This window comes from Plenodomus lingam (assembly GCF_022343315.1).
Source record: "Plenodomus lingam strain CAN1 chromosome Unknown contig_8, whole genome shotgun sequence".
NCBI classification, from domain to species: domain Eukaryota; kingdom Fungi; phylum Ascomycota; class Dothideomycetes; order Pleosporales; family Leptosphaeriaceae; genus Plenodomus; species Plenodomus lingam.
In genome coordinates, this window is record NW_027093972.1 from 129,442 (window position 1) to 256,821 (window position 127,380).

The window sequence follows — 127,380 nt, forward strand, 5'->3', positions numbered from 1 at the left end:
CTTGAGCAAGAGAAGAGTAAGTCACCGGAATTGTATGGTTCACTGTTCATTACCACTGCAGCCTTCTTTAAGGAAAGCATCATTAAAGTCACACATCTGGTCAATCTGGCCTGGGAGAAGTTCAGGCGAGACACGACACGGTCTGTTCCTCACCTTCCCACACGTGCTGATCAACAATCACTATTCCTGTCCCTTCCCAACAGTGGATCGTACCTTCAAAACGTTTTGAAATTACCTCGCGCACAGGAGAGGACCTCTCCCTCGTTGCAGCTTCCACCACTACACGATACCACGGTCGAGCAAGTTGAGAAGTTTACAGATATGTATCATGGATTGACCAGATTGGAAAGTAAGATTGAGAAACAAGAAGAACCCCAGTTAATTGGAGATCGTACCCTCGAATCGATTTGCGAAAAGCTATCAGAAGCGATCCTTGGTCTCATGAACACTGTTGGGGCAGCGTACAACTCCGATCCTGAGCAAATGTCAATCTTCATTCTGAGTCTTTTTAGACTCTGGGTGAGGCTAGACAAGTACATGGTCAAAATTAGCCCGCTCCTCTTGGAGTACCACCCAGTGTTTACTCCTGAGCTTTTGGATGCCCTGCATATCCCGACCGCCGCGGGAATGCGACGCCTTCGTGACATCCAAAATTATATTCGCAACAGATGTGAGAGATGCATCTATCAAACAACCATATTCTCTGAGCCCAAAGAAGAGTGCTTTGTGGTGAAATATGTTTCGACTTCCAGTTCAATGCAACAACTCCACCAAAGGATATTAGTAGCAACGGAGGCATCACGCCAAGCAAAGGTATCAGAGCTGGAGAGATGGTGTTCTGAATATGATGAACACTGCTTGGGCATCTCTGGAGGCATATGTACCTGCACATTTAAGCGTGATGGGGAGCGAGATGTAAGGGGATGTACCAAATGCTGGCACTGGCGAGTTCGGAACCGCATGCGGATCTTTGCGCACGAAGACTTCCTTCCCAATGACGCGATCAAAGCAGCAGCGGTCATCTTCGAGTTGGCTATTCCAAGGTCTTTTGCGGCCTATCGCAATGCAACGTGGAAGATTTTAATGTTGGCTTACCCCACCAAACCGCAATCTGGATCGCCCACAGTACTCCTGAAAGACTATGGCCCGCTCACAGCATATGCATCGAGAAATTCTACCGGTATCACTATTGCATCGACATCCAAGTCATTCCTTGGCACGCACTACAAAGTGAGTAAGAAAAAGTTGAGGGCATCCGAATCTGATGTTCTTTATCCTAATGGATTGAATTTCTCCTACTTTGATATAGGCTCAGGCACCTGGGTCAAGGACTTCAACAAACCATTGACTTTTCAGCATGAGTGCGGAGTATATGTACCGCTTAGCCTTCGCAGCTCCGTGATACAAAGCTCGTTGCACCCTCCCACCGTTACGACTGGGCCATCTTCTTATGAAATCGTCGCATCAGAAACGCAATGCCCACCCAGCGTGTCCGTACATGAATTCACCGCTTGTCAGCGACTGATTTCAGGCAAAACCCGTCGATGGCTGACGATGTTGGTCGAACTAGGTGCATCAAATGTGAACTTCAGCAGCGAGAGTACGATGCACCTGTTCAATCACCTTGCTATTCAGGCGGGGCCAGCAAAAAATAAGGATGATACATTCGGAGACATTCATTCAGTCTTCGATGACATGTCATTCTGCGACAGCCTGGCTGCACAGGTGGAAAAACGTCTCAGCGATATCACGTCGAACTGGCGCGAGGTTCACTGTATGGAGGTCATGATCACATTGACTCTGCGCCTTTGTGACTTAGCGGTGCCTATGATTCGAGCAGATAACCTGTTGGTACAGGCACGTCACATAACTTTGGATTGGATTACCCGTCTCCGAGCTGACGTTAGAAATGCCAAAGAGACTTCTATCGGGGAAACAGCCGCTAGCTACGCTTTCTGGGCTGCATTGCTTTGCCGCCGGACATTCTCCAACATTACAGAATCAGATACTATGATGTCAGAGAGTGATTTATCAACATTTGTTCAGGCTTCATTAGCTCTTCAAGAAAACCTCCTAGTAGACTTGGCCAAGCTGCCGCCAGTCCTAAAGAGGATACTGATTCGAGACACCAAAATAACGTATAAGATCAGAAAAGTCTTACTACGGTCCATAAAAGCCCAACCTCAAAGTATTGGCATAGCAATCAATGCATCATGGTCAGAACCGGGAAGTTCAGCTCGGAAACTTTTCGATGGCTGGCAGCAAGTCTCACCGAGACACGATCGATGGGTAGTGAGTTTTATGAACAACTCGAAGAACCCAGCAAATACACAAGTAGTTCATTACAACTTCATTGAGGGCCACTTGCTTGTTGATGGCAAGCCCTTAGGAAGACTTCCACACGATGTTCGAGAGTCGGATGAAGTGAGGCAGCTGTTTGGTGACCAACGGCTTCTCACCTTTCCATCTGCAGAGTTTGGCATGTCATACGTCCTCGCATCACCGATATGCAACCATGAGATACACTTTGGATCTCGGAACGGGCAGGTCGTCATCCGCGCTTGGAGTCAGGACGAGCTCCTGGAATACATCCCGTCTCACCGTTTTGTTGGACCCGAGGCCGTTGACCTTCCGGATGGCCTCATCTCCAATTGTGCGCATTGGTTGAATCTGAGCACAAAGTGTCTTGAGATCCGACGCAAGCCTGTCCTGTGGAGGACAAGGATGAATGACTGGAGAGTTGATCTTATCAAATGGCAGGCTCATAGAAGCAACCGGACGTTATTGGTCGACCCTAATTCTACCCTCTTTAAGCAAGTTGCCGATATCTTCCGTCATTTTGAAGACTCACGCAAGATTACCATCTTTCAGCCTATCCACTCAAAAGGGAACCTATCTGTTGAGCTACGTCATCTGGAACTAGCATTTTTTGTGAATACAAAGGGACTTCTTCAATGTCGAGAGTTGAATGAAGAGATCGATCCAAACCAAGACGCTGGCACACTATACGGGTTGGAGAGCAAAATTGTTCTGCGTGACATCGCAAACATCAAACGCCGCAGTATAATCACACCATACGAAGCAATATCCTCTGCACGCCGTGGAATGCATGTGACCGTCAGAGCGGCTTGCAGCACTGATTATGCGAAATTTGGAATTGATGATGTTCTCGGACGCTTGTCATGCCCTCTCGAACCCCGAATCTTATACGCAAAAGCCCAATTTCATGCATATACATCATTCGTCATACCTGATCCTTTGACTGGCCGCACTGGCACGGAGGAAGCGCTGCACATGCTTCAATCGGCTTATTGTCAACCGTGGCAACCTTTAGGAAGAGTAGCAATCGACATTCTCAAAACGATTGCAGACCTTAGTCCAAAACGAGAGTACTATCCGGCGCACAAGCAAGCACTGCAAGCTGTTTCCTGGAACGCAAGGCTTACGGTAACTATTCAACATGATGCATACGAAGGGCTTGTGCAAAAGATACTTGATAGGTCGAACTATCTTGAGGTCTTTGCTCAAAATGCAGCAAAGGATGTCAACATTAGTGCATATGTTCCGTCTCACCTTCGAAAACGGGGCCTTGCGCAGCGCCGCGTCTATGAGCGCAGTGTCGGCGATACGATAAGGCCAGCAGCTAGCGACTGTATGTATAAATCTCGAGGCCAGCAACCCAATTCGATGCAAGCACGCAAAGTTTATCACATTGCGAACCTTTTCCAGACAAAACCCTTTCAAATTAACACAAGCCGAGAGCTTTCTGCGATATTACAGGATTGGCAGCTTATCGGCGGGTTCCACACGGTACGTCGGGCCGAGGTTGCAAGCCTGAGCGACCTGGTCGAGAAGAACGTCAATGAGCAATGGGGCAGTCTTGTGGATATATGTCGTCATTCCGATATTAACGAACCATACAGCTTGATGTTTCGTCTAAGTCTCATGTCACTTAATGGCACGACTGACCTGGACACCATCAAGATCCTGGCAGCGTTTGCGTCTCTGCCGACGTTAAGGAACTTGATACCCCCATCTTGTTCCTCATTCAATCAGTTTAAACTCAATGAGAAGCCCAGTGTGAAATCCATTTTTCGTATCATCTCGGCCGATTTACCGGAGAAGCGTCACCAAATAAATACCAGGGCCGAAGTAGAGCACCGAAAGGCATGTGAAGCTGAGGGGAAACGGTTAGCCCAACATTTCCTTGATCAATGGCCACACGAAGAAGTCAATCTGAGAGGGTTCGATTCGGATGAACTTGATATAGGTCTCGCAATGGAGCGTGTTATCCCTGAGTGGGAGCGCTTGCATTCAAACTTGGCACTCTCAGAGTACGTAATTCGTGTGCAGGACGTACTAAGACACCACGAGGGACCAGGAGATATGTCATATTCCAAAGCTTGGGATTGGGCACAAGAACAATTTCATGGGGAAACACATGATCCTGTCATACCGTCGATTTTGGGGGATATTCTCCCTAAATCGCTACCAGGACCTTTGGACCGCCATGCTTGCGAGCTACTCCTACCGAATGACATCAGGATCTCTGTTGGTGCGACGCAGGAAATCATAGCGACGAAGCCAGTCAAGGAGAATGTTGAGCTACGGCAAATTCTTTGCGCCTTTGTGAAGGCATCGAACCCTCTCCGCCAGCAGTATGGCCTTGATCTGAAGATGAGCCTTGATGCCCTGGAGAAGACCAGCAATCAGACTCTAGTTCAACATACCAGCCCGAATATTACAGTCAACGCAAGATGCATCCGAGACCTCCGTACAGTGATAGCCACTCACTTGGCCCAGATCCAAAGAGCTTTATCCAGCAACGATGATCGCTTCTCGTGGCTAGACCTTGGAAACCTCTGGCCTTGCATGACGTCAATCTCGCTTCTAGAGCAATTGCGCTCGAGATCGTCTTCCAAGTTTGGGGATTTTGTACAAGAGGCGATTGTGGCACATGGAATTCTCATCACAAAGTTGCAGCGACTAGTGCGGATTCACAATGCGCTGTATCGTGGCAAAAGTAATAGTCTCTCGGAAGAACTTGGGAACTCCGGCCATGGAAATTGGAATCCACTAGAATGGCCTGACTGGCTTCTATTGGAGATTGATAGTGACATTCTGATCCGGCAGGAGCAGGTTGATGTGGCACATGCTATCATTGCACCGGAATCGAGAAACAACACCGTGTTGCAGTTGAACATGGGTAAAGGTAGATCGAGAAGCTCGTGGGGCCGAAGCAATTTCTGACAATACTCACTAGGCAAGACATCGTGTATCGTTCCCATGGCAATGGCGGTGATTGGAGACGGCAAGCAGCTCCCTCGTCTTATTGTACCCAAACCATTGCTCTTGCCAACCGCGCAAATGATCCAGTCGCGACTAGGCGGCTTAGTCGGTCGTGAGATACGACACATTCCTTTCTATCGTAGAACGAACATCAGTCGCCGAACACTTCAGCTCTATAGAGACCTCCATCAGGAAATTTTAGACGTTCAGGGCGTTGTGTTGATTGCACCAGAGCACCTTCTTTCCTACAAGCTTAGTGGCCTTCAACATCTTGCCAGCGCCAACTTAGAGACTGCATGCGAAATGATCGAGTTCCAAAAATATCTCAGCTCGGTTTGCCGGGACGTTCTGGACGAGTCAGACGTTTCATTGGCCGTAAAGACTCAACTCATCTATCCGAGCGGCAAGCAGACTACAGTAGACGGTCACCCGCATCGCTGGCAAGTAGCGCAATCGCTGCTATCACTGGTGAAAGACCATCTTCCAGAGCTTGAGCATAAATTCCCACGGAATATTGAAGTCTTGCAGCGTGGCCAGGGCTATCCGATGATTTACATCCTCCAAGCAGATGTGGAGGAAGATCTGCACCGACACATAGTCGATGAGATTTGTACAGGAAGGACGTCATTTCTTCGCTTCGCAGACTGCACTACAGATAGCTCCATTGAGAGCTTGCGCAGAGTGCTCTTAGAAACGAGTTTGGATCATGAGTTGTTGGGGCGTGTGGCTAAACTGTTCACCGACGACAACATTGCGTTCAAAACGCTGTTGCTTGTTCGGGGTCTGCTGCGCAATCGAATACTGCTGCTTTGTCTCAGAAAGCGCTGGAACGTCCAATATGGCTTGCATCCCAAGCGAGATCCGATAGCGGTGCCCTTCGAAGCAAAAGGCATTCCTTCCGAGCAGGCTGAGTTTGGACACCCCGACGCCGCGATTCTTTTCACATGCTTGGCATTCTATTATACGGGTCTTAGTCGAGTCCAATTCCGCGAAGCTCTTCGCCACATTCTGGCATCACACGACCCGGCTAGTGAGTACGATAGGTGGACTAGCAGTTGCGATTCGCTTCCAGAGGCTTTACATCATTGGAATGTTATCAATTCTGACGACCATGATCAAGTAGGCGAACTCTGGAGACACCTTCGAGCAGACAGAACCGTGCTCGACCACTACATGAACCACTTTGTATTTCCAGCCCACGCCAAACAGTTTGACATCAAGCTACAAGCTTCCGGGTGGGATCTACCTTTGTTCACGCGAACCGAATTCGATAACCCACTCACAGGTGCAAGGACCACTGGGTTTAGCGGTACCAATGACAACAAAATGATGCTGCCGCTGACGATTCAACAGAGTGATCTGCCAAGCTTGCATCAAACTAATGCTGAGGTGCTTACCTACCTCTTGCAAGAACGGAACCGTGCATACCACGTTGTAGCTCGTGGTGAGAAGCGACTATCTGAGAGGGAATTTCTCGAACAGCTCAGGGAGAAGAATATTCGTGTTCTCATTGATGCCGGTGCTTACATACTCGAAATGAGTAATGAAAATTTAGTTAAGGCATGGATGGACATAGATACTAGGCCACCGGCGGCTGTATATTTTGGTGCTGACAATCGAGCCTGGGTGCGATATCGCGGTATCAAGGAGTCAGTCCCTTTGCTAGCAACCCCATTCGTCGACAATATGGACAATTGTCTCGTATATCTGGATGAAGCGCACACGCGGGGCATTGACCTGAAACTTCCTCAAGATGCTTGTGGTGCGCTGACACTTGCTCTTGGGCAGACTAAAGATCATACTGTGCAAGGTGAGTAGGACCATTCGCTACATGAGATATCTAAAGCTAAGGATGGACACAGCTGCCATGCGTCTTCGACAGCTTCCAACTACTCAATCCGTTTGCTTCTTCGCATTTCCAGAGACTCATCAGTCTATTCTTGACGTTTGTGGAATGAACGAAACTGACAGAGTCAATTCTTCTCATGTCGTTACTTGGTTGCTGGAACAGACGTGCCGTTCGAATGAACAACTCCAGAATCTATACGTCTCCCAGGGTGCCGACTTTTGTAATCGCATAAATGCGGAATGGGAGAACGCAGATTTCCTCTCTAATGCCAAAGACAGGAGTGCTTATGTTCAGGTGCTACAACACCCTGAACAACAAACACTTGAAGAGTTATATGGAAGTCACAAGGAGCATACCCACGTTCCATCCTCCTCCACGACCAAGTTTACCCAGCTGCAAACTTTCAAGAACAAGCTCAACGAACTGCGTCTGAATATGTCAAATACAGCAACCAATCTTCACTCTTCTGCGCTGGAGGAAGTAGAACAAGAACGCGAGGTAGAATTTCAAGTTGAAGAAGTGCGTGAGGTACAGAAAGCCTTACATCACAAAGCCCATGTATTCCCTGGACTTCACCCTGCCATCTCTGGCTTCGTGAGTACTGGTCGTCTGTGTGGGGTTGAGGGATATGAACACGTATTTGACGCTGTCTCACGCACATCTATCGGCAAGAGGTTTGACATTTCAGGGACAGAGTCTTGCTTGTTCGTTTCCGCAGAGTTTATGAAGACGATCAAGACGACCATGGTCGACTTGATTGATAACCATTTAGTAAGTTCACGGCCTTTCCAGTCTTGTTGACATACTTATCACTCCATTAGCGACCGGTTGAATGGATCCTCTACAATCCCACTACTTTCAACGCACTCATCATCATCGCCGAGGAAGCAGAAATGGTGATTCCTCAAATTCGCAATCAAGCATTCCGCTCCAAGGTTCACCTCCTCACGTATTCCGCACCAGTCACAAAGAAGATGGTACAATTCAGTAGCCTACGATACTACTCTTTACCAGCACTGCAAAGCGACTACATTATTCCAAGAAGCCTTACGGTTGAGCTTGGCATCTTCGCGGGTCGATTGTACATGCAATACGACGAATGCGCGCCTCTAGTGGACTACATCGATAAAGCTAGCATGAACAGGCGATCTAATGCAAGAACAAATGACACAATCAGGTTTATCTTGGAATGGGTGTCCCTTCGCCGCAGAGGTCACGACATTATGCACACCCCGCTAGGCTACGTGTGCCAGGGCCGTCCCTTGGGTATGGAGCATGCTTTCTTTGTGACCAACCATGCTAGTAACAATGGTGTGGTTAACTCATACCATAATAATGGCGCTGTCACTGGCGCACAAGTGGATTGAGATAACGAATAGGACGAGAAGTAGTATAATAGAGAAGAGAACTTTGCCTATGGATATATAACGTACCCCACGGGCAACCAACGCACACGGGTAACCGACGCACTCTGCCAAGCTTAGATTCCTAGGCCCTTCCTCTAGCTATAACGTCTGCTATACTAGGCCTATTAAAGTAGTTTTTAGCTCTATTTAAAGCTAGAATTTAGAGCTTTCTAAGATACTAGAAATTACTCTTTTAGGCCTAGTATAGCTAGAGTTATAGCTAGGAGAAGATTTAGCACTTACTTAACTACTATAGCTTGCAACCTCTATATATCTATGTTTAGGCTTTATACCTATATATATTTATAGAAATTTAGATTACTAAGGTTAGGAATAATTTAGGAGATAGATTATTAGATTATATGTACTACAATTAGACTTATATATATAGAGCTTTAGCTACCCTTACTAGAAGGTGTATAATTAGTAAACCTTCCTTACTAGAGCTCCTACTTTTGTTAGGTACTTAGTAGTAAGCTAGTAGTTAATTAGATAGTAGGTTATATAGGGGTATTAATTAGGATTAATTAGGATTAATTAAGATTAATTAGATTAAGATACTTTATAATCTAGTTATTATCCCTCCTATAACACACCCCCTAGGTGTAGGTAGATCTTTTGTTATAGTTATCTACACGCGTAGTTAGGTAGCTAGTATAGCTAATTAGGGTGTTATATATCTAAAGGGTTAAATTAGCGCACCCTTTAGACACGAGTTTAGAGCTAGCGCGCCTTCCTTATTAGGCTTATACGCTTACGCGCTAACATATTATCTAGACTAAGCTTTAAACTCTATCTACCTAACTATAACCTTTACTATAGCTTAAATTATAAAATTATATAACTTTAAAGATCTAACCTATACTTATATCCTTACTAACCTATTTCTTAGTTAAAGTTAAAATCTACTACTTACGCTTACTTTACCTATACTACCCTTAATACCTTCTATACTACTAAAGCTACTACTACTAAGGTTAAGCGCGCTACTACTAACGCTACTAAAGAAGCTAAGCGTGTGGCTACTAAGCGTAAGGCTATTACTTGTGAAGGGCTTGGGCTTATGCCTAAGCCTAGGTCTAACACAAGATAGACCAAGTCTAACACTACTACTAAGTAAACACACTAGACACCTATAAAAAGGCGTAGAGGGCTTACCTCTCCTTTAAGATACTAAATACTATTATTAATACTGTTGCAGGAGGGATATCAACCGGATCACAGAGCATCTTAATCTAATTAACCCTAATTAATACCCCTGTATGACCTACTATCTAATTAACTGCTAGCTTACTGCTAAGTACCTAATAAAAAGCAAGAGCTCTAGTAAGGAAGGTTTACTAATTATTCACCTTCTAGTAAGGGTAGCTAAAGCCCTATATATATAAGTACGATCGTAGTAGATACAATCTAATAATCTATCTCCTAAATTATTCCTAACCTTAGTAATCTAAATTTCTATAGTTATAAGCCTAGTTTGCACTTTACCTTATTAAAGATCGTCCTATATATTTAAGCGTATTATTTAACTTAGACACTAAGCTAGCAAGCTTTACTCTTTCTTTATACTATTTCTTAAGTAGAAGCTTACTTATTACTCTTCTACTATAAGCGACTAAATCCTAAAGGGGGATATCCTACTTACTAGATTAACTAACTAGCCTACCTAGTACATTTAATTTAGATACTATGCCCTAACTAAAGGGATCTAGGTAGAGGTAGACCCTAAGGCTTAGGATGCTAAAAACCACTTTAAGAATAAACCTATTAAGCCTAACATGCTAACAGATATTGCGCTATCTAATATAATAAGCAAGTAGTATAAACTTAAAATAGCTTAGTACTAAGCCTGCTTATTAGATTAGGTATTAAAGTTATTAGCAATCTAGAACCTTTTTATATAGGTTAATAATATAGTAGATTAAGGGATCCTTACCCTAGCCTATATAGAGCTTATTAATTAAAGAAGAGTAACCCTCTAAGCACTTATCTAAGTGCTCTATAATAACCTAGCGCTAACTAATTTAAGCGCTGTAACACTAGCAAGATCACAGTATAAAGCTTATCTTACTAAGGTAAAGATAAGTAGCTAAGATACTAATTACTAGTAGAAGGAGTAGACAATCCTATATACGCAAGCTAAGGTATACAATATTCCTAATATTAAAGGATAGCTTGTAGTATAGGATTATCTTAAAGCTCTATCTACTAGGATCTTACTAGATTAGGGTTAAACTATGTTTTAAAGGATTATTAAAAAGTTAGTAATAGGAGAGCTAACTTATAACCTCCTGTAGGTTGCTAAGATCTATTTATTACTTCTCTAAGAGAACAATATAAGATTAAGCTCTAAAGGTCCTAGAGTGTTTATAATAATAGGAGCTCCTCCTTCTAATTAACCTAAGAAGGAGTCTTTATACCTATATAGTAGATCCTACCTATAGAAACCTCCTAAATATAAAAATATTATTAAAGCTTAGACTAATATAGGTAATAAGCTTACTACTACTTAATAATTAGAGATTAAGAAAAAGATTAATAGGAATTAAAAATTTAAAGAGTTAAGAAAAGCTCTAATTAAGTCCTATCCTATTAATTAAGATTATAGTAGTAAGGCAAACGCGATTACCTATCTAGGCAGTATCTAGGCAGCACTAATTAACCCTATATTAATAGCAGAGAAAACAAATAGGATCTATTTAACTATAGACTTTAAAGCTTACGCTCTATTAAAGAGCACTATCTTTAATAATAGGGGTGCAGTACACCTAGTTAATAATATAAGCTACCTAGAAGAAAGCTTGTTTAGATTAGTTAAATATAAGATAGTTAAAGCAGGAACTTAAGCTTTTCTAATCTTAGGCAGAGGGACTAGAGTAATCCCTAATACTCTTAATAGACCAAGAGGTCCAAAAATAGAAGATTTAGTGCTTACTAACATGGTATTAGTAGAAGGTTTTTATATAAATATTATATTAGAAGCTTAATTGCTTAAAGCAGGAGTTTAGTTCCTTAGGCTAGATACTACCTTATAGTTTAGATTATTAGGAAAGAGTGTTATATTAGCTAAGTTACTGCGCAAGTTTAACTTAACTTTCCTAGAATACAAGCCCTCTACCCCTTATTAAATAATCTAAAGCATAGTGCCTAAACAACCCTAACAATCCTAGATAACTTACCTAAGACACGATAGTAAGGAGCTTTAGCACTAATAATTAGGCTATTTAGGACCTAAGGTGCTTAAAGCTCTAGTTAAGTTAGTAATAAATATTAGGATTAAAGGAACTCCTAGGAGCAAATATAAGCACTGCGCTATTACACATGCCTAATAGGTTATATTAAGATAACTAAGGGAAAGATTACTACGTCTATACTACTAGGTATTATAGGATCTATTTAATATACTAATAGGTATAGCTTATAAGCAATAGATCTTAGTATTAAAGTGTAACTACTTAGGAAAGCTTTATACCTATCTACTGCAAGCTAAAAACCTTAATAAGATTATACAGGTGTTTAAAAATTTTAAGAGCTTAATACTTAACTAATATAAGCTTAGCATAGTTACAATTATACAAGATAACAACGTTGTAACGCTCCTATAGCGTGGCAAATCTTGTTTTTAGATCTAGGTAGCTAATAATAGTATTAAAATTAAGAGCTTACCTATATATACCTATAAACCTAATAGAGGAGTAGAAAGAGTAGGGTAGGAGATTATAACGAAATTAATTAAAATAAGGATTAGTGCTAACCTACTAATAAAGCTCTAGCCTAAAATTATTAAAGCAGCAACTTAGCTCTATAATATAAGCCTATCCTATGCTTATAATATAATATTACCTAATAAAGTGCTAGATTGTTAGTTTACTAGATACTTTAGGTGGTGGCAACTAGAGCAGATAAGGGAGGCAACTACTAATCTCTGCCCTAATTAGAGCGGAATATACGCCTATAGCTGTTAAGCTTACCCCCTTAATAGAGATTAAGTGGCTAGGCGTTATAAGAGGGTTTTTAAGGTAAACCCTTAGGGTTATATTAGATATCTAGTAGGATACAGAGCATCTAACATATATAGGATATAGATCCCCTTACTTAATTAGATTATTATAACGCAGAACGTTACCTTTAATAAGGATCTTTTCTATAAAGAGAAAGATCTAGAGTAGCTTTAATAGTTAGAGGCTTAAAAGATAGTTAACGTTATTAGTAAAGATAAGATCTATAACATAGGAGAAGTATATAAAGAGCTTAATATCTTTAATTTGCTTTATATTGCGGTAGAGTAATATAAGGAGTCTAGTAAGCAAGGAGGACTAAACCTAGCGTAGGAGCTAGGGGGTAGGGTAGAGCTAGAGGAGGTAGATAATTAGGCTAGCTAGCCTAGTGATTTATAACCCCCTAAGTAGACACCTCTAACGTAGGTACTAAGTATAGCTAGCTTAGCACAAAGAATCTATATAAAGTCCCCTAAGCTAATAGGGCTCTAAACTCCTAAACTAACACTAGAACTAAACTTTAGTATAGGAGATAAAGGATCTATATAGGTTATAGATTAGGGTCTTACTACCTAAGATAGTAGTAATCTAACTTACTTTAACGCTATAATAGGTAGCTCCTAGGAAAGACCTAGAAGGGAGAGTGCTATTAGTAGGTCACTCTATAAGAGCATAGAGATAGGTAAGGGCACCCTATCTAGCTCTTATAGGGGTAGTAAGCAGAGCTCCTACCTACCCGCTTTAGGACTAGATTCTGTATCTCCTGCAGATCCCTTACAAGCGGCACCTAGAGCTCCTAGAAGAAGTAGAAAACTGCGAGTTAAAGGACTACTACTAACGCGTGTTAGTAAGCAAGCTTAGGGACAGGACCCTAATAAACCACTAGGAGGCTCTATAAGTGCGGGGATATATATAGTAATAGATCTATTAGATATAGATCTAATTAGAAATCCCTTATATAATCTTTTAGTATATCCTAAACTAAATACTATAATCTACGCTGTGATTATAGTAGTAATAGGGAGTAAATCTCCTAAAAACCCTAAAAGAAATACGCACTAGGACGCTCTATAAAAAGAGCTAAAACAATAGAAGGATCTCTATAACTACTAAATGTTATGGACTGGCCTTAAGGGGGAATGTAATAAGCGTTAATAATAGTATTTAGTATCTTAAAGGAGAGATAAGCCCTCTACGCCTTTTTATAGGTGTCTAGTGTGTTCGCTTAGTAGTAGTGTTAGACTTAGTCTGTCTTGTGTTAGACTAAGGCTTAGGCATAAGCCTAAGCCCTTTACATACCCCTAACCTTCCCCTATAACCTATCGTGAAATCGTTTTTCTAGGGGTTTAGGGTTATGTCTTTATCCTCTATAATCTATATTAGGCTTTGTTACTATATTTTTTTTAAAGTTTTGTTATTATGTCTTTATATTCCTTCCTAATTTGTAACGGGCCTGTATGTTAAGTAGTACGCGCGCGTAGCGTCTATACGCTTGTTTTAGCACCCTACTATAAAAGTTCTAATATAGCTATCCTACCCTACTATAAATTTCCTAAACTTACTTGTCACACAATAGATTCTCCCTACTAATTAGCCCTCTCTCTACTCTCTTTCTATTAATCCTGCCTATCTAGCCCCTATTATATTATTATCTGCCGCTGCTAGTGCTAGTAGTAGGGATCTACTATAAGGCGGTTAGACCCCGCGCTAGGCCTACTAGGATAAGGTGTGTACTTCTAATATTCTCCCTATATTTTCTGCACTAACTTTTTATTTAGTACACATCTCCCTAAACCTAGTTACTTAGTAGCTTTATTATTTCTAGTAACTTAGATAATAAGGAATATAATAGTAGCTTTATAAAGCCGCTTCCCTGTAATTAGTGTATTAACTAGCTTTGTCTTTTTAGCAAGTGTGACTATTAGGAAGGTAGTAGTAAGTTCCCCTTAATTTTTATTTTCTTTGTAGCAAGTTCTAACTGTGTCTAGGGCGCTTATACAAGTCCTGCTATTATAGCTATAAGACCTATACTTAATTAGAAGCTATCCTTACTAATAATCCTAACGTTTGCTAAGCCCTCTATAACTAGCTTTAGTTTTATTATAGTTACTAGGAGGATTGCCTCTATATTATAAAGAAGGGAACCCTTAGCACCTTTGCAGGGAAACCTACTAAAGGCACCTATTACTAGTTTGTGCTACAGTTCTACTAGCTCTACTACTATTTTAAGGATCTTATATTAAGGGCTTAAACTAATAATACTATTGCTCTGCTTGCCCCTACTACCTACTCGCGCGCCTATAATTAGTATTAGCTTAGTACTATTATTCTATCTACTACTAGTGCTCTAGCGTTTCTACTTTAGTTTACTATCACGCCTTCGCGTAGTAGTTATAGTAACAATAATATTATATAGCTTGCTACTGCTACTAGTGTTACCTTCTAGCATATTAACTAGCGTATAAATAAGACCTAGGCCTAAACTAACCTTTATATTAATAAGCTTAAGAGCGCTACTAAGCGCACTACCTATAGTATTAAGACTCTTATTATTAGTATTAATTTTCCTTTGTTCCCTTTGTATATATTCTAACGTTTACTTTCTTTTAGGCCTAGGGTGCTGCGCGTTAGTAGACTATTAAAGTACTACCCTCCTCCTACTACTACTACTGCTATTGCTTGTACTCCTTAACTAAGTCCTCCCCTACCTGCGCTACGCGCAAGCGTTACTACTATTGCTAAGAGACGTAGAGGCGTTAAAATAATATAAATAATAGTTTAGGGGGAGCTAGGGGGGGGTTAGTTATAGATAGTAGTAGTATAGATACTACTACCTAATTGTTAGCTACCTTATAAAACTTTAATAGTAGGGCACTTGCTTAGAGTGTTATTAGGATAAATAAAAGATATCTCTAATACCTTTCTACTTCTTAATTATAACAAAGGTCTAAGTTATTGTTCTAGTTTTCTTCTACACTTGCTTCCTAGCTTTTATACGTATTAGGCTATTATTATGCGTAATATCCCTATACTATTCCTTAAACCTATCTAGAGCCTTAGTATCCTACACTACCTCTAGCGGGTGCTATGTTAGATTAATATACCCCTTCTATTTTACTAGGACTTAACGCTTCCCTTTTCCTCTTGCATTCTTTGTATAAAGGATCTTTTCTACTTCCTATTTATCTAGTGTTGCGTCTTTATTTTCTAGAGTAACTATAGGGCCTAGTTATAAGTCCTAAAGCTTCTAGCTTAGTAGTAGATTATTAGTAGCCCTCTCTAGCAGATCTACATGTATAGTCTTATACAAGTTCCCTAGTAAGTCTAATACTACTATAAGTAGAGTAGGGACTTCTATTACTTTATACTTTACCTATAGCTAGTTAAACTTTTTGCTTAGTTAGTTTATCTTTATATTACGTATTGCAAACTAAACTATATTACCTTTTAGGAACTTTTTAGCTAGGCGTTAGGACTAGTTTATTACTTCCTATTATTACTACTATTAGAACGCAATAGCTACTTGCGCTAGCTCTGCACCCCTCTATAGGTGCAATAAGAACGCTATAGCCTCTCTACAAGGATTCTTAGGCTTTACTAGTAGTAATATTAGCTTTTATAGAGTGTCTATAGTATACCTATTTAAAAGAAGATTTAGGCTAACACTAGTTATACTAGAGTCCCTGTTATTAAGTATAAGTTAGTAGGCTAGCAGGCAGTTAGGCTAGTTAGTCTGCTTAAAGCATACTATTATACGCAGCACCACCTACACTTCTTAGTTTGCCTGCTCTGTCCTGCTGTCTGTCTAAGGGTAGTATGCAGTGGATAGTAACTAGTTTATCTTTGTTATCTAGCATAACGTTATCTAGAAAGATCCTAACTAGTTAGAGCCTTAGTTAGTAATAATAGAGGATAGGAAGCCCTAGAACTGCTACTAGTTATCCTAGAAGATCCTTGCACAATAATTAGCTACTATAGAGACTATTACTTTAAGCTAAATATATTTAGATAATCTATTAGTAATAACTAATAGGAACTAAGGTTTGCTATTATCTTTTATAGGTAGGTTAACTATAAAGTCTATAGATATTTAGGACTAGTATTATAACGTAACTAGTATAGGTTATAATAGACCCTATTAGCGCTTCTAGGAGATATAAGCACTATAATAATAGTAGTTCTAGATATACTACGCAACGTCTCCTAATATTCTATCCTAATAATAGTTGCAGCGTAGTATTTAAAATGTTGTGTTCTTTCCTAGATATCCTACTAAACCTAATTTATGTGCTTGCTATATAATAGTAGTTATAAGGGGTTCCTATATTAGTAACTAAATAATACCCCTCTAAAGCAAAGTGCCGTGTGCGCTAATTATATAGTCCCTAATCTGTTGCTTTGTGTTAGCTAGAACTAGGAAAGACCTAGCGCCTTTCTAAACTATATTAAGACGCACTTAGTATATCTTATCTTCTAATACTACTTTATCCTATAGTGTCTATATATACAGGTTAGTAAAAAGGCTAGCGCCCTTTAGTAACTTAGACGCCTCCTCTACTTCTAACACTGCAACCTAAATTAATTTAGGGCGCATTACTAACTATAGTGTTGCTTTAGAGGAGTTTAAATCTTGTAGTTGCCTACTTAAGGTATTAGGTTATCCTACAAGATAGCTAGGTCTATACTATAGGATATATTAATATTTTAAAAGTTCCTCTACCTAGTAGTACTATTACTTGCTTAAGCTTTAAAGGCTAGTAAAGTACTCTAGGTTTTTATAGTCTGTAAATATTATAAATAGTTTGTAAACGCTCTATAACTCTGCTAACTAGCTTTTAAGACACTTAATAATAGCTAGCAATTCCTTGTTATATATAGTGTAGTTTTATCTTTCTAGTGTTAGAGCTATAGAGTAGTAAGCAACTAGGCGCTAGACGCCCCTAACCTTTTGTAATAAGCAACCCCTAAGAGCGTATCCTAAATAGTCCGCTTCTAATAACGTTTCTTTAGCTAGGTCCTATTATATTAGTACTAGTCTAGATATAAATGCCTTTTTTAGTGTATTAAATGCACTCTATTCTTCCTCTCTCTATTAGAATAGGATATCCTTCCTAGTTAGTTAGTTTAAAGGCGCTGCTACTTTAGAAAACTTTGCGATAAAATCGCAGTAGAAGTTAGCAAAACCTAGAAAACTCCTTACCTCTCTTATATTCCTAGGGGATTCCTATTCCTATACTACCCTAAGCTTTTTAGGGTTAGGTCTAAGTAATTTGCCTGCCTTAATAATATAGCCTAGGTAGCGTACCTCCTTAATACTAAAAGCATATTTCTCTAAGTCTAGGTATAGTCCTACTTCTTTTAATAGCGTAAGTACACGCTTTACTTTTTCTATATAGTTAAACTAGTCTCCTCCTAAATAAATTAGGATATTATTAAGGTAGGCTATTGTATACAATCTAAGTAACTCTGTAAGCGCGGTATTAATATATTGTTAGAAAGTAGATAGCGCCCTACTAAGACTAAATAGATATACTAACTATTTATATAACCTAAACTAGGTGCAGAAAGCTATTAAGGACTTATAACCTTCTACTATTCTAACTTTATAAAAGGCAGCGCGAATATCTACTTTTATAAACTAATTTACACTAGATAGTGTGCGTAAAGTTTCCTTAATAAGTAGTAGTAGGTATTAGTCTAATATTATTATGCTGTTAAGCATCTAGTAATCTATATAAAGGCGCTAACTACCTAATAGCTTCTTTACTAGTAACACTAGAGCTCTAGCTATAGAAGAGCTTACTTAGATCTAGCCCTTATCTATTAATCTAGTAAGTTATATTCTTAGTTCTAGCAATTAATTACGCGATATAGGGTATAGGGGACCCTATAGGGGGTTAGGCTAGGTTCTATCTAGGAGAGTTATTAACTAAATATAGTAATCTATACTGCCTTAATAAGGCAGCAAACTACTTGCTAACTCTTTGTTAAACAGGTCCTTAAACTCTCGCAGTTCTAGTAGCAACTTTATCTTTCTAGTTTTATGCTTAGGTTTATAGGGAACTATATTACTAGTAATATAAATAGTGTGTATATTAATAGGACCTCCCTTATTAACACTTCCTAGATATTTTATTAGGCGTAAGTTGTATGTTACCTATAAAATATCTAGTATATTTATTGCAAAAATTTGTACCTATATATCTTCTTATTAGGATCCTTAATTTAGTAACCCCGCTATAACTAAACCTAAGATAGTAGAGATGTAGGTAGGATACAGGCGTCTCCTAAGCTCTTGTACTACTATATTTCCTGCCTTCCTAATTATTAATTTGCCTTATAGAATATCTATAATAACGCCTTCCCTGCATAGCTATAGTCTGCCTAGTATTAGTTAATAGGAGAGACTAGGTACTATATAAGCTAAAAGCTAAGACTGCTAACTATCTAAATTATAGTCTAATACTACTAACTATAAAATTCTTATACCCTTAGCAATTCCCTAGGTATGTTATAAAGGTCGCGGGGGAATGTTAATAAAGTTCCTACTAATCTATCTTGCTAACTTTTCCTTAACTGCACTAAAACACTAGCACCCTAAATTAACTATTGCTTGCACGTTCTCTACTCTACCTAGGAGGAGGGGAATAAAGAAAGGAGGATTATTTAACCTAGCCTTAATATCTAGGGGACACTTAATAGCCTCTGCTATTAATAATTCCTCTGTTATAGTGTCCTCCTTATACCCCTAACTTAGCCTAAGGTTAGGGGTAGCTAGTTTCCTAAATTAGGGCCGCTTACTAATGCTGCAACTATCTTAACACCTACTAGTTATAGTAATAGGGTATTAGGGCATGCACGCACAAAATAACCGCCCTATCTATACTAGGTGTAGACCTTTGCTAATTTCCATGCATTAAATAGGTCCTGTAGGATCTAGTTAGGACGTAATGTTAGCAGTTTAGTAGGTGCACTTAATAAGGCTACTACTTCTACTATATTTGTGTTGCTGTCCTAATCTAAGTTAGACTTCTACTAGGGTTCCTTAGACTTACTAGCCTAAAGAAAACCTAGTTCTAGAGAGGCTATTTTAATATCTACTGTAATTGTCTTATATTCCTCTATAGCTGTGTTATAGTTTATCCTAGAGACTCCCCTATTAAGGGAAACTAAGCGTATATAACTATTAAGAGATTACTAAAGTTATAAAAGCTTCTATTTATTATCCTAGTGTAAACCTCCTAACTATATAAGGAGCTACACAAAATTCACAAAGAATTCTATAAAAGGCTAATTTTAGCCCTAATATAAGTGTTCTAACGCGACTTAGGCGTGCTCCTGCCTATAATAGTTGCTATAGTAGAACGCTAGGTAGTTAAGAAACCTGCTTATATCCTAATGCTTGCGTATACTATCCTTAAAGTATAGTGCTATAGCGCGCTAGACTACAGGTAATAACTAGGACTAAATATATATAAACCTTGCCTCCTTATCCCTAATAAAGACCTCGTCTGCACGTAGTTTAAACTCTATAGTTATTTACTAGGAGGAGAAGTTTGCCTTAGTGCTATTATATAGCAAGCTAACTAGGAAAGGTTTGCAGCGTAAGGCAGGAGTAGGTAAAGGCAGCATGTTCTTAAACCTAGCAGGCTTGGAGGAGGGTTAGGATAGAATCTAATTACGTATTTCCTTGTTCTATTAACGTAGTATAGCTATTATAGCAGAGTCTTAAGCCTATTATTCTATTAATCTATAGACCTGCTATATTAGCCTTTCTACTATATTAGGTTACACCTGGTTATTCTAAACATCTAGCGCGTCTATCTCTTATTACTATTATAGTATAATTAGAAGAAGATACTAAAATATTATAGACTAGCCTTAAGGGAGAATATAATAAGCGTTAATAATAGTATTTAGTATCTTAAAGGAGAGATAAGCCCTCCACGCCTTTTTATGGGTGTCTAGTGTGTTCGCTTAGTAGTGGTGTTAGACTTAGTCTGTCTTGTGTTAGACTAAGGCTTGGGCATAAGCCTAAGCCCTTCACACTAAATAGGATAGCAATTTAGAGACGTAGCATATAAAGAAATTAATACTCTGCTAAAAGCTAGTACCTAGGAGGAGATTAATAGGCTAAGTAAGGGAGAGCGTCTACTCCTACTTAAATAGGTGTTTATATATAAGCTTAATTAGGATAGTTTCCTAATTAAGTGCAAAGCAAGGATAGTAGTAAGAGGAGATCTATAGCTTACTAACTTAATTTATTTAACCTACGTAGCTACCCTAGCAGCTTAAACCTTTAGGACTGTAATAGCTATTAGAGCTAAGTTTAACCTTAAGATATATTAATATAACGTTATTAGAGCTTTCCTTAACGCCTTAAGGGATTAACACCCTATAGTTATCTGCGAGCTACCTAAAGGATATTAAATACCTAGGAAGTGCGTTAAGCTTAAACGAGCTCTATATAGACTAAAAGACTTACTATTATTATAGTATAATACGCTCTTAACTACACTCTAAGAAAATAAGCTTATTGCTTCTAAAGAGGAGCTATGCCTATTCTTTAATAGAGATTGTAGTATCTTGTTAATATTCTATATAGACAATATCCTATCGCTGTATTACTAAAACTACGCAAGCTAAGCTTACAAAGTTATCCAAGCTCTAAAGCAAAGATATACTATAGAAGAAAAGGGACCTGTAAGCTAGTTTCTAGGGGTAAGAGTAATCTAGGATAGAAAGAGATAGACAATAACGCTTATTTATAATAAATACATTAATAAGATTGCAAAGAAATTTAATCTAGTAGAGATAGGAAAATTCCCTGCTACACTACTATTAAGTAAAGATATTAAAAAGAGCACAGGAGAAGCTACTAAAAAAGAGATTAAGGACTATTAGGAGCGCGTTAGATTAATCCTTTACACCTTAATTATAGTGCGCCCTAATATTACCTATATAGCCTCCTAGCTCTCCTAATACCTTACTAACCTATCTAAATAACACTTTAATATAGTTAATTAAGTAATTGTCTATCTATACTAAACTTAATACTAATTAATCTAATATAGGAATAGGGATCCTAATAAGCTTATAATATATAGTAATGCGTTATTTACTAATAATATTAATACTTAGTAATTATTATATAGATACCTAATTACGCTCTTTAGAGGACCTATTATTTAGAAGGCAGCTTAATAAGCAACTGTTACCACGTTAACTACTAAGGCAGAGCTCCTTGCGCTTAAGTAAGTAAGCAAAGAAGCAATAGCGTTAAAACGCTTTTTAACCAAAATACACCTTACTTTAGATACTACCTAGATAATTAATTATAATAATTAACAAACTATTAGGTTAGTAGTAGGTAATAATAAAAGGATTACTACTAAGCTACGCTATATAGATATTTAAAACATATGGCTTAGATAAGAGTATAAAAAGGGATCTTTCTATATTACCTACCTACCTACTAGCAATATACTAGCTAATAGGCTTACTAAAAACCTAACTATATAATAATTTATAAGGTTTAGGGAGTACCTAAAGTTATATAATAGTAGAGTATATATTATATAGTGTTAATTAAAGTAAGGTAGTATATAAGATCTATTAATATATAATATAAGAATAACTAACTATAGCCTACCTCTTTATTATTAACTAGGCAGCTTCCCTAAGGAGCTCTATTACGCGCAAGAAGCGTGCCTTAGAGTCTATAGGGAGCCGCCTAGGTTACCCTAACCTAGGATCTATAGGGGGAACCTTAGAGGAGCTAGAGTCCTTATCTTCTAATAAGGAGCTCTAGGCGCCCTTAGCTATAGCATTAGCCTTGCGCGTAAGCTTAGCAGTAGTAGTAGTAGCTTTTACTAGCTCCTACTACTTAGCCTTGCTCTCCTTAAGGAGCACTAAGACCCTCTACTTCTTATCCTTAAGAAGGTCTTAGCTCTTACTTACCTACTTCCTTGCTAGGAAGGATAGTGTAGAATATTAGGTAAGCTTAGGGCTATTAGTTTATTAGTATAGATCTTGCTAAGTGTTATAAAGGAAAAATTCTTATATAAATTATATATATTAGGATATAGCTATACCTAGAGGAGCACTACTAGCACTAAGTCCCCCTACTAAAAGAGTTATAGCACTTACTATTAGACTTATTAAAGAGCGTAGAGCGTAGATAATTTAGATAAGTTTTAGTATAATAAATACTAGGCTCTCTATAATAGGAGGATCTTAGGGTCTCCTTAAGAGCTAGAGAAGGAGCAGGAGTAGGAGCAGGGATATAAGGTAGGGTCTAGGGAGGAGCAGGAGCTAGAGTTAGAGCTAGAGTAGTAGAAGCTAGAGTAGGAGCGCCCTTCCTTAGCTTTGCAATCTTAACTATAGTAGTAGTAGCTATATGCTTAGCTACTACACGCTCTATAATAGCCTTATACCTAGTAGTAGCACGCTCTTCTTTAGTAGCGGTAGCTTTAGTAATAGTAGCTTTAGTAGCGTAGAAGGTAATAAGGGCAGTATAGGTAGAGTAAGCGTAAGTAGTAGTTTTTAACTTTAACTAAGATATAGGTTAGTAGGGATATAAGTATAGTTTAGATCTTTAGGGTTATATAATCTTATAATTTAAGCTATAGTAAAGATTATAGTTAGGTAGATAGAGTTATAGAGCTTAGTCTAGATAATATCTACGCGCGTAAGCGTAGGCTAAATAAGGAAGGCGCGCTAGTTAGTATCTAAAGGGTAAGCTAATTTAACCCTTTAGATATATAACGCTCTAATTAGCTACACTACCTACTAACTATAAGCGCAACTATAATAACAAAAGATCTACCTATACCTAAGGGGTGTGTTATAGGAGGGATATTAACTAGATTATAGAGTATCTTAATCTAATTAACCCTAATTAATACCCCTATATAACCTACTATCTAATTAACTGCTAGCTTACTACTAAGTGCCTAATAAAAAGCAGGAGCTCTAGTAAGGAAGGTTTACTAATTATTTACCTTCTAGTAAGGGTAGCTAAAACTCTATATATATAAGTACGATCGTAGTAGATACAATCTAATAATCTATCTCCTAAATTATTCCTAACCTTAGTGATCCAAATTTCCACAAATACTTATTATATTCTCCCTTAAGGCTAGTCTATAATATTTTAGTATCTTCTTTTAAATATACTATAATAGTAATAAGAGATAGACACGCTAGATATTTAGAATAATTAGGTGCAACCTAATATAGTAGAAAGGCTAATATAGTAGGTCTATAGATTAATAGAATAATAGGCTTAAGACTCTACTATAATAGCTATACTATATTAATAGAATAAGGAAATACGTAATTAGATTCTATCCTAACCCTCCTCTAAGCCTGCTAGGTTTAATAATCTACTACCTCTACCCCCTTCTACCTTATAACGCAAACCTTTCCTAGTTAGCTTACTATATAATAGCACTAAGGTAAACTTTTCCTCCTAGTAAATAACTATAGAATTTAAACTACGTGTAGATAAGGTCTTTATTAGGGATAAGGAGGCAAGGTTTATATATATTTAGTCCTAGCTATTACCTATAGTCTAGCGCGCTATAGTACTATACTTTAAGGATAGTGCATATAAGCGTTAGGATATAAATAGGTTTCTTAACTACCTAGTGTTCTATTATAGCAACTATTATAGGTAGGAGCACGCCTAAGTTACGTTAGAATACTTATATTATAGCTAAAATTAGCCTTTTATAAAGTTCTTTATAAATTTTGTATAGCTTCTTATATAGTTAGGAGGTTTATACTAGAATAATAAATAAACGCTTTTATAACTTTAGTAATCTCTTAATAGCTATATATACTTAGTTTCCCTTAATAGGGGAGTCTCTAGGATAAACTATAATATAGCTATAGAGGAATATAAGATAATTATAGTAGATATTAAAATAGCCTTTCTAGAACTAGGTTTTCTTTAGGCTAGTAAGTCTAAGGAACCCTAGTAGAAGTCTACCTTAGATTAGGATAGTAATATAAATATAGTAGAAGTAGTAGCCTTATTAAGTATACCTACTAAACTACTAATATCACGTCCTAACTAGATCCTATAGGACCTATTTAATGCATAGAAACTAGTAAAGGTCTGCACCTAGTATAGATAGGGCAGTTATTTTATACGTGTATATCCTAATACCCTATTACTATAACTAGTAGGTGTTAAGATAGTTATAGCATTTGCAAGTGGCCCTAATTTAGGAAACTAGCTGCCCCTAACCCTAGGCTAAGTTAGGGGTATAAGGAGGATACTATAATAGAGGAATTATTAATAGTAGAGGCTATTAAGTATCCTCTAGATATTAAGGCAGGGTTAAATAATCCTCCCTTCTTTATTCCCCTCCTCCTAGGTAGAGTAGAGAATGTGCAAGTAATAGTTAATTTAGGGTGCTAGTGTTTTAGTGCAGTTAAGGAAAAGTTAGTAAGATAGATTAGTAGGACCTTTATTAATATTCCCCTACAACCCTTATAACACGCCTAGGGAATTACTAAGGGTATAAGAATTGTATAGTTAGTAGTATTAGACTATAATTTAGATAGTTAGTAGTCTTAGCTTTTAGCTTATATAGTACCTAGTCTTTCCTATTAACTAATACTAGGTAGACTATAGCTTTGTAGAGAGGGCGTTGTTATAGATATTCTATAAGGCGAATTAATAATTAGGAAGGTAGGAAATATAGTAGTATAAGAGAGTAGAAGATACCTATATCCTACCTATATCTCTATTATCTTAGGTTTAGTTATAGCAGGGTTGCTAAATTAAGAATCCTAATAGGAAGATATACAGGTATAAATTTTTGTAATAAATATACTAGATATATTATAAGTAATATATAACTTACACCTAATAAAATATCTAGGAAGTGTTAACAAGGGAAGTCCTATTAATATACACACTATCTATATTACTAGTAACATAGTTTCCTATAAACCTAAGCATAAAACTAGAAAGACAAAGTTGCTACTAGAACTTTAAGAGTTTAAGGACCTGTTTAACAAAGAGTTAGCAAGCAGTTTGCTACCTTATTAAGGTAGTATAGATTACTATATTTAGTTAATAACTCTCCTAGATAGAACCTAGCCTAACCCCCTATAGGGTCCCCTGTACCCTATATTACGTAATTAATTACTAGAACTAAGAACATAACTTACTAGATTAATAGACAAGGGCTAGATCTAAGCAAGCTCTTCTATAGCTAGAGCTCTAGTATTGCTAGTAAAGAAGCTATTAGGCAGTTAGCGTCTGTGTGTAGATTACTAGATACTTAATAGTATAATAACCTTAGACTAATACCTACTACTACTTATTAAGGAAACTTTACATATACTATCTAGCGTAAATTAGTTTATAAAAGTAGATATTTGCGCTACCTTTTATAAAGTTAGAATAGTAGAAGGTTATAAGTCCTTAACTACTTTCTGCACCTAGTTTAGGTTATATAAATAGTTAGTATATCTATTTAGTCTTAGTAGTGCACTATCTACTTTCTAATAATATATTAATACCGCGCTTATAGAGTTACTTAGATTGTATATAATAGCCTACCTTAACAATATCCTAATTTATTTAGGAGGAGACTAGTTTAACTATGTAAGAAAAAGTAAAGTGTGTACTTATGCTATTAAAAGAAGCAGGACTATACCTAGACTTAGAGAAATGTGGTTTTAGTATTAAGGAGGTACGCTACCTAGGCTATATTATTAAGGTAGGTAAATTACTTAGACCTAACCCTAAAAAGCTTAGGGCAGTATAGGAATAGGAATCCCCTAGGAATATAAGAGAGGTAAGGAGTTTTCTAGGTTTTACTAACTTCTACTATAATTTTATTATAAAGTTTTCTAAAGTAGCAGCGCCTTTAAACTAACTAACTAGGAAGAATACCCTATTCTAATAGGGAGAGAAAGAATAAAGTATATTTAATACACTAAAAAAGGTGTTTATATTAGGACTAGTATTAATATAATAGGACCTAGCTAAAGAAATATTATTAGAAGCAGACTATTTAGAATACGCTCTTAGGGGTTGCTTATTATAAAAAGTTAAGGGCGTCTAGCGCCTAGTTACTTACTACTCTATAGTACTAACGCTAGAGAGACAAAACTATACTATATATAATAAGGAATTGCTTGCTATTATTAAGTATCTTAAAAGTTAGTTAGTAGAGTTATAGAGCGTTTATAAGCTATTTATAATATATATAGACTATAAAAACTTAGAGTACTTTACTAGCCTTTAAAGCTTAAGCAAGTAATAGTGCTACTAGGTAGAGGAACTTTTAAAATATTAGTATATCCTATAGTATAGACCTAGCTATCTTATAGGATAACCTAATACCTTAAGTAGGTAACTATAAGATTTAAACTCCTCTAAAGTAACACTATAGTTAGTAATACGCCCTAAATTAATTTAGGTTATAGTATTAGAAGTAGAGGAGGCGTCTAAGTTACTAAAGGGCGCTAGCCTCTTTACTAACCTATATATGCAGATACTATAGGATAGAGTAGTACTAGAAGATAAGATATACTAAGTACGTCTTAATGCGGTTTAGAAAGGCGCTAGGTCTTTCCTAGTTTTAGCTAATATAAAGCAATAGATTAGGGACTATACAATTAGCGCACACAGCACTTTACTTTAGAGGGGTATTATTTAGTTACTAATATAGGAACCCCTTATAACTACTATTATATAGCAAGCATATAAATTAGGTTTAGTTAGATATCTAGGAAAGAATATAATATTTTAAATACTACGCCGTAACTATTATTAGGATAGAATATTAGGAGATGTTACGTAGTATATTTAAAACTACTATTATTATAGTACTTATATCTCCTAGAAGCGCTAATAGGGTCTATTATAACCTATACTAGTCGCGTTATAATACTAGTCCTAAATATCTATAGATTTTATAGTTAACCTACCTATAAAAGATAATAGTAAGCCCTAGTCCCTATTAGTTATTACTAATAGATTATCTAAATATATTTAGCTTAAAGTAATAGTCTCTATAGTAGCTAATTATTGTGTAAGGATCTTCTAGGATAACTAGTAGCAGTTCTAGGGCTTCCTATCCTCTATTATTACTAACTAAGGCTTAGACTAGTTAGGATCCTTCTAGATAATATTATACTAAATAATAAAGATAAACTAGTTACTATCTACTATATACTACCCCTAGATAGATAGCAGGACAGAGCAGGCAAACTAAGAAGTGCAGGCAGTGCTGCGCATAATAGTATGCTTTAAGCAGACTAACTAGCCTAACTACCTACTAGCCTACTAACTTGCACTTAATAATAGGGACTCTAGTATAACTAGTATTAGCCTAAATCTACTTTTAAATAGGTATACTATAGACACGCTATAAAAGATAATATTACTACTAGTAAAGCCTAAGAATCCTTATAGAGAGGCTATAGCGTTCTTATTACACCTATAGAAGGGTGTAGAGCTAGCGTAAGCTACTATTATATTCTAATAGTAATAATAATAGGAAGTAATAAACTAGTCCTAACGCCTAGCTAAAAAGTTCCTAAAAGGTAATATAGTTTAGTTTATAATGCGTAATATAAAGATAAACTAAGTAAAAGGTTTAACTAGCTATAGGTAAAGTATAAAGTAATAGAAGTCCCTACTCTACTTATAGTAATATTAGACTTACTAGGGAACTTGTATAAGACTGTGTATATAGATCTGCTAGAGAGAGCTACTAATAACCTGCTGCTAAGCTAGAAGCTTTAAGACTTATAACTAGGCCTAATAGTTACTCTAGAAAATAAAGACGCAATACTAGATAAATAGGAAGTAGAAGAGATCCTTTATATAAAGAATATAAGAAGAAAAGGGAAGCGTTAAGTCCTAGTAAAATAGAAGGGGTATATTAATCTAACATAGCACCTACTAGAGGTAGTGCAGGATACTAAGGCTCTAGATAGGTTTAAGGAAAAGTATAGGGATATTACGCATAATAATAGCCTAATACGTATAAAAGCTAGGAAGCAAGGGTAGAAGAAAACTAGAATAACAACTTAGACCTTTGTTATAATTAAGAAGTAGAAAGGTATTAGAGATATATTTTATTTATCCTTATAACACTCTAAGTAAATGCCTTACTACTAAAGTTCTATAAGGTAGCTAATAATTAGGTAGTAGTGTCTATACTATTACTATCTATAACTAACCCCCCTAGCTCCCCCTAAACTATTATTTATATTATTCTAACGCCTCTATATCTCTTAGCAATAGTAGTAACGCTTACGTGCGGCGCAGGTAGGGGAGGACTTAGTTAATAAGTATAAGTAATAGTAGTAGTAGTAGTAGAAGGAGGGTAGTGCTTTAATAGTTTACTAATATATAGCACCCTAGGCCTAAAGAAAGCAAATATTAGAATAGATATAAAGGAAACAAGGGAAATTTAATACTAATAATAAGAGTCTTAATACTATAGGCAGTGCGCTTAGTAGCACTCTTAAGCTTATTAATATAAAGGTTAGTTTAGGCCTAGGTCTTATTTATACACTAGTTAATACGCTAGAAAGTAATACTAGTAGTAGTAGTAAGCTATATAACGTTGTTGTTGCTATAACTACTATATAAAGGCGTAATAGTAGACTAAAGTAGAAACACTAGAGTACTAGTAGTAGATAGAATAATAGAACTAAGCTAATACTAATTATAGGCGCGCAAGTAGGTAGTAGGGGCAAGTAGAGTAATAGTATTATTAGTTTAAGCCCTTAATATAAGATCCTTAAAATAGTGGCAGAGCTAGTAGAACTATAGCATAAACTAGTAATAGGTGCCTTTAGTAGGTTTCCCTATAAAGGTACTAAGGGTCCCCTTCTTTATAATATAAAGGCGATCCTCCTAGTAACTATAATAAAACTAAAGCTAGTTATAGATAGCTTAGCGAATATTAGGATTATTAGCAAGGATAGCTTCTAATTAAGTATAGGTCTTATAGCTACAATAGCAGGACTTGTATAAGTGCCCTAGATATAGTTAGAACTTGCTATAAAGAAAACAAAAATTAAGTGGAACTTACTACTACCTTTCTAATAGTTATACTTGCTAAAGAGATAAAGCTAGTTAATACACTAATTATAAGGAAGTAGCTTTATAAAGCTACTATTATATTCCTTATTATCTAAGTTACTAGAAATAATAAAGCTACTAAGCAACTATATTTAGGGAGATATATGCTAAGTAAAAAGTTAGTGTAGGAAATATAGGGAAAATATTAGAAGTACGCACCTTATCTTAGTAGGCCTAGCATAGGGTCTAACTGCCTTATAGTAGATCCCTACTACTAGCACTAGCAGCGGCAGATAATAATATAATAGGGGCTAGATAGGCAGGATTAACAGAAAGAGAGTAGAGAGAGGGCTAATTAGTAGGGAGAATCTATTGTGTGACAAGTAAGTTTAGGAAATTTATAGTAGGGTAGGATAGCTATATTAGAACTTTTATAGTAGGGTGCTAAAATAAGCGTATAGATACTATACGCGCGTACTACTTAATATATAGGCCTATTATAAATTAGGAAGGAATATAAAGATATAATAATAAAACTAAAAAATATAGTAATAAAGCCTAATATAGATTATAGAGGATAAAGATATAACCCTAGACCCCTAGAAAGATAATTTCACGATAGCTTATAGGGGAAGGTTAGGGGTATGTAAAGGGCTTAGGCTTATGCCTAAGCCTAGGTCTAACACAAGATAGACTAAGTCTAACACTACTTCTAAGTAAACACACTAGACACCTATAAAAAGGCGTAGAGAGCTTACCTCTCCTTTAAGATACTAAATACTATTATTAACGCTTATTGTATTCTCCCTTAAGGCCAGTCTATAACATTACTAAGCGCGTAGTAGCTAAGTATATAGCTACTACTACTACTAAGGAGGCCCTAATTAATACTACTTATAAGAAGTATATATAGTTATATTTAGCTAAGATTAAGAAGCTAAGGAAGGGGTATATCCCTGCCCTAGCTCTTACTCCTCCTCTAGCTCTATCTCCCTCTCTAGCTCTCGCTCCTGCTCCCTAGACCCTGTAACAATAAGGCAGAATTGCTCGCCTATTATTCTATGCTAAGTTAGGCCTAATAAAGGCCTAACTTACTAATATATATTAAGAGTAGCTTGCCTATATTAGGATAGGCATGTTCTTCTTATCCTTTTATACAAGACCTATAGGTGTAGGAATCTTATCCTTTTCTATATAGACGCGCACTCCTATATACCTTTAAGTTATATAGGGTACCTTTTAGATGCCCTACTTACTTATATTATTATAGTATAAGAAGAATATTATCCTAGCTAGTAATAGTATTTAAGAATTTTATATTTATTATTATTTTAAGCTAATAATTTAGTTCTAGTAGTAGTCTAACCCTATAACTCTATAGTTAGAATAGCTATTAGAACTTCTAATAACTAAAGCCTATAGGCTTAGACTTCTAGACTACTAGGTAGTACTAGATTACCTTTAGAAAAATCGCGTTAGATTACGTTAAGGTAGAGACTTAGAGACTACTAAAAGCCTAGAGGAATTAGAGGCAAGGCTAATATCCTTTTATAACTAACCCCCTAAAGAAAAGATTTATTATTCTTATTAACTACTAAAATATTAGATAAAGGTAAAGGAAGGGTATCTAGTTTAGCTACCTTTAAAAGCCTATTTACTAATAGAAAGAAATTAGATAAGGAGGACTTAATTAATAACGCCCTCCTAGAAGGACCCTCTTCCTATCTATCTCTTAAGGTACCTTATACTCCGTAAAAATTTTAAAGTAACACCTCCCTTAAAGATAAATATATATTAACCCTATCTAAAGAGTAAAGGTTAGAGGAATAGGTAAAGTAACTTAGTAATTAGTTATATAATACCTTGCTCTATAAAGAGATATTAGGTACTACCTAACCTAGCTAGACTTTAGCTTCTATATTAAACCCTATAGTATATACTATAAAAGCTAAGATATAATCTAAAAAGATAATAAATATCTCTATACTTAGTATTAGCGCTAATCCTACTTTTAGATAATACTAAGCGTCTATTTAGGATAAGCTAGAGATTAATACTAACTACTACTGTGCCGTGGTGAGGGATGTATGGGAGAAAAACAAGGCTTAGCCTAAAAGGTTAGGCGGATTGAATAGTATAAAGGCATAAAGGATTAGAGGATAGGAGAAAAAAGAAAACTCTTAGAGACTTCACTTTAACCTTACAATATCATCTTTTCACTCATGTTCCCGCATTAAACCATATCCTCCACTATAGCACCACTACTATTAAACCTTGCCCCTCCTACTTCTCCTCGTTTAAATAGGTTACTCTCCCTAACAGTTTAAATAGCAAAGCCTAAGGGGAACTTATCTTATCTTAGTAAAGGGGAGGGCCTAGCAGCATGCAACTAAGAGGACGTTTCTCTAAGAATAAGGAGGGCAGAGAAAAATTAAAAAATAGGTAGTATTAATAATTAATATTGTTAAGGCAAAAATAGTAGGCCTATATTAGGACGTGGCAAACGCGCGTTAGTAGGAATAGAGTAACAATACTAAGAGGCTAACTAGAAAACATTAGAAACACCAGAACAACCAGAACAACCAGAACTAGAACAACTAGAACTAGAATAACTAGAACTAGAATAACTAGAATAACTAGAACTAGAATAACTAGAATAACTAGAACTAGAACAACTAGAATAACTAGAACCAGAACAACTAGAATAACTAGAACTAGAATAACTAGAATAACTAGAACTAGAACAACTAGAACTAGAACGACTAGAACTAGAACAACTAGAACTAGAATAACTAGAACTATTAGAATAATTAGAACTATAAGAAGCATTAGCAATGCTAGAAGTGCTAGAATACCTAGAATATTACTACTAATAGAAAAGCTATAGCAAAGGCCACAGGATAGTGTGCGCTGTTAGTAGGAAAATAGGGCTAGGCTAAAGTTACTAACGTAATAAGAATCTACTAAAAACAAATATAAGTGCTAGCACTAGTTAGGAAGGGTGTTAAGGATATAGCTACTAAGGAAGAGGAGATAGTCTATAAAAGTAAGAGATAGGAAAGGGGGGAAGTAATATAAGCAAGCAGATACTAACTTATCTAATAATTTTAATTAATATTACTAGTTTATACACCTCCTTTAACATTTATAGAAGCCTACTACCTTAACTAAGCCTATCCTTTTTACTAGGAATAATACCTAGAGAAAGTAATATTACCCTAGGGTTAACTAAAATAGAAACCTCTAGACCCCTAAGAAGAGTCCTTGTCCCTATAAGGCCTAGGAAAACTAACTTTTAGTTCTAGGGGAGGGAGGTTATAGAGTTCCTAGATAACTATAACTACTAGGCAGAAAATAGGGGGCTAGATAAAGTAGACTAGCTAAAAATTCTGCTAGACTTCTATAATACTATATATAGAATATTTATAAAGAAGCTTAGACCCTACTAGAAGTAAGACTAGGAGGAGCTACAGGAAGCTATAAAGGAGCACTAGAGGGACTAGGATATAGCCTAAAGGATAGGTACCTAAACCTTCCTAGATACGTATATATAAGAAGCCTCTAGGAACTTCCTAGGTCTCTTAGACTACTATACTAATTTTATAGTGTATAGTAATACCTACCTAGTATCTAAATAGCTATATAAAAGCAAGGTTAGATTCTTCTTCTTTAGAGGGTTACCCTAGGTAGATAAAGAGCTAGTCTTGCTTAGTATGCTAGGAGGGCCTAATAGTAATAAGGTAGCAAGCTATAAGCTAGAGAAGATCTATACCTATATTAAAAGAATCTATTAGCAAAGAGAAGGAATAAAACATATATTAGCTAGCTAAATAGAGGAAGATGCTTAGCAGGCATATTAGATATTAGAATTAGCAAAAGCCACGCCTATAAAGGAGGATATTATAGAGGCAGCGAAAGGCGTTAGAAAGGAGTAAGCTACTACCTAACTACTACTAAACGTTAACCTAGAAATAGACTAGTTAATTAGGGCACTAGGAAAAATAAAGATAAGTTTAGCTAAGGCTAATAGGCTATAGGAACACTATATAATAGGCCCGCTACTAAAAAGCCTAGCAAACTAGCTCTACTTTATTTTACATGCAACTAATACTAGGATAGAGTAAGGAATACATTAGAATACTATAGTAATTAGGGGGTTACTAATAAACTAGCTAAGAACCTAGGGCCCTACGCAAACAATAACCACTTAGCTAGGGCTATAGAGTTATAGGGGGTATAACAAGAAACTACCTACCTACAATATATATAGATTAGAAACCTACCTAGCAAGGGACTGCCCCCCCTAGTTAGAACTTATAGCGCTAGGGTAGGTAAGCACTTCCTAGAATCTAGAAATAAGGACTAGGATATTTTACTATAGACTATTATATAAAAGACTAGGGTAGGTTACTAAGCTAGCACTATAGAACCTTGCTCTTTACTAGATAAAGAAAAGGTTGCGTAAATACTACAAAGTTACTAAGGATATCCTTAGCTAGCTAGTATTATAGGTTAAGCTAGAACTATTTAATAGAATAGATTTAAGAGGCTAGTAGTAGAGGCAGACTTAAGGACTAGACTACCTAGTAGTAAAAAGAGCAGGAGCTAACGCAATATCTTCCTAGAATTAAGGATTAGAACTAGGAGATACTTAAAAAGAATATAAGTAGTTCTTAAACTATTAAATACTATAAACTAGTAAGGAAGACCTAGTAGTAATAACGCTAGATTATATAGACTTAAGACATATTATCCTAGGATTAGTAGATAAGAATACACCTAGGATCCACGCCTCTATAAGGGAGAAAGAAAAGCGAAGGGACTAAGTCTTAGAGGAAGTAAGGATAGGATTAATCTAGAAGCACAGGCGAGGAAGACTAACACAAAACCTAGTAAACTAAGAAGAGGGGGTAAGTAAGGAGATAGAACTTAAAGAGACCCTAGAGATTCTATACCTAGCTTAGGCCTATATAGACCCCTTCGCGATAATCTAGCTACTAAATAATATAGGTAAAGGCTATGCAAATTTAGGGCCTAACTAGGACCTACTAGTAACAAGAAGAAAAGTACAGTTTAAAGAAGTAAAGAATAAGGAGCTTAAGGGGATAATACGCCTAAGCCTAAACTAAATAATAGCTGCTTTTCTTAGACAGGAAGTCTAGGGAATTATAGTAGCTAACCTACTAGGGCAAGATTATCTATAGGAACAAATTAAGACGTTATTACAGGAACCCTAGACTTAAGTCCTGCTAGATAATAACTTTAGCAGGGTAAACATAGTAGAGCTAGGGGGCCTAGAAAGTGCGCTAGTCCTAAATAGGTATCTAAAGGGTGCGCTAATTTCACCCTTTAGATATATTAACTAATTAGAGGAGCTAGAGGTAAAGGACCCTACGCTAGGTTAGCGCAATATGCGTGTAATGCCAGAAGTACTTAATACCTAAGCAAGGCTCTAATTTAGACAAAACTTAGATAGGTATAGAAAAGATTTAGTTATATAAGAAGAGAAAGATAAGTCTTACGCTAACTAGGAATTAAATTAGATAACTCTCTACACAGAACTACTAACCTGCTAGACTAGTATAAGGGGGAATATAGTAAACTACCTAATTAATATAGGGGTATAAATAAATCTCTTAAGATTAAGTGCTGCACAGGCGTTATAGGTACCTATTAAGACACTAACCTAGACCCTAAGGCATACGCAGGGGGTAGTCATAGCTAATAGTAGGATAGACCTATTTATTAGAACCGCGTGGAATATGCTAGTACGCATAGGGGAGGTAGAGACCCTAACTTATTTTAGGGTAATTATAAACCTAACCTACTTAGCTATATTAGGGGGGCTATAGTGTACCTCTACTAGGCTAGCTATTTAGTACAATATCTATAGGAGGGTTACCTACTAGGTGCTATCCTTAGATAGGGAAAGGAATGCAGTCTTTATAGCCTTAGATCTAAAGCTAGAAGACAGAGATAAAATAGAAGAGGAAGACAAGTTAGAAAACTAATAGCAGGACCCTTGCTTAGGAAAGAGATCCTGTAAAATTAATACCTAGGAGATAAATGCTGCATAGCAGAATATATAGTATATTTAAAATTTCTGCAAGAGGTAGACTATATAGAGCTATAAGCAGGATTTAGTAAATATAGACAACTATTCACCTTAGAAGATAAAAAGATACTAGAAAAATAGGTAGCACAAACTATAGGATATAGTATAGGGGTAAGTAAAGACCTATAGGCTATCTAAGAGCTAAACCTAATATTAGTAATATATAAGCTAAATTAAGGTGCACAGTAAAAAGTAGCGCAAATAGTTACTAAGGTAAGCACTAAGTATAAAAAAGTTAGCAAGAAAATCTAACTAGTAGATAAACTAAAAGAGAAGGATAAGGATATAGAGTTTAGAAGGGAGGACTAGAAAATAGTAGCTAAGGAAAACTAACTACTAAAGCTTAGTATTCGCGAAAGGGTTAACCTTAGCCCTTTTAACTATCTTTTTAAGAAAAGATATATATTATTTCTAAGAGGGTCTAGGCTAACTACTAAGAGGATACAAGAATAGAAATTTAGTCTAGACTTATTAGCAGCAGAAAGGACTCTATTTTAAGAAATAATTCTTAATAGAGAAGCAGCTATTACCTTTAACTTTAGAGAAAGTAGACGTATTACTTAAGACGTTAGCCTACCTTACTAAATAAAGACAATCCTGCATAAGGCATAGCAAATACGCAGTTTCCTAGTAGCTAAGGCAGTAGAAGAAGAATTTGTTTAGATATTAGAAGAGCGTCTAGATTAAGGAACACTTAAGAGGTGCAATAGCCTATACTAGAACCTATATTTCTTAGTAGTAAAGAAAGATAGGAAGTACTATCTAGTCTAGAATACTATCTATATAAATAAGGTTAGCTAGAGGGACGCTAACCTACCTCTAACTATAGATAAATTCTCTAAGAATTTTGCTAAGTGCAAGATATTATCCCTAATAGACATGTTTTTAGGATATAACTAGATTACCCTACACCTAGATAGTAGAGACATAACTGCTATACACACCCCTATTAGCCTACTACAATCCTGCACTATAGTACAAGAAGCAACAAACTTAGTAGCAGCCTTTTAGAGAATTATAATAAAAATACTATATAATTATTCCCCTTATATAATACTATTTATAGACAATATAACTATAGGGGGGCCTAAGACTAACTATAGGGGCAAAGAGGCGCTTCCTAGGGTCTAGAGATTTGTGCTTAAGCATGTGCAGCAGCTTAACTAAGTCCTAGCAGATATTAAGCAAGCAGGGGGTACAGTTTTAGGAAAGAAATATTATTAGGGCATAGCTTGTCTTAGCGTTATAGGCTATAAGGTTAGCTTTAAAGGAAGATACCCTAACTATATAAAGGTAGAAAAGATTATAAAATAGCTAGAATATAGAAATATAAGGGAAGTCTAGATATTTATTAGGATCTGTGTCTACTACTAGATATAGGTTCCTAGCTTTACTATCTAAGCAAAGCTATTATTTATACTCCTATAAGGCAACACTAGGTGGACATAGGAAGAACCACAGAGGGTAGCAATAAAAGAGCTTAAGCATTTTATTACCACAGCACTAGCCCTAATAACTATTAATTACAAGACTAGAGGGACTGTCTACCTTATAGTAGACGCTAGTAAGAAAGGCGCAGGAGCTTCCCTAGAACAAATAGGGCTAGATAGAAGGCAATATCTATACTAGTTTAAAAGTACTGTATAGTTAAAGTCTAAAGCAAAGTAGCACTCTACTAAGCTAGAGTGTAGAGCTGTGCTATAGGCCCTAAAAAAGTTTAGAGTTTAGCTCTATAGAACACTATTTATTATTAAGACAGACGCTTAAACCTTAATTACTTAGCTTAATTAGTCCTTAAGCAAAATACTAGAGGGAGTAATAAATAGGTAGCTTGCTGCTATTTTAGCGTAGGACTTTAAAATTCAACATATTCTAGGCAAGAGGAATATAGTTACAGATACTCTATTATAATATCTAAAAGAGGATAGATAGGAACCCCTAGATAAAACTAAAGATAACATTAAAGACTTTATTAAGCATATAATTACTAACGTTAAGTTATATAATCTAACAAAGGACAAAGTACTACGTCCTAAATATAGCGCTAAATTAGAAGGAATTACCTAGTTTCTAGTTAGGTTTAAAATCCTAGATATTCCACAGAAGGAGTTAAGAGCATAGAAGAAACAAGCATTAAACTTCTTCGTAAGAGATAGGTTCCTCTTCCACAAGACATCTTAAAATATAGCAGTAAGACAAGTAGTTAATAATAAAGATATTAGGATTACTACTATATAGGAAATACATCACCTTATTAGTTATTATAGGGTAAATACTATCTACTTAATAATAGCTTAGCGATATTAGTAGGAAAGGATATATAAGATAGTAAGGCTTACTCTACGCACGTGTTATAAGTGTTAGAAAAGAAGCAGCAAGAAGAAGGTTAACATACTTACTAACACCTACTCCTATGCGCTATAGGAGATAGTAGCTATTAATATAGTTTACATACCTTATAATTCTAGGAAATAATTCCTAGTAATAGCCTAGGACTATTTAAGCAGGTAGCCTAAAGCACAAGTATTACTAAATAATAGATTAAAAACTATTGCTAAATTTATATATAAAGACATCCTATATAGATAGAGTATAGTATAAAGGATTATAGTTAATAGGGGGCCTAACTTCTAAAAAGTTATTTATAATTTAGCTACTATCTATAGCATACATAGGGTTTAGATCTCTACCTATAACCCTTAGGCTAACAGAAAAATTAAAGGAGGGTATAAACTAATTATTAACGCACTTGCAAAGCTCTAGGGGAGCTAGGTCTCTAATCTACTAATAGTACTCCTAGCTAACTAAATATCTATTTAAGAAAATACTAGATACTCCGCATACTAGCTAGTTACTAGTTAGAACCTAGTACTCCTAATTAAACTAGCTCTTCTAATATAGCAGACGCTTCCCTTTAGGTAGATAATAGATAGGGCTTAGCTACTAGTAGTAAGGGCCACCTAGGTTAACCTAAGAGATTAGTTTCTTAAAGATGCAGTATTAAGAATTAAGAGGCTGCGCTTATAGAAGAAAGAATATTAGGACAACTATAAGGAAATTTAAAGAGAGGAAATTAGCCCTAGCTTATTAGTACTACTATAGGATTTGGCCCGCTAGATAGATATATCTAGAGATAGGAAACTTAGTAATAAATAGCTAGGTCTATACCTAGTAGCGCAGAGCTTTCTAGAGTTAGGGATATATTAGCTAAAAGATTTAGATAGAGCTAAGTTTGCATATATAACGCTAGGCTAAAGGGTAAAGATCTTCTACTAGAGAAGCTAGGATAAGGTAAACTAGGAAGACTAAGGACTTATAAAGTTATAGGATAGGGCACTATAGGAAAATAGGCATATCTTCTAAGCGCTACCTACGCAGTTTAATAAGTTAGGTATAGAGGGAAGAGAAGAAAATAAGGAAGCTAAATTAGAGAATTAGGGCTAGGAAATCCTATAACTAGATATAGGCGGTCCTACTCTTAAGATTAGGCCTAGGACGCTCTTAGACAAAGAATAAGCAGAATACTAATATTTTAATATCTTAGATTCTAGTAAAAGTAATTAAGAGGAGGATAATTAATAATTAAAGAGTTAATAGTATTAATACTTTAGTGTTAAAACTTAGGAAAAAAGATGCGCTATAGGACAGGCGCAAGATTAGTAGGGGGAAGGCAGGAAGCGCGCTAGTCCCAAATAGGTATCTAAAGGGTGCGCTAATTTAACCCTTTAGATATACAACGCTCTAATTAGCCACACTAACTGCCTACCTACGCGCGGACAAGTAATTATAATAAGGATAATAAGAAAGTAAAGGTAGAAGGATAATAAATAAGTAAAGGTAGAAGGATAATAAACAAGTAAAGGTAGAATAAAGTAAAGGTAGGAGAACAATAGGAAGGCGCAAGTATAATAGGAAGGCACGCGTGTTCCTATATATATTCTGCCTATACTACTACTACTATAACAAGCTACACTAAAAACTTTAGATATCTAATAAAGCTATAAGTATCTAATAAAGCTACTACTAGAAGATCCTAAATAAAATAACGAGCCCTAAATAGTTATTAGAAGTCTAGAAAGGAAAACAGCTAGTAGTTAAGCTAAGTTTACTAGGATCCCTAATATTAACAGGTTCCCTGCAGCCCCTAAGGTTAAGCCTATAACCTAGAGGGTTGTAGCTATAGCCTATAACACCTAGAAGTTTTGCACTAGACTATTAGCATACGTTACAATAGAGGAGTCTTTTAGCTATTAAAAGGTTAGACTTAGTTTAGCCTAAAGAGTTTAACACGTAGACCTAGGCACTTTATAAAGGTATCCCTCTTCTATAGAAAGGAGGTGTAACTATAGGTAGCTAGATTAATAAGATGCGTGTAAGCACTATTACGCAATAGAGGAATATTATAGATAACTTTATAGGAGCACTAGGGGAGCACTTTAATAAAACTTTAGGATTAATAATAGTAGCAGGGAGCTTTATAGAGTCTAGCCTAGCACTTATACAGTTATATAGTAGTGTAGCTAATTTTAGGCTATAGTACCTATTTATAAAGGAAGCGCGCAATATATACAAGAAATAGCTTAATAAAATACGCTTAGCAATATAGTATATCTGCGCTAATTACGCTAAATTTAGTTAGAAATACCTAAGCTAGTTTACCCTATAAGTAGGTTAGACACACTAAGGATATATAGACGTAAGGTACCTCCTATATTGCGTAGGTCTAGACTAGCTTACTAGCTTCCTAAACTTAGAGGTATACTATAGAATACAGGGTTAAAACTAGTTAAAAGACAATTTTATTAACATTACTAACTAGCACAGGGTCTAGGTTACAATTACTAAGCTAATAGGAAAGGTAGATACTATCTTAAAGGCTAAGGAAGAACTAGAGGACTATTTCTTATAATATATTAGGGTAATTATTTATTACTATATAATAGGCCTATATACCCTACCTAGACTAACGCTTAAAGGTATAAGTAACCTACGCAACTTTAATATACGCTATAGAGAGGAGGATAGTGCTTACGCTAGGATTTAGCGCCTAGTGCTACAATAGTATAGGAAGTTAGAGAACTAGGTAGGGGTGCTACTTAGTATAATCCCCCCTAGTAAATAGATATAAAAAGAGGGTATAAGGCTATTAATAAACTATAGGATACTAGTGCTAAAAGAAATTAAAGATGTTCTAGCTAGCTCTCTGTAAGGAAGCAGAGAAGTAGCTAAAAAGAAAGTAGAGGAGGAGAGGGTAACACAAGAGATTAAGAATCTAGGTTATAACTAGCTACCTAGGACTATATCCTACGCTAGACGCGCCTAGACTATACTACTAGATAGGAGTGTGGTCTAGAATAGAGGACTATTAAGGTTAGGAAGCATAGCAAGGGAGTTATAGAGTTATAAGAAAAGGATAGAGAATATACTAGATACTACCCTAGGAGAAATTAAATTAGCTACCTATATCTTAGAGGAAGAATCTCTAGTAGAATTGCCTATACAAAGGATAACAAGAGCTTAAGGAAGACACGCTGCCTAGCTCTTAAAAAGGATAGAAGAGAACGTTTACTAGGAGTTTAGAATTATTAGCTAATATATAGTAGTAGGCCTATAACTATAGGATACTAATATAGAGGTAATAAATAAATTACGCAACTCTTTACCTAGACTACTTAAGGAACTTAATAAGATTCTAGATACTAAGATAATAATACTAGAAGAAGAGGGTATTACTAAAGATAAGTATACTATAGTTAAGAATAAAGCGCCCTATTAGTGTAAAAACTAACGCTCTACACTATAATTAATTACTACTAGGATTAGAAGTAGCGTACTTAATAATACTAAGCAAAGGAAGCTAGTTAAAGCATAGTACTACAAAGTTACTAATTGCAGCACTATCTAGGATGCTAAGGGGAGGATAGTACAGGATTTAAATTAGGTATACTTTAGCTACTTAAAGTTTATTACTAGCAAGATAGGGCTCTATACTTAGACTCTAAATATAGAGGCAAGTAATAGATAGCTAAACGTGCTATACTATAAGCCTAGAGAATAGGGAAATTTACAAGCTAACCTAGTTACTACAGTAGCTTTTACTAAGCTATTTAACTAAGATTACACCTCTAAGGATTTGTAAGCTTATTACTACTAGCTAAAGAAGATAGAACTAATAATTAACTAGGCCTAACTATAATAGGTAATAAGATTTAAGTAGAGTTACTAAGGCTTCTTATAGAAAGGAAGCATAACCCTAGACACCTTTACCTAGATCTATAAAGACCTAGAACTAGTAAGAATAGTAGATAAGTACTTTAAGATATATAAATAGCACTTAAGGGAGATAAAGTAGGTAGCTAATTTAGGGTAGTGTAGGACTATATACTACTCTATTATTTAATAGCTAGTATAAGGGGATATAGGATACTAGCTCTAATATACTATAATCTAGGAAACTATAAACCTAATCTTATACCTATACTACACTAAGTACACCTAGGCAGGAGACTAGATATTCTTTTGTTACGTAGACGTAAACCTTTCTAAGGTAGCGTAGTTAGGATAAGGGCTTAAGATAATCTAAGGCTTAGTTTCTTTTAATAATAAGGACTAAGATAACTATACTAAGCTCCTAATTAGATTTAAAGAAGTATAGAAGAATTAGGTAAATTAGATAGATAGGGGGTTAAGAAGGAACAAGAGGGCCTATATCTAGGCATAGGAAGATAGGGTGCACTAGCCTAAAGAGCTAAGGGAGAAGTGCCCTATAGTAAGATAGGAGAAGGAAATCTATTAAAAAGGATAGGTAAGGATTATAAGCCTAGTAATACTATATAGATCTACTAGACCTACTACTTAAACGCGGCGTATAGTTCTACTATAGTATATAAAAGTATAGGACAATATAATAATAATAGAGGTGCTAGAGATAGGGATATATATAGAGATTGCACTAGCCTACCTATAGATAAGTATAGCCCTAAAGACTCTATTAGGGCACCTAGTTAAATATAGTAGAGTCTAATAGCAATTTCCTAGAGATATCTAGGCTACCTATCCTACCTAGGTCTTAAAGGCAATTATATATTAGGTTTAATAGGATAACCTATTAGTAAAGGTAGAGATCTAGAAGTACCTAATAGGAGATTTAAATAGAGAAAGGATAGGAGTATAGATTAGGAAGAGTTAGGTTAAGATAGTAAAGGAGTTAAAGAAGAATTAGGCTATCTGCGTTAAGAATAAGAAGCTTGTATTTAGCAAGGATAAGGAGGCTAGGGTACTAGACTAATCCTATTTTAGCACTAAGGGGGTATAGCCTACTAAGGCAGGAGAGTAGTAGAGGTATAATAGATAGATTAAGCAATTAGAGACTCTAGATATAGTTAAAAAGCATCTAGGAGCTATTAAAGAGGAACAAAAGGTAGAGGGATCTAGGCGCCTAGGGCTAGGCTATCTAGGAAGCCTAGTAAGGGCGCAGAGGAGAACTATCTTATTAAGTTTAGGTTTAAGATTAGAGACCCTAGATACTCCTACTCCCTTACCTAAAGCTTAACAAGCTAGGAACTAGGGTTACTAACCTAGAGGAGGAGAGTAAGGGCTAAGCTTAATAGGGCTAAGCTTAAAGGAGGGGGAGGTTTGTGCTATAGTATAGGATATATAGGAGAAAAACAAGGCTTAGCCTAAAAAGTTAGGCGAATTAAATAGTATAAAGGTATAAAGGATTAGAGGATAGGAAAAATATAACTTCTATAGTCTTTACTTTAACTCTACAATATTATCTTTTTACCTATATTTCTGCATTAAACCTATATCCTCTGCTATAGGATCACTACTATTAAACCTTGCCCCTCCTACTTCTCCTCGTTTAAATAGGTTGCTCTCCCTAACAGTTTACTATAAGCTTAATAGCTTAATATAAAAGGACGCGTATCTAATACCCTATATAGATAATCTATTATCCTAGCTAGCTAAAGCTAAAATTTTTATAAAGGTAGATATTAATACTACCTTTAATAAGATCTAAATAGACCCTAACTTAGAGGAGTACACTACTTTCTACACTAGGTATAGTGCCTAGAAATGCAAAGTCCTACTATTTAGGCTGTGTAACAGACCTGTAACCTATTAGCGCTATATAAATAATATACTAATAGATTATTTAGACAACTTCTACATCGCCTATTTAGATAATATCCTTATCTACTCTAAAAACCTTGCTACTTATAAGGACTATGTTTAAAAAGTCCTTAAGCGTCTTTGTTCTGCTAGATTACAGGCTAATATTAAGAAAAGCGAATTCTATACAACCTGTACCTATTACCTTAGATATATCCTTACTAATAAAGGCTTAGAGGTAGATCCTAACAAAGTTAAAGTACTCTAAACTAGTCCACTCCTAAGACAATAACTAGAGTAAAGTCCTTCCTAGGATTTACTAGATTCTACTAGCAATTTGTAGAAAACTTCTCTAAGATAGCTAAGCCCTTAACTACTCTCTAGAGCCCTACTACCCTATTTATATAGACTTTAGAATGTTAATAAGCCTTTAACTAGCTTAGGAAGGCCCTACTAGCAATCCTAAGCTTAGCTTACTTCTATCCTAAGTATCCTCTAAAACTAGAGATAGACGCCTCTAATAGAGTTATTGTAGCTATCCTCTTATAGGAGCATCTAAATAGGAAATAGTACCCTATATCCTTCTTTAGTTAGACCCTTACTAGTTCTAAATTTAACTAGAAAATCTATAATAAAGAATTATTTATAATAATCTACGCCTTTAAGAAATAGCGTGCTAACCTAATAAGTACTTAGCACCTTATTAGAGTATATATAGACTACTAAGCACTAGAGTACTTTATATCTACTAAAGTCCTTAGTGCTAGGCAAGCTAGATAGCTAGAGGTTATAAGTCCCTTTAACTTCTAAATTAAGTATACTCCTAGATCCTATAACGCCTAAGCTAATATCCTAAGTAGAAGGGAATAGGATATAATTAACCTTAAGACTACTTAAAGGGATAATTACTTATAAGTAATAATTACCCTAAATAGGTTATACCCCTAAATTAACTCTAACTTAGCACAAGACTACCTAGCTAAGCGTTCCTTACTAATCCTTGCTTTAATTAAAGCAGTTTAGAACCCTATAACTCTTAGATCCCTAGAACTTATTAAAACTCTTCTCTAAGAAAATAGGTCCTTATTCCTAATAGAAAGATTAGAGTTACTTAAGCACTATTAGATAGAAAATAGACTCCTTCTTTACTAGGATTAACTTTACGTGCGTACTAGATTAGTCCTATACACTAGACTAATTTGTAAGGCTTATAATTAAGTGTCTACTACCTACCTATTAGCCACTAAAACCTATTAGATTCTAGCCGAATAATACTACTAGAAAGGTATAGAGATAACCTGTAAATGCTATATTTAAAACTATATCCTTTGCAGGAGAGGGCACCTAAGGTAGCACTAACTCCCTAGTATACTCTACCCCCTTCCTATCCCTAGTCTACTAATACAGCACCTATATATTAATTTTAAAGATTTTCCCTAGGATTAACTTAGTTATAATTAGATTATAGTTATTATTAATTACCTATTAAAGCAAGCTATTACTATCCCTTACTATAAAACTATAGACGCCTAAGGTATAGCTACCTTATTTATGTAGTAGGTGTACTAATTTAGACATACTCTAGATACTATTATTTCTAATTAAGGCCCTTAGTTTGTATCTAGTTTCTAGTCTAAGTTCTATTAGATTATAGGCACTAAAGTTAAGCTTTCTACTACCTACTATAAATAAACTAATAGATAAACTAAGATTATAAATAAGTATATTAATTAGAGACTAAGGCCTTTTATATCCTATTACTAAGATAACTAGAGCAAGCTACTACCTATAATAGACTATGCCTAAAGTACTTTTCTATATTTATCTATTAGCATAGCTCTATATTAGCTCCTCTTTAGTTCCTTACTAAAGTAAAGTTAGTATTAGAAACTAGAAAAGACCCTATCTACTATACTAGAGAAACTAAACCACAAGGACGCCTTATCCCTTGCTACTTAGATACACAACACCTAGAAGATTGCTAAAGAAAATATAGAAAGAGCTTAAGACTAAATACGCTCTGCTACTAATTACTATTACTATCTAGTTAACTAGAAGGTTAGTAACTATATTTATCTATCTACTACTAATCTTGCTATTTTATAACCTAGCTAAAAACTATCTAAATAATAGGAAGGTCCCTTTAAGGTATTAGAATAAGTAGGAAACGCGTATTGCCTCTAATTGCTACCTAGTTCTAAGATCTATAACGTTTTCTCTCCTAATATACTATACAAAGATCCCTAAGACCTATTACCTAGATAAGAGGCTCTAAAACCCCCTAGTACCCCTATATAAGGTATAGAGGAATAAGAGGTAGAAGAAATCCTAGCTAGCAAATTATATTAATCTAAGCTAAAATATAAGGTTAAGTAGGTTAGACACAATCCTAATCTTATTTAGTATCCTGCCTCTAACTTTATAGGTGCTCCCTATAAATTATAGGTATTCTACTAATAGTATCTAAATTACCTAGGTCCCCTACGCAGCTTACTAAAATAGATTTAAGCCTAGGAAAAAGGCAAAAAGGATCTAATATTACTTTATAATAATTATACCTAATATTAGAACTAATTTATATCCTATTTAGCTATATATTATTTATTAACTACTATCTATTACTATTATTCTTGTTACTATTTATTATTATATCCTATTTAGAACTATCCTAGAACCTTTAAGGTTCCTAGGACACTACCCCTAGGAAACCTCTTTATTCTATATCTATCTCTCTATTAGAACCTAGTTTAGACTCTATATTAGCTAAGATAGCACCTAGACTACCTTTCTTAGCTAGCTTCTAGATAACTAGTGCAGCAGGTTTTAGAGCAGGTGTAGGAGTAGGTGTAGGAGCTAGAACTAATTTAGACGCCTTCTTATTAAGCGCCTTTATCTTAGCCTACACTATAAAGGTTGCCTCCTAATTTAGTGCTATTTCCTCCTTAAGTGTATTAATAGCCCTTATTAAGCCCCTAACTACTAAGACTATTTTATAAATACTATTCTAAAGCTAATATAAATTAGATATAGTAGTATAATAGGTAGCTATAAGAATCTTAGTAGCTTCTATACCCTTAGTCTAAGTATTAGTAATAATAACGCACTTAGCTAGGTTTTAGGTAGCTTCTTAAATAGTAGCCTTAAACTGCTTAATATCCTTCTAATAAGTAACTACAGCATCCTTATCCTTATCCCCTTTAGTAGGGTTTGCTACTAGGCTATAGTACTTATCTAGAGCACCCCTAAGGGTAGAGTACTCTAGGCTAATAAAAGAAGGAATCTACTAGAATTAGTAAAGGAACCCTATTAGACTTAGATACTTACTAGATTACAATACTTATTCTAGGAGATATAGTACTAGCACTTCTTAGAATTCTTTAACTTAAAATTAAAATTATTAAACTTGCCCCTAGCTAGAGCCCTAACTACCCTTATATAGAGAGCGCGATAAGTAATAGGGAGGACTCCTAGTAGTACTAGTACTAGTATAGCTAAAGGTTCTAATTTAGATTAGTAACTACTTAATTATATAGATTAAATACTTACTAGATTTTAGATAGATTAGGTTAAATAATTAAAAAATTAGGGATATAGGAACAAGAAAGTTAGTAGGTAGAGGGCTAGTTATAGGCAGGCTAAGGATAGGGGTCTATGCCCTAGGAACAAGAAGTAAAGGTAAAGGTAGAGGTAAAGGTAGATTTATTTTGCAAAAGCTTTTCTTTAATAAGAGACCTAATCCTAATCCTAAGGATAGGGACTATCCTTTATCTATAGGAGGGGGTAGTGTAATAATAAGGTAGAATTGCTTACCTATTATTCTATACTAAGTTAGGCCTAATAAAGGCCTAACTTACTAATATATATAGAGAGTAGCTCGCCTATAATTAGGATAGATATATTCTTCTTATCCTTTTATACAAGACCTATAGGTGTAGGAATCTTATCCTTTTCTATATAGACAAGCACTCCTATATACCTTTAAGTTGTATAGGATACCTTTTAGATGCCCTACCTACCTAAGTTGTTACAATCTAGGCTTATACTTTATAACGCCTCTTAAGGATAAGCTTATATACTTAGTACTTTTTTTTAGGTATATATAAATTACTATTTATAATCGTTAATATTAATATACTATTAAAGGAAATTTCTATAGTAGTATCCCTATTACTTATATCCTATTATATAGCACGCTTTAGGTCTATATTCTTAGAGGGAATAAATCTAGCGTATCTTGTATAAAGTTAACTAGCTATCTACTCTTAAAAAAGCTTATACTTAGTAAGTAGGGTAGTAGTAGTATTAAATATACTAGTAATATATATTATAATTTTCTTTACTAAGGACTTATTAATAGTAAAATTCTACCTAAATATATCTCCTAGTTTAGCAATATATTTATTACTAGGTTATCTAGGGTATACTAAATCTTATAGGGTTAGTAGGTTATATAACTAGACTATGATATAGATAATATTAGTAGTCTCCTAAAGGATTACTTATTAGTATATAATATTATAACTTAGAAATAAAGTAAGCTAATAAGCTAAGATAAATATATTAGTATCTAGGTTAAGTAGAGTATACTAATTATTAACTATAAAGACTAAAGGTTTATAATAAGTAGCTATCGCAATATTAATATCATATTAATATCCCACCATATATATTAGCTTATTGGGTAGGGTAACAGTGTTTACTTTTGCCGTATTCTTGGTATGCGATAGTAGCCTTTACTATACTAGTATCTATAAGTAGGTTATATAACCTAGCTATAAATATAGAGGGACTTAGCGTGCTATATATTACTAATTAGCGCTAGGCAAAATGAGTATACTATATATCCTAGCAGGTAGGACTTATAGGAGGCTATAGTAGTCTAAGTAAAAACTAGAGTTTAATAGAGAAATTTTCTTTTCTAGAGTATACTACGCTATTTATATAAACTACGCTATTCTTATTTATAGTATAGGTACTACTAGTACCTTTTTTATTTATATAGTAAGTGCTAGTACTTATTAGTACTAAAAGTAGCTACTTTAGGTAAGTAGTATAAGTGTATAAGAGTAGTTATACTTTTATATATAGAAAAAAAGGACTAGGTTTATTATAATTTCTATATTCTATCTATAGTATAAGTTATATTAAGGCTCTATTTATTTTAGAGCTTAGTTAGCTAATTAATAGTAGCACTATTCTTAGTAGGCAACTAATTATTATTATAAGCTTTAGCTACTACTTAATATAGATAAATAGAGATATAGTATAGGGCAGGTGTAGATAGTAGTTGTGGAAATTTGGATCACTAAGGTCAGGAATAATTTGGGAGATGGATCATTAGATTGTATCTACTACGATCGTACTCATATATATAGAGCTTCAGCTACCCTTACTAGAAGGTGAATAATCAGTAAACCTTCCTTACCAGAGCTCCTGCTTTTTGTTGGGCACTTGGCAGTGAGCTGGCAGTCGATCAGATAGTGGGTCATACAGGGGTATTGATCAGGGTTGATCGGATCAAGATGCTCCGTGATCCGGTTGATATCCCTCCTGCAACAGTAGTGCATTATTTAATATACGTCTACCCTCTCTATTTATCCTGTATAGTAGATATATATAGGGGGAGGCTGCGCTAACCCTCTACTAGGCTAGCGCGGTTTGCCAAAGTGTAAGCGCATTACTTTAGAATTTTAAGAATAAGTAAAGATAGTCTAATAAGGTACCTATAAGTAGAGTATAGTTATTTAGGATATTAATACTACTAGCTAGGTCCTTCTACCCTTTATTATCTTTAAAAGTAAGTATTACCTCTCTACCTAGTATAAGAAGGATAACCTACCCTAGGACTAGGTTATTATAGTTTCAATCCATGCTATTGGCCGGAGCATAGTCATGATGAAAAGTAGACAACAACGAGAGAGTTTTAATTGAACAATGTTGGGCAATATAGCGTTCGACTCTAACCCCTGACTGACTCAAAAAACGAAACTACTTGAGCTAAATTCCACAAGCATCACTAACGCTGTGTAGACCACACTAGTACAAAAAGAAAAGAGACCAAAATACACATTCCTGCTAGCGATTTCACTAGAGTGAGCCAAGTTGCTAGCACAACATTGCGTCATTCTACTCGCCTGCGAGGATAGGAAGGAGAGAGAAAAAAGAAAATCAAGTGGATGACGACAGAGTGCACATGAAATCATGCATTTTCAAACAGAGCTAGTATTAGGAGTACAATTGAAACAAACTGAACAAAACGAGAGAAAAAAGAGTCTAATCGATGTTACGAATCCCTCGATCCCGACTAACTGGGTACTTCTCTTCCTTCTTCTCAAGCATCAATATCAGTATCCTCAGTATCGTTCTCTTCTTCACTACCCACATTCTCTGTCTGCTTCACCTTCGCCCCCGTATTAGCCTTCCTCGGCGTCACAATCGTCCCTGATTTGCGCTGGGCCACGCGTCCGTCTGGAGTCCTCCTGTCAAATTCCTGTGGCCGCATCGAAGTCTTTCTGGCAATCTTGGTAGCCATTTGCGTTCTCGATTTTGGGGTGGTTCTGGAATCCTTGTTTGCGTGGGCGTCATGGTCATGGTCAAATAGCAAGTCGAGACCGGTGTAGCTTGGGGAATCGGCTCGGTCTGTTCCATACAGTCTTACATCACTCGATCTGGTGCCTGGTCGAGCCCCCGTTCGGACTTTGTCAACACGGCCACTTTTGGTTTTGTTGGAGCTGGATTGGGGTAAAGTGGTTCCCTTGGATTTGGCATGGCGTCTTCTGATGTCGTTGGTCCCAGACTTGACGTGTCCCTTGACTTCTCCACGGGGATGAACGTTGATTGATTCTCTACCCCTATCGAGCCTGCCAGTTGATGGTGGAGTGGAGAGCGGGGAGCTTCTTGATTTTGTTGGGGCTTCAGGAGTGGCGATAGCATCACTCCCTGGTGATTCCGGCGTTGGTTCCCTGCGGGATTTGGCTGGATGCTTAGTTGCTGCCCTGGTTGCTGGTTCTATTGGCAGGCGCCTCCTTCTCTTGTCTTTGCCTTTCGAAGGCTTCTCAGTGGGCTTCTTAGTGGGCGTCTTGGTAGACTTTTTGGTTGGCCTAGTAGCCTGCTTGGTAGCCTTCTTCTGAGTCGCTCTTTTCTTCGCGGCTGGCCTGCGTGCAGCTACTGGCCTTGCCACCGCCGTCGCGTTGATGGCCTGGGTCATCGCATTTTCATTCAAGTTGGCATACTTGGAAGTGCGCACCCGCGTAGAGACACGAGTGGGTGGAGTCATGATGGCTCTTAACAAATGCCGAGTGATATTATTATATGGATATATAAAGGATTCGGAAAAATTGGGTGCGCTGAACAGAGTATACAACAAGTAGACGGGTAACCCTCGTTACCTTTATGCTTGAACAAGAACATCGTGCAGACTCAAGAGACGGGACGACTTAAATACACTCTCGTGTGGGAATATACAAGACGGATGCGGAAGACAAGTGTGCAGGACAAAGCCCTGTGAATAGAATATCTCAACAGAGACCACAGTATGTGCACGGTTGATATGAGCCGTCTTTGTTCTTAGAAGAGTTCGAGAGCAGCAGGATGTCGCTCGGGGTACAGGCTCATCTAAGAAATGCATACTTACAGCAAAGTGTGCGCATGACCGAGTCGCAACGTCTTTGTCTGCACAAGGCTGGCGGAGAGGAGGCGTTAGTTGTGCAATTGTTAGCACTTCTCACTCACGTCTTTGTTCTAATATCAACAGGGTCGGGGACGTTGCCCAGCCCTTTCACCCTTCGAATTTTGCACGAGTGGATAGAGCAGAGACAATGACATGTGATGCATTAGGTATTCAGCGTATAATATTCTCGGAAAAATGTCTCAGGTGTGGCCCAGCCAGCCTGTACCGACGCGCCAATATGAATGCCCACTATGAAAACAAAGCCTTAAACGCTATGCTTCACAAATCATATGCTCGTGATAATGCTATGCCAAATCATATACAACGTTAAGCAAGCACTCACTAGCCAGCAAAGGCAAAATGTGCCAGGTTAAACATGGGTTTTCGTGGCGAGCAATCGCTTTCTGCTTCGCTGTCGGGTACGAGAAGGTCCTCGCTTCCTTTGAGGGAAGATCGCCGTCTCTTCGATGGTGTTATTGGAGGTGGGCTAGCAGCTACCACGACTTTAGCTTCCATTGCCGCCCAAGCAGAGTCTGCTATTTCCAGACTCTCGTCCTCCACAAAGGAACTCACGTCTGACGGTGGAAGATCTTCAGGTAATGGTGTCGTTGAGGTCTCGAAAGGCGGAGATCGTGGTGCCCATGCTTCTGCACGCCGCCGGCGCAACGGAGAGAGAGCGACTCGCTTTGTTCTGGGGCTTGATAATGTTGACGCCGTCTCCTTGTAAGTGAACTTGGCGCGCAATTCATCCATTTGGTATGATGTTGCAGCGCTGAATATCTTATCTGCTTCAGCTTCCGGTGCCGGACTGCCATGAGATGTAGCTGGCGTCAAAGCACCAGTCGTGTCTTGAGATTGCTCCGTGCTCCTTCTAGAGAACACTGTCGACTGCAAATCGCTCTTTGTACTAGACTGTGTGTCACTGAAAATGCGCAGCTTCTTATCAGACTGAGACGCCGCCTCTTCAAGGTCCGCTACCTTGGCCAGAGCGTCCTGAAAAGAGTCGTCGGAGAAGAGCTCAAAATCCTGGCCAGTTTTTCGCCTACGCATTTTACTAGGACGCAGAGATGGACTGGGCTCAGGCAAAGAAGATTGAAAAAATTGACTGCGCACAATAGCTTCACTGCCAGCGGCCGTAGTGTTGGTAATTGAGTCGGAACAGAGTCGCTGCCGCTTAGACGGGTTCGGTACTGAGCGCCTTCCGACAGTAGGATCGGTCAATGTGCGCCTTGGGGGTTGCGGTGCAGAGCGTGGGACTGATTGCTGTTGTAAACGTGCCACTGGTGCAGGCACCGCCGCCCAACCATTCGTGTTACGTTGCTGGTCCAACAGGACTTGTTGACTAGGCGATGGTGTGAAGATGTTCGGATCAAGCTCTGCCAGCGGTGTGCGCTTGGGTTTGAAGAACGAATCAATGGGCTTCGATGCTTTGCCATCAGGAGTCTGGACGGTCGCCGATGTCTGTCGCGAAGGTATGAGCGGTTTCCCAGTAGATTTAGACTTGTTGGTAACCGTTAGTGGAAGCTTGGTTCGAGGGTACAAATTGCCCTTGGCTACTTCGACGGCGATATGTGCCGGCACTTCCTCTCCGATGTATGGCATGTCAGCAGCCTTGATACCGTCTTCCAGTGGCGTCAAATTGACCAACTGGTTCGCAATGGGACAGAATACCCAGGAGTACAAAAAGGTCTTCTCCGCCTGCTCAAAATCGGTCAGGAATCCAGCAGGGACTTTGAGCTTGCCATCAAATTGAGCGGCTTTGACTAGACGATCAACCGTCTTGTGTTTTCGCAACATGCGATGGGCAGTCTTTAGGCCCAATCCACCTATTCCAGGTAGATAATCGCAGCCGCTCAGGATGGCCATCCTTCTAAAGTCTGCATCGGACCAGCCTACGAAGCTGACTTCTCTACAGGCGGTGAAGTGGTTGCGATTGATTTCGATGCAGTCGCCATACTTGTCCAGCTTGGTGAGGAGGCACTTGACGCCAAAGACCAACAGATCAGAGTCCTCAGACAGAACACCGTTGATGATGCCCTTGCGCTCCAAATAAGCCATTTGAGAGTCGGCCTCGTACGGTGCAACAATATACTGGATGTTGTTGGTTTTGAGTTCCTCGATCACCATGCGTGCCATTTCTGGTGTCACGTCCACGCTCTTCTGTAGTTCGAGGTGCGCCTGAGCTACTTTGCCAACCTTGAGTAGTTCCAGACCCAATCGCTTGCCTTCCTTCCGCTTCTCTTTTCGATCCTTCTCCGTACTGGCCTTGCTTGGTAGGTTATCTCCGTCGAAGACGAGGTAGGGCGTGACGCCAAAGTGGATGAGCATGCGAACACGGTTCATGACGAAATCGACATATCTTCATACATATTAGCACCTTATCCCAGTAATTCCCATGCACGATTGCCTACTTGGTCGTTGGCTTGTCTAGCGCCAGATCAATGGCACAGGCAGCCGTGCCTCGGTGTAGCCAGCCATAGGCATCCACACCAATGGTCTGGCCCGAGAATTTCTTGAGATTACATGGCTTCTGGATCGATTTGAGGAGCGGTAGAAGGCCTGGCCAAAGTTAGCAAATGATTGTGGTGGCAGGGTGGGGGGGGGGGGGGTATATCGTACCAGAGATGCCCATCGTGATGCACACTTTGCCGCCCACGCGTCACGCCTAAACAAAGGCTCAATCGAGTTCACTACCGTGGCATAATGGTAGGTAGGAGACTGAAGATTTGGTAAGGAAGAGCTGTAGCCCAGACAGTGCACGTGATGCGGCGAATCGAGGGAAAGTGAAGGAGAGAGTCTTCTTTGATGCTACACACAGTGAACATCCGTCACCCATCGCGTATGCAAGGGCAAGGGCAAGCCAGGTTGGTTGACACGCCCCGCGAATATAACGCGCTAGGCCCGACCCGCACAGCCTAGGCACATTGGGTTTAGCGTCATTGGGATTGATGTCTGGCTTTGAAGATTTTCCTAGGCCGACACCCTACAGTTTACAAACTTTTTATACAAACCAGCAAAAATGGTCAGCAATCGCTTGAGTAAGGTGGCCAAGCATATCACGAAGAAGAAGGGCAAGACGCCAAATCTGCATGAGAATAGTCGCGATACCCAGCGTTTGCAGCGTGCAGCAGGCCGCGATGATAAGATCAATCGATTGGCAAAAGTGCGAGAGGCACAGAATCGGACCTATCGTATGTAGCTCTGTTCTGTGGTTTGTGGAACATTGCAACTGACATATACCAGTGTTGCGGATAAAATCATTCCAGTCCTTTACCACAGAACATGAGAAGCCGCTCACTATTCCGGAACTTCAGGCCATGATTGAGGACTACCTAGGCCGTGATGATGAAGAGCTGGCCAAGTTGAAAGCAGAGCGCCGTCCAGGAAGGCCCCCAATGACCCGTCAAACCATGATAGAGCAAAGTCAGGCCGTCGAGCAAGCCGAATATGCTGCTGGATTCTGGGTACCCGATCTGGAAGACGCTGCCGTATTGCGCAAACTAAAGGAGTGGAACGGTCAATGGGCCAATCTCGCTACGCTCAAATTTGCTCGACTATCCAAAGATGGCTTTAAGAAGGAGTCGAGCTTTCCTCCCAAGGGCATGTCATGAGCATGTGCATCTCGTGTGTCTAGTGGTTTATCAGACCAATAAACCACCAGAGGAACCTGTTCAGCCAATAAGACGTAAAGCTCCGCCGGAACTTCTACATTCCATAGGGAGTTTTCTGACATTTTTTCGTTGTACATGCGTTGCGAAGGACGAAGCTTGTTCAATCAATTGGCCGGTTGTGCGCAGATGTCTTAGTGCTGGACAGAATGGATCATACCATTCCACGCCGCTTGGCTTGCAATACACTAGTGCTCCAAGTCAAAGAGAAAGACATATGGCTTTCATTCGGATCTCGTAAAGGTTTAGACAGCACCGAGAAATCCTGCAAGCGACGGTGACGTATCGATCGCTGCACATTCAACTTCCTCCAGTGGCACGGATCGCACCTTAGCCTTCGTCGGAACGGATGGGATTGATTCAAAGATAGGAACAACACGTGGGCTCGTCGATGCTGCATGGCGTCAGCATATTGAAAAAAGTCATACTATCGTCTCGATAGATAGACGAGAATAATATGGCACCCACCATTCGCAAATAGGTCTTGCTCTTCGCTTGGTTCAGCTTTCAGCTTTTGACCATATACCGGTACGATCGATGGACATTTCTCGTGCACTGAAGTGGACTTGATTACAATTCGACGGCTCAGAGCCCTCCGATACAGTATAGTACATCAATTCCATGGCGAATATTGCGCAGAAGTGCTCATCCTCGTGATCTGACAATCTTGCGCAAGAGACCTCTTGTTGGTCTTGTCTACACGATGCAATTGAGGTTTCTCAATCCTTGGCATTCCCATGCTCGGCGCATCCTGAGGTCTAGGCCATAACCCGGGGAATTGTTAAGTTTCATAGCTTACTCCACGTATATGCCTATGGTGGGGCCATTACAAAGCCCATTGTGGGGTTGTACCACAAGGGCAATAAACTGACTTGATAATGTTGAATTGTAGGACTACCCCATCCAGGAAATATACTCCGGTACGGACATAAGTCGCTACCTAGTCCACAGTATAACCTTGATGATCGGGCCGCACAGCTCCTGACTCCGGACCGGATCATACACGGTACTTGTAGGTAGCTAATCACTTCTCAAGCTGATTTAAGCAAATCGAGATCCCGAAGCATCCCGTCCTTGACTTAAAGGATGCCCATTCACCGCTTGGTTACCTCTGCTCTGACTGCATCAGTCACAGAACCATAGATTCCCCAATTTTCCACGAACCTCACTCCACTTTTAGCAAAACATGGCAGAACGCACCATCGAAGTCGTCTATATTCCCATCAAAGCAGGTGTCAATCTCGAAGCTGGTGAGGCAAAAGAAGTATGGAATAACACCATCGCGACCATTGCAAAGCAACCCGGTCTCAACGCATTCTATTGGGGTTTCCAAGTCGAGCACCCTGATGTTGTTCAAATGGTCATCGGTGCGTTCCATCCAATCCTATCACATGTCACACTTCCCCCCCTCCCAAATAAAAAAACCCCCTCTACCAAGGCCCACCACTAACACCCCCGCGTAAGAATGGGAATCCATCGCCGCCCACGAAGCCTTCATGGCAACCCCAGAATACAACCCCTTCCTTGAGAAGATGCAGACTCACGTCCAAGCCGAATCCCCAATTCAATACCACATCCTCTTGCGCCCGGCCCGCAACCCAACCGACCCCTTCTCCATGCCCGTCACCGAATGCCTGCGCATCTGGATCCCGGCCTCGTACCCGTCCCCGACCTACGAATCACAATTCATGGCATTTGAAGACGCTGCCGCTGCGCTGCCCGGCATGCAAGCCAAAGGGCTGGTGGCCGGGTGGCAGGTGGAGCCGGCGACGCATGAGTCGCTGGGCGAGGGCGTGGTGGGTAAGTGCTTCACATCGTTTATGGGGTGGCCGAGTTTGGAGGCGCACGAGCAGTTTAGGAATATAGATGGGTTTGAGCAGGTGGTTGGGACGATGGCGGAGGGGATGAAGGGCATGGATTTGGTGCATGTTAGGTTTATGAAGGTGAAATAAAGTAGGGCAGGAGATGGGGCAGGCAAGAGTAATACCACAAAAACACCAATCCTCACAGAACAACAATTTGCCCCCCTTCCCACTCCTAGACCTACACACAGCCACACAGACCCAAATAATATGATACCAACGCTACCCTACTACATTCACCGCCCTCCAATCCCAAACCAACCCTCGAGCTCAATACCTGCTGTACGAGTGATTCATTTCGCTAGTGGAGCTTGACGAGCATGTACTTAGGCGAGGAGCATATCTAATAACCACAATCTTACAACAAGCACCCATCCATCCATCCACATGGTGAAAGACAATACCGCATACGTTGGACCCACTCTCCATCTCCAAGCCCTAGTCTAGATTGACTTCAGGAAGATCAGGTTTGCTTGTAAGTAATATGTAGATAATTTAGTTTGTATGATTTCTCAACGCTTGCTGTGGGTGCTCTGGACACTGGTTCGAGTGCGAAGGACGATGACGGCAGCAACAACGACAACAACAACAACAAAAAGGGAATGAGAACATGACACCCATTATTCAAAACACATGCCTATATACTCTTTCCTCCCACCCCCACTCATCCTCGCCGCAAAACCTCAGCCTAAAAACTCCAACTCCATATTCCTTACTCTGCAATCCTCGTGCAGAATTTTCAAAGAAAGAATACCCCAATCCCACCATGCTCTCACTCTTCATCTCCTCAAAGGCCCATCAGACTAATCTCACCCAACCCTCGTAACCCTAACCCCCCTCTCCCCAAGCGCCCTCCTCAACCCCCTCGCAACATCCCTCCTTCTCCCCGCCGCAACCCTCAACCCCTCAATATGCTCATCCACCACCTCGCTCATCCGCGCCAACTCCCTGCCCGGCGTTGATGGTTCCCCGTCCTCATCCTCGCGAGGCGTATAAAAGAGTCCATAACCCTTGTTCGTAGGCGTCGGAAAAGGCTCGACCTCGGGCGTGAGCGCGCGGCGGTTGAGTTCGCGGAGACTGAGTGTGCTACGAGTAGGTGGAGTTGCGAAGGGGGTTTCGGCTGTGCTGGTGCGGAGTGCGGTAGTATTGTTGTTGTGATTGTTGCCGCTGCGACCACGGCGCGGTGTGGCTTGTGGTTGGGTGCGTGAGCCAGCAGAGGAAGGCCTGCTGGGATCTGTCAGGCCGATCTTGCGGAGTTGGGATTCGAGGAGTAGAATGTCGTTGTTGCGTTTTTCCGCCATGGCGGTGAGTTTTAGAACGGTGCTCTTAACGGCTTCGACGGTGGGGACGGCGCTGGTCTTGCCGTTGGAAGCGTTCTGAGAGGCGAGTTTTGTGCGGAGGATAGCGGCTGCTTCTTCGGCTTTTTGGAGCGAGATGAGGAGCTGTGCGTAATCGTTGCGAAGAGCCTTTTGGCTGTCGGCAATTTCCTTGGGTAGCGGCGCGTTTCGCAGAGCTTGCGTCTTTTCTGGGTCTTTTCGGTTGATGATTTGTCGGCGTATGTCGTTGAGACGGGTCATCAGCTTCGCCTTTTCACGGAGCAAGCGGGCAAGCTGGGCAAGCATGCCGAGCACATCTTGTACTCTGCCTGCATCGAGCTCTTGTTCCAATTCATCCTCCAGAGACTTCAATGCTTCAATCTCACACATTGCAAATCGTTCGAACCACGAGCCGTCCTGCCCTTCGTCTTGGACGTCTTCCAACGTGCGACGATCAACACGGTGACCAGACTGCGGCTGTTTGTGGTACTCAGTAAAGGATTTTATGGAGCGTGCATTCCAGCCAAGTGCGTCGACCATGCCATTGATGTCTTTATAGATCATTTCAATTTGAGCAGCATGGCCCGTCTTGTTTGGTGAGCCTCCAGTATAGTTTTGATAGGCGACGAAGTCATCTAAAGTCCTCATTGGTTCGATTGGACGCGCGAGTTGTTCCCGCATACGCTCATCCTCTTCGTCCTCCAGATCCGAAACCTGTGGTTGGGGAGTGGGTGGCTTTGATTGTTGCATGGAAGCGCTAAGTGTTGCGCCTGGGGCAACCAGTGGTTCTCTTCGGGCTCGCATTGCTGAAGTCGAAGCTGATCGAACTGGGCTTGGTGAACGGAGATTCTGAGTGCGATTCTTCGGAGGCGGGAAGTTTGGTTTGGCAGTCATTGATGTCGGAGCGAACGAAAAGGGCCCATTTTTTTGAGCCGGCTGATCAAAGAGAGACGAAGGTGCTGGTTTTGGAGGATTTTCGAACAAGGTAGGTTGAGCCGGTGAGGCGCTACCACCAGACTGCGATGTAGCGCCCGACTTTGCAATCGGTGGTGTGGGTGCAGATGGGAAGACGCGTGGAGATTGACTGGCGCTTTCCTGGAAATTCCAACCAGCAGATTTAGACGACTGGGGTTTTGAAGCTTCGCGTCGAGGGGAAGATGCCTCCTCCTCTTCGTCTTGTTCCTCATTCTCCTCACCGCCTTCGCCCTCACGTGCTTCATCCTCGACGTTTTCAAAGTCTTCTTCTTCATCATCGTCGAGAGGCAAAGCATCAGGTGACGAACCGGGAGCCTGGACTTTGATCCCAGGGCTCCCGGCTAGAGGTGGCAGGTCCTTCTTGTTTGATTTGGGCAATGGAGTATTGATAAAGTCAGGGGGAAGGGGCGCATCATCAACCTTGGGTGGCTTGACTTTGGTGAAGTCGGGAGGAAGGGGTGCATCATCGATGGGAGTTGCCGATTCTTTAGCCGATGGGGCTGCCTTGGGAGTCTCACTAGCTTTGGCAGGAGTGGTGCTAGAAAATAGGGCTTGCTGTTTTGACGGTGACGCCGGCGTAGTAGAGCCATTCTCTGGTGTCTCCTTCGGAGGGGTAGCAGGAGGTTTCACGTCAACAGATCCAAGCGTGTTGGAAAAATCGCTCCCGAAGAATGAACCATTCGCGGGAGCTGCTGGCTTCGCCGGATCATCCTTCGCCGTGCCATCGCTTGCGAAGGTGGTACCGAGTTTGAAGCCACCTGCAAGGCCGAAGAGCAGCTTATCTTGCTGCTTCGCCGTTGGGTTCTGTGGTGTCGGTGTGGCCTCATCTCTCTGCCGGCGTTCGGCCTCGTTCACATCGCTCATGTCAGACTCTTTCGACTCGAATGAGGCTGTGTTGAAGGACGATTTATTATTCTGTCCGAATATCGAGCCATTCGGTGCGGGTGTGTTGGCCCATGAAGGAAGCGTGGACCCGGCACCAGATTCGACTGTGACGGTGGACCCAAAGCTTGGTTGGGCCTTCAGTCCAGCAAAACCAGGCTTCTCTTGACTCTGTCCGAGAGAGCCAAAGCCCGACTGAGTGCCACCATTGCTACCAAAGCTGGAGAACGTGGAACCTCCGGTTGGCCCAGTCTGTCCAAACTTGGCAAACCCAGACGCACCACTGGCAGCAGCCGAGAATGGATTTGCCTGACTCTGCGAAGCTTGCGGTGCTCCCCAAGGAGACGCCTTGCTGCCAAATCCACCTGCAACTCCAAAGCCCGATCCACCAGGTGTCCCGATGGCCGATGGGGCTCCGAAAGCTGGCTGGGCAGGTTGACCAATGGCTGAAGGAGCCCCAAATGCCGGCTTACCTATTGATGAGGGTGCGCCAAATGCTGGCTGTGCAGGTTTTCCAAAGGCTGGAGTAATCGATCCAAAACCAGGGGTACCAAAGCCCGGGGGAGTGGGCTTCATGAGTGTAGATGGTGTTGTGGAGCCAAAGCCAGATGCACTATTGCCAGCCTGCGAGCTTGGTGGTGTACCAAAAGTGGACAATGGCTTGCTAAAGGCCTGTGGAATCTGTGAGACTGGAGTAGAAGATTGAGCAAAGACGGAACCCGGCTGTGGCGTGGGTTTCGCAGGCGTAGTGCTTGCCTGTGCAGTCTCGGGGCTGCCAAAGATGAGACCAGGATAGCGCGTGCCAGCCTCAATGGATCGATTCCAAACTATCCACCACGATGCCAACACTCCTTCATGTGTCAGAGCCATGTACGCGGGTAACGGCCATGGGGCCTCCTCAATCTCTTCTAGTGCGGGAATGGGCCGTCTGATCTTTTCTGTGCTAGAAAGATCGAGCGCTTCGCCGACAAAAATACTATCTGTATCCTCTCCATAGACCGTCCGCGGCACAGCAGCCTTCTTGGAGTCGTCGACACCAACGAGCATGAGCTCGTTACAGCCGGCCTGGTCAGGAGAAATGGCCTTGCTAGTCGACGCGAAGACGACGATGGCGTCTGTATGTGAGTTGGTGACGATGAGCATGTCTTCGAGATCCGGCTGCCAGTTCCGTAGGCGCATAGCAGAGAAACGAGGAGGCAGTGGCCGGGGAATGCCGTCTCGTGATGGCGCAACTGGATCCCAGATGAGTTCCCTAAATTTGAAGCTTGTCCATCCTTTGTTGCTCTTGACGTAGTGGTACTTGCTGTCCTGGGCGTCTTCCGGGTCTTGCTGTTTGACCGAGTGGATAATGAAGAACTCGTCGTTGGTCAGCCAGGATAGACCAGTGACTATGGCTGGTTAGTGGCCGGTTGTATACATGTTCATCTTGACCGATAGCTTACCAGCAAAGCTCTCGTCCACCTCAGGAGGACGTGGCACCACGCCTTTTAGAGTTCCGTCGCTCAGGAGGATGGCGACACTACCGTCTTGTAGGCCTGCAACGACGGCCTTTCCACGCGTGCTCCAAGCCACGCAGCTAACACCGTCCTCTTTGATCGTGTTTGTCGCACCATTCTCCACGTCGGCAATGACCAGCCTCCCAGTCTCGAGAACGGCAGCGTAGTAGTGGGCCAACTCAGGCATGGGATTTGGCTGGAGGGCGCGAATCGCAGTCTTGTCGGTACCGATCTGAGACCGAGGGTTCTTGTCTCCAGCCTTTAGTTTCTCCGTGTCAAACACTGCCAGACCCCCGCCCTCCTCGGCGGAGATGACCAAGAAATCGCCGTCGGTCGAGAAGGCGACATGGCGCAGTGTAGGGACTTCCAGGCCTGTGTCGACGGCAAAGTCGGCGACCACATCGAGATCGCGCTGCTCGAGTCGGGCATCACCTGCGTCTGTGATGGTCTCGGAGAGAGTCTGGTTCTGGTAGGCTTTTCGCACGCCTTCGGTCGAGGTGACGATGAGGGTGCCTGGGCCGGCGGCGGCTAAGAGGCCCTGCTTGGAGGATATGGAGAGGAGGGTGGCGGAGGTGTTTGGAAGCTGATGGGCGGGCCATGGTGGGAGGATCTTGACCTTTTTGGGTCCTGCCTTGCCCTGTGCCAGCACTTTGAAGCCCAAGTGCTGTTCTGTATGTTAGCTAGCGCTCCTCCACGAATGTTTGACTGTGTCGCATGGGAAGTGGCCGTACCTCTGTCTCCACCTCTTGCACCTCTGGGCCAGTCTCTATGGTTGGCGCATTGCCAGAAGCCATGGTAGAGGGTCAGATGGGTCGCGGAAGCTCTTGCGCGGTGAGAACTTGTGCAGTGCAGCCTGGTTTTCGCGTCTTGATGTGTCGCTATGTCATCGGAGGGAGTCTAGGGCGCGCGCGAGTAGGTATGCGGATGGAACGAGGTACAATGCAGGCACGGTACGGTACGGTTACCGTAAAGAGCAGAAGGAAGGAGGATGGATGTCGCCGGCGATGGGCCAAATCGTGCAACCGAGGGCGGTTCAATTATGGGACAGGCAGTACGGCGGCCAAAGTATGCGACACCAGCGAACAGAACAGACAGAACAGAGCAGCGATCGGGACTTGGAGCATTCAAATTCCCCAACGCGTACTTTTGTTGTTTCCCCAAAGTTTAGCTTAGTTGTTGCAAGCTAGTCAGTCGCCAAGGCCCGAGCTCCCAGGCACGACAGCTACTACGCAACCTCCTCCAATGGCCCGGCAGAGTATATGAGAACGTATAACACAAGCCGCCGACTCGCCGCCTAATCACAACCACGACCACGACCACCAGCCCGCCATAGCACAGAGCTTCTCCTTCTTCTTCCTTCTCATCCACAGGAGGAAGCTTCTGCCTCTTCATATATCCATACCACGCCCTTGGACAGCCCCAACTACCCAACAAACCATCATGGGCGGCTTCGACTTCTCCAACCACAACCGCAATGCGGCCCTTCACGCCCAGGGTATTCCACTGCCCAAGGCAACCAGCACAGGAACAACGATTGTGGGCTGTCTCTTCGACGGCGGCGTCGTCATTGCAGCAGATACCCGAGCTACAAGCGGCCCCATAGTCGCAGACAAGGTACGCCATCCCCCCCGCCATACTCCAACTGCATCCTCCATCGATCGGACAGTGATATTCCCTTTCTCCCCGACTAACACGCACTGCACAGAACTGCGAAAAGCTACACTTCATCTCCCCCCAGATCTGGTGTGCAGGTGCCGGTACCGCGGCAGACACCGAGTTCACCACGGCCATCATCTCGTCGAATCTTGAACTGCACGCCCTCTCCACCGGTCGCAAGCCCCGCGTCGTCACCTGCATGACCATGCTCAAGCAACATCTGTTCCGCCACCAGGGCCACATTGGCGCCTACCTTGTCGTTGCTGGCTGTGACCCCACCGGCGCCCACCTCTTCACCGTCCACGCCCACGGCTCCACCGACAAGCTGCCCTATGTGACCATGGGCTCTGGCTCGCTGGCCGCCATGTCCGTCTTCGAGACGCAGTGGAAGGGCGAAATGTCGCGCGAGGATGCCGTTACCCTGTGCGCAAACGCCATCGAGGCTGGTATCTGGAACGATTTGGGCTCAGGAAGCAATGTCGATGTGGCGGTCATCACCCAGGAGAAGACGACGCTGATGAGAAACTACAAGACCCCCAACACGAGGGTGCCCAAGCAGCGGAATTACCGCTTCCCGCGGGGTACGACGGCGGTGCTGAATGAGAAGATCATCACCAAAGAGGAGATTAGCAAGTACGTAACTGTACACGAGCTCAAGGACGACGATGTTACAGCCACTGCAGAGACGATGGATGTAGACTCATAGAGTAATCGATGACGAGTAGAGCAAGGAGAGTGTACTTACATGGCTTTATGAACACGGAAGAAAGTGGCCATAGTCCAACACATGAAGGTGCAAAAAAGGTACCTAGCCAGGCCACATAGAAAGGGCAATACGATTACGATGATGACATTTGAAACTTTTTTTGTTGTAAACATATGGGACTATGGGCTACATTGCATTAATACTGGTTTCCAGACAGCCTCACATCACTTGCACGGTTTTGGTTTTCCCCCACTCACTCCCATGAACGCCATCTGCCCTGATCCGTACAATATCTCTTAGAGGAGAAGAAGGAGCAGACAGAAAATCCCCGCTCTCCTCTTGTCCTACTCCTGCTCCTGGCATTCCCGCCCAAACCTACCGACACCTCTTCTCCACAATGCCCGCCCCATGCTCCTCGTACTCCTTCCTCGAAATCCACAGCTGATGAAAGCTGCCCAAGCTCGCCAAAATACTGCCCCCAATCCACGCCGCATACTTGCGCTCCACCACACTCCCCGGCGCAATCAGTTTATTCCGCGTACTGGGATACTGCGCATTGATTTCGTAATTCAGGCGGTCGTTGAATTTGTACAGCAGAGTGGATCCACCCGTGACCACAATGTTGGACAGCAGCATGGGCCGCTGATCCGCATCGACCTGGGCGACGGCGGCTTGCACGAGCTTGGGAATCGTCTGTTCGTCCTTTGGCTTCGGCATGCCGTCGACGGGGAGGGCGGCGCTGGCGTCGAAGAGCGGTTCAGCGGCGCGGAAGCGTTCAGAGGTGAAGACTTGGTTCCACCCAGACGGCATTTCAAACGGTCGGCCGGGCGTGTTTTTTGCGATTTCCTCGTTGGTCCCGTTGCTGAAGCGGCCGGGGCCGGGCCAGACTTCGACGACGGATTCTTTGAACTCCGTGAGGATGCGCTCCTCTTCGTTGAGGCGGAAGGAGGCGGTCGGGGGAATGTCAAAGGTCTTGTACGTCGCTTGGGCGGGCGCGCCGGCGTCGACGGGCGTCTTGGAGGCAACCATGTAGTGTGGTACCAAGGGGATTTCGGGCGTGGCTTGCTTGAAGATTTGGCGGATTTGCGACGACACAAAGTTGCCGGCCAAGGGGGACTTCATGACGCCCTTGCGGAGCACCATGCCGTCGAGGACAGGCGTGACGGACGTGTGCGAGGCGCCCACGTCGATGATGATGCCCGAGGACTTGCCAGAGGCAAAAGCAGCCAGCACGCCCGTTTTTTGCAGGAAGAAAGCGGGTGCGCCCCAGTCTTCCATGGCGATTTCAATGTACTTTTCCCGTGCCTTTGCGCTGTTCCACCCGGGTTCTGTGACGAGCAGCGGGCTGTCTTCCAGTGGCTTCTCGTTGTTCTCTACGCCTTCCATGTCCACGTCTGTAGCCTCGCCGTTTGACGTCCCATCGTTTAGCCCGTTTCTTGACGGGTCGCCGGGCTTTGCGCCCGTGAGCCTGCTGGTGATGGCATACTCCCACAGCTTCGTTGCAATGTCCCAGTCTTGGACGATGCCATCGCTGCCCCAGTAGTTTTTGATCTCGTGCCCGCCCGTGGGCGCATGTATCGCGTTCTCGCCAAAATGGTAGGAGCCGTCTTTTTCGCCGTAAAAGGACGGACAAACGGACTTGGGCACATCTTCACCGGCGAAGCCAGCGCGTACGGTCGAGTAGCCGGGGTCGAGGACAATCGCGGAGACTTCATCTAGAGCCGAGGATCAGTACATGGGCACAGTGAATCTCCATAGAACACATAGATAGCTACCTCCAGCGTACTCGCCCGCAGCAGGCGCGGTCGTCGAGTTTGGAATGCTCATTTTGCTCGCAACTATCGCTTGCGCGAAGATACGGTCGAGTTGCGTGTGTGGTGTCAGTTCCCGGCAGCAATTGACGCGTGATCAGATCTGCGCGGGGTTGTGTGAGCGTGGGTTCGTGGGTTCGTAGGGCCGAGGCGTGGGTTGTTCAAGGGAAGCTGTCGCAAAGACGCGAACTGGACCAGTCAGTTGAAGTTGCGGAGCTCACCTCCACCATCATCACCACCTGTCACCACACCCGCCCACTTCCCGCACACGTTTCTGTACACTCCCACGGGGATAAGAAAGGGATAGTGGACAGATGATGAAGAGATAGTTTAGGAATCATCATGGCACTCCGATTTATCCGCCAACTGTACTCGCTGGACACCCTCGATACCCGCTTCATCGTGCCAGCGACGACACCCCCGAGGGAGGCTCTCGAGGAAGCGAAACTCGACCCAGTCCGGCCATTGCCTGTAGAATCTGCCAAAGGAAAAAGCCCAAGTCCAGGCGAACATGTTCATCCGCCTCGATGGCGCACATTGGAGTTTTACTTCTACTACGTGTCCATCTCTGCGAGTATTTACTTTATGATCAAGCTTGTGCATGATTCATCTGTAGGTATGTATTGTACCAAACACTATTAACCAGAGCGAGCACCTTTTAACTTGCACTTAGAGTCACATGCAAGCTACAAAAACTTCTCACACCTGCTCTCAGACGGCTGGATACCAGGGCGCAAAGTGGTATGTTGCCTTTGCCTATGTCACATGTTGGTGACTGACTTCTCAGGACAATGTCGACGCGCAGTATGCTGGCTTCCGGCAGAACATACCCTATCTTTTCCTCGTAGTAATGCTACACCCTCTTCTTCGCAAGGCTTACGATTCATTCTGGAGAGCAGGAACCTACACTCAAGTTGGTCCCTCGGCTGGAAAGGGTGGTCTGACCATGGGCTTGACTCCTGCAGCTGCTGCAGATGCCCGCCTCGATCAACGCATCTCGTTTGACCTTATCTTCGCTGCAATTTTCCTCGTTGCCTTGCATGGCTTTTCGGCCTTCAAGATTGCTGCCATTCTGTATGCAAATTACTGCATTGCAAAGAAGATTCCCCGGTCCTATGTGCCCGCCGCCACTTGGATCTTCAACGTCGGTACTCTGTTTGCGAATGAATTCTCCAGAGGCTACTCGTACGCTAGTATCATTGGTACTTTTCTTCCATCTGTGGCATCAGAGAAAGGCCAAGAAGCCTACAACATTGGCCACACACTCGACAGCTACGGTGGGCTAATTCCTCGTTGGGAAGTCCTCTTCAACTTCACCATTTTACGCCTCATAAGCTACAACCTTGACTACTATTGGTCTCTCAGCTCTCAGAATAGCAGCAGCCCCTTGGAAGTGTGTTATACCATTCTCGATCCTTCCCCTTGATATCTCACTAACGACATCAAGAAGAAACAACTTGATCCCTCCAACCTGTCAGAACGCGACCGCGTCACCATCCCTGCAAAACCCAGCGACTTCTCCTTCCGCAACTACTTTGCCTACGCAATGTACTCGCCCCTCTACCTCGCGGGCCCTATTCTCACCTTCAATGACTATATTTCGCAATGCCGCTACCGCACCCACAGCATCACCACCAAGCGCATACTCATGTACGCCCTCCGGTTTGCCGTTGTGCTGCTGACCATGGAAGTAATGATCCACTACCTCTACATGGTCGCCATCTTCCACGCAAAACCCAGCTGGAGCGCCTACACCCCCGCCCAGCTCAGCATGCTCGGCTTCTTCAACCTCAAGCACATCTGGCTCAAACTCCTGATACCCTGGCGCTTTTTCCGCCTCTGGGCCCTCCTCGACGGCATCGATGCACCGGAGAACATGGTCCGCTGCATGAGCGATAATTACAGCGTCACGCAGTTTTGGCGCGGCTGGCATCGCAGCTTCAACAAGTGGGTTCTGCGCTACCTTTACATCCCGCTGGGCGGCAGCAGGGCGCCCGGGCTGTGGGGCAAAGCGCGGCAAGTGGTGAATTACCTCATGGTGTTTACGTTTATTGCGATTTGGCATGACATCCAGCTCCGACTGTTGATGTGGGGCTGGCTGGTGACACTCTTCGTGCTGCCGGAGATTATCGCCAGCGCCATGTTTCCCGAGAAGAAGTGGAAGGATAACCCGGATGCGTATCGTTGGCTTTGTGGCGTGGGTGCCGTGGGCGAGATTTTGATGCTCATGGCGGCCAATCTGGTGGGCTTCTCACTGGGCGTCGATGGCTTGAAGGAGTTGGTTGCGGGTATCTTTGGGACGTATAGTGGGTGGAGCTTTTTGGCGACGGCATGTGTGGCTTTGTTTACCGGGGTGCAGTTTATGTTTGAGTGGAGGGAGAATGAGAAGAGGAGGGGGATTAGGATGAAGTGTTAGTTGGAATGGATATCCTGGTAGCTAGTCTTGTTGTCGTGCACGATGGGATTTGTCAAAGGATAGGTGACAATCAAGAATGATTTTTATTCTGTTCTAGCAAACAAACTCTATGTTACATTGATACCTATATGCTGTCTTTGTCGTCGTCGTACTAGTCTTTACCTCGTCTAATCAAGAAGGACCTGGGCAAAAAGAATGGAAAAAAGGGCAAAAAGAAAGATTCGAACCCACGAATAGGTGATGATTGATTCCAAAGATTTGTTAAGTGCAGTTTTGTGCGGGACTCGCGGTCACTTCTGGTAAAAGGCAAGAAATGAGTTCGTACAAATCCTCGCACTGCACAATTGAGAATTGTCGGTTATTTGTATTATATAGTTGGGTGAAATCACTTTCGATGTGTGCGAGGGCGGGGGCAGAGGTGCGGGTCGCTAAGTGCGCGCACGGGCTGTATTGTGTCGCCTGTGGATTGTGTGCGTGGCTGGCCGTGCATTGACCCTTTTTTTTGGTTTTAGATGCTGGATGTGTGTGTGTGTGTGTGTGTGCGTACAGTGTGCTAGAACACAGCCTGCAACGTGCTTGAGATGTTTCTGCGTAGCTGTCTAGCAGCATTAATAGAAGATGTTTAGAACGAAATGAACAGGAGTAGAGCATTGGAAGATGTTGGGACATTCCTACGTACGGCTGGCAATGCCAAACAAAGCGCATAGGCAAGGAGACGCGGTGATGTTTTGAAGTGTGAGCGAGGAGTGAAAAGTGCCCCGCGTTCGGGCTTCGAGGGGATAGCGTTCCCTCGGCCGGTGGCATACCTTAGCTGGACAGGTTCATGGTTACAATTGTGGGTCACGTGCCCATAAGACGGATGGACTGTCTGACCCCCCAGAGTCCTTTTCGCCAAAGCTTCGCAGACAAACTTTGGTCGTTGGCTGTCCCTTCACCCACTTCTCCTCTTCATGGATAGCGAAATGGAAGAGAAACGAGTTCAAGGACCCACTCACGCCTTGGGACCCGTCTTTGTCTTGTCTGTCATGTTTACTTCATCTTCCCAGGTACCTACCTAGTCTCTGACGCTTCACTGCAAGAATGTGCCTCCTCTACGTATCCGAATCAAGGCAACGAGTTGGTCTCCTTGCAGGTCTAGTAGCGACATATACACGCAAACATTTGGACATCAAGCCACAAGATGCTTCCATGGTCATTTCTTCTCTTCCCCAGAACCAATCCATTGACAATATTTCTCCTCGTTTCAGTTCACTTTTCTACTAGGTGCCACGTCAAGCTCTTCCCTTTCTGTCTTCCTGTCTTCCTGTCCAAACCAGCATAGCCAGGGCCCTAGAAGCACGCTCATTTCACAGAATCACTTCGACTCCTCACTCAACATGTTCATTCGACTTCGCGTAGCCAATGCGTAGGGCAAGTGTTCAAGCTAAAGGAGATATATCCAATGGAACAGGGTGTTAGACTGCCTGTGCTTTGCCAGCAACAGTACCTTTGGTCGTTACCCAACACATCACGCGCGAGTTCTTCATTACTATTGGTAGGTATTCCATTTCGAGTTTGATTGTCCTCCATCGCCAGGAGATTCGCCTGACACACCGTGTTTGTTGAGACTGGCGGCTTGCTTCATTCAGGGCACAGTGTTTCTCCACTACCGATTGTCTACCCAGCTGTGAAATTGCCTTGGTCACAAGGGACGCAAACACACTTTACCGTGCCAGTCTTCCTTCACGATACCGTTTGCCCGCGGCGAGTTGGTGTTTCAGTTCCCAGGTCCTCGAATTACTTGCGCCTTTGCGTTTCACCCGCGATGGACTCCGCGGGACACACATCACTGCCCGACTTCACCTCCATGTCTCGAACGACGATAGGCTTGGATCCAACTTCCTCACAATCGCACAAGGCAAACGCTGGCGGGGCTAGCGCACAGCCCAATTTCCCCGACAGGCAGGCACGCCAGGCACGTGTGTCACAACAGGCAGGAGTCAGACTACCCTACCCAGGGACGTCGTGATACTCCCTTGCTCGCACCTACTCTTCCCCCTCATACACCCTGCCACGCTCTCTACACATCCCTCTCGTTCACTTCACGCCCTCGGCAAGCCCGATTCTCCTTGTCCTTCTTCTTCTTCTTCACCAGCTGCAGGCGGCAGTCACTCCTTATTTTTGCTCCCCCGCAAATACACCTGCGCTGCACCACCACCACCACCACCACCACCACCACTGCATTCCAGCCAAGCACTCAGTTACCTTTCTTCGATTACTCTAGCAAATTTACGTTGCAGTTTCTCCTCAAGCATTCCATAACATTCGCTTCATCCTCACCATGAAGTCCATCGTTTTGGCGAGCGCTCTGGCAGCGGCAAGTTGCCTTTTGGGCACGGCGAGTGGACGTCCTCTGAGTATGTGGTGCCAGGTTACCGTGAGGCACAGGGGAGCTTATTAACAAACCCACAGAGTTCAGGCGTGCACTTATCACCGAGGTTGTCTACGTCACTCAGACCATCACTGATGCTGTTGTTTACGTCGATGAGAGCGGTGCGCCCTACACGACATCAACGGTTCAGGCGACTACCAGCAGTGCAGCGTTGGTACCTTCTACCACGTCTGGAGTAATTGAGCCTACGGTTGAGTTCTCTTTGGCGCCTCGAACGACCGTTCCAGCTCCTACAACTGCACTGCCGTCATCTGATGTTGCTACTTCGTCACCTGAGCCAACTATTGCCGACGTGGACAAAGCTACAACGGAGGCAGCCGCATCCTCTACTGCGGTCGAATCTACTTATGTACTATCCCCTTCTATCCAGGAGCCTCTGCCCCCAACCTCGAGCGCCGCTCCTCCACCTTCATCCTCGGCCGCGCCTGCTCCAGAAGTGCCCACCAAACAGGATGCAGCTGACGGTCGTCTTCCCATCGGAATCGCCTACGATCCCTTTGCCGGGTCCAAGGGTTCTACTCGCTGCAAGACGGCGGATGAGATTGCCAGCGACTTTGCCAGGATGAAGGACTATCAAGTTGTCCGCATCTACGGCATGGGCTGCAACATCATTCCCCTTGCTGTGAAGAATGCCATCAAGAACGGCCAGACGCTCATGACAGGCGCTTACATGAGCACTGGTGGCAACGGCGAAGATCTCGGCACCGTCATCAAGACCCTCAAGGGCGCAATTGATTCGTACGCCGATGGTAAGTGGGACATTGTCCAGCTCTTCGCTGTAGAGAATGAGCGCGTCAACGACCACGACATGACTGCGTCCGCTGTCATCGACGCCATCAACACGGCGCGAGGCCAACTCCGTGAACTCGGGTACCAAGGTCCTGTCGGTGCGGTCGAAACCGTTCCAGCCATGATGGACAACCCAGCCATCTGCAAAGCCTCTGACGTGGTCATGGTCAACTGCCACGGCTTCTTCGACACCAACACCAAGGCCCAGGATGCCGGCACATTTGTCAAGGCACAGGTTGAACGTGTCAAGTCGGCCTGCAACACCGATCGCGTTGTTGTCGCCGAGTCTGGGTGGCCGCACCAGGGCGATGCCAATGGTGCTGCTGTGCCGTCGCCGGACAATCAGCGCATGGCCCTTGACTCTATCCGCGCGAACTTTGATAGCGATATGTTCATCTTCAGTGCGTTTGACTCGGAATGGAAGTCTGACTGGGCCGCGACGTTCAATGCCGAGAGGTTCTGGGGTGTTATTCAGTAAGGAGAATACGCTAGAACGTCGGCCATGAACAGCAGATTGGCCATGTGAGATGGATGGTTTGCAATGGCAAGTCTGTTATGATTCTGTTCTATCTCTTGTTGTCCACACATGGTTTATTGTGCGCACTCCTGGACGGATGCTACGTCTGCATGGAGTGTAAAGCCATTTCTGCCTCATCATGTGTTATATGGGGGATTATGGCTATGAGAGGAACCTGTTTTCATCTACGTAGTATGATATGGATACTCCATTTCAAATGAAGAAGCATGAGAAGCATGATTGATTCCATTTTGTGAAGCCTTTTGTGTATACCCAAGTAAGGGAAGTGAAAAGTCTAAAATCAGGTACAGTGCTTCCCCATCTATTTTCTTACCTTGTTAACCTGTATACACTTGTACTAGTAAATCAACTTCCCCCAGACTCACGTCTTGAAATGTCAAAAGCCCAACTCGCCCGCACACTCCCCCACCGCCTTGACCAAGCCCTCGACCGTCCCCCTCCCCGTCCCGCCATTAACCACGACGCGGAAAAACTTGCCCCGCTCGCCCTCTGCAAAATCAACCATGAACCCCCTCCTCCCCAACCTCGCCACAATCCCCTCTGTAGCCCGACTATTCACCTCCGCATCGGGACTCAACACCCCCGCCCTTGCATAGTAAAAACAGACCTGCAGACAGGGCAGCGGGTCCGGCGAAAGCGCGACAAAGTCTGGGTGCGCGGTCAGGAGGGCGAGGAGGTGGGTTGCGGTTTGGTAGGCGCGGGTGATGTGGGCGGAGAAGTAGGCTGGGCCGTGGTATTTGAGGGCGAGGAAGAGTTTGAGGGAGTCGGCGCGGCGGCCGCATTGGGGGGTTAGGTCTGCGAGGTCGAAGATTTCATCCGGGTTTGTGGTGGTGTCGGTGTCGGTGTCGGGATCGGAGGAGGCGGTGTTGTGGAAGAGGTAGCTGGCGGGTAAGGTGAGGGCGGAGTGAAAGGCACGCATGTCGCGGCCGAGCAAAAAGGAACAGGTGACGGGTACGCCGAGCATCTTGTGCGGATTGATTGTGATGCTATCTGCGAGGTGTGCGCCCGCGAGTCGCGTGGCAGCGTGTTGGTGGGAGAAGATGACGGAGCCGCCCCAGGAGCCATCGATATGGAACCAGAGGCCGTGTGCGCGGCAAATAGGCGCGAGCTGTGCAAACGGGTCAAAGGAGCCGTGGACGGTGGTGCCCGCCGTTGCGTTGACGAACAAGGGGGTTTCGCCGCGGGCCTTGGAGGCGAGGATGGCGCGGTCGAGTTCGGCGGGAATCATTTGGCCCAGGGGGTCGACGGGGACGGAGAGGACGTTTTGGCTGCCGAGTCCGAAGAGGTTGGCTGCTTTTTCGACAGAGTAGTGGCCGTGGGCGGAGGTGAAGATTGTGAACTTGTGGCTGCCGTTGCCTTGGGTCTTGGTGTCTGGGTAGAGGGTGTTGCGGGCGACGACAATGGCGGTGCCGTTTGCTGCTGAGCCGCCGGGTTGGGAGATGCCGCCACTGGTGGAGGCGGGGAGGCCAAAGAGCGTGGCCAGGTACTTGGTCGTGTGTTTTTCAATCAGGGTGAGGGCTGGGGAGACTTGGTAGACGTGTACCTGTTGGAACTGGTCAGTGGGCTGTACCTACATGCTTGTTGATGTACTCGGGGGACAACGGGTGTTGAATGAAAGCAGAAAAGCGAGATTCGATATGTCAAGAGAGTCTGATGAGAAAACAAGATCAATAGCAGTGGCAAGGGGAAAAAAAAGGAAAAAAACCTCACATTGGTATTCAACACGGCCAACACCAACTCACTCACAACGCCCACCGCATTCGTACTGGCATACAATTTGTCCAGGAAGCCCTGATCCCACGTATTCACACTATACTGGAGAACCTTCTCCAACACATGCATGAGGCCGTCCTTGCCTGTACCCTCTTCGGCAATACTGAGCTCATCCTTGAGCAGTGATTCAAGCTTCTTCGGCGGATGGTGCTCGACAAGCACAGTCCTCGGTCCGCCGCCAGGGACTTGCAAGCCGTGGCCAGTGTGCTTGGTGGCGGCGTCGGCATCGGCAGAAGCAATGAAAGGGATGAGGAGGGATTGCACGGAATCGAGGAGCTAGGAGTGCATCAGTGAGTGGGCTGGACGGGGTTGGGAATCATCATGTCATCGCAAAGGGTGTAGAGAGTACCACGTGACAAGAGATGATAGGGCTGAGAAGGGGGTGTGGCAGGGCACACAAGTGGCTGTGATCGTCCTCGGTTCGTGAGATCCCCACGTGGGATGGGCACTCACATCCTGGACCTCGTCGGCGCGGTTGACTGGCTCTTCTGTCGGGGCTGACATGGCGGTTACAAGTGTCGTTCAGTGGTACGACGCAGCTAGGAAAAGTCTACGACGAGCTGTCAATGGCGTGAGTGTGGAGGTGAGGAACAGAGAAAGAAGGGACCAAAAGTGTATGTATTGCTAGGTTGTGTTTGAAGATCCGCGCTCGACAACTTTAGTAAGGGTCATGCATAGAACCCTTGCCCGGTCCATGGCCCTAACAATCCGAAATCCAGGTGCAAAACTTCTCATGCCCACGGAGAAAAACAAGCGGCACTAAATAAGGTATCTAACATATCGACGAATCAGAAATTTGCCACGGCGGAACCCCAACACAGATGTTCTTGCTAAGCCTCATAGATCCGGCCCAGAACGCCTTTTGCCATGCCCATGCCAAATTTCGGGGGGAAAAGAAAGGTTACACTCAAAAAGGAAATGGGGGTGGGGGTGAAGACAGCGCAAGACGCTGCCATTATTGCGCCACTACGCGGCCTTTGGTACCAACGGCACTGGAATTACTTCCAGTCCCGTGGCGTTCTGTCTTCTCCTTCTTCATGTCCTTTTTGCCTTGGGCAGCTGCTTTCGCCGCCGCGTGTTTTTGTCGTGCCAGCTCAATGGCCGTCATGTGCTTTCCTGCTCGGGTCTGTGAATTCGAAGCATCCCCATCACTTTCGGGGAAGCTCTGGAACCCGTCGTTGCCAGCAGTGTAGCGAGACTGCTTGACCCAGTCGTTGCGCTTTCGCTTGTACAGATCCATTCGCCAGTTGCGCCATACGGCACGGCCGACGTAGGATTCCCGCAGTGATCCTTCGTTTTCTGCAAGCTCTTCGGCAATGCGCTCGCGGATAAATGCCAGACCCGCGGTGCCATTCCATATCGCATCGATGACGCGGGATGCAGAGGGATCGAGCGCTAATTCACCGACTTTTCCGTAAAACTGCTGGATCATTTTGCGACGAAAGATCACCGAGGCATTTGGCGAAGTCAATGCTGCTTGCAATGTCCTTGATGCTGGGGGATCACGGGCAAGTTGTACAGACAGCTCTGGTGACAGGTTGGCCAGGGAGTCGAAGACCAGATTTCCCAGAGGACCTTCGACCGACATCATCGTCTGTGCCAAAAGCGACCCATGCAGCTTTTCTGGTGACTGTTGCTTGTGCTCCCCGCCCGGCTTCCCGTCTTCTTCGCTCAGCTTGAGGATACGTATGACCTCGAAGCCGTTGGATCCGCCGTAGGCAGTCTCCAATTGCGCTTTGATGGATGCAGTGTCGACCCCGCGTGCTACACATCTCTCAATAAGTGTCTTGATGATGGCGGTTCGGTTCCGCTCCACCAGACTGGGGATCTGATCCACGATTTGGCGCATTGCTTCTTCCAAGTCATCCTTGCCGAGCCGCTCCAGGATCTTCCCCGCCACGTATCCCGCGATCTCGTTACGAGAAAGGCTCCCCATTCGCTCCTTGAAGAATTCACCATAGATGGCCTTGAAGAGCTTGCCAGGGGCATTTTCGATAATGGTTTCTAGAAGGCGCGAGCCGATGGGATCGTAGACAAGGCCATTGATAAAAGCCGCGCTGTCGGTTCCTTCGGCAATGGGGTCATCAGGCAACAGTCTATGAATGAGTGACTTTTCATCCTTGGCACGAGATTTCCCAAAGTGCGACAACTCCAACTTGAGGAGCAGCTGCAGCGTCGGGTTGCCCAATGGGTGTGTGGCGAGCGAGCGGAGGTAATGCGGCTCCATTCCAGAAACGCAGTTGTTGATGACCTTTTCCAAAGCTTCTAGAAAAGACTGCGGCACAGCCCTCTTTTCGGCTAGCCATTCTCGTCCCTTTTCGGCGCCAGTGACGTCGACCTTTTCTTTTCTTTTGCTCTGTAGCACAGACTTGGACTGCCTTTCCAGTGGGCTGCCCGAAAGGACGACGAGCAGCACACGCAGCACGTGTGAAGCGAAGCGGTCCGTCATGAGGAAGCCGAGATGTTCCTGGAGCTCAGCGAGGGTGAAGAGGAAGAGGTTCTCCATGGAGACGAAGATGTGGTCGGGATTCGACGATGGCGGGGTTTGCAAGCGCTCTGGGTTTGCAAGTTCTTGGGTGACGACGGGTGCAGCTTGTAGGAAGAGCGCTTCGCAGCAGTGCGAGGCGAAGCGATGCTGGACGAGGTTGAGGAAGCTGAGGGCGGGTAGGTGGTTAGGTTAGCGCATACAACAGAAGAGAAGGATGCAAGAGCATGCATGCATGCACGTACTGGCCATTGAATTTCTCAAAGATGTTCTTCAGCTGGCCTGGGGTCGAGAGGAGGATCAAGCGTTCCAGCACGCGCGAGCAGGACTGGCTGTTTGCAATCTTGAGTTCCTTGCCCTCTGCTTCCTTGAAGACATTCTTCAGCCACTGGGCGCGCTCGTCGGGCGAGGCAAACTCGTTGCGGTCGAGCTGGTCGTCGACGTTCTTGAAGAATTCCTGCTCGTCCTCGTCGAGCATGCCATAGAACTGCACCTCGCCCGGGCGGGTCAGCTCCCCGTCCTCGCCGACGCCGCCATGATGCAGCTGGTGAGCAGCATCGAGTGGCTGGAATTGGGCATCGACATCGTCTTTCTTGTGCCGCTTGGCCGTGGCATCGTCGTCGGCGTCCCGCTTGCGCTTCTTCTGCTCGTCGCGGCGGCCGCGCTTCTTGTGTTCCTTGGGCATTTGTCGGGCGGCGGGCGCGGCTGTCGGCGGCTGACGACGACAGACGAGATGGCTGACAAAAAAAAAAGTTTGGACAAGCTCGGCTAAACTGGCGGCAGCGGGTGGGGAGGGTTGGGGGGAAAGGGATTTGTGTTGGAAGATCACAGGACAAGCACAAGCAGGAAAGCACAAGAGATATATACAATAGGTAGCATTCAAGACGGGCGCTGTTCGGAGCTAGGGCTGGGCGTGCATTTACTGAACGTGGATAGGAGTAGGAGTAGGAGGTAGGAGTACCAGGAACAGGAAACGCAGTGATTATTTTTTTTTCCTTCTCTTCCTTGTTGGCTGTGCAAGGTGTGAGCACTGAGCCCGTTGGCAAGCAAAAGTGGTCTGATGGGGCAAAAGAACGGCGGCGCGCCCTTTGCTAAGCGGCTGAGGCAAGGGACGCACGGATCTCCATGTACCTCGATGGCAAGATCGATCGGCTCGCAGATCGGACGCCACACAACGTGTTGATTGCATTTGTACTCTTGGGTATAAAGTACTCCAAGTACTCTATTTGGGAGTCGTTGTACAAGTAGTACCGGTACCTCTTTTCTGTGTACTCTGATGTACTATGCATGGGGCCTGCCGCCCCTTGCTTGGCGAGACATTTCCGACATTCTCTTCTCTGGCAACAAACAAGCACCGTGTATGAGCGTGGGACGACCTGCCACTACGTATACAAGTGAATAGAGTAGGCAAGTAGAGTAGGGACTAGGCACACATCTCCAGGTAACCTGCACCCTAATCGAGTCTAGACTCCCTCGAACAGGTTCTCCAAGCAACCCCACCCAGCCTAGCACTCTTACTCTACACTTAGTCATTGCACACGCTAGAGTGAGGGCGCACATGTCATTGGCAAACACGAACGAACATCATCAACACCAATCCTACATCTACAATCACAACCACTACCACTACCACCACCCAATGGATGACAACCAAACCCGCGTCGCCGACTTCCTCGATGACAAACTACAGACCACGGCCGACCTCGACTCGCTCGACGACCTGCTCGCCAAGATCCACTCCCAGCATGGCCTACTCAAGGCCCAGCTCCAAGAGGGCCAGCGCGACCTCCACGATGCCAAACAGGCTGCCCATGACCACCACGCCCACCTCCAGCAGCGCGCCGAAGCCTTTCGCCACCATCAGGCCGACATGGACCGCCGCCTCATGGTCATGACTGCCTCGGAGACGAGCGACGAGGCGGTCCCCCGCTTCCAAGCCGTGCTCGACACCCTGCACCGCCTGGACGTCGCCCATGGATACCTCGAGCTGTTGGCCGACGTCGACGTGCTGAGGTAGGACAGCCCCTCGGCCCACACCACCCATTTCACCGCCCATACCCATCTACCCAGTACTCCGCCCACACACCCCAATTCAGCGCCCATACCCATCTACCCAGTACTCCGCCCACACTGACCATGGCGCCAGCAAACAAGCCCAGTCGCTGCTCCAGACGTCCAGTGAAGCCGCCCTGCAGCCGTACATCCAGCTGCGCTCCCTCCATACCCGCCTCATGGCCCTGCAGATCGAGGCAGAAGGGGCCGCTCCCCAGCTGCTCCATCACGTCGGCAACATCACCCAGGCCCTGCGCAGCCAGTTTCTCAAGGCCTTCTCCGCACCTCTCGAGCACGTCCTCAAGAAGATTCGCTGGCCTACGCCCAAAGCAAACATACCCGTCCAACTGCGCGACGAGTGGGAGACGGCCGTGGTGAAACTGCTGGACTTGCAGATGCCTGACCTACAAGGCCTGAGCTATGCCAGCGGGCCAGCCGACAAGGTCAAGCTGCCGCCCGTGCTGTACCCCCTGCAAGTCCTGGTAGAGCCGCTGGAAATGCGCTTCCGCTACCACTTTGATGGCGACAAGGCTACCAATCGCATCGACAGGCCAGAATACTTTCTCTCCCACGTTACCACGCTTTTGGATGACTACAGCGGATTCGTCGGCGACCATCTTCAGCCTGTCCTACTCCGGCAATTTCGTGGCACACCTCTGGCCATGAACCCGGTTTACATGGATGCCATGTCTGCGTTCATTACCGCCCTGTTGCCAATGCTGAGGACCAAGATCGGCTCACTACTTCCCAAGGTGGCAGGCCAACCCCAGCTACTCAGCCACCTGATGCACGAGATCATGAGCTTTGACACGACCATTCGCGACACCTGGGGCTACGACGGCGGCTACGGAGTGGACGGATGGAAGGGGCTGTCGTGGGAGTTTCTTGTGCAGGGTGATTGGTTTGGCCGCTGGCTGCAGGTCGAAAAGGACTGTGAGTTCCACCTCCGCGGACTACCCAAAGGAGACATGATCGGGCGAAGCTAATAAGCAAACTTTAGTTGCCCTGTCACGCTATCAGAATATTGTCGAGGCTCCCGATTTCGGTGACCTCGACTACGAAAGTGTCGATCCCAAGTCCACCAAGCCCACCAAGGGAGCGATCCGCGTCAATGACCTCCTCGAGACAATCACAGGTGCGCCATTCTTTTCTTCCCCATTCATACAACATCCTGCTAGCGATCACAGGTGAACTGACTCGCATGCACTATTCAGATCGATACAGACCCCTCACCTCATTCAGCCAGAAGCTCACCTTCTTGATTGACATTCAGATTGCCATTTTTGACAAACTACATGAACGGCTTCTGGGAAATCTAGAAGCCTACCTCTCCATGACCACTTCGCTGGGCCGCGCCATGGGTGGTGTGACCAAGGAAGAACAGTCGAAGCTCCTCGGTATAGAGGGACTGGAACGCCTTTGCAAGACGTATGGCAGCGCAGACTATTTGGAACGGGCGATGCGGGACTGGTCTGACGATGTGGTAAGTCGCTTTCGATGACAAGGCCCCCCCTATTTGTGCCCAATGTGGATTCTGCATGCTATGTTGTGTAACGTGGGCTGACACACCCCGTCCATAGTTCTTCCTCGATATATGGGAAGGTCTCCAAGATCGTGCTCGTGCCGCCCACAACATCGGCACCATGAGTGTGGCTGACGTTGCCGAACGCACGTCGAAGAGTGTAGACAGCGATGCCGACGGTGGTTCGCTGTTTGACGAAACGGCATCGTGGTACGCGCGGCTTCGTGAGCGAAGCGAGAAAATCATCATCGACACAATGGGTAGCAATGCGAGGGAGGCGTTGCGCCCCTATAGACACATGTACGCTGTCTCTGATATGCACGAGACTCCCCATTGCGGTGGTGATGACAAGCTGACCTGGGACTGACTTTGTGCAACAGTAACCCGTGGGCTACGCTGACCCACACCGCGGCTGCTACACCTGCTTCATTGTCTCCCACAGCCGAGATCGACCCCTTACTCACCTACCTCTCCAGCACGCTCTCCTTTCTCTCCCGTGCCCTGGCGTCGGCACCACTGCGCCGCATCACGCGTGCGGTCTTGTCCACCATCTCCTCGACGCTTTGGGACAATGTGTTGACCCGGTATCGGTTTTCGACGGGTGGCGCCGCACAGCTGACGGCCGATATCAACGCCATATGTCATGTGGTGGACAAGGTGCTTGGCCCTGGTGTGGCCGAAGCAGGACTGCGGAAATGCATCGAGGGTGCTACGTTGATTGGTGCACCTGTCAAGGGTGGTAAAGCGTCTAATCACGCCGCGAGTGGGGAGGCGCTTGATGATGATGATGATGACGGTAAGAATAATGGCGGAGACGCCGAGGAAGCAGACGGGTGGGATGCCTGGGATGCGGATCAAGGAGATGACGGACAGGCCAGTTCGATGCAAGAAGCAACGCCTGCTGTTTCTGGTGAAGCCCAGGCGTTGGGCTTGTCGTCTGGGGAGGCTGGTGTTGCTGTGGAGGAGTTGGGGTTGTGGGAGGTGGAACGGAGGCTGTTTGCGGATAATCAGAGTGCGAGGGGGGTGCTGGAGGACTTGGGCTTGGACTTGTTGACGGAGACGGAGGCGAGGGCGTTGTTGAGACGGAGGGTGGAACTGGCTGGGTAGGGGGATCATGGAAACAAATGTGAATTTACAAGTGATGTGGTGATGGAGTGTTACTTGATGCAATTGCAAGCCAATGAGTATCTTCTTGTGTGTGTGTGTGTGTATGTTTCAAAGGGGGTATCATATCATCACCATAGTATACTCTCTTTGCCAATCGTCCATCCATCCATCCAGCCATTACTTGCCCACCCACCCACGCATCCATCATCATCATCAAAAACCGCCTTCCTCCTAGTTTGAAAACTTTGAATTCACCTTCTTGCCGGTAAACTTTTCATACGCCTTGCGCATGCCATCTGTAATCTTCTCGCTCATTGCGCGGTTCTGGCTGATCTTCTGGCCCTGAGCGCCGCCGAATTTCTTGGCGCCCTGGTGGATTGTTAGAAGTGGGTTGGGTTGGATTGACCAAGGGGAGTGGGGGAGTGATGGGGAGAGGGGGGAGGGGAGGGGAGGAGAGGGGAGGGGAGAGGGGAGAGGAGAGGGGAGAGGGGAGAGAGAAGAGAGAAGAGAGAGGAAAGAGAGAAACGTACAGCATTAAACGCCTTGTCCAGGTAATCCTCCTTGCCCGCTGCTCCCCCGGCCGCCTGTCCGTTGTTATTCATTCTTCTGGGAGATTGGTTGGTTGGATGGTGGTGTTGAGACTGGGACGCGAGGTTCGTGGTGTGCGCGTGTTGATGTGTGGGTGTGGGTGTGTAGGGTGGAGTAGAGGTCAGGCACCGGGTACAAAGACGTTGAACAGGTAGAGGAAGCAGGCTCGTCCCCAAAACCGGGCTGAGCGCTTTATCCCCCCTTTTTCCTTTGGCCTCGTCCTCAGTCCGGGCGCAGGCAGAGGCGGTAGATGGGCTGGACCCTTGCCTAGCCTTGTTGGGAGGGCAAGTCCGAACTCTGCTGGTGGGTGGCCATGGGCCGGAGTGAGTCCGCCCAAAGCTGCTGACGGCCGTTGGTTGTGTGGGCATGTTTCTGTGACGGCCGTGGGGTTTGTACACAAGCCACACGGGGAGGCGGTGTTTGGTTTGCTGCTGGGCCAGTCTTGGTATCGTGGGATCTCGACTTTGTGGAATGTAATTTGGTCTGCGTCTGATTCGCGTGTCTGGTCATGGCATGCTGGGTACGTACATTCACACATCACATTGCAACATTGCGAACCATGACCACAAGCCTACCACGACTGCCCTGCCCCCTCGCATCAAGCCGTCCTCCTTGCTTCCCAGCGCCATGTTGAGAACTCGAAACAAACAATCCAAAGGCGCGTTCTTGTTTGTTTGTTTGTTTGTTTGTTTGTTGGTCTGTCTGTTCCTTCGACCTTTGTACTCGTCATCCGTTCGCTGTGTTGAAAGATTGGCACTAGACATGGATGATGTGATGTGCGTGCATGCATGACAAAAACTTGGCTTTCTGGACACGCAAAAGCTTGGCTGTGTGGCTGGGGATTTGTGTGGCGCGTGTACTCGTCATACAGTGCGAGGTTTGTTGGGAGAGATGGAGACATGTACTCCCTTGTACTTGGATGACGGTGAAATTCTTCTTCTTCTTGAACGGGAAAGAGCAGTTCACGAGCGATATTACAGTAATCTGCCTGTACTATGTGTAGTCATGCGGTCTATGATTACATGTTCCCTTGTCCATCACAGGCCGCGGGCTTGATGACGAGGTATGAGATTGGGAATGCGCATGTCTACATGTGTATTTGTGTAGGAGAAATGCTACACCTCACTCCCCATGTCCCCAGCCAAACCCTCTACAACTACACACACCCACCAAAACCCCATGCCACCAACATCAACACCAACAAAAGCCCTCCGAATCAAACTCCGCCGCCTCTGCGAAAAGTGGGAAAAGTGTCGGCCGTACGTGGAGAGGGTGAAGGGTACGTTTGTTCCGTCGAGGGCTGGTGGAGTGGAGGATGCGAACCGGAGGGAGAGGGAGAGAGAGGGGGGGGGGGAGATGTGAGGAGGGGGCTAGAGGACAAGGAAAAGGAAAAGTACAGACTTTGTGACGGTGCACGTTGGACCACATGTCAAGCTCTTCATCCAACGCTGTCGTGTCGTGTAGCTGATATCTTTGGGCTTCCGATTTCATACCCCATGGTAAAAGAGAGTGGGGTATAGAACACGGAGCAGGAGCACGCACAGCAAGTAGACATCTGAAGAACAACCTCATACATTCTCAAGTGTGTAGAAAGCCCAACCGTCCCCACTCTGTCCTGCAATCACATGGTCCCAGCCCCGCACCCGAGCGCACACCCATGACTGCAACAAAGAAAGTGCTGCACTACGCACTACCGCAAAAAGGATCCATAAGCTCAAAACCCTCTGCAGCAAGGAAAAGGTAGTCTAATGATGAACCATGCATATACCAATACAAAAGGGGAAAGGTATAGGGTATCTCAAAGGAAAAAAGGTTGGAAAGCCTGGCCGAGATGGAGTACCGAGGACAGACTGTCGTAGGAAGAAGGGTAAGAGCAAAAAAGGTCGTGTGAGATGGCGACGCCCAACACCGTTGCCGTGGTAAGACATGCAAGAGGAAAGAAGGACAACAAAAAAACAAGCAATAGAAGGAAAAAAAAAGAAACACGCTAAAACGCAAGACGACAAGGAAACGTGCAGGCGCAGCCGTGAGAAACAAAAGACGTGGGGTGGTGGTACAACCGAGTGCGCCATGGTCGTTTATCCAAACTGCATGATGAGCGAGTGCAACAGGTTACAGAAGAGGGTGTGCAGCTCGACGAAAAAGGTGTCTTGGCCGACGATTTCATTCAAGCTCTTGGCCTTCATCAGGTCGCGGGAGAGGCGAGGGAAGCCGTCCGGGTCCAGTCTCTTGGCGGATAAAAAGGACGAGACTGGGGTGATGTTGCGCGTCGGGGAGCTGGCCGTCGAAGACGGGCTCTGGTCCTTTTGCGCCCACTTGAAAGAGGGTGGCATGGACGAGGACGAGGACGAGGAAGAAGGGTGGAGCGGAGAGGGGCTCGAAATGGCAGCCGTCGTGGTGTTGGGTCGTGCGAGCGTCTGCGAGACCGAGTGTTCGCGCTCGAGCGTGTTGTTGGCCATGGCGACGATGCGATTCGCGACCCTCTCAAACACTTCGAGAATCTGGACAAACGCTTTCGGGGCCCGGCGATCGTTGCGGCCGGTCATGGCGATGAGGGCATAGGTTCGCCTGGCACCGCGCGACCTTGGATCTGGCAGACGAAAGACATAGGCAATCGTGTTGCCCGCGGCGGGATCTCCAAACATCATCGGGCCAGACGACTTGCTAGACGGGAGGACCTCGGTGGAAAGGGCGCGGATGCAGGTGCGGCGTAGCAACGAGTACGTCGTCGGCGACTGGGGCTGGCTTGTGGAAATGTAGTTGAGCGTGTGGGTGTGCATGTCGCGGGAGGAGAGGAGAAAGGGCGAAGCGGGTGCCGAGTCTGGGTCGAGGCTGGACTTGGCGCTTGGGAAGGAGGTGGACGGCTCCGTGTCTGAGAGGTCCGAGGACGAGTCGGTGCTACTGCCGTCATCGGGAGAGCAAGGCAGGCGGCGGACGGGGAAGGTTTTGCAGGTTCGCAGGACCGGGCTGCCGTTCCTACCGCGGCCGTCCTTGGAGGGACTGCCTGGGGCACCGCTGGGGATCTTGTCGCTGTACTTTTTGGGCACTACCATCTGGCAGTTCTCGCACGTCTCGCCATCCGAGTCGATGGAGCTGCTGGGGCGGCGGGGGTGGGCAAAGCTGGCCGAGGAGGAAGACGAGGGGGGGAAGGTGGGAAAGTACGAGTTGTTGGTCGGGGAGCGTGGGCTGGTGGGGGGAGTCGCCAAGGGCGAGGTGAGGGGGCGCGGCAGGTTCGCGTGGAGGTTGAGGTTGAGAGAGGCAGGCGGCTGGCTGGCGTAGAGGGCGTCGCAGGCGTAGGCCGTTTGCGGGTCTTCGGACGGCGGAGTGGCGCACGGGTTGCAGGAACCGCAGGGGGAGGTCGAGGCTTGGGTGCAGATGATGGACGTGGGACCGTGAATTTCACAAAAGTGTGCGAGCGAGATCTGTCATGAGAGGCGGGATCCGTCAGTTGGGGAGTATTCATCATGTGCGCAATGGCGTCTGGCGTGTGGCCCTAAGCGCGCGCATGTGCGTGAGAGGGAGAGAGAGAGAGAGAGAGAGAGAGAGAGGAAGAGAAGGTGTGTGTATGAGTGTGGATGGGTGGGTACGTACGGTAAAGTCCATGACTGGGTTTTTGTCTCTCCTCTTCTGTGTAGGGTCTAGGGCTTCATGGTGTTGGGTTGATCGGTGGCTCAGCTGACAATGGGTTGGGCGTGGGGTGGGAGTGTGTGCGGTGGGCAAAGAGGCGAGGAGGAGTGGACAAGTCTCGGAAGTTGGGTGTGTGGTGTGGTGTGTAGAATGTATGTATGTATGTCGTAGGCGAAGAAGAGGGTGGAGTGGAGAGAGAAGTAGGTAGGGTAGGGTAGGGACAAGAGACAGGAGGTAGCCGGCCGGTAGGGCAAGGTAGAGCGAGCAGCAGGGTAGGGTGGCCGAGTGCAGCGGGATTCTGATGATTTTGATGTGAGGCTAATGTACGGGTAGGCTGTACGGTAGAAAGAGAGGCTAAGCCGTGATTACTCTACTTCCCTCCTCTCTACTCTCTACTCTAGTACTCCTAGTACTCTCTTCCACGGTCTACTGTGTGGACCCGGTGGAGGGTGGACAAGTCTAACTCTACCATGTCCCTTGGCCTACTCTTACCTGCTACCGTACCATGCCATGTCCTGCCCATGCCGCCATGGTACAAGACTGGTAATAGTCCCATTACGCATCATCCATCGAGGCTAGGAGTAGTACCCAGCCTACAAGCCAGGCCCGTCTTTTGCCCTCCCTATCAGCAACCTCCCATTGGCCAGCCGGGCCAGCCCTGGCTACCCACCATGTCCTCTTTTGGGAGTGAGTGGGAGTGAGTGCAGACGACAAACCGAGAAACCCCCCCTGCGCCTTCCGCCTTCTGCCCCTTGCCCTTGCCCCGGCCGGCCCAAGTGGCAAGTGCCCACCACGCTTGTCCGCTGCTCGCCCCGCCGACACTGCACACAGTAGTAGTACTCTACTGACATGCAGTATATACAATCCAATACGGCCACCTATGATAGTAGCGATGATGATGATGATGATGATGATGATGATAATAATAATAATAATAATAATAATAATAATAATAATAATAATAATAATAATAATAATAATAATAATAATAATAATAATAATAATAATAATAATACTCTTCAACCATGCAGCACATGGCTACAGCATATAGATTGTACTGTACCTACTGCATCCATCTATCCCATACGTCTTGTCGTCACATGTAAAGTACTACCGAGAATCGCCATGGGACTGGGTATAGTCGCCACCATCTGTCTAGAGTAGTAGATTCCCATCTGCCTACCCATGTACAATCTGACCGCGTCCTCGGCTCGTCTCCTCCTAGACCTTGGATACATACAGACTGCAGTCACACATACACTACATGTATCCAATCTCTATTACAAACACAACACTGCACCCTTCTCAGCGAGCCCTTTGTCTCGGCCGAAGAGAGACGGACGGTCAGGTCATGTCCCATCTCACGCTTGGCCTCGAACAAGCATTTCTTCCGCTTCCGCTTCCAAGGTACATACTTGTACATGGCCCATGCTCTCTCCCTAGCCCAGTACGTAATTCATACTCATCCTAGACGCTGACGGCTTCCCCATCGTCCACCCATCCCCATACTACGACAGGCTGATGAGTTTGCAAAGTGCAAACTCCTCCTCATCAACTGCAGGTCCCATGTGTCATGCTAGCATCATCGGTCAAACAAAAATAGGCCCAACAACTACTCTACCTACTCACTCTACTACGGTCCAGAGCCAGGCAAGTCGTCAAAGCCGTCAAAGTCGCTACTACCATCGGCTGTCCTACCCTGCAGGATATCGTACCCTACCACCTCGTTGATGTACTTTTTCGTTCTCCTGACCTCCTCGTACCGAACCCGCTCTGCCTCGCTAAACTCCCGCATCCCAGGTCCCATCATTTGGGCAATCAGAGGCGCCCACACCTGATCCAGCCGGGTGATGCCAATCCGCGCACACGGAATCTCGTCCAACAAGGCGGGTGAAAGCACGCCAATGTTCCTCCAGTGTCGCCGCCAGCACTTGCTGCTGTGCGGCGACATGTGTGTCATGTACGCATCCAGATAGCCCCGCCGCTCTTCATACGTCGGCCAGGCCATGAGTTTGGCCATTTGCCCAATGCCCCCAAGCAGGACGAGGAATGCAATCTCCTCTGCACACACTGCCTGCCTGCAGACACGCCTCTCCATCATCCCGCCTGGCTGGCTAGGTCGCAGCATGCGTTGCAGCACCTGCAGCACGAAGCAGTACAGGTAGAAATACTGCAACCTCAGCGGCCCATCCAGCTTCTTCATCACCATGCGCTCCTCGCCGGTAATGGCCTCCGTCGTACAAATGTCGTATCCAATGGGCCATCTCGGCCGGATTCGTCCCAGATCCCTTTCCAGCAACACTCGCCGATGTTCGTCGAGAAAATAGCCAACGCCAAACACCAGAGGTAACATGCGTTCGTACACCGACGTCCACAGCTGCCGTTGCCGCCCACACGACGACTGCACACCCTGGCCAACAAGCTGGTTGGCGAGTTGCCTCGTCAGCCGGATAGAAGCAATGTGGCGGCGGCGCATGGCCAGTAAAAAGGAAAGAGGCAAGCCATCCGGCTTGGGCGCGGGATACAATTGCAAATGTAGACTTCCCATCCGCTGTCGAACACAGTGTCGAACGAGGGCAGGTGCATTGCCTATGATGAGCCAGTTCAAGGCACGGCAGGTGTGCCGGAGCGCGAGTACGTCTGCCACGCAAAGTTCGCGGAGAATAAACATGTGCAGTTCCTCTGGTAGTCGGACTAGTGCTTCTAGAAACTTGCTGCTTGACATGGTAGCATTAGCCACAAGAACTTTTTTTTTTTTTTTTTGCTTCCATTCAATTCGATTCAAACCAATCCATCCATCCTCAAGGCTGCTTACCTCGAACTCTCACCCCTCCCTAGAACCCCGTCTTCTTCCCCTTCCCCTTCCTCTTTCCCTCTCCCTTCCTCCCCCTCTCCTTTACCCTTCCCCCTCGTCCTCGTCATCCCCATCGACCCCACCCCTGCCAATGCCAACACCCGACTCTGAAACTGCTCCGCCGCCCTTGCCAGACTCAGACTCAAACTCGTCCTATCCTTTTTACTCTTCTTTTTCTTCTTGTTCTTCTTCGCAATCGCAATCGCCTTGTCCGCCTGCGCTGTCGCCGTGGCTCCCAAGCTCGAACTCGGGTTTCCATGACGCTGGACGCCGTGTTCCCATGGAGCAGGCCGGGGGGTTGGGCGCGAGTGTTCCATGGAAGGGAGGTTTTTTTTTGCGTGTTTATTTTGTGCTGCTGTGTTTGTTTCTTTTATCTTGTTTACCCCCTTGATTTCTTGCGGGTATGCTGTGATGTGATTTGCTGTAATGTGCGGTGCTGTGTGGGTGTCGTCTCCATCTCCCCCCTAGAGGTGCTTGCGTTGCAAGTCGCGATGCGCTGTGCTGCGAGACCGACAACCGGTTATTCTGCCATGTATGTGTACACGACATGAAGCATGGACATGGACGTGTACATGTACATATGACCGGGCTGGGTGGAAGTAGCAACAACAACAACAACAACAACAACAACAGCGATAGAGGATGGGCTGATACTGGCTGAGTCGATTGTAAACAGTACGGTAGGGTAGATGCCTAGACGATGAGGCGAGATGCAACGAATCGCGCCTGGACCTAGGTAACTAGTGTTGGGTAATAAACTGGCTTGAGGTTATGCGTGCAGCCCAGTGTCCAGTGACAAGATGGTACTCCCCATACAATAGTACCATGCCCATAGTCACCATACACCACAGTGCACACGACACCAGCGAGCGAGCACGCCATCATCATGGATTGATTGGCGACGGGAGATCTTTTCCCTTTCCAAGTACAGGTATGGTACAGTTGAGCAGAAGACGACCAAAAGCAACGAGGCAGGTCGAGCACGAGGATGCCACGAGGCTGGCGCATGGGTGTGGGAACGCGTGGCACTGTCTGCGGGCAGGTGGGGGTCGTTTGCGACAGGTGAGGTGGGTTGGAGGAGAGGGGGAGGGAGCTTGTTCATGTCACCTACTGTTTCCATCTTAGTTGGATGTGGTCATGGTAGCGAGCTGTGATCTGGACAGGTATGTATCATGGCAAGATTGTATCATACGTACTGTAGGTAGGGTCTAGAGAGGTGGACATGACTCGTGGGGTTGGTGGGGTTTTTTCATTGCTCTTTTGGGGCAGACATGGGTCTGAGGTTGAGTCTCTTTTTTTTTTTTTCTTGTTAAAAAAACCCCTTCGTTGTCGTGTGTGAATATTCAATAAATGTTGGCGTACGGTACCGGTAGTCACGCTACGTATACCGGTACGAAGAACTTTGCAAAGAATCAAGGCATCCATCCATTTCCTCCGCAAAAACGATTACTGCGACCCTACTCTACCTTCCATCGTACATACATGACTAGTACAGTCCATGCTCACGACCACAGCCGCATGAATCCAAAGCACCGCACCGACATGAACGTCAACGCCCTGGCCGCATATCGCTCACCGATAAACCGTCCAAGCATCACGCATGGACTAGGCACGATACCAACCTCCACGATCCAATCCGATGCACTGCAAATGCCACTATTTCGAACCGCCCCGGGTTCCATGTCTCGGCTGGAATCGGTACAACCAGGAGAGAATGGTGTAGTACAGAGAAGAGCTGCAGATCTGGCTTACGGTCTGCCGACATGGCTACACCGCTGCTCTGCACGGCCGGGGATGGAGCTTGTGTAGTGCGGGCAATATCGGTGGGAGGAGGAAGGTGGAGATTGGATGCCATGCTTCCTCCTGGTTTTGTATTCAGATCTTTCTTCTTCTGGGACAATTACCTAGGTGGGGTAGATTACCAAAGCGATATCATGAGGCTACGGTACCGTAGATCTCACATGGGCAATATGGTACTGGCTGCCACTGTTTCACTCCTCCTCCTCCTCCTCCTCCGCCGCCTCCTCTTCCTTCATCTAGCATGCAACATGCGTATCCATTTCACAACGAACTGTACCATCGTCATCAACGCCACAAACATCATCAAACTCACACACCCCTCCCCACATTCACACCCCTACCATCCAACAGGTCGTCGTCCGTTCTGTTGAGGACAAAAAACAAACAATTTTTTGCACCCTCTCCACACGCAGTGTCACCCGTTGCCATTCGGCAGCGATGCACGACATTTCTAGCTGCTGCATGTTGCGGGACCATATTGCTTGTCCATGGTCACTTTTGACGTGTTTGACATGTGGGACAGACTCCGGACTATACTGTTGCGATGCCGTGTAATGGGTACGATTGATGTCTGCTTTTCCATGCAGACCCTTCTCCTAAACAGCACAAACTCTACCTGGCCTATTCCAAGACAACCCAATCCCTCGCATTCACTCACCTCGTCCGAATCAACTCACACCCCCCCACGCCCCAACTCTGCATCACCCAACGCATGCACCCACAAAACTCACATACCACAACATACACACTAAAAGACCTCCCTGCACTCCTCTGCACCTCACCCGCACTCCACGCTGTCGTGCCCCCTCAACCACTCACAGACCAGGGTCTCGGAGCACTGCATCTGCATCTGCACCTGCATCTTCTAGCTAATGGGGCCGTTGGGGAACCCAAAGGAAGGGGCAAATGGCAAGTCAACACCACATGAGTCGTTCCCTATCATCATTGGGTATACTATAAACACAAACGCTGCAGCTGCAGATGGGATCCGAGCATCACATGAGGGGCACTCATGAGTTGAGGAAGGACTTCGATAGCCTTGTATGGCGAGAAGAGTTCCACGATGAGCACGATAAAAAAAAAATGTCCTGCAATGTTGATATGGACGGCAAGAGACGCAGATAGATGCTGTAAGAAAAGATGCCGTACGAAAACTTGCGAGCTTCGAAAGTTCATCATGCAGGGTATCCAATGCGCCATAATCTCATTTTTCAAAAAAAAAATCTGTACCGCGACGCCAACTGGCCGAGTTCCCTTCAAAGACATTGTCAAGCCTTAGTCTAGTACTGCAAAACAAAACTCAGAACGACACGGAAGAAATCAGTATTTCCTTTGCCATTTCTCATCTCAGATTGTTTTTCTTTTCTTCCTTGCATCAAGAGGGGGTATCATGTGAAATCGAAGTTGTACATTTCCATCACGAGCCAATATACCAGAGCTCCACGCCCATGACTTCAAACTTTTTGCCCTCGTCACTGAGTGGCTCGTTGCCAAAAGTCGGACAGGTATCGGAAATGCCGTTTTCTAGGTTGTCGTCCAGCCATAGGCCATAGTGGCCATCACTACACAGCTGTTAGCAAGGAAGTCCATGTCTTTGTGTTGGTTTTGGACGTCCATACCCTCCGCCTACACTCAGGTAGCTCTGCTCGCAGAAGATCATGTAGTCATTCACACCGCTGTACGGAAACGCCTTGAATCTTATCCGTTCCGGTGTGTTTGAACCGCTTTTACTTGCCTGTCCATTTTGCCGGGGTGACAGAGTATCGCCATTCTTATCTTTCTTTGGAGATGATATCGTGGTCATGCGAACAGCGTTTGTTGTGTCCTCTGAAGGTGGGGGTGGCAGATTTGCAGCAAGGTCTGGAAGGGAGGAGAGAACGTGTGCACGCCACAAAAAGCATTCGCCGTTGCCGTAGAAGGAAGTGGAGGGGTGCGGTGGATCGGAAAGGTATGCGCCAAAGACCTTTTGGTGGGATTAGTATGGGGCACTGCGGCGTGAGATTTCGGATACGTACTCCCCCGCCGCCATCTTTCACAACCAGCACAAAGCCACCTCGTTTTCCTCGGTAGTCTTCAGACTTTTCATAGAGCGTCGCTAGACTCACGCCATTCTGCTCCAAACTATAAGCCAAGGTCCATTCATCCACCAACTGTAGCCTCGGCGGGAAAAGCAGTCTAATCTCCTCGGCCAGCGCTGTACTCAGCAGCTTGCCCTTCTCTCGCATCCCATCTCGGTAGCCTCGCAAGGTGAGTGGGGTCAGCGGTGGTGGCTGGAAGGGGCTCGCAGTCCGATTTGACGGATGATACACCGAGTCCATGTCTGTGGCCGTGGTGGTGGAGGACGAGGAAGATACTAGGCTAGCAAGAGAATGGCTAAGGGAGGATGCGGTCGATTGCAACTGCGATTGCAGGCTGGAGCTGGGGTTGTGAGTCTCGGATGAGCTTGTCGCGTCTGATCTGGGAATTGTGTCTGTGTTCAGACGGCGCATAATGCCCGACACGGCATAGGAGACGGGGTAGGTAAAGTACGACGAGGAGCGGTTAGGCGTCGACCGCTGCTGTGAGGGCGCTGGTTGTGGGCGGGGTGATCGTGGGGACGGATGCTGTGGCTCTTCCTGGGCCGAAGACATGGTGAGTCGAGTGATCAGTCGGCCAGGTGGGTGCCTGAATGAATAGTGGGTCGTATGTGAGGCGTGTTGTGCTGGCTGGGTCGCGAGCGGAGATGTAGCTGTGTCTCTGTGACGTCGCGTAAACTTGTGACATGGCAGCACTCCAGCAAAACTCTGCGCGAGGAATGCCGACATGCTGCGGGCACAGAACACCATGGACCGGGCGGAGATGATGTGCACAAGAGACAGATGCTAGAAAGCCAAGTGGCCTTGGTAAAGATCAGGACAGCTCCATTATCGAATTGGTTGGATGCCATTCTTTGACTCGGTTTTCTTCCCACCACCCGCATTTGCATTTGGGACAACGTTACGGTACCAGTTCGGATCGCTGGCGGTTCGCTAGGCAGTTAGCGGCCCATGTCCACTACCGGTAGGTCCCGTAAAGCTTAGCTGCCGCTAGCCGACAAGGCTGAGGACTGGAGTCGTCTTGTGTCCATAGAATACTACAATAGCTGGCGTAGATCAAGTAGGTAGAGAGCATGGTCCAAAAAGCCCTGATAGACGTCTACTACTGCGAAGACCTAACAGGCCATCTTGTCCTCCCCTTGCCCTGTCTCTTCGGCCTCATCAGCCAGCTGCTCGTCGCCCATCCCCCCAACCCCCTCATCCCTTTCATCCCCTTCATCGCCCGCCGCATGCGATTCCTCCTCATCGCCACCCTCACCCTTCAGTCTTCCACCCTTTCTCTTGGGCATGACTTCCATAAAGGCCTTGCCCCAGTCCCCAAACTCAAGCCATTTCAACATGATCTCCAGCACGTGGTTGGTAACGAGCACCTGTCGACTCTTCATCTCGAGATATTGCCCAATCGGCAGCTTTGCAGTCTTGATACCGCGAGCGACGGCCCGCTTGTGGCAGATGCCCTTGTGTCGGTTCTTGTCGACTAGCCCGCCAATGATATAGGTGCTATTGGGCTTCAAATGTGTAAGGACATTGTCCGATTCAGACGAGAGATAGACAATCTCGCCCTCTTCTGATGACGACGACGACGACGCTGCTGCTGCTCCTGCTGCTTCTTCACTCGACTCCCCTTCGGCTGCTTGATCATCTTTCCCGGATTCCAAGGCTCCGTCAACTTCTCCTCCTTTGGGCCCACGCATCCACTCCTTGGATTTCTCAGCCACCGCCACAAAATCATCCTCAAAAAATTGGAACCCCTTCCAGCTCGTGTACTGCTTTGCCAGGATGCCATCGAAACGCTCTTTCATCTTCCCGCCAAAACTGGCAAGTGCGAGGTGTGTCCGGAATTTGGCTTTTCGATTGTCGCTGTAGCATCTCGTGATTTGTAACCCCAAGCTCTTGAGTTCGTGATCATACATGAGTTCCTCAAAGTCGCAGTCAAAGATGACAGTGACGGGAAGTTGCTTCCCTAAGCCTGCAGAATGCTTTGGTGGTCTGGTAGGCGGTGGCTTAGGTCTATTGCCATCTTCGTCCGGCGTGGCTTGAGCGTACAGTTCTCGTCGGCGCTCTTTCTTTTCTTTGATTTTCTCCTTGCGCTTCGCTTTGCGATCCTCACGCCCTGATTCCCAACGCTCGTGGCGTCGTTGCTTTTTGAGCTGATTTTTGGAAATTGTAGGTGCAGCATCGTCACCATCATTCTGCTCCGTGGTTGTAGGCTTGACATCAGTGTTATTAGCTTCGCCAGTCTGTGTAGTCATGGCAGTTTGCTGGTCTGAAGTTGCTTTCGCCGGCGCAACATCCGGAGCAGTGGTGTCACCAACACTTTCAGCATGCTCCAGCTTGCGCATCTTTGCCGGTCTTTCTTCTGGCTCCATTGTCTCCAGCAACTGATTGTTTTCTGACATGGCAGTCATGAAATTGAAACACACCCACTCAGCCATCGACAAAATTGTGCTCACGTTCAGTACTAGCTTGCCAAGCCTTACCCTGGTCTCGGTAGGCAGCATCGTGAGAGCTCCGACAGCCGACAACCTCACGCTCGTCTCCGCATTGACGACACCCTTCAATCGCCCATTGAGCCACAAACATCACCGCCCACCATGCCTCAGGATATGCCGCCAAGTGGCGGCTACAACCCCGTCCAATACAAGCGCAACCTACCCGCCCGTGGCTTCCGACCAGCCGCATACCTCGTTGGAACAGCCGTGTTGATGACATATGGATTCTGGAGGGTTGGGCAGGGAATCAGGGAGCACAAGTATGTGTTAATCGCTCGGGGACAATAGATCGCAGGGCTGTAGCGAGGAGTGTTACTGACATGCTACAGCGAACTCGCGCGCGAGAAGATGTGGGCACGGATACACCTCATCCCTGCGCTACAGGCCGAGGAAGACCGTGATCAAGTACGAAGATATCTGGCGGATAAGGCGAGAGAAAAAGAATTGATGGGCTCAGATACGAGGGTGTACCACAGCGACCGGTACGTTGAAGAGCTTTGGGTCTTGACGGGATCCCAGACTAACTATGTGAACTTAGATTTGTCCGACCAACCTTTGCTGTCACACCAGAAAACGAGACCAAATAGAGCCCGCACCGTTGAAGTCTGTGAAAATGACTGGCAATGCACATATGGAGTTGCAATGGTTTAGGGAGTGTTCATGTCTCCATAGTAGACCTTTAGAGACCATGCGGCAAGCAGAATCGAAAGGTTACTTTGCGTCAAGTCTATTTATATCTATCATCGAATCCAAGAGTGCTATGAAGTGCAATTTTTCAAACTCAAACTCAAACTCGTATGGAACTTCTTCTATCCATTATATTTTACAAGTAGGATAGTAGAGGGAAAGCCTATGATCAGGTGCAACTTTGGTCAATCGCAATAGGAACAAAGGAAGAGATACAAAACTCACCCTTTATAAAGATGCCACGCATGGACAGGAATTATGCTCTAATACATCACTGTGTAAATCTTCTTCGATCAACAGACATCACCGTCAATTTCAAGAGGACTATTGAAAAGCCAGAACAATGTAAAGATTATTAGTACTATGGATATAACACACGTCTCTACCATTTACATAATGCTAAGCTAGACCAATAGTATATCACAAAGTCATTTCACATCGTCATCATCATCAGTATCATCATAACTCATAACGCTAAACGACTTACCCCAAAGCCCAAGAAGTGAACTGACGACATGGAATCATAAAAGTGATGAGCAAAAAGACAATATAGATGCATCGGAGACATTCCCGCAAAATGATGAGTGGAGAGTGATGAAACGAGCCAGCGACAATAACCAGGAAACGACAGTGACAAGATACAATCAGGTATACAACAAAACACAAGAACCAAACGCCAACAGGAGGTAGACATGATGAACGACCCGACTATACATCTCACTTATACCTTGACAGCGACGCCAGCGGCACTGCCTCTACTCAAAATTTTCCTGAAGAGACCCTTCTTCTTCACTGTCTTCTCCACCGGCATGGTCACAGCTGGCTGTGGATTCAAAGCAGCTTCGGAATTAAGTCGCTCTGCTTCTTCGTAGTCCCAAGGCCTCGTCCAGTGGAACTGTGGTATTTCGCCTAATTTGGTGCTGTCGGATGCGAATGTATAGGATGACGGCGTGACTTTATCCATCCGGCGTTTCACTGGTGAAGACGAAATGGGAGGAGAGGTCCGATGGGCTGATTCCCTCTCTGATGATGGTGTGCAGTGCTTAGGAGTAGACTTAAAGTTAGTGAGCTGGGGTCGGGGATAGTCTATATGCTCTGAGGCGTGGCCCTTGTCGTTGTATGGCCATCTCGATGGTCTCGGATCATCAAAGGAATCGATTCTCGGGCTTCTGGGTGATGGCGGTGCTACGCCCATCGTCCCTTTGATAACACTTGATGCTGGGAGTTCAATGGGCGTCATGACGATGAACTTTGAAATGACTGACGACATGGCTGTCGTCGCGTACGTGGAATTTGGGGGTGGTTTGCTGGCACTGGAGTTGTTTCTCAAACTACTGTTCTTTCTCGTTGATTTTGGCCTCATGACGACGAGTTGTGGATGGCTTGAAGTCTTGATTGGCATGCGTGTCACAACAGAGCCATCGGCGCGCTGGCGCGAGCCTGCGTGTTTCCTCTGTTCTCTCACAGAAAATTTGCTGTCACTTGAACAGTCAATGTGGCTTGACGTGCCACAACGTGAACAAGTCGGTGCATGAAGTTGCAATTGAGATGGACTCAATCTTTGGTACAATTGGGCCATGCTGTGCAGTGCCTCTCTTCTCGATGCTTCGGAGAGGTCTATGAGCGATCCATAGTCTAGATGCAAGCGGCTTTTACTGTTCTTCAAATCGCGGTTTAGAAATGTTGCAATAATTCCGACAAGGCCAGTGTTCAATTTGATCAATGTTTCTGCCAAAGACGCGTGTGCAATCGCTCGTCCACAGTGTCAGCAAGGAGAGACGGTGATGGTTAAAGTTATACTCACAATCACCTTTGGCGAACTGCGGACCCATGCCGCTGTAGTAGCATTGGGCATATGTTTCGGTCAGCTCTTCCGGCCCTCTACGCAAGCTCTTCGAAAGCTGCAACTCTGCACTTGTTGTTGGGTCTGGTGCTTGACTGCCTTTACGCGGTCGACGCTTCTTTCGCCTCTCGCGTAATCGCTTGAAGATGTTAAGTCCGTTTTGGAATGCGTGGATGATTTCCATGATGCAGCTCGAGACCTTGGCGTCACCGTCGCTACCGTCAGCCCTGTGCCATGACGGAGGATTCATTCTGCTTGCCATTGAGCAAATGCAAATGCAACCAGACGAGGCGAAACATAGAGACTCAACGGGAACCAAGGACCATCAATTTAAGAGAGTTCGACTGTGTGCTCGAGTGCCATTAGCGAACGTGTAAAGAGTCATCTCGACCTCTGTATAGCCAGCCTAGTTAGCGAACGCCCTGATCTTATCCACAGCGGGTGCCCAGGCCATGCACCATACATGCACCATACATGCTCTAAACAGATGCGCCTAGCCCCAATTGCATGCCTGCATCTGTTACTGGGTGCCACCAATAATCCTCGCATGGCAAGCACCGCCGTTTCAACCTTGTTGTTGTTCGTGGGCATGCATCTAGCCGCCTCGTGTGTCGAGCTTTGGACAACCTCTGTCGCCTGAGTGGCTACGCTTGTTCCGCTCGTTGTGCGAAGGACTACATAGACCTCCAGGATGAGCTTGTCGAGTGGCTGTCCTCGAAACGACTCTAGAGCTTGCATCAAGACTGCATGGAATGGTATCCAATGTTGTTGCGAGAGTATGAAGTAACCCATTGATTGAAGAAGAGATGCGGGAGAAGCCCAGACGTCTCCTTTATCCAGCTAAATCACCTATCAGACTAGTGCCAATCGAGACGTATCCGAGCCAATCCTGTATTGCAGCCCTCGACCCCCCCAGTTGAACCGAGAACACATGTCAGATGTGAGTTGTCGGGCAGTTATCAATTACAGATCGCATCACATGAAATGGCAGAGACCGTGTCCAGAGGGCGCAATCATGCACCCAATGCAAGACTCACATGGAGTGCAAATTTGCCCAAACAAACCTACAATCTGAGAATGGAATGGAGGCCGAGCCAAGTGAACGCACACCCCTTTGCAGCGTTAGCATATACATGTTGCTGCAAGCAAGACATGTGTCGCTCGCAGCCCATTCACATCCTAGAGATAAAGTCCAAACCCCAAACGCCTCGCTATGCAATCCCCGGTCTCATGGCCCAATATTTGTACATTCATTGACCGTTGTCTTCAGCGTCCTCAATCGTCACTGCTCGCTTTGTCACATTCTGTCCGTCAGAGGTACTACCAGCGGTGGCAACCGCAGAGCTTGAACCTTCGGCATTGCCAAAACTCCAGCTCGATCCAAGAGAATCCGATTCAACCCTTGGAGGTGACGAGTCTGCGGCAGAACCAGAATTTGTGGCAACAGCCACAGGAGCTTCCACTTCTGCCTCTGAAGTTGCTGGTCTTGGTCCAAAAGCAGAGCCCGCCGCTGCACGGGTTTGATGGGCAGAAGAGGTCGGGGAGGACCCCTCTGGCTCAGATCGTGTTGCCAATACCATCCGCCTCAAGGTCCAACCTTCTGGAAGTGACAAGCCATCAGGGACACCAGCATCGCCCTGGCGTAGGGCTTCACCTCTGGCGAGGTATGCTTGGGGTGTGAAAGAGCTCATGGTCGGTGGGTGTAAAGGCGCTATGGCCGGAAGCTCGTTCCCAGCGACTCCGCTCACTCCTGAAGTCTGTTGGAGTCTGTTGAGCTCACCAAGTAGCCCATGGATTACCTCTAATTCCTCCTGCTGCACGTGTAATTGGCGCATAGACTCCATGATGTTTTGTTGGATCCGCAATATGTCCGATTGTATATCTGAGGGATGCAGTGCCGTCGCCCCTGGCAGAGGACCTGTAACTTGAGCCTGTGGCGGATTCTGAAGAGTTAATGCTGCGTTCGCCGACCCTTGGTTTTGCGGACTTACGTTGCGCGCCACACGATCCGCAATAGCCTGCTGACGAATCTGATCCATAGCTTGTCTTACATTATCCGCATTGTTCTGCTGGCCTGGCGGTAATCGTAAATTTCCCAACGCAACCCTGATCGGACCAAGATTGAACACACGCATGTTTCCAGCGGCTGCATTGGCTTGCCCTTGTTGCTGAGGTAAAGGTTGCTGTCCTGGTTGCCCACCTCCGCCTAGCGGGTTGCCACCGAGAAAACCTGGCAGAACACCTTGACGTTGCTGAACCTGCTGGTTTGGTGGATTGGGCGCGCCCGGGTTTGCGGCGTTGTTCCCCTGGGTAGCCTGCGCTGTTGTCTGGCTGAGGACTGGGCGGCGGCACGTCGGACACACCTGCTGTCTTTCCAGCCAGCTCCGGAGGCAACTAAAATGCAGAATGTGACCACATGGAAGCTTCTTCGGTCGCTGTCGCTCGTCCATACGCCGGGCGGTGGCAGCTCCGTCTGCACCGGGATGTACCCAAGGCTTCATTTCCTCACGGCAAACGATACATGTATTTTCTCGCTCGAGCTCCTCCGCAGTCGCATCCGGATAGCGCGTGTTCATGTCGCGCGTGGCGTTTCGATATTGAACGAAGTCCTTAATTCTTTTGAGTAAAGAACGGATCGTCATGAAGAGATCCCTCATGATGTGAATTGGGATACCGTAAAAGGTCATAAGGATCATGAAGAATCCAAGATAGACAACAGACTTGATGAAGTCCGTGGCCAGGTCCAAATAGAAAACCCATCGACCCTTCTCCTCCCATCCGGGCACATCACCTTCGTCCTCGTCTTCTTCCTCCGCCACAGGTGCCTCTGCTCCGCTAGTCTCAGCACTCTGCCGTGCAAGTGCCCTCGCGGCTTGTCGGGCTTCTTCCCGGGCCTTCTCTTGACGGTGCGTCACATAAAGCTCCACAAGAGAAAGCGCATACCGTAGGAGGGTGGAGATGGATGCGATAGCCAGTAACACGTATTCGAAGCCGAACATGACCTTGACGCCGGGGCGTGCTTCTGAAAGGATAGAGTCAATGCAGTACTGCATCATGTAGATATCGAAAACGACCGAGAAAAGCAAAGAGCTCATCAACCGAGTGTGGAAGAGTTTCGGATTCGCCGGTGGTTGTTGCTCCAGAAATTCGACCCGGCCTTCGCCTATCCATTGCCATACTTTGCCCGCAAGCAGACACAGAAACATGGCAAAGAACCACATGCCTATGTCGTCTCTGAAGATGGTCATGGCCAGGAGAGTCTCACTGACAGCAAACCAAGCCTTGTCATAGAGCTGCTCAGTCTCGATAGGGCGGAGCGGGCCGTAAAACAACCGCTGGAGTCCATAGCCAAAGCTGGCGGCGACTATGAGCATGAGGTTGACGAGGAACATCAGCGAACCGGTGCTTTGAGAGATGTAGACGGCGGCAGAGTAGAAGTTGGGGCGCTCATAGTACGCGCGCATGAGCACGACATTGGCCATGACGGCCGAGCCCTACGGCTATCAGCATTCCACATGTATACAATGTCTGCCTAGCAAAGGAGGGCCATTACCGCAACGAACAGCTTCAGTCGGCTCATGGTGAAGGCAGTGGCAACGTCTGCGAATCACTACAAGGAGATGTCTTTGCCCATTGAAGAGGAGTATCTTCGGCGGTGGAGTAATGAATGGTGGCTGTCAACGCGTTGTCAACGAGGTTCACGTGTTGTTGGGTTGCGGCCACGTGTGGAGTTTGGGGCAACATTGAAACTCATGCGCTCGGGTAGTTTGAGTGTCATGTGATCTGCCACTGCTACACCCTGGCTATTTTTAACGTGATCCACCACCAAGCGCCCACCCCCACCAAGCGCCCACTAACACTAAAATCACTAAATTTTTAACACTAAATTTCTTAATAACTATAGCACCTATTAATAACGCGCTTGTAGCAATTAAATCCTTAACTCTTAGAGAAGATTTTATATACTTAGAAATAGTAGAAAAGTATAGTTACTTATAGTTAACCTTATCTAGACGCTACTAGAAAATTTAGTAAGTATATACTACTACTTTACTAAATAGTTAAATACTTAATACTATATAAGAAAGTAAGCTTATAGAGTATATTAAAGAGCTTTATAAGTAAGGATTACCTCTTATATAGACTATTATTTAAAATTTTATAACTAAAATAATAAGGAATCTAGTAAGTAAAAATTAGGTATAGCGCTTTATTAACTACTATAATATTAATCTTATCTCCTATTAGGCTACTAGGCTTAATTATAACTACTTTAAAGCTAATTCTACCTTTAAGTATAGCTTATACTTTAAGCTTTTATACTAAAAAATAAAGTAATATAATATTAAGAGTTAGTATATTTATAATATAGATAAGAAAGGTTTTCTTATTAGAGTACTATTAAAAACTAAATATATATTTAATAAAAGCGCCTATAAGTAGAGAAAGATTAGAGCTATACTCTAGAATAGTAATAGGGAGTAGATTACTACTATAGCTTATATATACACTAATAGTACTACTCTTACCCCTACTCTTATTTATTAGTCCTAATCTAGAGCTCTATAAGATACCTAGTTATAAGATTTTAACCTATTATAATACTAAGCTTTCTTTATAGGATTACTAAGTAGGTAGATAAGCTATACCCTAGGGGTATCCTAGCTTAAGGAGGTGTTTAATTATAAGACAAAAGCTAAAGCTTATACTTTATACTAGCTCCTTATCTTTAATAGCTATAGATCTTATATAATAATAGAGTTTATTAAGTATTATAATAAATATAAGATCTTACTTATAATATATCCCCCTTATAGCACTTATACCCTTTAGCTACTTAATATTATAGTATTTACTCCCTTTATAGCTTTATATAAAGCTTAACTATCTAGTTTTCTAGATAGCTCCTAAGGGCTTATAAGTATTACTAAGAAGGATTTCTACTAGTTATTTAATACTATATAGAGTAATACCTTTAAGGAAAAGCTAATATTAATAGCTTTTAAAGTAATAGGTATCTTACTACTTAACCCTAATATTATCCTTTTAAGGTTTAAAGCACCTATAAATAATAGTAACTAGCTTTCTTTAAGTAATAGTATAACCTTAATATTAAGTATAAGTAATTAGAGAAAGATAGAGTAGTTACTCTATAATATTATAATTAATATCTATAATAAATAGTTAAAGAAGCTTAGCTAGATAATCTATACTATATTAGTAAGAAATACTTTACTTAACTATAAAAATAAACACCTAAGGGCTACCCTAGCTAATAAGAAGAAGTGTAGGAAGCGTAGTAAACCTTTATTATTACCCCCTAATAATAATTATAGTAGTAGTGCCTAATTTATTTTACTATTAAAGGTAAAGCAAGTATTTAAGCTTTAGGAGTAAAAGAACCTTAAAGAATAGGAGCTATAATACTAAAAAAGTAAGGTAATTAAGCTTTATAAGTAATAGAAGCTTGCTAAAGCTTAACTTATAAAAGAGTGTTACCTAAATTAAGTAATTACTAAGAAAGAGTAAGAGGAGAAAGCTACCTAAAAAGCTACTATATATAATAAGTAGAAAACTACTAAGTAACTAGAAAAGTAACTCTAAAATAATATTAAAATATCCTAAATAGGTAAGAGGTAAATCCTTAAGCCTCCTACTATTATACTAGCTAAGGTGGTTAATAAGGAGCTAGTAGAAGAGGATATAGTAGTAGAGGCAACTTTATAGCATAGGCGCCTAATTAGACCCCCTAAAAAGCTGCTTATATAATCTAAAATATTTAATCTACTCTAATAGATCTAATAATCGCGACTCTAAGAAATCTCGTGATAATAGCTATTGTAGGTGGCGCAATATCCTCATTTAGTGGGTGGTGGATTTTGGTGTTAGTGGGCGCTCGGTGGGGGTGGGCGCTCGGTGGTGGATCACGTTATAGCACAAGACAAGTAACGTGATCCTCAAACTCTCCGAGATAACTAGACTAGAATGCATGTGGAGCTCTCACGGACGTCACGGGTGTTTAGTCATCTACGATGACGTCGCCAGCCAAGCCGATGCAAGGCAGACAGACCGGACAACTCCAGCTCAACCGTACTCTACAGCTCCACACCTGGCATCTTGTTGGTCAACGGGTGTTGTCCTTGTCATGCCTAGCAGCAAAACTTTGTTTCGGGACAATACTCGGCTTGACCACCCATAACAGCCTCGCGATTTCTCGGTTATTCTTGGACTCCAAGCCTCAAAGCGATTCATCATTCGAAAACATCTTCACGATCTTCTCCAAACACAGGTACCACTTCAGCCCGAAGCTTACCCGTGATGGTAGGAATCTTGTCGTTCAACGACAGCACATGCTTTTCCATGCAATCACGCAAGTAGTATCAACCCAGCCTCATGGTACTCGTTCGAGAACGATGGCGTGCAGGAACGTTTTCATCCGTTGTGGAGAAGTATGAGGGGTTTTCTTCCGATTTTGCGGGGATCGAATACGCGCTATCATGTCCCAGCCACGTTATGACTCCATCTGCCCAGACCAGACTGGCAGAGGCTCCAATCCAAATGGCTTAGGGTCACACTATAATGACATGGGCTTTCTAGTACGGCAGAACTTTGCTCTCTCTTGTGAGCAACAAATAGCTATAAAAATCCATCCGCGCACTCCCAGCAAAGATGGCTGTCACGCTCTTTGCATAGCCATCCTCGATTCATGATGCGAAAGGCTACTTCATTCATGACCCTTGGGCTCGCGTCCTTATCAATTGTCACAGCGCAGGATGCCTCAGCTTTGCCGACTGTGTTGACAACTGAGATCATCGACAGATTGCGCAACAACTCGTTGTTCAACAGATGGCGGCCAACATACCATTTCACCTCTCCCGCCGGCTGGTTGAATGTGAGACTCATGCTACCATGATCATCATAATCAATCCTCAGCTGCTGACTGAACATAGGACCCATGTGGTATGATGTATGATCCCACCGAAGACACATACCATCTACACTATCAATGGCATCCAAATCATGTGTTCTGGGGTAACATCACTTGGGGACACGCGACATCCAAGGATCTTGTTACATGGACGGACGTAGGCGGATGGGAGGGCGATCAAGCCCAATCTTTGGCGACCGGGCCGAACCCCACTTCTCGGAATGAAAGTTACTATGGACTTGGTATCTTCAGTGGCTCGGCGCAGCCTTACAACATCTCTGGGGAACAGGACGGTACCTTGATTGCTTTCTACACCTCTGTGGGACAGTTACCTACCAACTGGGCACTTCCCTACATTCCAGGTACTGAGACACAGAGCATTGCCATCTCCAACGATGGCGGCAAGACATGGGAACAGTATGAGGACAACCCTATCATGGTAGATCCTCCAGAGGGCTGGAATATCACTGGATGGCGTGATCCATTTGTCGAGCCATGGCCAGAAATGGATGCTCTCCTCGGCCAGTCTGAGCCCCATTGGTACATGGTACTCGGTTCTGGTATCAAAGGCGAAGGAGGAGGTGGCCGTATCCCCTTTTATAGTGCTCCTCAATCCAATCTGACAGACTGGACCTTCCTCGGCTCTCTTTGGGAGCCTGAAATGAATGGGACCCTCGGCTCGCTGCTCGAGACGGGTACCTATGGCTTCAACTTCGAAGTGTAAGTTGATTTGTATCCTGCGCAAGTATCTTGCTGACATTCGCAGTTCGAATTTCTTCTCTCTCACTGACGAGGATAATCAAGTGCATTACTACACGCTCATGGGCACCGAGGGTGGTAATCTCACATGGCACCCTCGCCCTCAATGGGGTTTGTGGAACGAAGGTTACGTCACCAAGCGTGAAAACGGCTCAGCTGAGTTCATGCCTATCTCTGGTGGTGCCATCGACTCTGGACTTTTGTACGCTGTGACCAGCTTCAACGATACCAAGAACAATCGCCGTGTCCAGTGGGGTTGGGCCAACGAGGAGCATAACGGCTACTCTGCTCTTCAGCAAGGCTACCAGGGTGCTATGGCCATCCCGCGAGAGATGTATGTGATCAAGACCAACGACCTGATCAATCCTGATGGTGCCTTGACGAGCAAGGGTAACAACCGCGTCGTCGAATATGGCAACGGAACTTTGACCGCCTACACACTTGGTGCTCGTGCCTTACCCGATGTTGTGAAGGGATTACATGACGGAGCTGAAGGCCAGGCTATCAATGTGACCCAAACCTGGACTACCACCTTGCCTGCTGGAAACGGGTCAAGCCACATGCACTTGAAGGCCACGCTTTCCAACTTTACTGGACCTGCAGGTGTCACCATTGCTCAATCTCCAGGTCGTGAGGAGCAGACGGTTATCTGGTACAGCCCTGATAACTACACGATCAACGTCGATCGTTCGCGCTCTTCTTCTATCGCGCAATTTGCCAACTACACCATGATTGGCTACTTTTATCCCTACACGTTCTCCAACGGTACTCAGGAGTCTCTGCACATGGACATCTTTGTCGACGGCTCGCTCGTTGAGATCCTCGTCAACGTAAGTTCTCACGAAGTGGCAAAACGCTCAGGCGACGCATGCTAACTCATTTTCGCAGGACCGATTCTGGCTGACCACCCGTATCTACCCAGCACGTACTGACAGCACAGGTTTCGGTATCTGGGTTGACCACAATTCCACTGTACAGGTCGCAGACATGTACATGTGGGACATCGTCACCAACGTTTTCCCCGAACGACCAGTTAATTCGAGTAGCGAGCTCTTTTTCGACTCTGCGGAGGAGACCAACAACTACCTCTGGTGGCCTGGAAATTAGAGTATTAACGCTCACAATGGAAATAGATCATGATGATAATGTATCAATAAAGCAGACTGTACATTTTTGCTCCAGTCATCGCACCACTATACATAGAACACACCTTGCTACCTTACCACTGGGAACTACCCGTCGTGCCGTAGCGTGTCCAATTGCAGGCGACGATCATGACAATATGACTCAAACCAATTGTTTGACGGTACGACGCATTAGTTCCTCGGGGTTGTGGTGATCAGAAGGCTGCCCCGCCGGGTTCCCCAAACCGCTCGCCCCGCAGTCTGCATTAACCGCGCGTTTCGAGCTCTTCGTACCCATCCACCGGATAAAGAGTACTTGTACCGTTTGTGCCGTCCCAACTTGCTAACAGTTCTCCAAGGTTATATGTCGTCCTGCATGGTGGCGCGGAAATAACAAAAGGTCATACTCTGTTCTGTTGTTGAATTGGAGCGCTTTCACCACTCCACCTATCTTCCGAATGTTGCACTGAAATCCATCACAAGGGACTTCACTATTACATCTTCTATATTATATCGCAGGACGAAGAAACTGTTAGGTGAACATGGCGAATGTAGAAGAAAGGTTCACACTCTCGGACGAGCAAGTCGACCACTTCCTCCAACACGGATGGCTCAAGCTGTCCGACTGCTTCAGTCATAAACAAGCCGAAAGCCTCCAAGAGACATTATGGGTTCGACTGGGTATGGATCCGAACGACAAATCAACGTGGTAAGCTCTCATTCAAGATGCCGTCCTCATTGACGACCTCATCACAACCATTGTCAGGTAATCAGTCTCACTAATGCAGTCACCAAGGCATACTGAACGGACTAATATGCCCTTCTTCAACGAGTTCTTCGTCGCCGAATTCGCGCCCAAAGCATGGACTGGGATATGTAGTCCTCTCGGCGGGGCCGAACGTGTCGACTCCAACGCTTCAACCTGGAAGGACGGCTTCATTGTCAATCTCGGGACGCCTCAAGGCCATAACAAAGTCATCAAGCCTCAAGAACTTCAGGGCTGGCATGTTGATGGTGACTTCTTCGTTCACTACCTCGACAGTCCTGAACAGGGGTTATTGGTTATCCCACTTTGGACCGATATCGTACCCGGCGGGGGTGGCACAGTCATCTGTCCTAGGGCGATTTCAACGGTTGCCAAACATTTGTATGATCACCCAGAGGGCGTGAGTCCTCGTATGACGCCACGGGCGCAAAACCCAGCTTTCGAGCCCGAAGACGGGTTGAAATGGTTCAACGATCTCGCTGCGACGATGCCGGATGAGGCGTTTGTAGAAGTCACAGGTAGGGTGGGTGATGTATACTTATTGCATCCGCTTATGTTGCACTCGGCCAGCAACAACCAGCTGAGGAATGTGAGGGTTATTACGAATCCGCCAGTATCAGTCAGGGAGCCATTTTTGTTTGACCGGGCGGATGGGAAGTATAGTCTTGTGGAGAAAAAGACTTTAAGGGAATTGGGGAAGGAGAGTTTAGAGGGATGGAAGATTACGGCTGAGAGAAAGGTGATTGTTCCCGAGAGGATCAGAATACAGGAAAGAATGAAGAGGGAGGAAGAGGAGAGGTTGATGAGGCTGAAGGAGGAGGCGGGGATGGAGCAGTCGAAGACCAAGGCATAGACAGAAATTGACATTTTGTTGGTATCTTTCGACTCTTTAATGATAACTTAGTAGAGAAGAGGGCATGGCCGTCGCATAGTATGGCTATGATGCACTGGCTCGAAGGGTTTTATTATTTGACAGAGCGAATACTAGGTTGGCCCATGATATTTCCGGGGCGCATCAGGCCAAGCAGGTTTGGATTTTGATAGTTTCCAAGAGGCGCTGGACCGAGAAGAGGGTGCCGACGTCGCGAACAGATGCTGGGAGACAAACGCCCGGATCTGGGGGCATTCCATTCTTTACAGGCAATGAGGGTTTCGTCTTAAGAATCGGATCCCGCGCGCACCGAAGTTCCCACACTGAGTTGTGTCCACACTTGGCAAACATACGCCAGAGGCCCAGAAGGCGATTTACCTAATAGTCGTCATACTTATGCCTTGACCTGTCAACCTCCCCGATGAGACACCAGAGTAGTCTATTGATAAGTCCCATACAGACGTCATACTACTTATCATGCGCCTGGTAAGGGAGCTACATGTGCTTCCATTCGGCTTCGAATTTGCCATGGCGTTCCTCTTCTGATCTCATGGTTACGTCCACTTGGACAAATCAGTGTCTTGTCCACCAGTACTTGTATGTGCTGCCCGTGTTCCACGTCCATCACACCACTGATACACGATTGATCTCGCACTACGTTCTTCATCTACTGAACACCTAGATATCTTTCTTTTGCAAAACCAGAATGCCAGACCAACTTAAGCAAGGCGAGGTCAACTCGAAGACCGACCCTAGCGTCTCAAAGCAGTATGATAACGAGACTCCGAAGGAACAGCAAATCAAGGAGCTGTTCGAGATTGCAGATGGAGAGAAGGTTTGCATGCTCAACACGTACCGCAATGGCGTTGGTATGATAGCCTGGTTTCAGCACTGTTCATGAGGAGTGTGTCGCTCACGTTTTCAAAGGTCCTGTAGGGCGCTCCATGGCAGTTGCTAAGCGCAATGGCCCCGACTTCCTCTTCCTGGCGAACAAGCACTCGAACAAGTTCCAAGACCTCGAGCAGAACAAGGAAGTCCAGATTTCGTTTCAGGACATCAAGACACAAGACTGGATCAGCATCACAGGCAAGGCGACTACGACGGACAATTCAGACCCACGCATCAAGGAGGTATGGAGCAAGGGCGCTTCGGCGTGGTTTGGCGACCTCGCAGATGGTGTACATGATGGTACGGCGTCAGACCCACGCATGACGCTCATTGAGGTCAAGGCCAATTACATATCCTACTACAAGGCTGAGGTTGGCATGCTCGGATATGCCAAGGAGGTCATTGGAGCCAATGTCACCGGAGGCGTTGCAAACACCGGAAAATTGAGGGAGCTTCACCAGCAGGATCTGGAGAAGGCAAGGTCGATGCAGTAAGTGTACTGCAGGGATTGGTGTCATGGATAGGACTTTCTATTGAAAAGGGGTTGACAGATGCTGTAAGAAGCTTCTGAGCTGTACCGGTACCTAGGTACTTGACGAGACTGAATAGTCTATAATTATATGGTCGTCTCAATCTCCCAATACAGACATGAGAATAGAAAGAAAAAATCAACGTGATGTTGTCTTAGCAAGAGGGCAGAGGTAGAGTATTGTGTACTCTGGTCTGGGTAGGCATGTTTGACGGCCATGGATGAACGATGACTCCATCCGATCGTGATGATGCAAGGCGCCAAGGCAGACTGCACACATGACAGCGTGCGACGTTGGCCGGGGAGCCAGAACACGTCGACGCCAACCTTGGAACCTTCGCGTCTCTCACCGTCTAGCACTGTACCGGTAGAGCACACCAACTGCGCGTCAAACTACCGGTCGAAACAGCCACAAGAACAAACGTCACCATGCTCGACGTAGAAGATTTCGATACCGTGTTCCAAGGCCTCAATTACAGCAATGGCCTTGTGCAGGAAATACAAGAGTACCAGCATGCGCTCGGCGGTCGCACCTTTTTCGAGCGCTTGCTAGACCTTCTCAAGATTACAGGCATGTCGCATACCCGTCCGCTTTCCTCTCTTTCTCGTTTCTCCCATGCTTATCAAGAGCTTCACTGTGTATGCGATCAAGGGCCGTCGGCTAACATGTACCTACTGGCACACAGGCAAGAGAATCTACCCGCCTAAGAACGCCCAACAGCTGCAAGAACTCCACAGGCGCATCGTCTCGGCCAAGACCACATTACACAACAAGCACTGCCTCATCTTCTACCTGCTGAAGGATTTGTCGCCTTTGCAGCACAGCGAGGTAGAGCTTTCCGATGCTTTCGCCCGAGACGTTCACCTGGAGAAACGATTCTGGACTTTTATCGAAGGACTCTGGGCACTTGATCGCATGGATTTTGCCATTGCAGTCGGCCACCTCACACACCCGAGCATTATACCCACCTTTCCAGACGACATCATGCACACACTACTGAAGGGCAGGGACAGGCTGAACAGCGTGGGCGTCCAGAAGCGCAAAGAAGATGAGGTGCTGCCACTCGCCTACTACAACTGCGTCAAGCCACCGCTGGACGATGAGAAGGTCAGAGTCGACTTCGCAAAGTACCTGGCTGGCCGCAACGTCACCGAGACATATTGGTGGATACACACACGACCGGAATATGAGCACAAGGCGCTACTGGAGATTCTCGTGGAGCAGACACTAGAGAAGGGTGCATGGTCAAGCAGTCCCGTTGATGACGGCTATTCACGATCAGACAAGGCAGTAGAACTAGTCAGCCTGCCTCTCAGTGACGGGGAAGACGAATTCATTGAGAAGTTCCTGACTGAGGGCAAGGGTAGGACATTCCGGGGCGCAGAGGACACTGTTATGATGCGCCGAATCGCCACAGGCCGGCTCACGCAAGCGGTTGGTGAGAATGGTCTACGTGGAATCAGGAAAGACGGCGTAAACTGGGAGATCCTCAGGGACAGCATGAAGAATGGTCTTGGGCCGAGAAGAGATGAAGGTTTCCGCATCTGAGCTGCGACCGTTCGTGGTCTTGTTGATATTGCATAGCATTGGGCGTTCCGGTGAGCGCTTTTGAAATACGAAATAACTCCAAGGAATCCATGCGCGCTCGTCTCATCATTGTGCAAAGAGCTGTCGACGTTCATCCTGAGCTTTCACATCACCAGCAGACGTCGATCATCTTCATCATAATATTCACGCTCACTCATGTCGATATCTCATAGCCTACAATGTGGTTCTAGTCCTTGTCGCACTACACCACAGTCAATATTCGATAATACCTTCAGTCGAGACGCCATGGGCAAAGTTCCTAGTAAGCCAACTCTGGAGTCGTAGCGCACACATGAAGCTCATTGCAAATAGCGAAGCAAGCCCACAAGGCGGCTACGAGATCTCAGAGCGTCATCAAGACCAGACTTGCGAGTCCCCTCCAGTAAGCAACCACTAGAGCGCCAAAGCATTTCTTGCCCTAATGCGAACCTAGTCTGGGAGGCCGTTTCCTCCGCCTAGAAATTGGTCCAACTCGTCAGGGCTTTTCCGTTCATGAGGACTTGCTCTGCTCTCGATCTCCATATCTGAAACAAGCATTCCAACATGTTCGTAAGTCCCTCGAAGGGGATTGCGCGATTTGTTGCGAGGAGCTCATCTCTGGTGTCACTTACGCGACTTGGTGCAAAACCTGCGGCAACAACATACATCAAGAATGCCTGCAGCAGTGGGTGAAATCGTCGAACAAGTGTCCATTTTGCAGAACAATCTGGAAGAAGTCGCCGTTCCTACAACACGCCACTCTACATGATCTAGATGCGGATGGGTTCGACGTCTACATCCAATGGCTGTATACGAGTCGCATCCCAAGCTATAAGACGAAAGAAGAAGATGGTGCTGCAGACTGCATTCGCTTGATCAAAGCACATCTGGTTGGAGAAAAATTGCAAGACAAAGGATTTCAGATAGCAGTCCGGAAGCAGATTGTTCAAGAGAGCCTCGACAAAAGCCAGGGCATCTCCTCGGCCAGCGTCACCTACGCTTATTGCAAGACAAGAGGTTCCTGCCTAATTCGCAAATTTTTGATCGACTTGTATGCTGCGACTGGCGATTGTAAGTGGCTTGATGGTAAAAAGCCCCTAATACCGCGCAACATTTACAAAGATCTCATGAACTCATTATTGACGATTACGGAGCGAGAAGATGGCAAAGATGCCGTAAACTTGACAGATTCTGCGAGGAACAACCTGTGGAGCTTGTCTGACTTCGATCGCAACAACGTGTGGTGGTTCATGGCCGATGCTGATCACTTCAGATAGTGAAGTACAGCTTAGTACAAATCGCATCTGTTGGACCGACCAACTGCGGATCTCCAAATGGTGAGGTCTGGCCACACATGTCTTCATTCAGCTTGAACATGTTCGGATGATTAGGTTGTGAGCTGGAAACTTCGAATATTCGAGATTGAACGAAGGGTACGTCTGGCTTTGTGGTGCGGCATCGGGGACACATCGCAGTCAAACCCCCAGACTCACCTTTCGTATTTGCTAGATGTGTGAACGAATCCTCTAATTGATTTTTTTCCCGGGTCCATCTCGCTCTCTACCTGGCAGACATGCAGATATGATACATGCTTATGATGAGCTGTTCCCACCGTTCTTGGACTAGGGTCGAGACCTTTTCCATGATGATCATTCACTCGCGGCTCCACCCAGGCAAATCACCATGAAGCTGTTCAACTCCGAATAAGACGCCCAAAGGAATTTGGACATTGGTGGAGATGTGGCAAGTACATCTATCTTGTCCATCTCAGTCTTGCGGGTGAGAAGTATATTGGGTCTAGCCGGCAAACCACCGCGCTCTAACCTGAAACCATCAATGTAGACTTCATCACTCTTTCCCCACTGTCGGGCCATTGACGAATCACACTTTGGCCGGAAGGCTCAGATTAGATTCAATAATGTCATCTAGCGGTGGTGCTGGGTACACTAGTACAGTTTATACCCACTGTGTCATGGCTACAGAGTTTGTGCCCGCTCTTTCGGCTACCACATTCCTGTCTTTGGACAACGGGGAGTACGGGACCCGAGAAACCGATTGAGATACATATGCATAGACATGCAGTCCGTCTTGGCCTTGGATGAAGAATTTGAAGGCTGCGCTGAATTGAAGATTGGCCTTTCCTCGACATCCGTTCTGCAACTCAGGATGACAGCCACGGACCTGCCTCCGGAAGCTTCATCTTCCCAGAGGGAAAAAACTCACATCTCCCACCAACCCCTCGCATGGAGAAACTGGCACAGAAAGATCAATTGGCTCAACACAATCCTCGTTGTTCTAATTCCCCTCTTTGGTCTCTACCTCGCTCGCACTACTCCTCTCACCCCTTCTACTCTTCTATGGTCCATCACATACTACGCCATGACCGCTTTTGGCATAACAGGCGGGTACCATAGACTTTGGAGCCACCGCTGTTACTCTGCCCGTCTGCCATTACGCTTGTTCCTCGCATTCACGGGCGCAGGCGCAATTCAGGGCAGCATACGATGGTGGAGTGCAAACCACCGCGCCCACCATCGCTGGACCGATACAATGAAAGATCCGTATTCCGTGATGCGTGGTCTCCTCTTCTCACATATCGGATGGATGGTACTAAACAATGATCCAAAAGTCAAAGGACGCACTGATGTGTCGGATTTGGATGGCGACCCTGTTGTTGTGTTCCAGCATAAGCACTACGGCAAGTGTCTACTTTTTGCTGCCTGGATCTTTCCCTGTCTCGTTGCGGGACTCGGCTGGGGTGATTGGTGGGGAGGTCTTGTGTATGCCGGAGTGCTCAGAGCCTGTTTGGTACAACAAGCAACGTTTTGTGTGAATAGTCTTGCGCATTGGATTGGGGAGCAGCCGTTTGATGATCGGAGGTCGCCGCGAGATCATGTTTTGACAGCGCTGGTGACAATGGGCGAGGGCTATCATAATTTTCACCACGAGTTCCCCAGTGATTATCGTAAGTTTTGGGGGTTACCTACCTACAATGACTCTTCAACCGAGCAAAGAAGGCTGATAGAAGAACAGGCAACGCGATCATCTGGTACCAGTACGATCCTACCAAATGGCTCATCTATGCTATGTCACGGCTTCCCTTCTTCCCATTGAGCTACAACCTCAAGACCTTCCGCTCCAATGAGATTGAAAAAGGTCGTCTGCAGCAACAGCAGAAAGCGCTAGATTGCAAACGGTCAAAGCTCGATTGGGGAGTACCCATCTCACAACTGCCGGTCTTGTCCTGGGATGACTTCAAAGCACAGAGTTCCGCCCATGGGGCAGCCCTCGTTGCCATCGCGGGTGTGATTCACGATGTTTCGGGATTTATAGCAGAACACCCAGGCGGGCAGGCACTGATTAGGAGCGCAATTGGAAAGGATGCGACGGCGCTGTTCAATGGAGGTGTTTACAATCATACCAACTCTGCCCATAATCTGCTGTCGACGATGAGAGTAGGAGTGTTGCGTGGTGGCCAAGAGGTGGAAATTTGGAAGATGGGTGCAACTGCAAATGAGCATTTGTTGAAGAGCGAGAAAAGCTTTGTTTTGCCCATGGGTGAGCACGCTACTAGAGTTGCTCCGCCTGCTGTTGCTGCTACTGCTGCCTGAGGACAAATGGGCCTTGCATGTCGCTCTAAAAGTATGCATGTAGTCTCTTTGTGCTGAAATCTGGCCTTGCTGGCAATTTGGTAAGCTAATATTTCAGCTCAGCCACTCTCGACTCCTCGAGTTCAGTTTCGCAGTACAACTTTGCCACTTCGGATCATAGGAGTAGGCTAAAGTAGGAGATTACATTGCATAGTCCTATCGACAGTAATATGGTATCTTTACACTGCACGGCCAAGTCTAAATAGGTACCTAGCTAAACAGACAGTAGGGGAAGACTAGGATTTTAATGCTGCTTAGTACTATTAACCAGGTGCGCTAATCAGCAACTAAAAAGCCCACATGAAGCTGCATCATTCAAAGCTGTGCTATTTGGTTGTTTGGCAAGACCATGTTTTCTCCATGACATTGCGGAGTGCTCCAAGCACTGTGTTGGCGACGTTGCAAAAGTCGCGATGCCAAAATCTACCTCAGACGTGGTCAAGTTGTTATCTGAGCAGCTGATAGGCCAGAACAAGACCGAGATTGTGAGGGGAAACTGACTCCGACGGAATGAAATAGGCCGTGTACCTATATGGCACCATGGTGACATGGTCTACTAATAGCATGCCACATGCTTGTACGGTAAGTAAGCCAATTGAGAACACTTGGCCTTGCGAGGCTGGAGGACACGGTTGTATATTAATAATGAGAGGTGAGATTTGCAGGGGTGGCTACACTAGCACAATACCATAGAGCTCTTGTCAATCTATTGTGTGTGCGCGAGAGAGAAGAGAGAGAAGAGAGAGAAGAGAGAGAAGAGAGAGAGAGAGAGAGAGAGAGAGGGTGTGTGTACGGCAGAATAAGAGAGGCGCAACTTGTGCAAGGGAAAATATAGCCAGCGTCTGGCGTCACCCCAGATGCTAGAGGACGTCGTTACATATTGAGTTCATGTAAAGGTGTGTGTGTGTGTGTGTGTGTGTGTGCTCAAGTGATGGTCTCCTATAGTAAATAGGGTTGGGGTTGAGGGCCTAGTAGGACGAGTTACAGAAATGCGGTGGCGGTGACCCTGGTCTTGGCAAGGTGGGCCGCGGGTATGAGCCGCTTGGGGCAACTAGTGAATTCGACAGGTGGCCCTTCAACCGCCACGAGCCCTCCGCAGTACAATAAAAAGCCCAACCCAGCGCTGAACTGTACTTCTTCTTCCACACGCCGTGCAGAGGACTCAGCTCACTCCTTCCTCTCTTTCACATTCAATCTCACCCCATTGCACAGTGAACTTCTCCCTTCCTCTCCCCCCCCCACAGCAAGATGAAGTACACCACCATCTGTGCCGCCTTCTTTGCGGCTATTGCTGCGGCGTCCGACGTCGAGCAGCTCAACAAGGACACGTTCAAGTCCTTCATCGAGGAGAATGACCTCGTCCTCGCAGAGTGTAAGTAATAGTAGCAGTAACATTTTACATTCCACGATCCACATCACATGGTATACTCATCATACCATGTTCAACAACCATACTTGACATCGTGCTGATATAAAGGACAGTCTTCGCCCCATGGTGCGGTCACTGCAAGGCCCTGGCTCCCGAGTACGAGACGGCGGCGACTACCCTCAAAGAGAAGGATATCAAGCTCATCAAGGTCGACTGCACAGAGGAGGCTGACCTGTGCCAAGAGTACGGTGTCGAGGGCTACCCTACTCTCAAGGTCTTCCGTGGCCTCGAGACCGTGTCACCCTATGGCGGTCAGCGCAAGGCCGACAGCTTGATCTCATACATGACCAAGCAGGCCCTCCCCGCTGTTTCTGAAGTCACCAAGGACACTCTGGCCGAATTCAAGACGGCTGACAAGGTCGTTCTCATTGCTTACTTCGCCGCCGACGACAAGGCGTCCAACGAGACCTTCACTTCGGTTGCCAATGGCCTACGCGACAACTTCCTCTTTGGTGCCACCAGCGACGCTGCTCTGGCCAAGGCTGAGGGTGTCAAGCAGCCCGGCCTAGTTCTCTACAAGTCTTTCGACAACGGCAAGGATGTATTCACCGAGAAGTTCGACGCTGATGCAATCCGCGAATTTGCCAAGGTCGCCTCGACCCCCCTTGTCGGTGAGGTTGGCCCCGAGACCTACAGCGACTACATGTCTTCTGGCCTGCCCCTCGCCTACATCTTCGCCGAGACACCAGAGGAGCGCGAACAGCTCGCCAATGAACTGAAGCCCCTCGCTGAAAAGCACAAGGGTAAGGTCAACTTCGCTACCATTGATGCCAAGAGCTTCGGCCAGCATGCTGGAAACCTCAACCTCGAGGTCGGCAAATGGCCCGCCTTTGCCATTCAGCGCACCGACAAGAACGACAAGTTCCCTTACAGCCAGGACAAGGAGATCACCGCAAAGGAGATTGGCTCTTTCGTCGAGGACGTCATCGCTGGCAAGATCGAGCCCAGCATCAAGTCTGAGCCCATTCCAGAGTCCAACGACGGCCCTGTCAAGGTCGTTGTTGCCCACAACTACAAGGACATCGTTTTCGAAGAGGACAAGGATGTTCTTGTCGAGTTCTACGCTCCATGGTGCGGTCACTGCAAGGCTCTTGCCCCCAAGTACGAGGAGCTCGGCCAACTGTACAGCTCCGATGAGTTCTCGAAGCTCGTTACCATCGCCAAGGTTGATGCAACCGCCAACGACGTGCCGGCTGAGATCCAGGGTTTCCCTACTATTAAGCTTTTCGCCGCCGGCAAGAAGGACTCACCTATTGACTACAGCGGCTCGCGCACTGTTGAGGACCTCATCAAGTTCATTCAGGAGAACGGCTCACACAAGGTTGAGGTCGACTACACCCCTCCACCTCCTGAGACGGCTGAGGAGGAGGACGGCGAGGGACTTGCTGAGCAGGCCGCAGCTGCCACTGAGGCCGCTGCCGAGGCCGCTGAAGATGCTACTGAGGCTGTCAAGTCTGGTGCCGCAAAGGCCACCGACGCTGCCAAGGAGGCTGTCGCTGAGGACCACGATGAGTTGTAAACGTGAGAGCTCGTTCGCGATGTTTGGTTTGATGATGCTATGTGTACCACTACTCCACTACCTTTCTATGAGGTGAGAGATTCATACACCAAGGTGCCATATGAATTGAAAAGTGTGACGATTATGCTGGAGGATATAGGTTTCTTTGACGTCAATTCTGGGATGGCTTGGTATAGCGAATGGCCTTAGGCGTTCCGGTTCGCATATTTGAGTTGCATTCATTATGATCTTTGGTTTTGCATATGCATTGTGATGTCCCTTGAGTGGAGTGCGGCTGTTATCTATGCTGGCTGTCTCTTGACGTTGCCTTTCGTATCACTGCCCGTGTGATTCCGCACCGACGGTGATTACACGACCCCAAAGTCGCCTTGCCGGCCCACAACAACCTTGGTAGCTGGAAACACTGTGGTTAGTTGAGTCGATGCAGTTGGCAATTGCACTTCTATCACATGCTGTCTGTTCGCCTGGATTGTTTTGAGCTTGCTATTCTGTGAACCAGAAACCATGTTCTTTTCTACATTACAATGTGCACGCTTTCATGTTTGCCCTCCAATAGTTGCCCATATAGGCGTGAGGTGAACGCATGATAGAGTAGATATGCGCTGACTAGTGCGTATACATGGTACAGAGGTGGCTTTTAAAAGTTCTTGCTAACAGGGGTGTCTATATTACCGCCGTGATACTACTAAAGCTTAGACTATTCTATCGCGCCGCCCCTCCTTATACTTATTACTACCTTCTAGTCTAATAATCTACTAAATATAATACTATATACACTCTATCTAAGCCTAGATTTAGTATTAAGGTAGCTTATTCTAAGCCTTTAACTATACTTTTATACCCTCTACTCTACTCTTAAGAGTACCCTTCTAAGTAGTTCTTTACTTAAGCTATAGCTAGGCTACTTTAATAGTATTAAGGTTAAGTAAATTACTATACTAAAAAAGCTTCTTTACTCCCTCTCTCTTATATACTAGTTATTAGGTATAGTAGGTATATAAAGAAGCTTTATTCTCTTAAACTATAGTATATAGTCTCTCTTTCTTATACTTCTTAGTAAAGGGGATAAGCTTAGGGATTAGAATTTAACTCTAGTAGCGCTATTAATCTATACCTCCTCTACTATTATAAAAGAGCTTACTATTCTTTTTATTCTATTTCTACTATAAAGTCTTACCTAGCTTATTCCTTAATCCTATTCTCTTTATACTAGTAATAAGCTCCTACTCCTATCTTATAATAGGCTTAAGAGTCTTATTTATCTCTTTAATCTTTAAAGCTACTTCTCTCTTCTCCTATATAATCTTAAGGCACTAGATATAGTATAGGCCCTTATACTTATAAGAAAAGTAGCCCTAGAATATAAACTTAGAGTAGCCCTTCTACTACTTATAAATAATAGTCTTAGTAAAAGCCTTATTAGGTTTTCTCTAGATATAGTAGCTACTATAGTAGTAGTTAAGTAGGATAGAAGTCTTATTAGACTAGATAATATTCTTCTAGTCCTCTAGAGTCTAGCCTTAATAGGCAAGATACTACTTAAGTCTATCCTATCTTATCTTCTTTATTAACCTAGGCTTCCTTATAGGCTTTATTTTATAGTATCTAGCTACTTTTAGGACTCTCTATACTATAGTAAATAATATATTATATTTATAAAGACTAAGATTACTAGCTATATTAGTATAGCTCTTCTCTCTCCTATATCTATCTTAGTATACTTATAAAAGAGTAGTATTATAGATAGTATCTTGCTTATAAGGGTAGCTAGTATAAGGGGCGTCTTTAAGGTATTTAGGAAGGAGTGTTATTATAGGTGTAATAATAAGGCAGAATTGCCTGCCTATTATTCTATACTAAGTTAGGCCTAATAAAGGCCTAACTTACTAATGTATATAGAGAACAGCTTGCCTATAGTTAGGATAGGTATGTTCTTCTTGTCCTTTTATACAAGACCTATAGGTGTAGGAATCTTATCCTTTTCTATATAGACGCGCACTCCTATATGCCTTTAAGTTATATAGGATACCTTTTAGATACCCTACCTACCTAAGTTATTATATTATAAGAAGAATATTATCCTAGCTAATAATAGTATTTAAGAATATCGCACTTGTTATTATTTTAAGCTACTAATTTAGTTCTAGTAGCTATCTAACCTGTAACAATAAGGCAGAATTGCCTGCCTATTGTTCCATGCCAAGTTAGGACTAATAAAGGCCTAACTCACTAATGTATATAGAGAACAGCTCGCCTATAGTTAGGATAGGCATATTCTTCTTGTCCTTTCGTACAAGACCTATAGGTGTAGGAATCTTATCCTTTTCTATATAGACGCGCACTCCTATATACCTTTAAGTTATATAGGATACCTTTTAGATGCCTTACCTACCTAAGTTGTTATATTATAAGAAGAATATTATCCTAGCTAGTAATAGCATTTAAGAATATTGCACTTATTATTATTTTAAGCTACTAATTTAGTTCTAGTATCTATCTAACCCTGTAACTCTATAGTTAGAACAGCTATTAGAACTTCTAACAACCAAAGCCTATAGGCTTAGACTTCTAGACCTATAGGTAGTGCTAGATTACCTTTAGAAAAATCGCGTTAGATTACGTTAAGGTAGAGACCTAAAGACTACTAAAAGCCTAGAGGAATTAGAGGTAAAGCTAATATCCTCCTATAACTAAACCCCCTAAAAAGAAAAGATTTATTATTCTTATTAACTACAAAATATTAGATAAAAGTAAAGGAAGGGTATCTAGTTTAGCCACTTTTAAAAGACTATTTACTAATAGAAAGAAATTAGATAAGGAAGACTTAATTAATAACGCCCTCCTTAAAGGACCTACTTCCTATCTATCTCTTAAGGTACCTTGTGCTCCTAGGAAATCTTAAAGCAACACCTCCCTTAAAGATAAATATATATTAACCCTATGTTATAGACTAGCCTTAAGGGAGAATGCAATAAGCGTTAATAATAGTATTTAGTATCTTAAAGGAGAGGTAAGCCCTCCACGCCTTTTTATAGGTGTCTAGTGTGTTTACTTAGTAGTAGTGTTAGACTTAGTCTATCTTGTGTTAGACCTAGGCTTAGGCATAAGCCTAAGCCCTTTACATACCCCTAACCTTCCCCTATAAACTATCGTGAAATTGTCTTTCTAGGGGTCTAAGGTTATATCTTTGTCCTCTATAATCTATATTAGGCTTTATTACTATATTTTTTAGTTTTATTATTATATCTTTATATTCCTTCCTAATTTATAATAGGCCTATATATTAAGTAGTACACACGCGTGGTATCTATACACTTATTTTAGCACCCTACTATAAAAGTTCTAATATAGCTATCCTACCCTACTATAAATTTCCTAAACTTACTTTATTATATAATAGATTTTCCCTACTAATTAGCCCTCTCTCTAATCTTTTTCTATAAATCCTGCCTATCTAGGCCCTATTATATCCTTCTCTACCGCTACTAGTACTAGTAGTAGGGATCTACTATAAGGCAGTTAGACCCCACGCTAGGCCTACTAAGATAAGGTGTGTACTTCTATTATTCTCCCTATATTTCCTCTACTAACTTTTTATTTAGTATATATCTCCCTAAACCTAGTTGCTTAGTAGCTTTATTATTTCTAGTAACTTAGATAATAAGGAATATAATAGTAGCTTTATAAAGCTACTTCCCTATAATTAGTATATTAACTAGCTTTATCTCTTTAGCAAGTATAACTATTAGGAGGGTAGTAGTAAGTTCCCCTTAATTTTTATTTCCTTTATAGCAAGTTCTAACTATATCTAGGGCGCTTATATAAGTCCTGCTATTATAGCTATAAGACCTATACTTAATTAGAAGCTATCCTTACTAATAATTCTAATATTTGCTAAGCCCTTTATAACTAGCTTTAGTTTTATTATAGTTACTAGGAGGATTACCTCTATATTATAAAGAAGGGGACCCTTAGCACCTTTATAGAGAAACCTACTAAAGGCACCTATTACTAGTTTATACTATAGTTCTACTAGCTCTACTATTATTTTAAGGATCTTATATTAAGGGCTTAGACTAATAATACTATTACCCTACTTGCCCCTACTACCTACTCGCGCGCCTATAATTAGTATTAGCTTAGTGCTATTATTCTATCTACTACTAGTGCTCTAGCATTTCTACTTTAGTCTGCTATTACGCCCTTATATAGTAGTTATAGTAATAATAATATTATATAGCTTGCTACTACTACTAGTATTACCTTCTAGCGTATTAACTAGCGTATAAATAAGACCTAGGCCTAAACTAACCTTTATATTAATAGGCTTAAGAGCGCTACTAAGTGCACTACCTATAGTATTAAGACTCTTATTATTAGTATTAATTTCCCTTTTATTCCCTTTATATATTCTAATATTTACTTTCTTTTAGGCCTAGGGTGCTACGCGTTAGTAAACTATTAAAGCACTACCCTTCTCCTACTACTACTACTACTATTACTTATACTTATTAACTAAGTCCTCCCCTACCTATACTACACGTAAGCGTTACTACTATTACTAAGAGATATAGAGGCGTTAGAATAATATAAATAATAGTTTAGGGGGGGCTAAAAGGGGGTTAGTTATAGATAGTAATAGTATAGATACTACTACTTAATTATTAGCTACCTTATAAAACTTTAGTAGTAGGGCACTTACTTAGAGTATTATAAGGATAAATAAAAGATATCTCTAATACCTTTACACTTCTTAATTATAATAAAGGTCTAAGTTATTATTCTAGTTTTCTTCTACCCTTACTTCCTAGCTTTTATACGTATTAGGCTATTATTATACGTAATATCCCTATACTTTTCCTTAAACCTATCTAGAGCCTTAGTATCCTATACTACCTCTAGTAGGTGCTATATTAGATTAATATACCCCTTCTATTTTACTAGGACTTAACACTTCCCTTTTCCTCTTATATTCTTTGCATAAAGGATCTCTTCTACTTCCTATTTATCTAGTATTGCATCTTTATTTTCTAGAGTAACTATTAGACCTAGTTATAAGTCCTAAAGCTTCTAGCTTGGTAGTAGGTTGTTAGCAGCTCTCTCTAGCAGATCCACATGCATAGTCTTATATAAGCTCCCTAGTAAGTCTAATACTACTATAAGTAGAGTAGGAACTTCTATTACTTTATACTTTACCTATAGCTAGTTAAACTTTTTACTTAGTTAGTTTATCTTTATATTGCGTATTGCAAACTAAACTATATTACCTTTTAGGAACTTTTTAGCTAGCTATTAGGACTAGTTTATTGCTTCCTATTATTATTGCTATTAGAACGCAATAGCTACTTATGCTAGCTCTACACCCCTCTATAGGTGCGATAAGAACGCTATAGCCTCTCTACAAGGATTCTTAGGCTTTACTAGTAGTAATATTAACTTTTATAGCGTGTCTATAGTATACCTATTTAAAAGCAGATTTAGGCTAACACTAGTTATACTAGAGTCCCTATTGTTAAGTGCAAGTTAGTAGGCTAGTAGGTAGTTAGGCTAGTTAGTCTGCTTAAAGCATACTATTATGCGCAGCACTACCTACACCTCTTAGTTTACCCACTCTATCCTGCTGTCTATCTAGGGGTGGTATATAGTAGATAGTAACTAGTTTATCTTTATTATCTAGTATAACGTTATCTAGAAGGATCCTAACTAGTCTAAGCCTTAGTTAGTAATAATAGAGAATAGGAAGCCCTAGAACTGCTACTAGTTGTCCTAGAAGATCCTTGCACAATAATTAGCTACTATAGAGACTATTACTTTAAGCTAAATATATTTAGACAATCTATTAGTAATAACTAATAGGTACTAGGGTTTGCTATCCTCTTTTGCTAGTAGGTTAACTATAAAATCTATAGATATTTAGGACTAGTATTGTAACGCGACTAGTATAGGTTGCAATAGACCCTATTAGCGCTTCTAGGAGATATAAGCACTATAATAATAGTAGTTTTAAATATACTACGCAACATCTCCTAATATTCTATCCTAATAATAGTTGTGGCGTAGTATTTAAAATATTATATTCTTTCCTAGGTATCCTACTAAACCTAATTTATATACTTGCTATATAATAGTAGTTATAAGGGGTTCCTATATTAGTAACTAAATAACGCCCCTCTAAAGCAGAGTACTATGTGCGCTAATTATATAGTCCCTAATCTATTACTTTGTGTTAGCTAGAACTAGGAAAGACCTAGCGCCTTTCTAAACTATATTAAGACGCACTTAGTATATCTTATCTTCTAATACTACTTTGTCCTATAGTGTCTATATATATAGGTTAGCAAAAAGGCTAGCGCCCTTTAGTAACTTAGACGCCTCCTCTACTTCTAACACTATAACCTAAATTAATTTAGGGCGTATTACTAACTATAGTGTTACTTTAGAGGAGTTTAAATCTTATAGTTATCTACTTAAGGTATTAGGTTATCCTATAAGATAGCTAGGCCTATACTATAGGATGTACTAATATTTTAAAAGTTCCTCTACCTAGCAGCACTATTATTTACTTAAGCTTTAAAGGCTAGTAAAGTACTCTAAGTTTTTATAGTCTATAAATATTATAAATAGCTTATAAATACTTTATAACTCTACTAACTAACTTTTAAGATACTTAATAATAGTAAGTAATTCCTTATTATATATAGTGTAGTTTTGTCTCTCTAGTGTTAGTGCTATAGAGTAGTAAGTAACTAGGCGCTAGACACCCCTAACTTTTTGCAATAAGCAACCCCTAAGAGTATATCCTAAATAGTCTACTTCTAATAATATTTCTTTAGCTAGGTCCTATTATATTAATACTAGTCCTAATATAAACGCCTTTTTTAGCGCATTAAATGTACTTTATTCTTCCTCTCCCTATTAGAATAGGGTGTTCTTCCTAGTTAGTTAGTTTAAAGGTGCTACTACTTTAGAAAACTTTATAATAAAATTATAGTAGAAGTTAGTAAAACCTAGAAAACTCCTTACCTCTCTTATATTCCTAGGGGATTCCTATTCCTATACTACCCTAAGCTTTTTAGGGTTAGGTCTAAGTAATTTGCCTGCCTTAATAATATAGCCTAGGTAGCGTACCTCCTTAATACTAAAAGTATATTTCTCTAAGTCTAGGTGTAGTCCTGCTTCTTTTAATAGTGTAAGTACACGCTTTACTTTTTCTATATAGTTAAACTAGTCTCTTCCTAAATAAATTAGGATATTATTAAGGTAGGCTATTATATATAATCTAAGTAACTCTATAAGCGTAGTATTAATATATTATTAGAAAGTAGATAGCGCCCTACTAAGACTAAATAGATATACTAACTATTTATACAACCTAAACTAGGTGTAGAAAGCTATTAAGGACTTATAGCCTTCTACTATTCTAACTTTATAAAAGGTAGCGTAAATATCTACTTTTATAAACTAATTTATGCTAGATAGTGTGCGCAAAGTTTCCTTAATAAGTAGTAGTAGGTATTAGTCTAATATTATTATGCTATTAAGTATCTAGTAATCTATATAAAGGCGCTAACTACCTAATAGCTTCTTTACTAGCAACACTAGAGCTCTAGCTATAGAAGAGCTTGCTTAAATCTAGCCCTTGTCTATTAATCTAGTAAGTTATGTTCTTAGTTCTAGTAATTAGTCACGCGACATAGGGTATAGGGGACCCTATAGGGGGTTAGGCTAGGTTCTATCTAGGAGAGTTATTAACTAAATATAGTAATCTATACTACCTTAATAAGGTAGTAAACTACTTACTAACTCTTTATTAAATAGGTCCTTAAACTCTTATAGTTCTAGTAGTAACTTTATCTTTCTAGTTTTATACTTAGGTTTATAGGGAACTATATTACTAGTAATATAGATAGTATATATATTATTAGGACCTCCCTTATTAATACTTCCTAGATATTTTATTAGGCGTAAGTTATATATTACCTATAAAATATCTAGTATATTTATTGCAAAAATTTATACCTATATATCTTCCTATTAGGATCCTTAATTTAGCAACCCTGCTATAACTAAACCTAAGATAGTAGAGATATAGGTAGGATATAGGCGTCTCCTGCTCTCTTATACTACTATATTTCCTACCTTCCTAATTATTAATTCGCCTTATAGAATATCTATAACAACGCCCTCTCTATATAGCTATAGTCTACCTAGTATTAGTTAATAGGAGAGACTAGGTACTATATAAGCTAAAAGCTAAGACTACTAACTATCTAAATTATAGTCTAATACTACTAACTATAAAATTCTTATACCCTTAGTAATTCCCTAGGTATATTATAAGGGTTATAGGGGAATATTAATAAAGTTCCTACTAATCTATCTTACTAACTTTTCCTTAACTACACTAAAACACTAGCACCCTAAATTAACTATTACTTGTATATTCTCTACTCTACCTAGGAGGAGGGGAATAAAGAAAGGAGGATTATTTAACCTAGCCTTAATATCTAGGGGACACTTAATAGCCTCTACTATTAATAATTCCTCTATTATAGTATCCTCCTTATACCCCTAACTTAGCCTAAAGTTAGGGGTAGCTAGTTTCCTAAATTAGGGCCGCTTGCTAATACTATAACTATCTTAACACCTACTAGTTGTAGTAATAGGGTATTAGGGCATGCACGTATAAAATAACTACCCTATCTACACTAGGTATAGACCCTTACTAGTTTCTATATATTAAATAGGTCCTGTAGGATCTAGTTAGGGCGTAATATTAGCAGTTTAGTAGGTGCACTTAATAAGGCTGCCACTTCTACTATATTTATATTGCTGTCCTAATCTAAGTTAGACTTCTACTAGGGTTCCTTAGACTTACTAGCCTAAAGAAAGCCTAGTTCTAGAGAGGCTATTTTAATATCTACTATAATTATCTTATATTCCTTTATAGCTATGTTATAGTTTACCCTAGAAACTCCCCTATTAAGGGAAACTAAGCGTATATAACTATTAAGAGATTGCTAAAGTTATAAAAGCTTCTATTTATTATCCTAGTATAAACCTCCTAACTATATAAGGAGCTATATAAAATTTATAAAGAACTCTATAAAAGGCTAATTTTAGCCCTAATATAAGTGTTCTAATATAACTTAGGCGCGCTCCTACCTATAATAGTTGCTATAATAGAATACTAGGTAGTTAAGAAACCTACTTATATCCTAACGCTTGCGTGCACTATCCTTAAAGTATAGTACTATAGCGCGCTAGACTATAGGCAATAACTAGGACTAAATATATATAAACCTTACCTCCTTATCCCTAATAAAGACCTTATCTGTACGCAGTTTAAACTCTATAGTTATTTACTAGAAGGAGAAGTTTGCCTTAGTGCTATTATATAGCAAGCTAACTAGGAAGGGTTTACAACGTAAGGCAGGAGAGGGCAGAGGCAGCATGTTATTAAACCTAGCAGGCTTAGAGGAGGGTTAGGATAGAATCTAATTGCGTATTTCCTTGTTCTATTAACGTAGTATAGCTATTATAGCAGAGTCTTAAGCCTATTATTCTATTAATCTATAGACCTGTTATATTAGCCTTTCTACTATATTAGGTTGCACCTAGTTATTCTAAATATTTAGCGCGTCTATCTCTTATTACTATTATAGTATATTTAGAAGAAGATACTAAAATATTATAGACTAGCCTTAAGGGAGAATGCAATAAGCGTTAATAATAGTATTTAGTATCTTAAAGGAGAGGTAAGCCCTCTACGCCTTTTTATAGGTGTCTAGTGTATTCGCTTAGTAGTAGTGTTAGACTTGGTCTGTCTTGTGTTAGACCTAGGCTTAGGCATAAGCCTAAGCCCTTCACACCCTATCTAAAAAGGAGAGGTTAGAGGAATAAGTTAACTAACTTACTAATTAGTTATACAACACCTCCCTCTATAAGGAGATATAGGGTACTACCTAACCTAGCTAGTCTTTACCTTCTATATTAAACCCTATAGTGTATACTATAAAAGCTAAGAGATAATCTAAAAAGACGCTAAATATCTCTATACTTAGTAATAGTGCTAATCCTACTTTTAGATAATAGCAAGCATCTATTTAGGATAGGCTAGAGATTAACGCTAATTACTACCCCTCTTCTAGAGCTTAGATAGCGTTAGTCTAGGGACACTGCTTAGGACTAGCAAGAGAATACTTAGAGCTACGTTACCTATCTAATTCCCTAAGTCTTTAGTTCTAAAAAGCTAAGGAAATAATTACCCTCCTTTAAACTTACTTTATTACTAGAAATAAGATAGCTAAGAGTTAGACTATATTTAACTGCCTGTATATAACTAATATAGAGATATTCCCTACTTTTTAGTTATAATTCTAGAGTCTTG

The 127,380-nt window shown here is 44.1% G+C and overlaps 38 protein-coding genes across 38 annotated transcripts in view; 21 read left to right on the plus strand and 17 right to left on the minus strand.

Moving 5' to 3' along the window:
* IAQ61_010095 (uncharacterized protein) overlaps positions 1 to 5,250 on the plus strand; it is a gene marked incomplete at both ends in the record, with an annotated part of 5,895 nt that extends 645 nt beyond the window's left edge. The window contains one exon of the mRNA XM_003841424.2: positions 1 to 5,250. This exon is cut by the window's left edge and continues 645 nt beyond it. Coding sequence (XP_003841472.2) covers positions 1 to 5,250 — 5,250 coding nt within the window.
* A 36-nt stretch (positions 5,251 to 5,286) lies between these two features.
* On the plus strand, positions 5,287 to 7,107 carry IAQ61_010096 (uncharacterized protein; the record flags this gene model as incomplete). The annotated part of the gene is made up of 1 exon (XM_066098659.1): positions 5,287 to 7,107. The coding sequence occupies one exon, from the start codon at positions 5,287 to 5,289 to the stop codon at positions 7,105 to 7,107; it is 1,821 nt and encodes a 606-aa protein (XP_065951204.1).
* Positions 7,108 to 7,141: 34 nt separating this feature from the next.
* Positions 7,142 to 7,939, plus strand: IAQ61_010097 (uncharacterized protein; the record flags this gene model as incomplete). Its single annotated transcript, XM_066098660.1, has 1 exon — positions 7,142 to 7,939. One exon carries the CDS (start codon positions 7,142 to 7,144, stop codon positions 7,937 to 7,939), a length of 798 nt encoding a protein of 265 aa, XP_065951205.1.
* A 173-nt stretch (positions 7,940 to 8,112) lies between these two features.
* IAQ61_010098 (uncharacterized protein) lies at positions 8,113 to 8,505 on the plus strand (the record flags this gene model as incomplete). Its single annotated transcript, XM_066098661.1, has 1 exon — positions 8,113 to 8,505. One exon carries the CDS (start codon positions 8,113 to 8,115, stop codon positions 8,503 to 8,505), a length of 393 nt encoding a protein of 130 aa, XP_065951206.1.
* A 41,666-nt stretch (positions 8,506 to 50,171) lies between these two features.
* Positions 50,172 to 51,116, minus strand: IAQ61_010099 (uncharacterized protein; the record flags this gene model as incomplete). The annotated part of the gene is made up of 1 exon (XM_003841425.1): positions 50,172 to 51,116. One exon carries the CDS (start codon positions 51,114 to 51,116, stop codon positions 50,172 to 50,174), a length of 945 nt encoding a protein of 314 aa, XP_003841473.1.
* A 735-nt stretch (positions 51,117 to 51,851) lies between these two features.
* Positions 51,852 to 54,141, minus strand: IAQ61_010100 (uncharacterized protein; the record flags this gene model as incomplete). The annotated part of the gene is made up of 3 exons (XM_003841426.1): positions 51,852 to 53,868; positions 53,921 to 54,068; positions 54,129 to 54,141. The coding sequence occupies 3 exons, from the start codon at positions 54,139 to 54,141 to the stop codon at positions 51,852 to 51,854; spliced, it is 2,178 nt and encodes a 725-aa protein (XP_003841474.1).
* A 387-nt stretch (positions 54,142 to 54,528) lies between these two features.
* Positions 54,529 to 55,120, plus strand: IAQ61_010101 (uncharacterized protein; the record flags this gene model as incomplete). Its single annotated transcript, XM_003841427.1, has 2 exons — positions 54,529 to 54,700; positions 54,753 to 55,120. 2 exons carry the CDS (start codon positions 54,529 to 54,531, stop codon positions 55,118 to 55,120), a joined length of 540 nt encoding a protein of 179 aa, XP_003841475.1.
* Positions 55,121 to 55,422: 302 nt separating this feature from the next.
* Positions 55,423 to 55,800, minus strand: IAQ61_010102 (uncharacterized protein; the record flags this gene model as incomplete). The annotated part of the gene is made up of 3 exons (XM_066098662.1): positions 55,423 to 55,571; positions 55,646 to 55,671; positions 55,721 to 55,800. 3 exons carry the CDS (start codon positions 55,798 to 55,800, stop codon positions 55,423 to 55,425), a joined length of 255 nt encoding a protein of 84 aa, XP_065951207.1.
* A 563-nt stretch (positions 55,801 to 56,363) lies between these two features.
* Positions 56,364 to 57,469, plus strand: IAQ61_010103 (uncharacterized protein; the record flags this gene model as incomplete). Its single annotated transcript, XM_003841428.2, has 2 exons — positions 56,364 to 56,544; positions 56,642 to 57,469. The coding sequence occupies 2 exons, from the start codon at positions 56,364 to 56,366 to the stop codon at positions 57,127 to 57,129; spliced, it is 669 nt and encodes a 222-aa protein (XP_003841476.1). The 3' UTR covers positions 57,130 to 57,469.
* A 379-nt stretch (positions 57,470 to 57,848) lies between these two features.
* IAQ61_010104 (uncharacterized protein) lies at positions 57,849 to 62,857 on the minus strand (the record flags this gene model as incomplete). The annotated part of the gene is made up of 3 exons (XM_003841429.2): positions 62,440 to 62,857; positions 61,655 to 62,372; positions 57,849 to 61,600 (listed from the first exon to the last, which is right to left on the minus strand). Exons 1-3 carry the CDS (start codon positions 62,500 to 62,502, stop codon positions 57,849 to 57,851), a joined length of 4,533 nt encoding a protein of 1,510 aa, XP_003841477.2. The 5' UTR covers positions 62,503 to 62,857.
* A 291-nt stretch (positions 62,858 to 63,148) lies between these two features.
* PUP1 (proteasome core particle subunit beta 2) lies at positions 63,149 to 64,070 on the plus strand (the record flags this gene model as incomplete). The annotated part of the gene is made up of 2 exons (XM_003841430.1): positions 63,149 to 63,322; positions 63,414 to 64,070. 2 exons carry the CDS (start codon positions 63,149 to 63,151, stop codon positions 64,068 to 64,070), a joined length of 831 nt encoding a protein of 276 aa, XP_003841478.1.
* A 375-nt stretch (positions 64,071 to 64,445) lies between these two features.
* IAQ61_010106 (uncharacterized protein) lies at positions 64,446 to 65,897 on the minus strand (the record flags this gene model as incomplete). Its single annotated transcript, XM_003841431.1, has 2 exons — positions 64,446 to 65,785; positions 65,846 to 65,897. The coding sequence occupies 2 exons, from the start codon at positions 65,895 to 65,897 to the stop codon at positions 64,446 to 64,448; spliced, it is 1,392 nt and encodes a 463-aa protein (XP_003841479.1).
* Positions 65,898 to 66,037: 140 nt separating this feature from the next.
* On the plus strand, positions 66,038 to 68,372 carry IAQ61_010107 (uncharacterized protein). Its single transcript, XM_066098663.1, has 4 exons — positions 66,038 to 66,497; positions 66,555 to 66,622; positions 66,669 to 67,274; positions 67,329 to 68,372. The coding sequence occupies exons 1-4, from the start codon at positions 66,224 to 66,226 to the stop codon at positions 68,295 to 68,297; spliced, it is 1,917 nt and encodes a 638-aa protein (XP_065951208.1). The 5' UTR covers positions 66,038 to 66,223; the 3' UTR covers positions 68,298 to 68,372.
* Positions 68,373 to 68,387: 15 nt separating this feature from the next.
* Positions 68,388 to 69,108, minus strand: IAQ61_010108 (uncharacterized protein; the record flags this gene model as incomplete). Its single annotated transcript, XM_003841433.2, has 3 exons — positions 68,388 to 68,792; positions 68,845 to 68,896; positions 68,977 to 69,108. Coding segments are annotated over 3 exons (294 nt in total), but the record flags the coding sequence as incomplete, so codon positions are not given.
* A 993-nt stretch (positions 69,109 to 70,101) lies between these two features.
* IAQ61_010109 (uncharacterized protein) lies at positions 70,102 to 70,305 on the plus strand (the record flags this gene model as incomplete). Its single annotated transcript, XM_003841434.1, has 1 exon — positions 70,102 to 70,305. One exon carries the CDS (start codon positions 70,102 to 70,104, stop codon positions 70,303 to 70,305), a length of 204 nt encoding a protein of 67 aa, XP_003841482.1.
* Positions 70,306 to 70,617: 312 nt separating this feature from the next.
* On the plus strand, positions 70,618 to 71,995 carry IAQ61_010110 (uncharacterized protein; the record flags this gene model as incomplete). Its single annotated transcript, XM_003841435.2, has 2 exons — positions 70,618 to 70,693; positions 70,749 to 71,995. 2 exons carry the CDS (start codon positions 70,618 to 70,620, stop codon positions 71,993 to 71,995), a joined length of 1,323 nt encoding a protein of 440 aa, XP_003841483.2.
* Positions 71,996 to 72,431: 436 nt separating this feature from the next.
* IAQ61_010111 (uncharacterized protein) lies at positions 72,432 to 74,332 on the minus strand (the record flags this gene model as incomplete). Its single annotated transcript, XM_003841436.1, has 3 exons — positions 72,432 to 73,598; positions 73,766 to 74,104; positions 74,282 to 74,332. 3 exons carry the CDS (start codon positions 74,330 to 74,332, stop codon positions 72,432 to 72,434), a joined length of 1,557 nt encoding a protein of 518 aa, XP_003841484.1.
* Positions 74,333 to 74,783: 451 nt separating this feature from the next.
* NOP9 (Nucleolar protein 9) lies at positions 74,784 to 76,998 on the minus strand (the record flags this gene model as incomplete). Its single annotated transcript, XM_003841437.1, has 2 exons — positions 74,784 to 76,482; positions 76,559 to 76,998. 2 exons carry the CDS (start codon positions 76,996 to 76,998, stop codon positions 74,784 to 74,786), a joined length of 2,139 nt encoding a protein of 712 aa, XP_003841485.1.
* Positions 76,999 to 77,438: 440 nt separating this feature from the next.
* IAQ61_010113 (uncharacterized protein) lies at positions 77,439 to 80,994 on the plus strand (the record flags this gene model as incomplete). The annotated part of the gene is made up of 8 exons (XM_066098664.1): positions 77,439 to 77,521; positions 77,721 to 77,729; positions 77,781 to 78,326; positions 78,460 to 79,298; positions 79,366 to 79,500; positions 79,580 to 79,848; positions 79,946 to 80,187; positions 80,268 to 80,994. The coding sequence occupies 8 exons, from the start codon at positions 77,439 to 77,441 to the stop codon at positions 80,992 to 80,994; spliced, it is 2,850 nt and encodes a 949-aa protein (XP_065951209.1).
* A 231-nt stretch (positions 80,995 to 81,225) lies between these two features.
* On the minus strand, positions 81,226 to 81,950 carry IAQ61_010114 (uncharacterized protein; the record flags this gene model as incomplete). Its single annotated transcript, XM_003841439.2, has 2 exons — positions 81,226 to 81,363; positions 81,525 to 81,950. 2 exons carry the CDS (start codon positions 81,948 to 81,950, stop codon positions 81,226 to 81,228), a joined length of 564 nt encoding a protein of 187 aa, XP_003841487.2.
* Positions 81,951 to 83,660: 1,710 nt separating this feature from the next.
* On the minus strand, positions 83,661 to 85,185 carry IAQ61_010115 (uncharacterized protein; the record flags this gene model as incomplete). Its single annotated transcript, XM_003841442.1, has 2 exons — positions 83,661 to 85,004; positions 85,174 to 85,185. 2 exons carry the CDS (start codon positions 85,183 to 85,185, stop codon positions 83,661 to 83,663), a joined length of 1,356 nt encoding a protein of 451 aa, XP_003841490.1.
* Positions 85,186 to 86,058: 873 nt separating this feature from the next.
* On the plus strand, positions 86,059 to 86,373 carry IAQ61_010116 (uncharacterized protein; the record flags this gene model as incomplete). The annotated part of the gene is made up of 1 exon (XM_066098665.1): positions 86,059 to 86,373. The coding sequence occupies one exon, from the start codon at positions 86,059 to 86,061 to the stop codon at positions 86,371 to 86,373; it is 315 nt and encodes a 104-aa protein (XP_065951210.1).
* A 469-nt stretch (positions 86,374 to 86,842) lies between these two features.
* IAQ61_010117 (uncharacterized protein) lies at positions 86,843 to 87,934 on the minus strand (the record flags this gene model as incomplete). Its single annotated transcript, XM_003841443.2, has 1 exon — positions 86,843 to 87,934. The coding sequence occupies one exon, from the start codon at positions 87,932 to 87,934 to the stop codon at positions 86,843 to 86,845; it is 1,092 nt and encodes a 363-aa protein (XP_003841491.2).
* A 964-nt stretch (positions 87,935 to 88,898) lies between these two features.
* IAQ61_010118 (uncharacterized protein) lies at positions 88,899 to 89,287 on the minus strand (the record flags this gene model as incomplete). Its single annotated transcript, XM_066098666.1, has 2 exons — positions 88,899 to 89,173; positions 89,260 to 89,287. 2 exons carry the CDS (start codon positions 89,285 to 89,287, stop codon positions 88,899 to 88,901), a joined length of 303 nt encoding a protein of 100 aa, XP_065951211.1.
* A 126-nt stretch (positions 89,288 to 89,413) lies between these two features.
* IAQ61_010119 (uncharacterized protein) lies at positions 89,414 to 89,872 on the plus strand (the record flags this gene model as incomplete). The annotated part of the gene is made up of 1 exon (XM_003841446.1): positions 89,414 to 89,872. The coding sequence occupies one exon, from the start codon at positions 89,414 to 89,416 to the stop codon at positions 89,870 to 89,872; it is 459 nt and encodes a 152-aa protein (XP_003841494.1).
* Positions 89,873 to 91,280: 1,408 nt separating this feature from the next.
* Positions 91,281 to 92,688, minus strand: IAQ61_010120 (uncharacterized protein; the record flags this gene model as incomplete). The annotated part of the gene is made up of 3 exons (XM_003841447.2): positions 91,281 to 91,425; positions 91,483 to 91,826; positions 91,879 to 92,688. 3 exons carry the CDS (start codon positions 92,686 to 92,688, stop codon positions 91,281 to 91,283), a joined length of 1,299 nt encoding a protein of 432 aa, XP_003841495.2.
* Positions 92,689 to 93,053: 365 nt separating this feature from the next.
* Positions 93,054 to 94,373, minus strand: IAQ61_010121 (uncharacterized protein; the record flags this gene model as incomplete). Its single annotated transcript, XM_003841448.2, has 1 exon — positions 93,054 to 94,373. One exon carries the CDS (start codon positions 94,371 to 94,373, stop codon positions 93,054 to 93,056), a length of 1,320 nt encoding a protein of 439 aa, XP_003841496.2.
* Positions 94,374 to 94,532: 159 nt separating this feature from the next.
* On the plus strand, positions 94,533 to 95,017 carry IAQ61_010122 (uncharacterized protein; the record flags this gene model as incomplete). Its single annotated transcript, XM_003841449.1, has 3 exons — positions 94,533 to 94,690; positions 94,760 to 94,912; positions 94,969 to 95,017. 3 exons carry the CDS (start codon positions 94,533 to 94,535, stop codon positions 95,015 to 95,017), a joined length of 360 nt encoding a protein of 119 aa, XP_003841497.1.
* Positions 95,018 to 95,478: 461 nt separating this feature from the next.
* On the minus strand, positions 95,479 to 97,731 carry IAQ61_010123 (uncharacterized protein). The gene is made up of 2 exons (XM_003841450.2): positions 96,922 to 97,731; positions 95,479 to 96,869 (listed from the first exon to the last, which is right to left on the minus strand). Exons 1-2 carry the CDS (start codon positions 97,220 to 97,222, stop codon positions 95,839 to 95,841), a joined length of 1,332 nt encoding a protein of 443 aa, XP_003841498.2. The 5' UTR covers positions 97,223 to 97,731; the 3' UTR covers positions 95,479 to 95,838.
* Positions 97,732 to 100,676, minus strand: IAQ61_010124 (uncharacterized protein). Its single transcript, XM_003841451.2, has 2 exons — positions 100,514 to 100,676; positions 97,732 to 100,454 (listed from the first exon to the last, which is right to left on the minus strand). The coding sequence occupies exons 1-2, from the start codon at positions 100,538 to 100,540 to the stop codon at positions 98,211 to 98,213; spliced, it is 2,271 nt and encodes a 756-aa protein (XP_003841499.2). The 5' UTR covers positions 100,541 to 100,676; the 3' UTR covers positions 97,732 to 98,210.
* A 2,334-nt stretch (positions 100,677 to 103,010) lies between these two features.
* On the plus strand, positions 103,011 to 105,886 carry IAQ61_010125 (uncharacterized protein). Its single transcript, XM_066098667.1, has 4 exons — positions 103,011 to 103,852; positions 103,911 to 104,608; positions 104,655 to 105,477; positions 105,536 to 105,886. The coding sequence occupies exons 1-4, from the start codon at positions 103,667 to 103,669 to the stop codon at positions 105,752 to 105,754; spliced, it is 1,926 nt and encodes a 641-aa protein (XP_065951212.1). The 5' UTR covers positions 103,011 to 103,666; the 3' UTR covers positions 105,755 to 105,886.
* Positions 105,887 to 106,025: 139 nt separating this feature from the next.
* IAQ61_010126 (uncharacterized protein) lies at positions 106,026 to 107,390 on the plus strand (the record flags this gene model as incomplete). The annotated part of the gene is made up of 2 exons (XM_066098668.1): positions 106,026 to 106,480; positions 106,560 to 107,390. Exons 1-2 carry the CDS (start codon positions 106,439 to 106,441, stop codon positions 107,388 to 107,390), a joined length of 873 nt encoding a protein of 290 aa, XP_065951213.1. The 5' UTR covers positions 106,026 to 106,438.
* A 321-nt stretch (positions 107,391 to 107,711) lies between these two features.
* IAQ61_010127 (uncharacterized protein) lies at positions 107,712 to 108,930 on the plus strand. The gene is made up of 2 exons (XM_003841454.2): positions 107,712 to 108,277; positions 108,336 to 108,930. The coding sequence occupies exons 1-2, from the start codon at positions 108,115 to 108,117 to the stop codon at positions 108,788 to 108,790; spliced, it is 618 nt and encodes a 205-aa protein (XP_003841502.1). The 5' UTR covers positions 107,712 to 108,114; the 3' UTR covers positions 108,791 to 108,930.
* A 324-nt stretch (positions 108,931 to 109,254) lies between these two features.
* IAQ61_010128 (uncharacterized protein) lies at positions 109,255 to 110,374 on the plus strand (the record flags this gene model as incomplete). The annotated part of the gene is made up of 2 exons (XM_066098669.1): positions 109,255 to 109,396; positions 109,512 to 110,374. The coding sequence occupies 2 exons, from the start codon at positions 109,255 to 109,257 to the stop codon at positions 110,372 to 110,374; spliced, it is 1,005 nt and encodes a 334-aa protein (XP_065951214.1).
* A 285-nt stretch (positions 110,375 to 110,659) lies between these two features.
* IAQ61_010129 (uncharacterized protein) lies at positions 110,660 to 111,669 on the plus strand (the record flags this gene model as incomplete). Its single annotated transcript, XM_066098670.1, has 3 exons — positions 110,660 to 110,675; positions 110,726 to 110,795; positions 110,847 to 111,669. The coding sequence occupies 3 exons, from the start codon at positions 110,660 to 110,662 to the stop codon at positions 111,667 to 111,669; spliced, it is 909 nt and encodes a 302-aa protein (XP_065951215.1).
* Positions 111,670 to 112,041: 372 nt separating this feature from the next.
* On the minus strand, positions 112,042 to 112,266 carry IAQ61_010130 (uncharacterized protein; the record flags this gene model as incomplete). Its single annotated transcript, XM_066098671.1, has 1 exon — positions 112,042 to 112,266. The coding sequence occupies one exon, from the start codon at positions 112,264 to 112,266 to the stop codon at positions 112,042 to 112,044; it is 225 nt and encodes a 74-aa protein (XP_065951216.1).
* A 1-nt stretch (position 112,267) lies between these two features.
* On the plus strand, positions 112,268 to 115,036 carry IAQ61_010131 (uncharacterized protein). Its single transcript, XM_003841457.2, has 2 exons — positions 112,268 to 113,357; positions 113,426 to 115,036. The coding sequence occupies exons 1-2, from the start codon at positions 112,469 to 112,471 to the stop codon at positions 114,001 to 114,003; spliced, it is 1,467 nt and encodes a 488-aa protein (XP_003841505.2). The 5' UTR covers positions 112,268 to 112,468; the 3' UTR covers positions 114,004 to 115,036.
* Positions 115,037 to 115,051: 15 nt separating this feature from the next.
* On the plus strand, positions 115,052 to 117,703 carry IAQ61_010132 (uncharacterized protein). The gene is made up of 2 exons (XM_003841459.2): positions 115,052 to 115,414; positions 115,525 to 117,703. Exons 1-2 carry the CDS (start codon positions 115,291 to 115,293, stop codon positions 116,988 to 116,990), a joined length of 1,590 nt encoding a protein of 529 aa, XP_003841507.1. The 5' UTR covers positions 115,052 to 115,290; the 3' UTR covers positions 116,991 to 117,703.
* The last annotated feature ends 9,677 nt before the right edge of the window (positions 117,704 to 127,380 follow it).

What these genes read in the sequence shown, in the direction of transcription:
- IAQ61_010107 (XM_066098663.1), top strand. Translation starts at nt 66,224, where the DNA reads ATGGCACTCCGATTTATCCGCCAACTGTACTCGCTGGACACCCTCGAT. An exon ending in GGATACCAGGGCGCAAAGTG is followed by an intron (nt 66,623 to 66,668) that starts GTATGTTGCCTT and finishes CTGACTTCTCAG; the next exon opens with GACAATGTCGACGCGCAGTA. An exon ending in ATAGCAGCAGCCCCTTGGAA is followed by an intron (nt 67,275 to 67,328) that starts GTGTGTTATACC and finishes AACGACATCAAG; the next exon opens with AAGAAACAACTTGATCCCTC.
- IAQ61_010123 (XM_003841450.2), bottom strand. Translation starts at nt 97,222, where the DNA reads ATGGCAAGCAGAATGAATCCTCCGTCATGGCACAGGGCTGACGGTAGC. An exon ending in GCAGTTCGCCAAAGGTGATT is followed by an intron (nt 96,870 to 96,921) that starts GTGAGTATAACT and finishes ACTGTGGACGAG; the next exon opens with CGATTGCACACGCGTCTTTG.
- IAQ61_010124 (XM_003841451.2), bottom strand. Translation starts at nt 100,540, where the DNA reads ATGAGCCGACTGAAGCTGTTCGTTGCG. An exon ending in GACTGAAGCTGTTCGTTGCG is followed by an intron (nt 100,455 to 100,513) that starts GTAATGGCCCTC and finishes TGATAGCCGTAG; the next exon opens with GGCTCGGCCGTCATGGCCAA.
- IAQ61_010125 (XM_066098667.1), top strand. Translation starts at nt 103,667, where the DNA reads ATGATGCGAAAGGCTACTTCATTCATGACCCTTGGGCTCGCGTCCTTA. An exon ending in CTCCCGCCGGCTGGTTGAAT is followed by an intron (nt 103,853 to 103,910) that starts GTGAGACTCATG and finishes GACTGAACATAG; the next exon opens with GACCCATGTGGTATGATGTA. An exon ending in TCGTTGAGATCCTCGTCAAC is followed by an intron (nt 105,478 to 105,535) that starts GTAAGTTCTCAC and finishes TCATTTTCGCAG; the next exon opens with GACCGATTCTGGCTGACCAC.
- IAQ61_010127 (XM_003841454.2), top strand. Translation starts at nt 108,115, where the DNA reads ATGCCAGACCAACTTAAGCAAGGCGAGGTCAACTCGAAGACCGACCCT. An exon ending in CACGTACCGCAATGGCGTTG is followed by an intron (nt 108,278 to 108,335) that starts GTATGATAGCCT and finishes ACGTTTTCAAAG; the next exon opens with GTCCTGTAGGGCGCTCCATG.
- IAQ61_010131 (XM_003841457.2), top strand. Translation starts at nt 112,469, where the DNA reads ATGCAGTCCGTCTTGGCCTTGGATGAAGAATTTGAAGGCTGCGCTGAA. An exon ending in CGAGTTCCCCAGTGATTATC is followed by an intron (nt 113,358 to 113,425) that starts GTAAGTTTTGGG and finishes ATAGAAGAACAG; the next exon opens with GCAACGCGATCATCTGGTAC.
- IAQ61_010132 (XM_003841459.2), top strand. Translation starts at nt 115,291, where the DNA reads ATGAAGTACACCACCATCTGTGCCGCCTTCTTTGCGGCTATTGCTGCG. An exon ending in TGACCTCGTCCTCGCAGAGT is followed by an intron (nt 115,415 to 115,524) that starts GTAAGTAATAGT and finishes TATAAAGGACAG; the next exon opens with TCTTCGCCCCATGGTGCGGT.